The following is a 144,179-nucleotide window of genomic DNA, read 5'->3' as shown; positions in this document are numbered from 1 at the left end:
TTTGACTTCACATATGCAATCTGAAATCTCAAAATAAGATTCATAAAAATTATGGAAATATTAAAATAAATACTTTTGTTTGAGAGTTCCATTAAATCTATTTTAGTGTTATTTACAAAACTTACAAGAAAACCCCCCAACCCATCTTCATCTAATATTGAGAATAATTCTGTAGTGTTCATTTTATCTTTTTTTCCCCTTGGATCAATTTTTATTTACATTCTAGTTAGTTAACATATACCATAGTATTGGTTTTAGGAGTAGAATTTAGTGATTCATCACTTACATAAAACACTCAGTGCTCATTACAAGTTCCCTTTTTATACCCATTAACTATTTAGCCTATTCCCTTCTCCCTTCCCCTCCAACAACCCTCAGTTTGTTCTCTATGGTTTGTTAAGAGTCTCTTATGGTTTGCCTTCCTCTCTTTTTCTTTCCTTCCCCTATGTTCACCTGTTTCGTTTCTTAAATTCTACATGAGTGAAATCACATGGTATTTGTTTTTCTCTGACTGGCTTATTTTGCTTAGCATAATACACTCTGGCTCCATCCACATGATTGTGAAAATATTCTTAAATATTATATATAATTCATATATGTGTGTGTGTGTGTGTGTGTGTGTGTATATATATATATATATATATATATATATATATATATATATATATACCTCTACTTTATCCTAATCAGTCATTGGGCTCTTTTCATAATTTGGCTATTGTTGATAATGCTGTTATTAACATCAGAGTGCATGTGCCCCTCAGAATCAGTATGCTTGTGTCCTGTGGATAAATACCTAATAGTGCAATTCCTGGGACATAGGGTAGTTCTATTTTTAACTTTTTGAAGAAACTCCAAACTGTTTTCCAGAGAGACTGCATCAGTTTGCATTCCCTCCAACAATGCAAGAGCGTTCCCCTTTCTCCACATCCTTACCAATATTTGTTATTTCTCGTGTTAACTTCAGCCATTCTGACTGGTGTGAGGTCATAATTCATTGTGATTTTGGTTTGTATTTCACTGATGATGAGTGAGGTTGAGCATCTTTTCATGTGTCTATTAGCTATTTGTATGTCTTCTTTGGAAAAACTTTCACGTCTTCGGCCCATTTCTTAACTGGATAATTTGTACTTTAAGTATTGGGTTTGATAAATTCTTTATATATTTTGGATACCAACCCTTTATCAGATATGTATTTTGCAAGTGTCTTCTCCCATTCTGTATGTTGCCTTTTTGTTCTGTTTTTTCCTTCGTTGGGCGGAAGTTTTTGTTTGTTTGTTTGTTTATTTATTTTTTTAAATATTCATTTATTTTTGACAGAGAGAGGGAGAGAGACAGACAGAGTGTAGCAGGAGAGGGGCAGAGAGAGAGAGAGAGATACAGCATCCATAGCAGGCTTCTTCAGGGTCTGAGCTGTCAGAACAAAGCCCGATGCAGGCTCGAACTCACAAACCGCGAGACCATGACCTGAGCCAAAGCTGGTCGCTGAACTGACTGAGCCACCCAGCTACCCCTGTGCAGAAGCTTTTTATCTTGATAAAATCCCAATAGTTCATTTTTGCTTTTCTTTTCCTTGCTTCTGGAGACGGGTCTGGTAAGAAGTTGTGATGGCCAATGTCAAAGAGGTTTCTGCCTGTCTTTTCCTCTAGGATTCTGATGGTTTCCTATCTCACATTTAGGTCCTTCAACCATTTTGAATTTATTTTTGTATATGGTGTAAGAAAGTGGTCCAGTTTCATTCTTCTGAATGTGGCTGTCAAGGTTTCCCAACACCATTTATTTAAGAGACTGTCTTTTTACCATTTCCTTGTGGAAGATTAATTGACCATACAGTTGTGGGTCCATTTTTGGGTTTTCTATTCCGTTCCATTGATGTATGTGTCTCTTTTTGTGTCAGGACCACCTACTGTCTTCATCACTACAGGTTTGTAATATAGCATGAGGTCAGAATTGTGATGCCTCCAGCTGTACTGCTCTTTTTCAACATTGCTTAGGTTATTTGGGATCTTTTTTGGTTCCGTGAAAATTTTAGGTTTGTTTGTTCTAGCTCTGTGAAAAATGCTGGTCATATGTTGACAGGGATTGCATTAAATGTGTAGATTGCTTTGGATGGTATAGACATTTTAACAATGTTTGTTCTTCCAACCCATGAGCATGGAATGTTTTTTTTCACTTCTTTGTGTCTTCTTCAATTTTCTTTCATAAGTGTTCTATAGTTTTCAGAGTACAGGTCTTGTACCTCTTTGGCTAGGTTTTTTCCTTAGTATCTTTGCTTCGGTGCAATTGTAAATGGGATCAATTCCTTGATTTCTCTTTTGCTGCTTCATTATTGGTGTATAGAAATGCAACAGATTTCTGTACATTGATTCTGTATCCTGCAACTTTGCTGAATTCATGTCAGTTCTAGCAATTTTTTTTTTTTTTTGGTGGACCCTTTCAGGATTTCTATATAGAGTATCATGCCATCTGCGAATAGTGAAGGTTTGACTTCTCACTGATTTGGATGCCTTTTATTTCTTTTTGTTGTCTAACTGCTGAGGCTAGGACTTCCAGTACTATGTTAAATAACAGTGGTGAGAATGGACATCCCCTTCTTGTTCCTGACCGTAGCAGAAATCTCTCAGTTTTTGCCCATTGAGGATGATATTAACTGTTGGTCTTTCCTATATGTCTTTTATGATATTGAGGTATGTTCTCTCTACGCCCCCCTTCGTGGAGAGTGTTTGTCAAGAATGGATGCTGTACTCTTTTGAATGCTTTCTTGTGCAGTGTTCATTTAAACAAAGGCTCTGCAGATACTGCGTGGAAGAGACAGAAATGAGACACAATCCCAATTCTCCAGGTACTCACCAAAGGGAAAGATGAGAAAGTAGCACAACAAGGAAGCATGTGTCAGGGACTCTAGTTGAAGAACAACAACAAAAATTACTATGGGAGTGTATTGGAAGTATACAAACATGGATTGTTTCACTAATTTTTATGCCTATTTTTTTCTCTAAGACATTTCTTTGGAAACTTGGGCAGCATAATGAATTTTATAAAAAAGGCTGGAAGCTGTCAAAGCCAAATGTAGTCACGGAAGCAAAACTTATTTTCTCATACAATGTAACATCTACCTCTCCGTATTCGTGTCTTTGCCCTTTGGTCTGGGGGCATCATTCTTCAGGGAAATGCGGAGTACATTAAAAAAGAAAAGAGTTGATCCCTTTCACTTTAACATACATGCAGCTTGTTTTTGCGCAAAATATTCCAGAATAACTTTTGAATCAGATAAGCTACCTGTTGTAAGGCCAGTATTTCCTGTTAATTAAAAGCAGATTAAAAGTCCCCTGAGTTTTCCTGTCATGGCATAGTTTCCAGAAAAAAAAAAAATTGCGGCCAGTTTACTCACACATATTTACTAAAAATATGTATTATTCTAGATTTTCTCCTTCCTTCTTTTTGAGGGAGCCATGGACAAGGTTGTGATAACAAAATCCTGAATAATTAACACATTGTTCATTGCGTGTCATTGCCATATTTCGATAGCCACATTTGGGAGAAGGCTGCCGTGTTCTCATCAGAGTCACATAATGCCTGAGTTGTGACTAAGTTCCATCTGGATGAGCAGCCAGCTTATAACAATCTTGGAAAAGCTTGCAGGTTTCTCAAAAAAGCCCCAGGTACTTTTTCTGCAAAACCCAGGGCTTTTCTAAGATTTGTTTTCTCAGGTTGGTTTGTCTCAAAACCAGTTTTTCTGGAGCCTGTTACAAGGCTTACCATGTGCCAAAGAATCAGAATTGTTTGTTTGTGTCAGGTAACTTAGAAAACATGATGTCAACTAATAGATATTTGTTACCATATAGCCATACACATTTTCATTAAATCATGGGAGAGTTTTCAGACTTTTTTACTGTCTGCAAAAAACAGAATTTTTTTTTTCTGGAATTGATTTTCAATAAAGGACTGATTGGGAAAATTTGATAAGTAAATCTCGTTTTATAATTAATATTTGTATACTAGTTACATATGAAGGGAAATATATGATGAGGAAATAATTGACTTTAATTCTCTGTAATAGAAACTAGATTCAATATTGTCAGAAAAGATAAGTAACATAGTTGGTGATAGCGTTAATAATATTTTGGCCATGCTAATCTTCTGTGTATCATTCCAATTTTGATATTTGTGCTGCTGAAGTGAGCACAATAATACCTTGAATATCAGAAAATCCATTAAAATACATAAAATTATACTATTTTCTTAATAATACCGTGGCAAACGCTACCTAAATTTTTGTCAACTTCAAATGGCATTGCCCACTTGAAAGATGGAGTTTTTAATTTTTGAAGTATGCATAGATCACTTATCAAAACTACATTCATACTTCTAAATTTATGAATATAATCAAGTCTATGTTTTTAAGCATCTCTTCTCCAAGATCACGTATGTGCACATATGAACACATGCAATATAATTCCTTTACTTTTTTTGGTCTCTCTTTGTATATGTTAATTTTGTAAATACCTTACAGTTAGCTACAGCACTTTTTGAGCACAAATATAAAATTAGAATATTTGGGTTTGAATAGTGACTCTGTATTTTACTGTTGTTTTGTGAATTTGATGAATTATTTACTGTTCCTGGGCTTCATGAATGTCACCTACAGAATAGGATATAATAAAACTTATTTCACATATATGCATAATCAAATATTATTCATGTTAAAAGACCATTGTATTCTGCAACATATCTTGTGTATTTTTTATGTGCAAAATATTTATTTACTATGTGTATATTTACTTATATATAATGTTTACATATGTATGTGTATATTTATTTATATATAGTGTTACACTGAGATAGACAAAACAAATGTGGAGCAATGTAAAATATAATAAATCTTTATCAAAGAATTGTAATCCATTTCAGAGAGAAGAAATGACCATATCAAGCATTCAAGTAGTGACACAAATGAAAGCAAACAGCACAAGACTGTGCTGCCCAGCAGTGATTAATGCCACAAAATATTGTCAAAGTTGAAAGGCCTGGAGATTCAATGTGGCATGAAACTATACGGGAGTATATAAGGAAGGTGTTGATTTTGAGTTGGATATCTGAAAAAGATGGGTATGGTTGAAGCAGGAGAACTTTGATGGATAGTAATAGTCAATGGATTAGATGAGTTAACAATACAGCATCTCAAATAGCAGTAAGAGCTAGGCTCTTAGAAAGGAATGGGTCTCACTGTGGGCTTACAGACAGGGCACATTTCATAATGCAATGAGACTCATCTGGGATGAGAATGCCAGGTGGATTTACGAAGAGATTCAGTGGAAAAGAAAGAGAATATGAGTCTAGACTCCAGTTTCAATGGCTTTGGAAATCTAGCCCAAATTTCATTACTCAAAATTACCTAATACGTTTTTTTTTTTTTTTTGTCCAAATGTCATTCTATAAATTCACAGCCACATAAAATTTGACAAAATCTGAAAACAGTAGTAATCCTTACAAAAGCAGCCATTCGCCTAGGGAGCAATCAACAAGTGCCTTTGCAATTATATACCTCAATGACTTCTGTCTTATAACATGTTGAAAAATTGGAACCTTATTCCTTTAATTCCACTGAATTCTTCCAAGCTAGGTTTTTCTGTTCCATTGCTAGGAAGCTATGAATTATAATTACTATTAGTCATAGTAGTAGTGGTATTTAAATTAGAGCAGAGATTTTATAGTCATTATTATGGTGGATGAGAGATTTTTCTCAGTTTGAGAGGCAAGGTCCTGTTGTCCTCAGTAATTCACATGACAAAAGAAGTTAAGTGATTGAGTTAGGGAATATTAAATAGAACTCTCATAGGAAGTCCTAACTCTGCCTGCACTTTGGAAGAGTAGAAAGAGGAAGACAGAACAGAGAAAGAAAAAACTTGGGAAAGAACCACTAGTTATGATCACCCAGTCATTCCAGTTAAGTGGGGAATTCAAAATACAGTATACAGACATCTAGATTACAGATTATCTAGTCAAACACATCAGCTTCCTTTTTTTTTCCGTTTTTTTTTTAATATTTTATAAACTCTGCTAAGTATGATGTTATCTTGAGGGTGTTTACACCACAATATTAATGTTTTAACATGAAAACAAAGCCAGTTACGTTCTGTTAAATATCGGGGTGCCTGTGTGGCTCAGTCGGTTAAGGGTCTGACTTTGGTTCAGGTCATGATTTCACAGTTCCTCCCTCCCCACCCTGCATAGGGCTTTCTGCTGAGCCTGGAGCCTGCTTCAGATTCTGTGTCTCCCTCCTTTTCTGCCCTTCCCTGCTCTTCCCTACTTGTGCTCTCTCTCATTCTCTCAAAAATAAGCATTCAATTTAAAAAAAATTGTCAAATATTAACTATAATCGTCAACTATCCATTATCTTCTGGATCCTCAAAGTAGACCATTACTATATATAATCTTATGAAAGGATGGTTAGAATTTTTACATCTTTTTGTGTAATACAGAATATGGGGTATTTGTTAAAAACACCATCATCTTAGTGGTATTTAGTGTAGGCTCAGATTTAATTAGTCTGGATTCTCTGAATACACTTAAGGAAGGCTAAAAGGAAAAGACCCACAATCTCATTGTCAATCAAGATGATTAAGTCTTAGATGAAAACATTTTGATGATATTCCACAAAATGTGATGTCCACACACAATATAATACTGAGTTTAAGGTCCTCTGGAAGATCATACTTTACTTACCTCACTAGAGACATACAGAGGACTGAATATTTATTATATTTCTGTGATATTTCATGGAGAAAATTAGTATTATTCCCTTTCCTGCCATGGTTGGGATTGGAAAAGAAGGAATTATGGTAGAGGAAAGGTATGACTAAATATTTTTATAATACGTCTTTAGTTAGAAAATAGCAGAAAACAGAACATAAGGATAGAATACAATACAATGCAATGCAAGGTTTATTTCATCTCTTCTCAAACTATAATATACAAAGAAATCAACTGAGTATGACGTTAAAATGCAGATTCTGATTTAGTTGGTCTGTGGTGGAAATCCCCAAAACCCAGGTTCCAGATGACCAAACTTTGATTTATATGATTAATGTTTTAAATACATTCTTTCCTAACACACATATACCTTACTGGAAAGAAATTGTGTTCCAAGTTGTAATTCTTCAAATGAAGCATAAACGTCTTGAAAGCTGGCACAGTTTTGTATCTCTATTGTCAATCTAAATAAAGGAGGTAAACTGAGGCAAACTCAAATTACCAGAAATTGAGTTGACTCAGCAAGAGCAGAGGAATTGAAATTCAGGAAACATGTGCTCTGGCAAGATATACGCAAGTCCACTGGCAGTTTGGAATAGGCTGTATTTATGAGTAAGTAGTACAAAGAGGGAGAAGTCTAGAGAGAGTTCAAGCAGTTGGTTCAGTGGCTGGAGGATGGGGAGATGTTCATTAGTCAGGAAATAAGTCTCAGTCTTCCTTAAATCAAGCATTGAATGGAAGTCAGTCTATTAATTCTGTTTTTCTCAGGGCACATCAGATGTGTGAGATTCTCCAGTCATGACCTCCTGACCCATTTTTTTAAAATTAAATTAAATTAAATTAAATTAAATTAAATTAAATTAAATTTAATTTAATTTAATTTTATTTTATATATAATTTATTGTCAAATTTGTTTCTATACAATACCCAGTGCTCATCCCAACAGGTACCCTCCTCAATACCCATCACCCACTATCACCCACTTTCCCCTTTCTCCCACCTCCATCAACCCTCAGTTTGTTCTCAGTATTTAAGAGTTTCTTATGGTTTTCCTCCTTCCCTCTCTACAGCTTTTTTCACCCTTCCTCCCGCCCCCTCCCCCCGGTCTTCTGTTAAGTTTCTCAGGATCCACATATGAGTGAAAACATGTGATATCTGTCTTTCTCTGCCTGGTTTATTTCACTTCGCATAATATCCTCCAGTTCCATCTATGTGGCTGCAAATGGCCAGATTTTATTCTTAGTATTCCATTGTATATATAAGGAGTCCTGTCCCATTTTAGATTGAAATTTTTCACACTATGTATCCCTACCTGAGAAGTATTCAATAAATATTTATCCCTAATAGTGGTGATGATAACTTCTGTACATAAATTGTTTTAACTTCCAAACCCAAAAAGCCTGTAGTAATTACTAAATTTCAGTGTTCAAAAACATTTTGAGACTGATTACCTATATACCTTATTTTGAGTCTGAAAGTTGATATCTGAATACTGGCTTGGTCAGTTTTTGGTTATTTGACCTTGGAAATGTCACCCTACCTCTTTGTATTTTGTTTTTCTCACATAAAATGAAGTTAAAAATTATGCTTGCCAACAGCTGTTTCAAAGATTACATGAAGTAAGGTATTTGTTATGGTAAGAAATGTGCCTGACATATTGACATCTCCATGAATGCCAGGAACTTTGATTCTTCGAATTATTTTGTATGTATTAGGTGCACATACATGTATATTATAGTTATATGAATTTATAAGTATTTAAAAATTTTATAACAAACAGATCTCTATTTTGTTTAAAAGCTGATACTATAAAACTACTAATTTCTGTACCTTTAACAGGATCTGATGATATTTTACCTTTGTATGCTCTTGTTTAAGAACATATAATACTTATGAAAATACAATGACATACAATACTTAAGCTATAATTCAGTACTTGGTATGCTATTCATGAACAGCAGTGCTGAAATTCCATTGTTCATAATATTAGCTGAACATTCCATGAGTTACACCCTTTATTTAGTTGAGCAGCATGGGCCACTATAACCGATAAAATATAGCTTACTCATGATTAACTTTATATACAGTACAGCATTCACATTCTTACAATCATGATTCTTTATGTAATTATATCTATTAAAGTGTATATAAATAATATTACCATTATATTTCTCCAACAAGGAAAAATATCAGCTTAAAATACTTCAGAATGAAGAAAGGAGAGACACAGGAAGAAATTTCCTTCCAAGCTACCTTCATTCTTTATTTTTATAATGTGTACTTGAAGGAACCCTGAAACACATCAGTGCATAGAAAAGCTGGAGAATTCTTTTTTGACAATATAGGACTGAAAAGCTTATGTAATTCAACTTTGGAATTTACCATAGCCTGTTAACCAAAGATGCTCATTCTTCTAAAAAAATATGTTGTCATTCATTTGACAAATATTATCTAGCCCCTGATATATTCTAGGGAATAAATGTGAAGCAAACCATAATAGAAAACAATAAAAACTCTGCTAAATAAAGACACACTCTAAGGTATATGTTTTTCTCAATTTAGACTTGAAAATCTAAGAAGGCTTCTTGGGAAAGGCAAATCTAAACAGGATCCCCATTAAGTGATAAAAGCCTAAAACACTCCAACCCCACACTTACATATTTTCTTTCAATGTCAACTATATAGGAAATGTGAAGGGTTTGTTTATTTAAAAATAAAGACTGATTTTAAATATTTGGTTGATATCCCCACAATTTTTTTCTGTACGTGTGTTGTCAAAACAGTTGATAACAGGATGTGTTTATTCCTTATAATCAAATGAAATAAGAAAGTTAAGCAAAACCACCATATATCAATTAATGACCACATAAAGATAGGCTAAATTGTTTACTTTAGTAAGTTAAAAATTGTGGTGGGTCATATTTATTAAGTATTTTCCATGTATGAGAGTGTGCTTGTGATTGGTTTTGTTATTTGACTTATTCACTGGGGACTTGAATGGATTGTTTCGGATTCTTTTTGTTTTTTTTGCCTGTGTGTGTTTTGTTGTTGTTGTTTGTGTTTTATCTTGACAATTTACTGATAGGTAAATTGCCTGACGTTTTGTTTTGTTTTGTTTTGTTTTGTTTTGTTTTCTAGTAGGTCAGGTGAAATTCTGCAAAATCTTATTCTTTACTAGTGAAAATTTAATCACTAGTTAAAATGATAAGAATATGTGTGGATCTGCACTTATAGTCTTGTGCAGGGACCACAAATAATAGTGATTAGACTGCACCCACTTCCTTCTGGTTTGAAGTTGACTCTTAGGGGAGGTGTATTTCACTGCCTTATGAAAATCGCTGCCATCTGACTCTGCAGGATTCTCTAGGGGAGGTTGACAGAAGGTCAAGTTCGGGATTCAACCTATCTTCTGTTCATACCCTGCCTCCTTGGTACTCGGGGTGAGAGAAGAGTTAACATGCCATCCTCAGAGATGGCCAACCCCTGGTCTAGAAAACAAGACCTATGTTTAGATTGCTTTCTATGCATAGGACCCAGCATGGTCCTATGCTCACTACACAATCTAAATATAATGAGTAAAGCTGAGGGGAAAAAAAAAGCTATAAACAGTCAGGACTTCATTCTCAAAATTGTCAATGTGAGGAGGCTTGTGAGATGTAGGAAATGGGGGCATGTTTTAATTTTTCCCATCATGGCAGAGACCTTGGGTAGAGCTTCCAGTCAATAATGAATTCAACTTCAAGATCCTTAAAACCTGGATAATTGGAATTGGAGAAGGCTGGCTTTTGACAGATATTGGCCAGCTTCTTCTAGTGAGGTTTGGGATGTGAGTCTTATTAGTCTTATTAGTCAGGATTTTCCAGAGAAACAGATCAGTAAGATTAATATAGGTATATAAGGAAATTTAATACGAGGCTGAGAATATCTTGAGATGCCATTTGTAAACTGGAGACCCAGAAAAGTCAGTGGTATAGTTCATTCTGAGTCTGAAGGCCTGAGAACCAGAGAAGTCAGTGGTGTAAATCCCACCCCAGCCCATGAGTCATAAAAGATGAAATGAGGTGTCCCAGCTCAACAGTGAGGCAGGAAAAAAAGGGGATCAATTTCTGCTTCCTTTACCTGTATTTCTAGTCGGGCCCTGAAAGGATTGAATGATGCCCACCCACATTGGATAGGGCAATCTACCTACTGAGGCCACCAATTCAAATGGTATTGTCATCCCAAAACACCCTCACAGAAATATCCAGAAATAATGTTTAATCTGGGAACTGCACAGCCAGTCAAGCTGACACACAAAATTACCCATCTCACTAATCTGCTCTGACAGAATCAAACTTTTTAGTAGATTATAAAGAATGCCACTTGGAGAAAATGTATTTCCTCAATTTCAGACTCAGCAAAAAGACACTTAGTAGATCAAAATGGTATTTCTTCCTGAGAATAATTATGTGTTCTCATATAAGCGACGATATTTTGTAATCTTCCAACTGTAGGCTGGGGTAGAATATTTTCTGATTTGGCACCTGGAGAACTTTCAAATATTTAGGAGCATTCATTGTTCCTCTTAGTGACCTGTTCCTTTCAGGAGGATAACAATCTTAAGAAATACCAAGCTTTTTTTTTTTTTTTCAAATTTTGTTCATCGATTATCTCATTTTTTTAGCGCTTCTAATAAATTTGAGCGATCATTTTATGCTCATTAACACTGGAAACCCAACTTCTCCTAAAGGTTGATTATGTGTGGTATAATCACAATCAACTAGACGGTCAGTTAGATACTTTGTATTAGTTTAGTATAACTTAGTTGCTGAAACCGTAGGCTGTGTATTGAACAGGCTGGGTTCAAATCACAACTCAGCTGCTTAGCCAGCTATCATGTTATTTGGTTTTCTGTTTTTTTCATTATTTTTAATGTTTATTTCATTTTTGAGACAGAGAGAGACAGAGAGAGAGAGAGAGAGAGAGAGAGAGAGAGAGAGAGAGAGACTGCATGAGTGGGAGAGGGGCAGAGAAAGAGGGGCAGAGAAAGAGGGAGGCACAAGCAGGTTCCAGACTCCCAGCTGTCAGCAGAGAGCCCGAAGCGGGGCACCAACTCAGGAGTGGCCAGATCCTGACCTAGGCCAAAGTCGGATGCTTAACGGACTGAGCCACCCAGGCGCCCCTATCATGTTCTTTCTTAAAATTTGTATGGACTGCCAATCTACCTCTTTATTATATTTAAGTACTATTAGCTCTTTGTGTTATTTTATGTGCACAGTGAAGAACTTTCAAAAGTATAATTTCAAAATTAGTCTCATGGAAATATTTACTGAATTTTATTCTTGTAATAAAATGCTATGTAACTTGGGCAAGCAAATTATCCTCAGTGACACGTTTTTCTCTTCTTCTTCTTTTAACTTTTAAATTGAAATGTAGCAAACTGCAGTACTGTGTATTAGTCTACACCCTATAGCTTGGTGAATTGTTCCTTATACCATGTAATCACGTTAATTATTGTTGGATTTTATTCTTGGAAAAATAAACATATTTAAACTTCTGGCTGGTAGGATTTCAATATGTGAAACATACAAGGAGACTTCCACTCCAAATTATATCTAGAGTACTGAACTCGATTAGAAAAGGAATATTCAGATATTATTAAAAATAATGATGGCAAATCTTGTTTGTATGACTGTCATTGTTACACTGATTACATGTTATCCTACATGATCTTGAGGTCAAATATACAATAAACTCTGAACAAATATTTCTTTGTACTTATCTATATTATTCTGCTTGAATATGTGAGCTACAGAGTATTAAATGCTACTATTCTCCAAATAACCATCTATTCGATGGGACCTGGACAATGGTGAAGAACCACATTTCAAGAAATGATGGCCTACGGGCTGACATCAGCCTTTGGTTGAAGAAGGAGAATGGGAAAAACAAAAAGTTTGGTTGCTAAAACTTTGTTTTGTTTTTCATCTGGCTGGAATAAAACATATGGGCTCCCACTTAGTGCTACCTATGAGAAGTGTCTTAACAACTACCATCTATTGGATGCCTGTGGCTTTCTTACTCACTGGGAAACTTTGCTGTTTGAAATTATTTTACTTCACTTACTCCTCTGAAGCTCCTCCTTTCGGTGTGTGGATTCAAGCCTCTGATCATCATCCTTTTCTTTCTTTCTGAAAAACTTTCAATATTTCTTGCCAAGCAGGCCTACTGGCAGCAAATTCCTTCAGTTCTTGTGGGAAAAGTATTTATTTCTCTTGCACTGTTGAAGGATAATTATGCAGAGTACAGAATTCTGATTTTTTCTCTTAACATTTTATTTTTTTATTTTTTTTACATTTTATTTATTTTTGAGAGAAAGTGGGGGTGGGGGGGGAGGGAAAAGCATAGAAAGAGGGAGACACAGAATCCGAAGCAGGCTCCAGATCTGAGCTGTCAGCACAGGGCCCCAGGTGGGGTTGAAAGCCAGGAACCATGAGATCATGACCTGAGCTGAAGTTGGACGCTTGAGTGAGCCACCCAGGCGCCCCTTTCTTAACATTTTAAATATCTTGCTTCTGTGGTTTCTGAGAAGTCCGATGTAATTCTTAACTGTTCATCTATAGATAAAGTGATTTTCTTTCGGCTTCTTTCAGGACTTTTTCTTTAGTTTGTTTTCTGATATTTGAATGTAATACATGTAGGTATAGTGTTTTTTTTTTTCTTTTTTTTTTTTTTTTTGTATTTATCCTTCTTGGTGTCTTCTGAGTTTCCTGGATCTGTAGTTTGGCATCAGAAATTAATTTGAGGAAATTCTTAATCATTATTGCCTCAAATATTGCTTTTGTTTGTCTCTTTCCCCTTCTGGTATCCCATTAGAAATATGTCTTATACCTTTTGTAGTAGTCCTAGAGTTCTTGAATAATCTGTTTTTCTTTTGTAATTATGTTGTTTATTCATTTATTACTTTTTATCACCATGAACCTTTTATCTGAGATCATCATATTTTTTTTAATTTTTTTTAGTGTTTATTTAGTTTTTAGAGACAGAGACAGAGTGTGAGCAGGGAAGGGGCAGAGGGAGGGAGCCACAGAATCCGAAGCAGGCTTCAGGCTCTGAGCTGTCAGCACAGAGCCTGACACAAGGCTCAAACCCATAAACCTTGAGATCATGACCTGAGCTGAATTCGGATACTCAACCAACTGAGCCACCCAGGAGCTCCCATCATCTTTTTTGACTTACATATAATCTTAAAAAAACATATTTTAGTATTTATATTAAAGTCCCTTGGGGAAGCACGTGGGTGGCTCACTCAGTTAAGTGTCTGACTTCAGCTCAAGTCATGATTTCACGTACCAGTTTGTGAGTTCGAGCCGCACATCGGCCTCTGTGGTGACAGCTCAGAGCCTGGAGCCTGCTTTGGATTGTGTGTCTCCCTCTCTTTCTGCCTCTCTCTTTCTCTCAAAAGTAAATAAACATTAAAAAAAAATTTAAAGTCTCTTGGTTGCTGCTTTTTTTTTTTATTATTCTTCGTTTTGCTTTAGTTATTATTTTTCTGGGATTAGAATTTTCAGTCAAAAATATTTTCTTAGCATAATAAGGACAATATTGTATTGTCTTTGTGATTTCAGTGTTGCTGTTACTAAATTGATTTTTCAGTCTGATTACATTTTGTAGTATCTTACTGTTTTTGTTGATTTTCCTACTCTACATTAAGATGTTTTCCTTTTCGAATTAGGCAGTTTTATACTGATGTGTTAGCATTTGAATTTTTGGGGGAATGTTTTGGAATTCTTGGATTTAAGCATCGGTTTCTTTATACAAGTCTAGAAATTCTATAGCCATTATATCATTGAATATTCCATTTTTCCATTCTCTCTATGATCTCCTTCAGCAAACCTAATTATATCCACTTATGATCTTGTCAAGTTTCCTAACTTCCATTTCATGATATACTTACCTTGGTAATTCTCTCTTCAAACCTATATGATGTGAATTTTCACCTATTCACTGAATTTCACATTTTATTTGTTTTGATTTTATAAATTCTATAGTTCTGTACTATTTAGGGGTTTTTATCATCTTTTTCTTGTTTTAGTTTTTAAGCTGAAACTCAAAATTTAAATGTATTAAAATTAATTATCTAATACTGGACATGATACATAAAAAAATTAAAAAATAGAATTCTTTAAGAATTGAATTCTGCTGTTAATTACTGCTACTATTTTACCTCCGAGACACTGAGTTCTTCTGTGCATTATTTTAAAGTGTAAAAGCTAATATTTCTTGAAATTTTATATGTAGGCAATGCTTAAAGCCTAAAGAGATTACTTCTTTCAATCATCTGAAAGCATCATAAACTTAGGTTCACTTAAAATATTTTATTTGATGATTTTTGGACAACATAGATAGTGTTCTCTCAGACTACAAACCCTAATGTGTACCAATTCTCACTGCAAAATATCAACCTTCTTAAAAATTTTATTTGCAAATGTTATTTTGGATATCTAGTCTGCCATATATTTCTTTGAATGATATTTATCAAGCCTTGATATGATTTATAAGTTAAAACATACTTCTAAGAAGCAATGAATGTTTTGTCTTTAATTCATAGTCTCATTTTGTCATTTAGACATAAGAATTAATCGCTTGGGTAGCTCAGTAGGTTAAGCATCCAACTTCAGCTCAGGTCATGATCTCATGGTTCATGATAACAAGCCTTGCATTAGGTTCTGTGCTATCAGCTCAGAGCCTGGAACCTGCTTCGGATTCTTTGTCTCCCTCTCTTTCTGCCCCTCCTCCACTCACACTATGTCTCTCTCCCCCTCAAAAATAAATAAGCATTAAGAAAAAAAAAGAATTGCTGAAATGTTATAGTTCAGAATTTAAAAATTAACAAAACGAATATATTTATATTTTTTCTTCTCAAACTCATTAGTTCATAATCAACAGAATATCTTGTTCTGACAGTGTACAAATGGAAATTTATTCACAAAGTTTGTAAATAATTAATTGAATATTCTTGAAATGAGCAAAAGTTACTACTATCAACAGTGGTCAAGAAGTTTTTATATGCCTAGTGCTCTTGAAATAATTGTATCAATCAGAAAACACAAATTACATATCATTCTGTCAGCATTAACTTCTTATTAGGATAAAGGTTTGAATCACAGAAAATAGAACAGTGTCTATAGTTATAAAACATACAAATATATTAAACCTAGAATCTTATCTATTGACAATTAGAACACTTTCAAATTTTAATCTATTCTACGGTGGACAGTGTTTTTAAATAACAAATAGGAAATATGTGCAATTGAATGTTGGATGTATTTATTTACATTGTTCTGGCAGAAACATGTTTCTCAGATTCACAAACCCAAGTAAGCAGAATGCTCAGGATCCGGTTTTAGGAAGAAAGATATTTATATCGTGACAATACTTAACAATTCTGGGAGAACTTTCAAAGAAAGAATATAGTTTACTGTTAAAGAAACAAAGATTAAAAGTTCTACAAAAATGGTTTTTATTTTAAAAAGTTGGCATTTCAGCCAGGTTTTAAGGTAAAGAGAGCCCACATACTTGGTGGAACCAATGATTTTAATCAAGTTTCTTTTTTGAAGGTCTGTGGAGATTTTGCTTGCATTTGTGTCTACTCCCTAGAAAAAATTTAACATGATTGAGTGATTCTATTTTAGCACATTTTCTGTTTTTTTTTTCAGATGAATTTGCATTTGGATAAAATTTGTACATTTCCAAACTGACACCAGAGTCTTGAAGTTTGCTTCCAATTAGGATCATAAAAGTGAATAAATGTGGCATAAAATATTTTTAAAAGCAATGTTATAGAGACTTATGAAAAGGAAGTTTAAGACAAGGATGCATCTGAACTATTAAATTCTAAGTGAATACTGTAGGATATTCTGAGGGCAGTAAGTACCTAATTGATTTTCCCAAGTCAGCCTTAAAAAGAGCCTTGAGGCTAGTTTGTACTTGTAGTCTTGCTTTATGGACCTAAAAGAATAAGTGTGTAAAGTATCACATATTCCAAAGAATTCAAGTCATAAAATGAGACTCTCAGATAAAGAAGTAAGCATAGTATTTCATGCCTTAAAGACATGATGTTAGAAAGAAAAGTACTCAGTGTAAAAATTATTTTTGAACAACTTATTTTAACATACACAATTTTGAAACTAGAAAAGTGAAAGGCATAATATGTGTTGGAGGTTGACTTCCTGGGGAAGCAGGAACTAAGCAGGTGCTAGGACAGAGATTATTGTCCAGGAAGTTATTTGGAGAATGCCCTCAGGATCAAGACCTATAAGGAAAATGAAGAACTGATATTGGGTGGACAATGAAATTGGGGTGCAGTGTAGTCTCAAAAAAGGCTTTAGCTTGACCCTACCTGGGAGAGCCCATTGCAGTGTTCCCTTGTGGGGCCAAGGAACCATCCTTTATATCCCTGAGTCTACTAGTCATAGAATATGGCCGCCTTCAGAAAGGGGCATGACTTGGGTGAAGCATCTCTTTTCAGCTGCAGACATTCATGAGGAAGGCTGACCATTGAGTTATGTGAGCCAGCAATTGGGGTGAATGTCACTCCCTTTTGAAGGAAGTTTGTGGAGTCGTCACGGCATACTCCACATTACCTGACACTTATTATATACTATGGCCCCTCCCTGTGCTGAATGCCTAATATGTGTATTTCATTTTATCCTCAAGATATATTTGATCTCATCTCCGAGTCTTGGAAAATGAATAAACTTGCCCAAGTTCTCAACAAATCAATAGTTCAGCTAGAATATTAGAGATTCTGTTAAAGGCCAACATTTTACTTTGTAAGAGTGCTTCTTTCAGTAAATTCAGAAGATAATTTTTTCATCAGATTCTAATTTTGATTACTCCCATCTGTAGGAATATAGATACAGGGAGAACTATTCCGCGGCTTGCAAGCTCTTGGAAAACAGGAATTTTTGAAAAGCAGAAAGACATTCATAATATATATACAAGGAGGCAACACATATTAAAATGTGCATTCTGGTAACTATAATATTAGTGAGGTTCATCAGGAAAAAAGAAATGAAAAAACCTCTCTCCTTTCCCCATTTCATTCTTTCTTTTCAAAACACAAGCTTATAATTTCTCATTGCAGCACACTAAGTGGGTCCATCTGCTAGGAATGATGACTGGCATTATAAATATATGCTATACCACTTGAACCTGAACTTTAATATGCCATCTAGGATTTTTACTTTTATTATATATATCACATATAAAATAAATTATTATATAATATGTCATAGAAATTTTTCCCTGCCTATAGTACTTGAAAAAGCATTCCATAGCTACATATATTTTTTTTTGGTTTCTCCCTGTATCTCTTTCTCTTCATGAGTATCAGTTTTTCTACACAATATTCTAGGTCTTTTTATGGGAAACAGTTCTGTAATTGACATTTTATGTTCAGTGTAAGCCAATCTTTAAACAATGATGGCAGTTTGTATGTAGGTGTGTTTTCTTTTATTCCATATATTGATTCAGCAGACACTTGTAAAATCCTGAGTCCAAACCAGGGAATGTTGTGTGATTTAACAGCATGTGTATGAATAGGGGAGTCTGGCAGCTTTGTTTTGAATCCCAGGCCTGACTTTGATCAAGTCTCTTAAGTTCCTTTACTTTCCTTTACTTTAAGCCACGAGTAATTTTATTTTCTTTATGACCTCAAACTTTTACTCCAAAGTGGTAGTAAATACAGGTAAAAGTGAAAAGAATTATAAAATATTTAAGGATATTTAAGTAAAAATATTAATTATTGCAATTATTAATTTGGTTAAAATATTTTGTAATTTATTTCTTATCTAAGCTTTCTCTAAAGACTAAGTTGCATGAGCACAAATTATCTGGAATCACGTTGTTACTATACTCTTTATGTGAACTTATTTTCTCCTCGTCTACTCAGTCTTGGTCACTCACACAGTGCTGGATTATACACCTAACCATTTTACATGTTATTTGCTGCCTAATTTATATGTGCATTTGTGTTTACAGCTTCTGCTTTAGATTTATTAACTCCACCCACTTCTATGTTGGATTCCAGAGAATAATTTTCTTCCCCAGTATTATGAATGATCTCTATAAAATTATATTTATGAAACATTAACTTAAAATTTTGTTCCTGGTTTTCATAATGAGTTCATATGCCATTTAAAAAACTGTCTTCAGCATTAATTAAATTGAAAATGTTGGCAGTGGATATTTTTCAATATTTGGTTGTAACTTTCAAAATTTACATAGAGATCTTTGTGGGACCTTTCTGATTTGGTTATAGAAAAACAATAATTAGCATATGATTATTCAAAATGCTTCATTTTAATAATGGGAGCTATGTCATTTTCAAAACTCTCACTCTTGCTTTTGGTTTAAAAATATTCCACAGTTGTCTTTGTTAAGCGTTTTGCTATAAAATGACTATACTGAAGAAAGACTCCTGACAGAATTATCCATGTGATTTTCCCTGTTTCATTACTCTTTTTTGCATAACTTTTCTTTTGTTACAAAATATATATTCACTTTAGAAAATACACAAAGAAGATCATTAAAAACACCTATAATCTTGCTACTCAGAAGTAACCTGTAGTGAATATTTTAATTTCTGTTCTCCTTCTTTCATGATTCTTAACTCATGTACCTGCATTTAGTTTTTCTCTTATACCCTTTAAATTCTTATTTTTTTTTAATTATCCAATTCAGAAGGAAGGAAAGAAGCAGGGAGAGAGAGAAAGAAAGGAGAGATGGAAAAGTGAGGAAAGAATGGAAAGAAAAAAGGGAAGAAGAAAGGAAGGAAGAAAGAAATGCATTATTTATTTATTTGTTTGTTTGTTTGCTTGTTTATTTATATTTGGAGAAAAGTCAGTTATTTTTATTTTTTAACTTTTTTTATAGTTTCAAGAATTTATTAAAATTCTACTTAGTTAACATATAGTGTAATATTAGTTTCAGGAGTAGAATTTAGAGATTTATCACTTATATATAATATCTAGTGTTCATCACAAGTACCCTCCTTAATACCCATCACCCATTTAACCCATCCTCCTGCCCACCTCCCTCCATCAACACTAAGTTTCTTCTCTATAGTGAGGAGTCTCTTATAGTTTGTCTCTCTCTTTTTCCACCCTATGTTTATGCGTTTTATTTCTTAAATTCCACATATAACTGAAACCATATGATATTTGTCTTTCTTTGAGTAACATTTCATTTAGCATAATATACTCTACCTCCCATCATGTCTTTGCAGCTGGCAAGATTTCATTCTTTTTCATGGCTGAGTAATACACACACACACACACACACACACACACACACACACACATATACATATATATATACACACACATATACATACATATATATACATATATGTGTGTGTGTGTGTGTGTGTATATGTATATGTGTGTGTGTGTGTGTGTGTGTGTGTGTGTGTATCCAGTCCTGCTAGATAGAATATTCTGGCTGCATATTTTTTTTTCATTAAACACATTGAATATATCATGCAACTCCTTTCTTGCCTGTTATGTTTATGTGGAAATATCTGGGGCTAATCTTATTTTTCTTCCCTTGAAAATTACCAACTTTTTTTAATCTTGCTACTTTTAGGATTTTTTTCTTTATCTCTATATTTTGCAAACTTAACTACAGCATATCTTGGTGTTATTTGCTTTTGTTGATTTTATTTGGAGTTCTCTGTATCTCCTGGATTTGTATGTCTATTTATTTCTCCAGATTAGGGAAGTTTTCAACTATAATTTCCTCAAATAAAACTTCTGACCTCTTTTATCTCTTTTCTTCTTCAGGGGCTCCTATGATAAGAATATTATTATGCTTTATGAAGTCACTTAGTTACCTAAGACTACATTTGTGGTCTAATATTTTTCTTTCCCTCTTCTTTTCAGCTTCATTATATTCCATAATTTCTGTGTTGTATATCACTTATTCATTCTTTGGTTCTTGTATCCTTGTGGTCATCACATTCAGTCAGTTTTGAATCTGTCATTGGATTTTTCATTTTGGCCTGACTAGTTTTAAGTCTTTTATCTCTGTGGTAAGGGACTTCCCTGTGTCTTCTATGCTTTTCTCAAGCCCAGTTAGTATCTTTATGATTTTTGCTTTAAATGTTGGATCAGGCATATTAGTTATATCTGTTTTAGTTAGATACGTGGCTATGACCTTCTCCTTTCTTTTGGGATGAATTCCTTCATATTGGCATTTTTGTCTAGGTCTCTGCCTTCTTCTGTGTGTTAGGAAAGCCTGTTGTGTTTTCTGCTCCTGAGAGTAATGGCTTTATAAAGAGTAGATCATATACTGTCGAGGGCCTGGAGCTTTAGGAAGTGTTTCTGGTGTATGCTGTGTGCACTCTGTTGCTGTGTTTTGACTGCTCTTTCCCTCGGGTCAGTGCTCTGCAGAGTTTCCCCTTGCCCGGAGTGGGGAGGGTTTGGACCTTGGCCATAGTGTGGTCAGTTTTAACAAGATATGCTTTGGCTTCCTGATTAAAAGAGATTTGATGCTATTTCCAGATGAGCTGAAGATTTGCAGAACTCTGTGTTTAGTAGACGTGGTGTGCACAGGGGTTTGTGATGGTCTTCTGAGGGAGAAACCCACTGTGCTGGTTCTCAGGTACACTTGCCGGAGAAAAGCATCACCCGCAGAGCACAAGATGGCAAGGCTTGGCGTAAGTGTTTTAGTTCGCCACTGTTGGCACTCTGCTGCTTCCTGAAGTTAGTTTATGCTGAGGAGTGGGTGAGGAAAATGGCACCAGGCAGCTCCCTAGTCCCCAGAGAGGGGAGTTTGTGTTCACCACTGTCCAGGAAGTCCTCCCAAAGAGGGAACATTCTTTACCAAGTGACCCAGGTGTCCCTCAGATCCCTGCTTCCACTCTTTCTGTGTCTGACTGCCTGCCTACCTGGCAGTGCAATGTACCTGTGTTTTATCCCAGACAGGTTACCTGAATTTACAAGTTCAGACTTTAGGGATCTTGCATGGCAGGACTGGTGCTGGTCCTCTAGGGGACGGCCTTGCCATGCTGGAACTGTGTCCAGTTTAGCTGCCCTCAGCAGATGTCTCTGCACCTACACTGAGGGGCAGGGGAGGGAAATGGCACCTGTTGGCTCTTTTGTCCCCAGAGAGGCAATGCCACCTCTGCCAGATGCCCTCCAATGAGGGGAACTGTTTCTCCCAATGTGTCCAAGGAGATCCTCAGATTGTACTGTCTGCTACTGGGGCTGTCCGTCCTCCTTCTTTACAGGTGCACTGCTGGGTCTACCAAACTCCACACCAGCCATGGAGCAGACATCTGAAACTCCATCTTTTTTTTGACATTTTTTAAAGATGCTTTTTTCAGTTTATTTGTTTATTTTTGAGAGAAACAGACAGAGAGAGAGGGAAGAGAGAGCAAGGGAGGGGCAGAGAGAGAGAGGGATACAAGAATCCCAAGTAGGCTCTGCACTGTTGGCACAAAGCTCAATGTGGGGCTTGAATTCACTGAACTGTGAGATCATGACCTGAGTTGAAAACAAGAGCCTGACACTTAACCAACTGAGCCACCCAGGTGCCCCTAAAACTCATCTTTGAGCCCCACTCAAAGTTTTCACAACTCATGAAAATCAGCCCTTCTTGTTTTCCTGGTCATTGGCTTTAGGGAAGCGTTTTACTTGTGTGATCCCCTGTGTCTCCTCTCTCTCTCTCTCTCTCTCTCTCTCTCTCTCACTCCTGCTCTCTCTGTCCCGTCAACCAAGGTTCCTTTCCCTCCACCACACCAGCAATCCATTTTTCCGCCAAATCACATCTCCGCACCCCCTACCTTCTACACGTGGCCTCTTCTCTCCCTCTAGTTGTGTAGTTTGTTGTCACTCTTTTGATCAATTTCTTGGGTATTCAAAATGATTTGATATTTATCTAGCAGTGTTTGAGGGGTGAGGCAATCCTAGGATTCTGCTACTCTTCCACAATCTTAGCTCCTCATGTCATTTACTTTAATCTGCAGTGCATGCTTTTTTGGGGGATATAATTAGCCATCCTTTCAGAAAAGAAAACATTCACCTCTTTACTGTGGATGATTAATTCTAACTGATTTTACAGACTTAGAAAGAATAATATAGTTAATAATGCCAGAAGGAAATTTGTAGATGATTTGCTCCAACCTCCATATTTTACCCAGAAATTTTTAATAAGTTGTCCAAGACCACTAGCATAGCTGACTAATGTTCAACTGAGAAATAAAGCAATGAACTCTACATTCTTAGATTCCCAGGGTAGATGTCTTTCTGCTACTCAGTCTAATAGTCTTTAAATTTACACAGTTTAAAACATCTCTGGCCTCATTTATACCCAGAGTGATCACAATGTTTTAAGTTTTTATTATTACTCTGGTTATCATAATTACTTCCTGTAGTGAAAAGACAAATTCAAATCAGCAAATTTTTACTTTCAACAGAGAAGTGAAAAGAGCTTTGCTGTCATATTTGGAATAATTTTACTTGCTTAGGAGTCATGCTTCTCTGTGCGAAGGCACTAAATTTATCCTGAAGTTATATCTTTTCTAATGAGCGAAGGTATGCTAATTATCTGTGACATATAAATTAGTGATTAGTGATTATTAGCAATAACCCCGAAATATGTTATATATAGTGATGCTGTTGAAGTCATATTGATGACTGTTGGTAAAACAGAATTCATTTGTAACATTTAACTGACTATAAAGCACATACTATATATAAAGTACCTATTCACCTATTTTTTTTTACATAGAGACAAAAGGGATTATATGATTCTTTAACTTTTTTGTATTTATTCTTGAGTTTTATATATATATATATATATATATATATATATATATATAGACAGATATCATATTCATGTCAAGGAAAAAGACATACCTGCTAATATGGAAATTGACATAGTTTTTTTTTTCTAATTTTTTTTGTTTCTCATCAATGTTGGTCTATACTTAAAACTACTTGAGCTCATAAATTCTTCTAAATATATGCTAAAGAAAAATGCTATGTTTTGTTCCTTAGGTAAAATATAATCTTTCCATATATCATATATTAAATACATTTTGCCTTGTTATTCAGTCCTATGTGAATTCTTAGCCTATTCTTGTAGCTAGTTATTTAATAATATTTATTAAACAAGCAAAAAGATAGAAGATACAGATACCTGTAGGAAACATGTCTCTAACTTAAGGAATCATGTCTCTAACTTAAGGAATTCTATCTGGAATCACTTTCCAGATAGAAGACGGACAAATAAACAGGTAATAGCAATGTGAATCTGATAATGTGAAAAAGTATGAGTAAACTACTATAGGCTTACAAAAGAGAGTAGTTATTTCTGCTCAAAGTAATGGAGTGAACTTTACCAAAAAAAAATATTTGAACTTCACCTGAGTTGGTGAGGAAAATTTGTTGACGTTATACTGGAAAGGCACATGAGAGCCTGAAAATTAAAAAAAAAAAAAAAGAAGAATAGAAGAGAAGAGAAAGGAAAAGAAAGAAAGGAAAAGAAAGAAAAGAAAAGAAAAGAAAAGAAAAGAAAAGAAAAGAAAAGAAAGAAAAGAAAAGAAAAGGAAAAAAGGTGTAAAGACTGAAAGTATATGAGATGCCAATGTTTACAGATGAGTCTGGACAGGAAATTTTGACAAGATTTTGAAATAATACCTTGTTTGTAATGTTAATGAATATGAGCTTTTCATTTCGACCAGTACACCCAGAGATGGGATCAAAAATTTTAAAACATAGCATGATAATCTATTTGATTAGAGGAAAGTAGCTACTAACACAATGGAGGAAGGACTGACTTGAGAATAAGATGAAAGCAGACAAAAACAGAGAGTAGGCAGAATAGGCTGTCTTTATTTATTTATTTTTTCCTGAAACAATGCAAGAAAATGAGGATCTGTATCAAGGAAACAGAATTGACCATGATGAGGAAATAATATCTAAATTTTTAAAAATGTAGATACTTTGTCCAGAAACTTGTTTTTTATTAATGCCTTGTTGTTGTTCTATACAGTAATAGACTGAAATTAAACAGCCAGTTTTTTTTAAGAAAAATGTGCTGAAATGGAGTTTGGGATTTAAAAAAAAAGATGAATATGAGGGGCACCTGGGAAGCTCAGTCGGTTGAGCTGCTGACTTCGGCTCAGGTCATGGTCTCACAGTTTGTGAGATCAAGCCCCATGTCGGGCTCTGCAGAGCATGGAGACTGCTTTGGATTTTGTCTCCCTTTCTCTCTGATCCTCCCCTGCTCTCGCTCTGTCTCTTTCTCAATCAAAAATAAATACACATTAAAAAAATTTAAAGTTAATACGATATGCAATCAAAACTCAACTAAGATTTCTAGTATCCAAAAAACATACTTTAAAAATTAGTTACGGGTTTTTGTAGTACACAGAACAATGGCACCTGAAGATGTCCATGCCCTAACCACAGAACCGGTGAGTATGCAGATTGGATTAAAGGGACTGAATTTGAGATGTGAAGATTATCCTGGATTATCTGGATAGGTTAGTCTGCTCATATGAGTCTTTAAAAGTGAAGAATCTTCCCCAGTTGGGCAAAGGGTCACAGCCAAGCAATGTAGACTGCAGAAACTGTGAACCACAAGGGGAAAGATTCTCATCTAGACTATTCAGATAGAAATAAGTCCCTGTCAACAACTTTATTTTAGCTTAGTAAGACCCAAGTTGGACTTCTAACTTATAAAACCATAAAATGATAAATTTGTATTGCTTTAAGTCTTTAAGTTTGTGGTAACTTACTATAGCGGTAGTAGGAAACTAATGTTATTATTTAAATACATTATTAATTATTATTGATTCTTTGGTTTATGTGACTTGAATTACAAGAACATCCTCTCTAAGTTTTGGATTAAAAACAGCCAGCAACAATGAATGGGATGTAAGAATAAAACATATAAATAAACCTAAAAAGAAAATGACATAACTTAGTAGTAGTAATGACAGCTATTATTTACTGAGCACTTACTATATTTCAGACAAGTTCCTGTTCACATTATATGTTATTGCTAAGCTACTGATTCCCATTTTAACAAATATAGGCCCTGGGAGGGGTATACATATATATGTGTGTGTGTGTGTGTGTGTGTGTGTGTGTGTGTGTGTATACACACACACACACACACACACACACACACACACACACATATATATATATAGCCTGGTTTGAAAAATAATATCTTGACTAAGAATAACGTAAATTAGTATACTTCACATAATCTGTCATAAAGTTTATATAAATCAGGATTTGCATAGTATATCTGCTTTCTAGTTCAGTCTCATTCCAAACCTAGCCATGATCTTAATAAACATCTCTCTATAAAAATAGCAAAACCATCCGCAGAAATGAGAAAAAAATAAGACTAACAATGTGACCTTCTTTAATTTGGTCTTAGAAAGTTAATTTGTGTGTGTGTGTGTGTGTGTGTGTGTGTGTGTGTGAAAGAGAGAGACATAGAGACAGAGACAGAGAGAAGGCAGCGTATATTGACTTGCACCACTTACTTATGAATCCTGCATGCTTTCTGGTAGATTTCTGATTCAACATTTTGGACATGTTTGAATTTTTTTATTAGGGTTAGCATTAGTGAGCAAGAGAAATATGAAAATTATATGAATCCTAAATAACAATTAGGGGAAAGATAAATGCAAAGATAAATGAGACTGCATCTCATCCCTTAGCATCCCATGTCACAGGCAATAAAACTGAGGGTTGCAAAAGTGGTTAAATCTGAAGAATAATCGTATTAGTCTGGTTCAAATCAAGTCACAGAACTTAAGTCATCAGTGACTTAAAAGGAAATGTTTTAATGTGAAGAATTACTAAGTTTTGATAAGAGGGTAATTAGAAATAAAGATAACTCTCTAAGAGAATTGCCCAGGGATGAGGGAGTGTACCCTAAAGGTACAACTTGGAAGGAAGGGGCCTTTCAAAAGACCAGTGTTCACACCTCATCAACTAGGGTGTTTTGTAGCCCACCGATGGCGAGGAACAAGAAATAATCCTTTGGAGTGCAGGTGAGCTCCTGCCATGGGTGGGGTATGAAGAGAGACTCTGTGTGTCTTTTCAGGTGATGGTTTGAAGTTTGCTGTGTCTACATTGGAAGGACTTTAGGAGACAGAATTCCAGGGACGTAGCCATGTAGAGAGTCAAGTGGACAGGAGATTCACTATGGAGAGGAGATCGAGAGAGCCATGTGTTCTTGTGGAGAGAACCATAGAAAGGTGGTGATCAGTGTGAGTCAGGTTGGTTTTTTTTTTGTTTGTTTTGTTTTTTTTCTTTTTGTTTTTGTTTTTGAGACTGATGAGAGACCATGGCTGGAGCTGAGCACCACCATATGTCCTCAGATCCATGCTGCTGATTGATCATGCAGCAGGTGGAACCTGCAGGAGAAGCTTACTTCTTTTTGTGTTGTTTTTCCGGTGCCTTCAACCATCAAAATTTAACACTGTGCTCAGTTTCAAAGAGAAATTCTTAAAGAAATTCCAGTCTTTATTACAGAGCTGGTATTAAAGTGTGAAGTTGAAGCTGAGATACAATAACTTGATAATGGATAAAGAGAAGTGAAAAAATTAACCAAAGTATATCTGATACAAAGAATACTCTAAATGATAAATCAAGACTTTCAGCTCCAATTCCAAATGAAACACTCAGATGTTTTAAAATATATAACAAACCTGAATAATGAGAATGCATAGGCCTATTTTACTTTTGATAATAAAATGATACTCAGAGATATCAAAGGCTTTCATGTACCCACAGACATCAAGAGGATGAAAGAATTTGGACCCTTGTCTCCCTGGCTTTAAAAAACTTGGTCTTAAGCAAATGACACCATACCTCTTTAGGCCATCATATTCAGGATTTAGAATGCAATGGTGTCTTTAGATTGATGAATTGCCTTTCTTTGATTATAGAGGGGTTAAGAATCCTTTACTTTAAGATCTCAGGATCACTTTATTAAAAATAAGGAAGGGAGAAGTATATCATAAGCAACATTGTTGTCTCAATTATTCCTCTAAATTTGAACATGTAAGTATAGCAAACATATAATTATATATATATATATAAAATAATTATATTATATTATTGTATATATAATAATTATATATAATAATTATATAATTATATTATATATAATATAAAATTATATATATTCACATATATATTATATGTTTGTACATATATGTTACATATGTGTTTTACATCTATATCTACATCTATACCTACATATATATTATATACATCTATAGAACACACACATACATATTAAGTTTTATTTACATAACTTTAATGCCCCTTATGCGATTGGAATATGTTAACTTCTAGGATTGGAAATAAAGAAACAAAACTTTGTTTTGAGGTGGCCTAAGAAATAAAAACCCACAGAGTTAGGAAATACTTCTTGACAAATACACACTGGTCAATGTTCAGTTTTTACGTATGATCAACAGGCTCTATATTTGAAGTTTTAGAGATTAATCAAGGTATTCAAGTTGCAAAAAAAAGAAATTAGCAGAACAGTCCAATGTATTTTATTTATTTATTTATTTATTTATTTATTTATTTATTTATTTTGAGAGAGAGAGTTCACAAGCAGGGGAGGGGCAGAGAGAGAGAGAGAGAGAGGGAGACTCCCAAGAAAGATTCTCACTGTCAGCATTCAGTCAGATGCGGGGCTCAAACTCACAAACTTCGAGATCATGACCTGAACTGAAATCAAGAGCCAGAAGCTCAACCAACTGAGCACACCCAGGCTTCCTGATAGTCCAATATATTTTAGACAGAAGTGGAGATATTCAGTGTATATTTGAAGAATACAATATTTAAACTTTTGAGTTTAAGAAAGATGCTAATAGTGACATTTTGACACACAAGACTATGTTGAGTGCAGTTGTGTTATGTGTAAGAGACATAGGAAATTCACTTTACTTTTCTGAAACTGAGCTTTTTCCCTTTAATGCTGATCTTGTATTTGCTCTCACATACTTAGTGAGGAATAAATGAGATTGTGTGACTATATCTCAAACTGTGGATATATGTAATATTTGTTATTTTAATTCTTAAACTTGGAGAAGTCAATGATTCAAAAACTTAAAATGATGTTTACAAATGAGTCCTTCGAATTTAGGCCTTACTCATTCTTGAAAAAAAATGTATATCAAGTACCTAATATGCACTTAGTTTTATTTAATGGATATGAAAAACACAGGGAAAGCAAAACAAAACAAAAGTCCTTGCCTTCATGAAGTTCGTACCCTGGAAATTTTCAGTAAGCACAATGTATTTTTTTTTTATTTATTATTTGAAGCACCAATTATCTGCCTAACACTTTGATCATTCCTGATGTAGTTTATTTTTTTTTAATTTTTTAATGTTTATTTTTGGGAGAGAGAGAGAGAGACCAGAGGGGGGGGGGGAATGACAGGGAGGGAGACACAGAATGTGAAGCAAGCTCCAGGCTCTTTCAGCACAGAGCCTGATGTGGGACTTGAACCCAAGAACTGTGGATCATGACCTGAGCTGAAGTTGTCCACTTAATTGACTGAGCCATCCAGTCGCCCCCTTATGTACTTCAGAGGGGAAATTGCATATGATCACATGCTAAAAATTTTAGTTTATAATCTAATTGTGAGATAAAGTGTATATATCTTAGTTAATTACAAGTTAGATGATTTCTGAACATGGGTAAAACATTCTATCTTCACTAGTTTCTGAGTAACCCTGAAAATGGTGTTTAGCATTCCAGAAACTCAGTTTTTAAAGTGTAAATTGTCACTTAAGATGCTTGACTTATGGAATTTTTGTGAAGATAAAATAAGGTAATATATGCAATATTTAGAATACTGCCTCACAAATATTATATGCTAAATGCATATCATCTTTCTAAATGTTTTTCTACCTTTTCATAAAATGTCAGAGGTGAGATTTTTTATATAAATAAATGTGTGATGATTCTTGAATCTTCAACTACAGATCTGACTCATTCACAAGATATTTTTTTAGTATTCAATGATTTTCATGATTTCTAATGGATAAAGATTGTTGCAAAGATTATTCTTCTTTCCAGAATTTATTTCAATCATTTAAAAAAATCATAAATTTTCAAATGCCATGCAGAATAAATTATGTAGCTTTTCATTATCCATCTGATGACACTTAATCATCCTACAAGAATTCTAAAAATATATATTTGTACTTATTACTGCGCTCAAATACCTGAAAAAATGCAACATAAAAATATGTCTCAAATTTTTAAAATTTAGAAAATGAACTACAATATGAAGATTAAACTGAAAATACGTAGCTTTTTGATGTTTTTGTTGGGTTTGTACTCTCTGGTTTGCGATGGGAGAAGTTTTTTGGTCTTCCCAAAATAATATAATTGGTAAATTTGAGCCTTTAATATAATAGAAGATGATGTGTATCAAAACCAATCCATCCTTAACATGGGTAATACAGGGAAATCTATAATAAAACACAAGAGTATGGCAAAAAGATATTAGGCAAACCAAACATGAATTAAAATAATATTCTTTGGAAATTATGATATGTAGATTGAAGGGAGTGCTATAAAAGCAACATTAGACCAGCTCGTTGCAGTCAGAATTTCCAAACTAATTGGGAAAATACAGTGGCCGTAGCTCCCTGTTTCCAGACATAATGTGCTCAGGTTAAGTGTGTAGAAATCAAATAACAGTCTTAGAGATTATTAAGAACAACTACTGAAAAAGAATGATTGAAACTTTAATTACATCTCACCTGTAGACAGTAGATGAATTTTAGTTCCAGTTCTGGTCACAACACCTTTTTCATTGCCAACTGGGTAGAGCTGCCCATATCCTTAGGGCATGGTTTCAGTGCCAGTATTTTGGGGCTTTCTAATTTGCACATCCGTAACACTTAAAGCAAGATAGGGGTAGGTACCAGAGGCAGCAAAGGCACAATTCATATCAGTGATTAACCACATGCTCCATGACACTTGCTTCCGCTACAGGTGTGTGCTTTTCCCTTTCCTAAGGCTTCGTGGTTTGAGAAAACATCTATACTAAGCACGTGACCGAAGCACCCGATGAGAGACTAAGATACTGTGGTCGTGAAACCCTACCACAAAGAAGTGTGTGTGAATATGGCACAATTAAGAAGGGTTAGTCTCGATTATTGCACGGTTCATTACATGACTTCAATTTAGGAAGACTGAAAATATCTTTGAGATGTAATATTTAATATTATGTATCTGATCTTTTATATATGTTGTTTAATATGCTACATAATCTTTCCAATTAAAAATAAAAATCAGAAACTTTAGTAATTTCTATCTTTGTGTGGATTACTTGTAAGATTTCAGAAAACTTTAATAGCTCCTGGGGAATACTTTAAAGATAACATGGACATTAATGTGTAATTGTATACAGTATATATATAAATAATATATATATATATTGAAATATTTTAAAGTAGATGAGTATATAGCTACAAATGACTAATAAGAGTATATATATGTGAGTGTTTATAAATAATACTATTTAATAATACTATTTAATACTATATACTATTATATAATAGTATAATAGTATAATAGTATATAATAATACTATTTAATAATACTTATACTAAAAAGTTTTAAAAGTTTACATTATTTATATTACAGAATCATATATGACATCAACAATAGTTCAAATAGTAGTTGTTCATTTATTCTCTCTAGAAATATCTTTATAGAAACAAAATAATAGACAGGAAAACTCAGCAGAGCTTGAAAATTTCAAGTAGCAGTGATCATTGTGGGGAAATTAAACTATTGAAATCTCTCCTTGAGCGGTGTAAAATATGTATGAGGAGAGATTGGTATGCTTAGTTTAAAAAATTGAATTCATATCCATTTCTGATTGATGTATGATAATTCATAATAATTAATAATATAGTTAGACGTATTCCTCTTTAAAAATTTAGTTAAAATTTGAAAGTCTACAAATGCTACTGAGTGCATTAGCTTTTACTGCCAGACAATATATCATGAGAAAAAAATTCAACCGAATGACTTTTCAGTGCAGACAACAAAAAGCTTTTATAAACACAGTAATGACGGAAATAGTATTTTTCACTCAGTATGTACTGAGGCATAATAAAGTTAGGTCTTCAGCCCAAAATATATTGTTCTTCAGGGAAAAACAATCATTTAAACAGCCATTGATTTGTTACCTGGTGCCTTGACACTTTATGATGAGCCCCTTCAAAGCATGCTGATCTTACTTATCTGATAATAAATAATGCATATAGAAAAAGAAAAACTATTGTCTGGCAGGAAAACATTTGCCTTATCAAGTGCTGAAGGTTTTTTGTGTGTTCAACATATGCTCACAGATCAAAACATCATTGCATTACAAATGTTAAAATATTCATAAATTTGTTTTAATCATGTTTACTTAGAAATAAGCAGTGTTCATGTACATTATTCCCCCTAGCTTCAAATTATAGCATTTGCTATTCTTTTAGCACAAAATATTTTGAAAATTTCATAGCAATTTTGACACTTTAGAATAATTAACATCTCTATATTCAAGATAGCTATTGTAGTTTTTTTCTTAATCCTTGCAATAGAATAATAAAATATGAAATAACATACACAAAATTAAAACAAGGTTTTTATTTTATAGAAATAGAAACTAACTTTCACCTCACTTAATTAACAAAATATCTTTAATATTTATTCATAAACCCAGTGAGAACAAACATATAACATTTTGAAATAATATAATAACTTGTGAATATGAAATATAAGTGGTAAAAAAAATTTAAAAAATATGGGGTAAGTTAAATGCCTAAATAAGATAAGAAAAAAAAACTCTAAAGTTGAAAATTTAATTCCTCAGAAATCATGAGATGTTGACATTATGTTTTTGGTTTTTTTTCTTAAAATGGGTAATAGTTTGCAAAAGAACAGTAAGAACTCTTAAAGGCTCAGGGGCTTGAGTGACTTAGTTCGTTGAGTGTCTGATTCTTGATTTGGCTCAAATCATAATCTCATGTTTCCTGAGATCGAGCCCTGTTTTGGGCTCTGTGCTTACAGTGTGGAGGCTGGTTGGGATTCTCCGTCTCCCTCTACCTCTGCCCCTCTAGGTACAAACAAGGTCTGAGAAACAGAATATTTAACTTATATATTGGAAAAATCCCTAGATTTTTGACTAAAACCAACTCAATCAATTAAAAATATAGGTAAAATGTTTTTCTAGATATACTCTGAATCTACGCCTTCATGACTGCTAGGATAATTTTCTGGCATTTGGGTCATCTGTCAACTCTTTAACTTCCTTGGGCTTGTTATTTTTCCAGTGTCTGGGTATCTTTAAAATAATTCTGAATAAATTCATTGCATTCCACACACTACGGAAATCAGCATTTGAAGCATCCTATTCAGGCTACAATCCAAGAATATTTATATAGTTCTTGATAAACCTAATCAGGTGTCTTAGTCCCAGATAGATAGGCAACATTTTAAATATCAGAATCTGTATTTGTATCTCAGGATTTGCTAAATGGCATAGGAGATGTTAAAGACTATTTTCCATGCATGAAACTGTATTTCTATAGGATTTATTAGAAAAATGATCCAGGTTCCAGTTTACAGACAGGATATAAGAATTTAGCAACAAAGTAGTAGTCTTCTGAGTGGTGTTCTAAGTCCTGAGTTTCATTTGGCTTGGTGCCCCAGAACTGCACCCTTATGAAAATTGCTTGTCACAGTACTTATGAGCAGAGAGCAGGGACTTCCCTAAGCTTACATCAAAAAATGAAACAGTTGTTTTGTGCTTAGTTGCTCATTAATATTTGTCACTTTAATAGGGTTTAGTCAAGGTTTTAGTTTCAATGCAGCATGTCAATTCCTAGTCAGGTAGGCAAAAGGAAAAATATAGCCTTTACCTAGTTCTTATTCTGGGGGCTCTTGACTTACTCAAAAGAGTCTGACAATTACAACCTTTTTTAAAGTAGTTTATTGTAGAGCCCAAAGTAGCACCAATATAGGAATTTTGTCTATAATGAAAAAAAAATAACAATGAAAAAATTATGTGTGCTAATAAGAATACCTTTGTTTCCATATTTGTTATATAGTATCAGATTATTGAATGGAGTGGCTGGGCTAGATAAGGGGGTATGAATTAATGCTCAATAGAAGTTCTGAATTCTTAGGAGGTAAGGTAAAACAGGAGAGTTTAGAGGTTGGAGCTATGAACCCACCACTCTTGATCAACAAAAGCAGCTTCTGATACAGTGTAGTCACATCAAAACAGGAGTTTAACTTATTAAAATTAAATTTTACATAAGTCAATGAACACATACTCAGAGGAAAATGGGAGATACTAGTAGGTGTTTCTCTAAAATTTCTGTGTATTGTTTATTCGGTGGGTATCTTACAGCCTTGATGGTGATTCTAGAATTTGAAGAAATACATTTTTGATATGGCTTCTCTATTCAAACCAACCACTAGTGCAAAACCAAAGACATATCAACTACACAGTGATGTAGGAAAATGAAAGTTTAAGAAGTCCATGAACTAAAAATCTTTCCATTTTGCAGTATGCTTGTTGAGTTGTTAAAGCTGAGGTTGCTCTTGGTGATGTTTTCCAGAGCCATAGTTACCTCTCATGTAAGGGCATGAATGACCTAAACATTGTGCCAGAGTTCCTCAGTGGCCCAGCAGCAGTTATGGAGAAGTCCAGCCCATGCATGACTGGCCTCAGTGATGAGTCCTCTGAGGTATATATCAAGTCTTTGAGCTTTATATCACAGAACTTCTTCAGATCTGGGAGAAAAGTCAACCTACAGACAACCTGAAGTTCCCGTAAAGATTCAGGTAGTCAGATTTTAGTTCTCAGTGTCAGTAAGAAGAGAAGGAGAAAAAATACATATATATGTGTTCGAAGGATGATAGTCAGATACTGAAAGAAACTGGAAGAATTGACTTTTTGTCAAAGATTGACACTGGGTGCAAGATCACAGATTTTGATCCAATTTATGGATAGGTAACAAAATGTTTTTCATATCTATCATTTCCTTGCACATGACAAAGAGGGGCAAAATAGCTCCAAGACAGTGAATAGGGCCAGAATCTGGTAATCCACTAGAGTGTGCTATAGTTTTTCACTGAAACAAAATTTCTCCGTATAGTCACCCCCTTTTAGATCAAAGATAATGCCAAAGAAAGGTTATTCTTGATAATAAAACAAGGCTGATCTCATTAGGATTCAACCTGATTATTTAGATAAGTACAGCAAGAATGGTAATTTAATACATAGGCCTCTATAAATTTGTTTTGCTAGATGTTTCAATAAGGATCTCAGATTCAAGTTTTAAAAGTCTCTTGAAGCTAGGAAGCCAAGCCAAAAACTCATCCTAAGATTTAACCTGTGGTACCAATCAATTTGGGTAAATTACTTTCTTCACAATGACCTCAAAATATTTTAAGGTTCCTGAATTTGCTAAGAAGTTACTTTCCTTTTCATCTATAAGGTTGTGAACACTCCAAGCTAGGACTGAGCCAGTTTTCCCAAGAGGGCTTTATAAGCATTGGCTCCATGAAGTCAACCATAGTTTTTTAGAAGTGTCTAGTCATATCTGAGTCAACTATCCTTCTTAAGTATGACATTGAACTCAAAGCCTTGGTTATATAACCAATGTTTCCAATATGTTCTGTTAACCAGGAGGCCAGATTCTTCTTGAACCCATGTAGATAAGAATATAAGAGATTACAAATTCTGGAGGGGATCAAGCAGGGAGAAAAAACATAAATGTTTCATTTCCATTTACAAAAGCACAGTATATTAAATTGTTATGAGTTATAGGTAGCTTCAGAGAAAAGAGAAAGAGGTTCCTTATTTCAAAAAAATTGGCCATTAAAGTGTCAGCAGTATTCCAAATGAAACCCATTATCATCCTTCATCAGGTCTTTCAGTCCTGTGCAATTAATTCTTGTTTCAACCATGTTGGGTTAGCAGTCTAATGAATCCATCAGGTTCTCAATTAGAATTCTCGGAACCCTGACTTCATTCAGTGGTAGGATCTTACAATTATTTAAGCAGTGACATCAGAAACTGTGCTCACAAATACCTGGCACAGTCTTTACCATGGATCTCTGACAAAGTCCTTTTTTACTGAATTCTGGATTGTGGCTGATTGTAACCACAATCTTGGACATATTAGAGTAAAACAAAATAAAACTATCTGTATATTACTAATGATTTAAAATGACTGATAAAAGTTCAGTACAAAAATAAGCCAATTGACAAGGAAATTTGTTTCTGTGGCATGGTACATTTTGAAAGATAAATGTACTTATGACTGATAATGCTATACTGTTATTTAATATTAGGCAAATCATCATTAGGACTCTGATAATTAAAAATATTATGGATAGGAAGGATTGTGTTAGAGCTCTAGGAACTTTATTCAATTTCTGAAATACTTATATTAATAATGTTTTACCTAAATCTATAGGTAAATATTTAACCAATGGAAGGTGAAGTATTTCTTCTGATATGACAACACTTCCTATGCATCTCATGACATATCAAATAAAGTTATTTTAATACCTCTCTTTTTCACAAACTGAAAGAACAAACCTTTTGTGATTTTCCAAGGATCCTCTAGAAATCTCAAAGACACGAGTGTGTGAAAATCTCTTTTTTCTATTAGGTGCAGAATCTTTGCCTTCAAGGCAATAACTAAAAATGTAAAGAAGTGTCTTTTACAAACTCTTCCTAAGTGGAGACCAGTAGTCAAAAACATTTTTGTCATTGTAATGAAGAGAAAACCAAACTCTACTTTTGTTATGACTACAATATTTTATGCTAAGTCTCATTTAGAAATATTACAAGTAAACCCATCAAACCTTAGCCAATGCTGACCATGGCAAGTAAAATCCTCTTTCTGAAAAATGTCCACAAATTTCCATATCAATTTAAGTATTTTTCTAAAGTTTCTCTTTCTCATTCTGGAATAAAATAGTTATTTTACTTCATGAAAAATTACCCTTTTTTTCTTAACAAAAATATATTGCATACTGTGTATACTTAATTTAGCACAAGTCTCAGGTTTTAAATTACTAAAAAAAATTCTTGAAAACTTTATGCAAGCTAACATACTATAAAATGTAATTACTATTAAAATAAATTTTCTTGGGCATCTGGGTGGCTCAGTCAGTTAAGCCCCCAACTGTGGATTTAAGCTCAGGTCATGATCTCACACTTTGTGGAATTGAGCCCCTCATTGGGCTCCACATTGACAACACAGAGCCTGCTTGGGATTTTCTCTCTCCCTCTCTCTCTCTCTCTGCCCCTCCCCTGCTCTCTCTCTCTCTCTCAGATAGATAGATAGATAGATAAATAAATAAATAAATAAATAAATAAATAAATAAATAAATTCCTTTTTTTCCCCTGTCTTTAAAAAAAAACAAAACATTTATTTTTGAGAGACAGAGTGAGAGTGAGGGAAGGGCAGAGAGGGAGACACAGAATCTGAAGCAGGCATACATACACATACAGACAGACAAAAATAACAACTTATAGCTTCAACTCTAAAGTTTTAACTATGTTTTAGGAATAAACACAAAAATAAAAAGTTTACCGGTTTATATAAAAGATCTGACCCCTATCTTTCCCCCACTTCCACATTTTTATGAGGAATGTTTCTGGAAATGGGACATGTTGATTTTGCTCCCCACCAATAATTGTGGAGGAAACCTCTAAGAGTTAATTCATCATGATGTATAATCTTATGGAGAATGTAGACTAAATTTCAAGTCAAGGACTGAGGAGAAACTAGGGGGCCATCCTGGGGTCTCCAAAGTCCTTTTGAGTGGGTAAAACATTTAGCCTATTTGTTCTAATGGTTGCTGTTGGGATCCTTAAGCCTGTTGAGAGCCACTAATAGAGGAAGGGGAGTTAAACTGAAATGACTATAGGGAATTGAGGGGCTAGAGTGGGAAAAGAACCATCCAGCAAAGGTGGATAAAGGGATGGAGTAGGCAGAGGCATTGAAAAGGGTCAGATATTAAGATTCAAGGGAACTGCAGAAAAGATGGACAATAGTACCATTATCAGAGGTATTAGAATGAATTAGTGGTATAATAGCAAAGCACACAGTCACCAGGAGAAGAGGGAAAATGAGAGTGAGAGTTACCTATGGGATTAACAGCTAGTTAAACCAAAGAGAAAACAAAAAAAAAACAAAAACAAAAAAAAAACAAACTTTTGCTAGGGAATCTCTGGGGTCAAAGGAAAAGAGGGAATAACCTGTATGATCTCCAGATGTGGGGAACCTAGGATACACAGAAGTGTCCACAGAGAAGGAGCAAAAAAAGAATAGTCTCTTTGTCTGAAAAAAAATAAAAGTAATTTCTTGCCATATTTCAAACAAAAAGATGTCTGGAAAACTGGTTTGAGAATTGAACTCACTGAAGGATCCTTGAATTGCCTAGGAGCAAGGGAGTTCAAAGGACCCACAAGGCACCATAACCTATGCAGGGATGGTGGGAATCCATAGGTGTGGTTCAATCTTGATCCAAGTCATAGCACCAGGAACTATTAAAAAAAAAAAACAACTCTGTATATAAAGAAAGACTTTATTGTATTCAAAAGGCCTATTGCAAAATAGGTGACAGGAACTTTTACACTATGGGAGAGAGTCTGTTGCAATAGGGAGAATATTCTGATGAAGAGATCTGCTGGCATTGCAAAGATTAGACAGAAAGATCTTCTGTTTTATAAAAAAGGTCACTGAAGATTATGAAAACAAATTTAGGGAAATGGTATGAGCAAGGATGGCATGATTGAATGGTAAGGTCATTGAAAGCTAATCTGGAAACCTGCCTGTTTTTGAGAGGGTCCATTATGGAAGGGTTGTTACAGTGGGTCAGGCAGAGGATGGGTCAAATTCAGGAGTAGGAGATGGTAGAGGATATTGACTAAAGTCAGGTGATAAGCGTTTAGTTCTGATTAATTAGTGGGAGAAAAGCAGTTCAGCTATTCATTTACGAGATGATAGTTACGAATTTGTAGGTCTATGTCTGGTTTTGTCATAGATAAGCAAAGGGGACATCTGTGACTTTTAGCTGAGTCATATGGAAAAGAGTGTTTTTATTTGTTTGTTTTGTTTTGTTTTGTTTTGTTTTGTTTTTTTAATAGCAAGCCATGTCCAAGAACAAAATGAGGGAGAGTTTCCTTGACTGGCAGGTTTTCCATGATTATAAATCTCAGTAAATTCAACATTACCACCTGTAATCCTGTTGTCACAGATGCCATTGCTTCTGAATCATCTGCATTAGTTTTCTTCTCTCTGTCAAGATGAAAACCTTAAATGTCCATTGGAACAAGAAGGATAAATGGACACTAAGCTATTAAAGAATACCTTGCTTTTACTAAATGTCAGGCACATCTTAAGGAAATTCTCTGTCTCGAAATCTTACTGTCTCAAATCTGATTTGACAAAATTAAATTCAAGCAAGATTATTTTCTCATTTCTATGCCCTGACATGTGCCATATGGATCGTGGATTTAAAGTCATACTGGGGAAGCTGAGGATTGGGAGTGTGTATTTTAAAGATGGAATTAATAGTGTGGACACAGAATAGCGAACATAAACAAGTGATTGGTACACTCAAATTTGCTTTTGAGGTACCACAAACCCTGAAGATGAAGTCAGATCACATTCCAGAATATCAGTTAAAAATCAAGAGAAAAAGTAAGATGAGATGGTAAGGACGAGCAAGGTCCAATTCTGTCACAGAGCATGGACAGAAATAAAATGAATACAATTGAATACAGTAGGGCATCATTAAGTGCATAATTTGAAGAGAACTTATAAGCCCTGTAAGACCAAGAATAAAGTCTAGATGTTTAAACTGGGGAATGGAACCATATGCAAAAATAGGGTTTAAGGATATAGACAACCAGGGGGGTTGAATTTGGATACAAAGAAGTAGACGGGAATCAAGTAAGTGACATGAGGACTGTGGAGTTGAAGATTTGGAACTGATGGCACACTAACACAATGAAGTCAGAGCATGACCATAGCCAAGCCAATTTTTGGGTTTCTCTTTTGCTTTCGATAGTTATTATTCTGGGGGTCCCTGGGTGGTTCAGTTGGTTAAGTGCCTCACTTTTGATCTTGGCTCAGGTCATGATCTCACAGTTTCGTGAGTTGGAGCCATGGAGCCTGCTTGGGATTCTCTCTCTCTAAAATAAATAAATACATACATACATACATACATACATACATACATACATACATAAAATAATAATGATTATTCTTCTGTCAAGAATGAACCATACTTTTTAGTTAACATTGATTATAGAGAAAGACAGCACAATGTAGGGGAACACTAACAGAGTTTTCAAACTTCTATTTTTGCATAGTATTTAAAGCTTTGACTTCTACTTTTTAGACACTTAATTCTTTATATTCTCAAGTAATTGAAAGTTACATGATGATTTAACAAACAATATCAAGCAAGAGTTTTTCATTGTAGTATGTTAACCAAAAAGGTAATTATTTGATTTGATTCTTCTCTTTTTTTTTTAAGTTTATTTATTTATTTTGAGAGCGAGAGAGAGAGACAAACAGAGAGAGACAGCATGGGAGGGGGAGGGGCAGAGAGAGAAGGGGAGGGGCAGAGAGTGAGGGAGAGGAAGAATCTCATGCAGGCTCTGTGCTATCAGCACAGAACCCCATGCAGGGCTCAATCTCATGGACTGTGAGATCATGACCTGAGCCAAGATCAAAAGTGAGGCACTTAGCCAACTGAACCACCCAGGCACCCCTGTTTGATTCTTCTTAATAAGAAAAATGTTACCACATTACATTCCCATGAGAAAAAAATCTGTCACCTGGACAATTTGGAAGTTCCATACTCCGTTGTAATACCCCAAAGTTTACACTTTAAGGACAGTCCATGATCACATTCCCAAATATGTCATGTCCTACCGTTCTCCTTCTCTTTTCCTTCTCTTTTTTCTGTCCCCAGCCCTCCACCCTCACTCTCAAACCCTAGCGAGAAAATGTAGAAGATAAATTTAAAGTAAATTTAGTAAGAATTTTCTGTCTGTCACGTGTTGTTAACTACACTGAATAAAGATACTATATGAAGAAGGACCTGGTCTGCAGTCTGGTATATAGCATCATTTATCTTTTGCTTGATTTTCTCAAAATACCAAATTTTTCACAACCAAAAAGTCCACCTACAAGAAAACTATTTATATTGTCCTTTCATTATTTTTATTTTATTTAGTTTAGTTTAGAATAATACTACTGCACCAGCATTTGTAATGCTTTACAAGCATGTGACTTGATACATTTCTTTTTAAAGAGGATCTGATGACCAGAACAAGGAAGAAAGCAGCAAACAACCTAATGCATTCTGATCTATTCCTGGCCTGGGGAAAAATACCCTGGTTCCTATTCCCACATTTTCTGGCAGCTTAAATAAGTAGTCACAGTACTGCTTGTCTACCACCTACTGGAGAATAGGAGGAATCAAAGGAAGGGACTGGATAATATGATTCCAAATCACACCCAGGAGACTATGGAGCTGCTGTTCTCTTATACACAAGGCTGTGCTCTACTGGGGACATGGGGCCTTAAGAAGAAGGTTATTTAAGGCCCAAAGCATAAATGAAACTGTTGGAAATGGAAAAATCCAATAAGCCAAAAGGCTGAGTTAACCTGCCTGGTGGAGTGTGAAGTGTGGCTGCTCTTGGCAGAAGCAGTGAATTCTGGGCTTTCTGTCAGTATTATCAATTTGACTTCCCTTTGAATATCTCTATCAAAACCTTGCCCCAGATAAATTGTAAATCAATTGACCAAGGTAATTTACTTATCCTGAGTCGGATGTTTGTGTATGGTAATTTTGCCTCCAGAAAAGGAAGCAGCCTGCTTGTGGTTTGCTAACCATTTGGCAGGCGGGAGAAAACTATCAGGTCACCGGCCAATAATGCAGTCGCAACAGTAAATGTGGGGCGGCAATTAGAGAAAGCAGGAAAAAAGGATGAAGAGCATTACCCTCCCAGTGGGAAAGAAACGTGGCGGAATTGCCAGGACTTTCTCTGAGGATTAATAGAATTTGTTCTGATGACAAGTTGGTCACGATAATTATTCCCACCTCTTTGTAGCTTTTCAATTGCCATGACCCTCCTGTGGCAGCTTATGGAGAAAAGTTGGCATAAAAATTAAGGGTACTGATTATTATAACTAGATAAATATAGGGATAACAATTCTATTCAATTAAAGGCCTTGGCAAGGTGGCCTAAAATACATCACAAAGAGAATAAACGTTCAAAACCACCTTATACAAATATCTGAATTTGCATTCAGAAAAATGAAACATGATCATTATAGCCAAATCAGAACTCTCCAGAGGTGAAGTACGAGCCAGTGTCCATGAAAGTAATTACAAGAAGTGATGACAATTCTAAATGGCAAGCAAAATGATTTGAAATTTTGTGTTCTAATATGCAGTTTCGTATTAAGTCTGATATCATTTTAGTTAGAAAAGGCAGTTTCATTAGAAGGCAAGAACTTGGACCATTCTTTTCACTGTCCTATCCCTAACATCTGACATTCTTCCTAGATTCAAAGAGGCTCATAAAACCTCTTTGAATAAATAGATGAATTATGTGATCGTCGAGTAAATGCATGGGTGGATGAATATAAGCAATAAATAATAGAGCTGTTAAAAATTCCCTTAAAAATCTTAGAACACGAATAGGGATACCATGAAATTAACCCTTTAGAAATTACATTACTAGGTGTCATTTTCTTCATGGTTCAGTTTTAATTTTTGAAACAAAAAAACATTAAACATAGGTACAACCCAAAACATATGACTATATAGTTCTTTTATCTTAGTTGCAGAAAATACTACGTGAAAGTGATGAATGATGTTTTTCACATCTGTACATCTGGCAGTTACCCTTCCCTTTTCGTTCTCTTCATTTTATTTTGTCACCTTCTAGTTTAGCATACTTACATGTCCTTTTTTTTTCTTTCATTTCATCCTTTTTTTGTTTTCTCTCCTCTTTCCCATTCATATTCCACCTCTCTCCATTTCGTTCTGAACTGCATCAAAAGATCTCCCTGGGCAAGAAGATATACCATTTTACTCACTCTTCCTCCAAATGACCATGACCTTTAAATATTCATCATGTTGCCTCCCTGGCCTGGCAACTCCTCCTGCCATTCTCCTTTTCTCTTCCTAGTCATTCCTACCCACGCTAGAGGACACAGTAAAACTATTTTCTCTAAACAACACTGCCAGTCTCAAAAGAGAATTGACTATTCCCTTCCTTTGAGGCTTTGCCATATAGTGAAAAGCCTGTATCCCAGCACCTACCATGTATCATTAATATTTATTCCTGTGTCTCCTTTCAGTTTGTGATTTCCTAAAAGTAAGGGTTATAACATGTTCATCTTCTATAATATGTTTAGTCGAGTTCCTGGCACATAGTAGGTGCTCAATATTTGAAAAGATGCATGAAAACGTTAGAGTATTCAGAGGGTTGAGATTTGGTCGACATAGACACTTTATATTAACAGTTACTAACTCGAAATCTAAAAGTCACTCTGTTTTTATAACATTAAACAAAATTAAAATTTGAATGGATTATTTAAGTGCTAAAGAAATACAAGGATAATTTGCTAAAATGCAAATGAGACAAATCCAAAGCTGACATCTCTTCATACATTTTTCTAACTTGTACAACTTATTCATGAATGTATATAATATATGTATATTTAACTAAAATCTGCACATGAAAGACTTTATAGAAACTGAAATAATGCTTTCACATTATTAACTGTGAATATTTGTGTGTAATGTGTCCGATTAACTCGAATCCTGACTAGAATTTATTTCACTACATAGCATTATCCTCTTCCTATTCATTTCAGCCTCTCTTGTATTTTCTGGACCCATTGCATTCAGTGCCAGTGCATCTGATTGGACTGTAAAACATGAAATGTGTAGCTTGAAAACACAGCTGGAGCCAATGCCATTCTTTAGCCAGCTGGCATGAGCCATTGCTGTAGAAAGCAGCTGACTTCTGTTTTGATAGAGTAAGCATTCCAACGTGTGCTGCTTGTAATTCACTCACCATCCAACAAACAAATTAGTCTAGAAAAGAAATATATCAACCATTGAGGGGAATGGGATTGATTGATAAATAGGCTATCACTCCCCTTTGCTCATGGTACATAGCGTATTTCTAACGCTTTTAGCAAAGAAGTTTACACTGCTTACAGTATTTTCATCCCCAAGGCAAGATATCAGTAGGAAAGAAAACACTTGAAATTTTTTAGGAGTCAAGGAAGAAGAGGGTTGAGAAAAACGTAGACAATATACTTCATGTATGCGTCATGAATCTATCTATCTGTATCTAGTTAGCTAGCTAGCTATCTGTCTATCTATGTATCTATCATCTATGTATCTATCATCTCTAATTTCTGTCAATTTATAATTTCTAATTATAGCTATATCTGTTCATTTATCCACACCGCTCTCCTCCGTCTCTCCATGTATCACTCTGTTTATATTATATCTCCATCTATCCAACTATCCGTCTCCCCATCCATTTATACACCCATCATCTATCTATCTATCTATCATCTATCTATCTATCTATCTATCTATGTATCTCTCATCATTCAATCTTTGCGTAAATTTCTCCAGGAACAAAAAAACTCACCATTCTACCTCATAGCCTATTCTCTAATTGTCTACATTTATTTACCTCAGAAAGTTCATTGTATTTTTATGATCTCAATTCATTAGTCATGGCTTTGCTCTCCAGAGCAGTACAAAATGAATCCACTACCCTCTTCCATCTGAAAAAAAATCTCTAGATTTATGAAGAGAGCTAATATTTTTCTCCACCTGTTTTGTTCACTACCCTAAATAAATCTCCTCTTTTCACAGGATGCAGTTTTACACTGTTGTACTATAATACTCCTTTGCTGAGCATGCTCAAAATTCATCACTGTCCCTTTTATTTAAATTCCTGTGCCAGATTTAGAAACAAAGAAATCTTAGAACTGTGGCTTATGTTGGATTCATTTCCAAATATTGAGATTAATTTATGATTAATGGGGTATGAAAATGCCCCTTTTCATATCATATTATTTGTTTATTGCTGCTTAATACATCATTATGATCTCAGCAACTTAAAATAGCACACATTCATTATCTCATTGTTTCCGTGAGTTAGGAATCTCAGCTCAGCTTAGCTGGACCCTCTGCTCTAGATATCATAAGGCTGCAATGTGTGTCCTCATCAAACAGTGTTCTCATCTGGAGCCTCAACTGGGAAGAATCCATTTCCAAGCTTACTTGGGTTGTTGGCAGAATTCACTTCCATGTGTCTACAGAACTTCCTTGGCCTCTTGCTGGCTGATAGGTAGAGACCTCTCTCAGGGCCTGGAGGCTTCCATTAGCAACTTGCTGTGTGAGCTTCCTAAAATGGATGCATATGTCTTCAAAGCCAGCAAGGGAGAAATCTCTAGAGCAAGTCTACTGGCAAAATGAAATCTTCTAGATAACAGAGTCGTGGGAGTCCCATGACCTGTGCCATATTCTGTTGGTTAGAAACAAGTCACAGATCCCACCTACATTTGAAGAAAGAAGATTAAAATAAACATTTGATCACTAGGAGGCAGAGATCATAGGGGGCCCCTCTGAGTCTTATACTAGAGGTGTAATGAATCGAAGTAGCATCAAGTGATATAGCATCTGAGTACATGGCAGTGATTTATTTTTAATGTCTCATAGAACTTAGAAAACAAAAGTGTCATAAAGCTTCTTCATTTTCCTGAGAGTAGAGTCTGAGTGCTGGCAGATGTGGTGCGTTTACCTTAGTTCTTCAAACCTGTCTGTATTCAGCCCTTTTCCATTCAATGTTACAGGGCCTGTTCACTGTGAACAGTGCTTACTTTGCTAACTACTTGAATCTAAGTTCAACCGCGTTACCTGTTATGTAAATTTGATAGGGCTGTCAGAACGACTGCCACAAATTTGGTGGACTAACACAACAGACATTCATTCTGTCAAGTTCTGGATGGCAGAAGTCCAAAATCAAGGTTGTCAGCAGGGTTACAACTGCTCCCAGAGCCTCTCGGAAGAACATTTCCTTGCCTCTTCCGGTTGGTAATGGCTTCAAGCATTCCAGTCTCTGCCTCTATCTTCACAGGGCTTACTCCTCTTCGTCTGTGTCTGTCCCTCTTCTCTCTGAGTACACTTGTCTCTAGATTTAGGGCCCACCAGCCACAACAAGCCGGAGTGATCTCTTTAACAGTTACATCTGCAAAACCTTTTTACCAAATACCTTCACACTCACCCGTTCTGAAATGTGGACATCTGTTTTTAGGGACCACTACTCAAAGTACCACATCTGCTTTGGCCAATGACAGGCTTAGCAGATGTGAGGCGACCTAGAGCTTGGGAAATCGGGCTTCCTCTCTTGCACATCACCGTGAAAAGTATGTACTGCAGCTAGGTATCTGGCCATAGGAGCAGGCAACCATGTTGGTGTTCCAGATATGGTATCCCAGTCAAATCCAGACAATAACTGGACCGCAGCTTATTTGCAGGTACAAGATACAGTCCAACTAACTAAGTAGAAAAACCCAAGAAGGCCCTATCAAGACCGTCTAAACTCCACAAATGTGCAAGAAATAAATACGTACGACTGCATGCCACTGAAGTTCTGTGGTTGCTTGTTGGGCAACGGCTGATTAACCATGTGTGGATGTATGCATGGAGGTAGGTATGCAGTTTCGAATCCCTTTAATTCTTCAGGACTCATTCTGTGCTGTACGTTCCTATCCTCTCTCCTTACTTCAGAAATAAAAGTTTCCACTTCTGACTCTTGTATTTTCTCTGAGCAAACCTTGCTCCCAGAAAAGTGTCTGCCACAATGAATCCATGCTACTATGAAAATTTAAGCCCTTTAAACTTGTCTCAGGGTCATTTAATTTGTCATCAATAAGATAAAAGCTATGAGACCGAAACCATTACTATGCCTATTTCAACCCACAAGGACACTGAGACACAGACGGTTGAAGTAAGTTGCCCAGTCACTCAGTTTGTAAGTGGCGCAGCTTTGTATAACCCAGACACCCCGAGTTCCAAAGTCTCTCTTCCAAACCTATGCTTTCTCGTACCCAGGATGATTGTGTAAGACGCTGCTCTTTTACTTGTGCCAAGCATTAGTGACAGGAGGCAGATGGAGAAAGGCTATTTTGGGAAGGGATTCCTGAAATACAGAATTTAAAAGTAGTTTCATAAGACCTTTAGGAAAGCTGGGGGTCTGTTTCTACTATGGTTCTTATCTCTATTCAGTCCAACCCTATTAACACTAACACAAGAATGTGCCTTTTATTATTAGCCATGTGCCCCGTGATAGCCCACTGAATGTTCGCGGAAGTCAAAATCCTTTTTAAAAATCTATAATCTGTTTCATGTTCTCTAAGCACTCAGTCATATATATTACCTTAGATTTTCCCCTCACAGTGTGGTTGGCATGGTGTAAATATTGCCTAATCTAGCCTTATAGAGTGTGTATGTAGTTGTCACTAGCATTTATTGATTTTTCCATTCGCTTAGGTTCACAGTGCACGTTAACACAAATTTAACACTAATGCACCATCCACATTCTTTGCAATACGTGTAGAATAGAATTGAAATAAAGAGATTCAAATTTGAATGTTCAAATATATATTGTATATGCCAGGGGTGAACAAAGCAATTTTAATGTGTTAGGACAAAATTATTGTGTAATGTAAAGATAAAAGGAGAGACCTTGGACGTGGATCTAATTGTTTTTCACTCCTGGCTCCATTATTCACTTGGTGTTGGACCTTGAGCTTGCAACTTACTTCTTTTAACTACAATCTTCTCTTCTGTATAATATGTGTAATAACTCCTATTAATGGTGATGAATATAAATTATTTTCATCACCTGAAAAAAAGGTTTCTGTTATCACAAAATATCCTTCGTATCTTTTACCTCTTTATCCTCCTAAAACTCTGACATATTTACTGTTGACCTCTTGGTGGCTGTGACACAATGTTTTTTCTACTGCCATCCTTATTATAAAATGGAAATAAAGTTAATAGATACTAATATTAGTGGCATCCCTATGATCCCAACTTTGGAGAAAAAGGCACTATCATTCACTTTGCAAACTGATTCTCAACTCTTACTCTGAGGATTTTTTCTGAACGAAGTTAGTCTTTTAGTCTCACATCTATTGTAACACTGCTAAGATTACATTTTATTTTTGTGTATGTGTGATTACCCTATAAAATGTAAAGGATTTTTAAAAAATATATTTCAAAAATTCCAGGGGTAGGAAATACTTACATAATGAGGATTTTGTCAGGAAACAAAATTATATTCATTTTTTTTTATTTAGCAGTTCTCAAAGTGTTTTCCCTAAGGACCTCCTTCACATATTTTAAAAATAAATACTTTAAGCATTAAAAAAAACCCACAAAACAACAACAACAACAAAAACACCTACCCCACACACTTTACAAGGTTGAGGAATATGAGCAGTTTTTGCTTATGTGGATTAAATTTATCACTATTTATTGTATTAAAATTAAAATTGATTAATTCTTGGGGCGCCTGGGTGGCTCAGTTGGTTAGGCGTCCAACTTCAGCTCAGGTCATGATCTTGCGGTTTGTGAGTTCGGGTCCTATGTTGGTCTTTGTGCTTACAGCTCGGAGCCTGCAGCCTGCTTCGGATTCTGTGTCTTCCTCTCTCTCTGACCCTCCCCACTTGTGCTCCATCTCTCTGTCTCTCAAAAATAAATAAATAAAAAAAATTAAAAAGATACATAAAATTGATTAATTCTTAAAATATCTATTGATTAATTTGAAATAAAAATAAGCTCATTTCATGTTACATATTTTGATTTAAAAAAAAACTTATTCTCAAAAATAAAAATCGAATTGAAAGGAATCCTGCCAGTTTACATTTGTGCAAATAGACTAATGTCTTACTTAACTGAAGACAACTCGATTCTCCTATATGTTTCTGCATTCATTTTATTGCAGTATTTTGTTTTGGGTGACATACTTCTTTAAAAATCCAGACTTGTATGCCTTAAACTTATGAGTCAAAAAACCCAGACTTGCATAAAACAAGTCATTTCCATCATTTCATATTCACCTTATTGTCTGGCAGCATTTTGGCTTGACTGGTCCTTTACTTCAATGGGTAACAAATCTTTGTTTCCATACGATCCTCTTAATTGAGTCACTTTGCACCCCTTGTATAGCAGCAATCTAATTTTCTCTTGGTAACCAAGACTGTTGTGGACTGAATATTTGGGGCCCATATACATGGATGAAGGAACTAGAGCTCTCTCTTAGCCATGTGAGCACACCGCAAAAAGGGGGTTCTCTGTAAGCAAGGAAGACAACAATCCACAAAAGTTCAGTCTTACTGGAACTCTGAGCTCAGAATTCACAGCCTCCAGAACTGTGAGAAATAAGTATTTGTTATTTAAGCCACTCCATCTCTGGTATTTTGTTATACAGCAGCCCAAGCTGACTAAGACAAAAATCAATCACTCTAGACAGAAAAGTAACTCCCATGTTTACATTTTTGATCCATGAGAAGCCCAGTGTATCCAGTGGAAAGTTTCAGCAATCAGTTTAATAAAATTAAAGGTATGTTAGCTGGTGGAAGCTTTTCTCCTTTGGAAAGTGGAAGCTTCCAAACTCACTAAGTCATGGTTGAAGCAGCCAAAACAAACAAACAAACAAAAACAAAAACAAAAATATAAACATAAATAGGTAAGTATTTATAATTGGGGCCATTCCTACCTTCATTTCCTAATACCCGTTGCCCTCAACTCTGACTATGGAACAAGTGTCATGTGTTGGCTGCTAGTTTAAGATAATACCATATTCTATTGGTTAACACTCCAACCTCTCAAAATGTCTCCCATCTGGTTTCATAACCGAACTTTCAAGAGGCCATTTCACTGTTCTATCAGGTTGGCTGCTACTGGGTATAGGGTACATAGTAAGACCAGTTGCCTGGGTATGGACCCATTTCTAATAATATCATGGTGAAATGAGTTCCCTTATTAGAGGCAGTGTTGTATAGGGTTAATGTGGTAATGAATGAAACAATTAATAAGTAAATAAATGATGACGCTAGCAGAACTGTTTGAGTCGTGGAAAGAAAAAAACGTACTTAGATTAGTTATGCTCAAGAGGATAAACACCTGCCTCTTCAGTGAATAAAGCGGTATCTTGTAATCATTTCTTACCAAGCTGGTTAACAGTTCTATCTGGGAGTCGTGCAAAATCAAGAACTCAGTATCGTTTTCTGCTGTTTACAAGTTTGGTACTCAGCAAGGGTGGCTAGTCAGGTCAATTTGAGTTAGGTTGAAACACATTGTGATGGGGGCGCCTGGGTGGCTCAGTCGGTTAAGCATCCCAGTTCGGCTCAGGTCAGGATCTCCCGGCCCGTGGGTTTGAGCCCCGCATCTGGCCCTGTGCTGACAGCTCAGAGCCTGGAGCCTGTTTCAGATTCTGTGTCTCCTTCTCTCTGACTCTCCCCCATTCATGCTCTGTCTCTCTCTGTCTCAAAAATAAATAAACATTAAAAAAAATTAAAAAAAAAAGAAACACATTGTGATGAAATCTTATTCTCTAACCCTATTGTTATGGCTTCTTTGTACGTGGGTTCACTGAGCAAACACCAGAGTAGACGAGTAAAAATGATTAGCGTACAGAGAATTGTTCCTCTTGTCTAACTGATTATTTAGATTGGAAGACCTCTTCTGTTGCCTATTCCAAGAAGTTCATCTACATACTTATTTTTCAGACCTCATTGTTGCCAATCTGTTAAGTTTATTCTATTTATTCTACTTGTTCTAAATAAGTCACTGAATGGCTACACAACTCTGTCAACCATTACCCAGGAGGTAGTACTAATCCATTCCTCAAGCATCTAACTTACAAAGTGAAAAACAAGATGTCTTGTGTTTACGTTTTATCTTCTGAGAAAATGTGCTTCACTACTGTCATTCAGTATACCATGTAGAAGCATCTGTAATGCCATGCTTTATCCTTTTTCTGTTTAAAGAAAGCTATTGGGATTCCTGGGTGGTTCGGTCAGTTGAGCGTCCAACTCTTGATTTCGATTCAGGTCATGATCCCAGGATTGTGGGATCATTCCCTACATCAGGCTCTTCACTGAGAGTAGAGACTGCTTAAGATTCTCCTACCCTACCCACTCCCCTGCTCTCTCTCTCTCTCTCTCTCTCTCTCTCTCTCTCTCTCTGTCTCTCAAATTAGAAAGAAAGAAGAAAGAAAGAAAGAAAGAAAGAAAGGAAGGAAGGAAGGAAGGAAGGAAGGAAGGAAGGAAGAGAGAGAAAGAAAACTGTTAAGTATTGATTTAAAAGGAGACCGCAAAATATCAGAACTAATTACTATAGTAGTCTGAGGTGCCTACTTATGAATCTTCATCACGATTTTTTTAGCTGCTTGAGCCTGGTGTCAAATACCCTGTTTCATTTTACTAATAAAATCCTGTGGCATAAGCACAATTTAATGATTTGATGTATCATATACCACCTAGTGTGTGATGGGCAGTGCAAATATTAATGTACTTGGTGTCCTAGATTAAGCATTGAATTTCTACCACAGGAGTTATAGGTCCTGATATGCTTCTAGATAAAGATAGCTATTGGCAGAAAAGGACATGGCTTTGCTCCAACAGTCTACAAGTAGGTACTGTGATTTTCCCAGTGGGGCTTCAGGGAACATCCTTATCTGCCATAGATTCTTCAAGTAGCATTCTGTCTGCTAGAAGTGCAAGGGCAAAACAGCTTGAATCATAGACTGGACCTGATGCAGAGCCTTTCCTTCCTCATCTTTATTCGAAACTAGCATCCTCATGGCTTACCTGATAAGTAGGTCAGAGAGTGAATCTAAACATGTTGTATGTTACATAGAAAATCCAAAGATACCCATCAAGCCTCTTTATTTGTGATGCCTGGAGCAAAGGGGAACACTCTGTTTTCCTTTGGAAAGAACAACCTGTGAGACCACTGGGCTCCTAGAAAAGTTAATAACGCTTTCATCTAAAGTTGTATGGATTAATTTCCCATTCTTCAGAATTCGTGTGTGTCTCATTAAGATATCTAGGGTACTTGCTTCTCCTGTATAAGGTAACAAAGGTCCCTGCAGATTACATTATGACAAAGAGCAGATTTGACATAGCTTTGAATAAAGTATAAAACCATCCCTGCTTGCTGAAGGAGAGCTGTTTTCAATGTTTCTTACAAAATGGACTGGAAAACAGAAGCAAACAAGCAAAGAACATTTCCCAGATAAGTTGCTTCATGTGAGGTATCAGGAAATGTGCTAATTTTTTCCATAAAGATATAACACCTTGACCTTCAGTGATGGGTGGTACTATCTTACCAAGTTTATGATAATACACAGTTACTTTCTAAGATCTATTGACCATTCCTCAGCCAAAAGGAAAAGATTACCAACCAACCCTGACCTTTCACATTTTTAAAATGTGAAATAGCAATACAACTCCATTTTCCTATTAAAAGTGGTATTGATTTTATTTTCACTTACTGTTTTGATGGTGATAGGGTATAAAGTGAAGTATTTTCTGATGACTTCTATTTGGTCTTTTCCATGTTAACAAGGGTTATAGGGATCTTGCTAGTGATTCAGTGTGTGTCTTTTAACTACACACTCAGGAAGCCAGGCTCTAACCACAGGAGGGGCAACCGGACCATCTACCATATGACCTCTGTCAGTTCCACTCTAAATGATGGGTCACAGCCTCTATTCAAATTGAGTATTTAATAATCTTAGGGATCTTTGTATTTCCAGTTTTCCAGTAGCTAATCAGTTTATAAATGGCCCCAAATTCTTCTGGATAGAGTTTGGAGGAAATGTTAATGTGTATATCTGTGGATATCTGTCCTAAAAGGGAATCCTCTCCCTTCCTCAATATTTATGTTCCATGTCTATGAACTGGTTTATATCTTAATATTGCATGAGAAGATTTGAACCCTTTCTATGAAGCCTGAAGTTGGGTTTCTGCCCACCAGACATAGCTTCCTACTTGTAAATATAAAATAGCACATTAATTTGTTGTCCATTTCTTTCATTGCTAGGGATCTTATGATCAATTAGGTTCCATTGTGGAGCCTAGTTGGTTGAAATAATCTGATTAAAACTAGGTCAATGAGGCTTATTGGGTAATTACAACCACCTGATTTCTGTTCATGACGCCCTGCCAAATGACCTCTACCATTCAGAGATGCAATTATTACTATTTCAATCAGAGCAAGCCCATGATATCGTTGACCATTTTCATCTCCATCTTACAGAGAACATTCACAGATCTTTTCATGAATGCTGGCTTTCCAGACAAAAACAGATTTCTTAATTCGGGGGACACTCAGATTTGTTCCGATGTGCCCATCTCACTAAGCCTTCAGATTCTTTCCTGTATAGCATTCCAAGAAGTCTATAATCTTAGCTTTTTTGGCTGAATGATATTGTTTACCCCAGACTTCAACATGCTAAGGAGTCAAACTCTTAAGTACACTCACAAGTGCTTCAGCCAAAATATTAAGAGTTAACACTGGATTAAAACCATTGTTTTGATAAATTGGTCCTGTTAGATTTAATACACTTAGAGGTGGTAAAATCTTGCTGTTTTATTTGGTACATAGACTATCTCCTTATGTAGACACCGAATTTCTTAGTCGAGCGTTTTGGGTCCAGAGGCACCGATAGATATTGGGGGAGTATCTTTAAAACAATAAGCACCCCTTGCAAGCAACTGCCCCGGGTCAAATCATTAATAGATTTTATAATGGATTTTTATAAAAGGAAATGATTTTTTTATAAAAGAGAATGGAAGAAGAACTTTTTCTTTTAGAAACAGATTTCAAAAATATTTTGGGGAAAGATTCCCAATTTTGTTTGTATCTACAAAAATGCCCCCAAATCAAGTCTTCAAATCCCATTATTCCCAACCAGCATTCTAGCCCAAGCCTAAGAGACTTGGATATCTCTTACTGGCCTTGAAACTCTTAACCTAACACAGTTCAATTTAGAGACAAATCTTCGGCATGCTTTTCTTGCAGTTGTGACATATGAGATTGTTTTAAGACTATCACGGAAGCTTTCTGCTTTCCCACCTTTATCTGCAATTGAGAATTAAAGGCCCTTAAATTACTGGATTATTACTATTATTATTATGATGATGATGGAAATGTCTCCAGCACAGAGACAGACCTTCTACACTATAGTTTTGCAATCAGTAAAATTTTCGTGTTGATCATACTTGATTGAATCAGCATTTGATCACAAGAGTATTTGCTCTCCATTTGTATTCCACTCCAGTGTACCTACCTGGAGTCAGTTTCAAAGGCTTGCAGCCTGTGTAGTTCCATAGAGCTTTGTACTTACTAGGGCTCAACACCTGTTTTAATGCTCTGTTATTTTTTTTAAATTTTTAAACCTTTATTATTGAGAGACAGAACATGAACAGGGGAGGGGCAGAGAGAGAGAGGCAGACACAGAATCCGAAGTAAGCTCCAGGCTCTGAGCTGTCAGCACAGAGCCCGATGCGGGGCTCGAACCCACGAACCGTGAGATCATGACCTGAGCTGAAGTCGGATGCTTAACTGACTGAGCCACCCAGGCGCCCCAGTGCTCTGTTATTATTATCTTGAAATTGTTAATGAATTTTAAACAAGGGGGTTGGTATTTTCATTAAGGGCTGCAAATTATGTAGCCAGGTAGCCACAAACAATGGTAATTATTATCACTGTTTCACTTTCCCCAGCAAGGATATCATCCATGGGTTCAACTAATATATGATCAATCTGTATCCAGAATTCCATCTGCTCTTGTCCATTCACATGGTTCTATAGAAAGGATTTCAGTGAAGAGATCTTAAATGTGGGAGCAGACTTTAGGAAAGTGACAAGGGGGGCTGAGTTTTCTTAAAACTGGCGATAGTGGAAGGAATGTTCCGTCAATGAAGGATAATCATAGAAGCACACAGCCACTGTTAGAACCACAGCTGAAAGAAGCCTGGATTGGAGGAGGAAAAACCTGACCTCTCTCTCATTAATGAAACCCAACTAGAAGCCTGCCCTTAAAGGAATCCAGGTGATGCCATTAATAGTTGTCAAACAATCAAGGGCAGAGCTTTGAGAATGGATTGTGGGGGGGAAGGGCAACAGAAAAAACACACAAAATAAAACTTTAAATTAATCCTCTCTGAAATCCCTGTCTTCTCTAAATATTTGGAACCTTATAGCATAGAAGAGCTACTTAGCATGGAAGCACTATAAGTATAATGAAGAGAAATAAAACATGAGTAATTACTATTTTTTTAACGTTTATTTATTATTGAGAGAGAGACACAGAGCATGAACAGGGGAAGGGCTGAGAGATGGAGAGACACAGAATCCAAAGCAGGCTCCAGGCTCTGAGCTGTCAGCGCAGAGCCCGACGCGGGGCTCGAACTCAGGAACCGCGAGATCATGACCTGAGCAGAAGTCAGATGCTCAACTGACTGAGCCACCCAGGCACCCCAAATATGAGTAATTACTATTAAAATAGTAGTTCTAATCCAGGATTTGGTATTTAATATGTTGGTCCAAGCACTGGAGAGTTTATTTGAGGGTTTGATTCTTTAGCATATTGAAGCCTGGAATAAACATTAACCTACAATGAGTGACACTAAGATTCCGTTAGTAAAAGGAACACTATAAAATCTATGTATGACACAGTTTAATTTATTGGACGTCTATGTGTTTTTTTGGTGTGCATCAAAGGATCATTGGCTTATATATGTAATTTTACCTCATGTCAAAAATATGATTATCCTTTTGTTGCATTAGTGATTAAAGTATTTGCTTAATTCTGTGTGTGTGTGTGTTTGTGTGTGTGTGTGTGTATTTAATATTGTCAGGTTGGCTGACATACAGTGTATATAGTGTCTCTTGGTTTGGGGAGTAATTATAGTATCTCTAAGAGATTATCCAGGAGCATATCAGTAACTTAATTGGTGAACAAGTTTAGAATTTAGGTTCCCTGAAGACCTTCACTGTTAATTTTCTGCTAAAAGTTTTAGCACTAAAACAAACTAGTATAACAAATTTGTTTGGTTTGTAATAAAAAGGAACTGCAACTGTCCATTCAAACTGTGACACAAATATTATAGGGACAAGTGATTGAGATATTCTTTCTGTCTTTGGGTTTCCAGAATTACTCTGCTGTTATTTCTGGGAAATGTGTTCATAAAAAGAAGTAAAAAGAAGGGTGACTAAGTTTTTGTTTATGTTTATTATTTTATTTTCCAATGTGGTTAGTACCATGAAAGGATTATATTCACAGAACTGATTTTTCAGTGGTGTAATCAAATGTAGACAATTTAAGTCTAAAAAAAAAAAAAAAAGAAAAGAAAAAAAGACGGCTGTTCAAGTCTTAGGCAGAGAGAGAAGGGAGGGAAACAAAGTGTCCAGTTTTCTGAAGAGTCAAACATGTATCTAAAATCATAATACTGCTAAAATTTATACCTTAACAAAATAACCCAACCCCAAATGCAACCCCAACCCCAACCTCAAACACAGACTACAATTTTCTCCACTGTGAAGAGGCGCTTATTGTTAATAAATTGAGTAATAGAATTTATACTGGGGAATATTACAACGAAATATAGGCAGTTCCCTACTATTTAGATTCATTAAAACTGGAAGCATATACAATGAAAAAAAAAAGAATTGGAAATTAATTAGTGTGAAATAAAACCAACCTCATTTTGAAATCACTTTAAAAATGAATTCTATGAGAGGAATCCAGGCAACACGTGCCTTTATAGATCTTTATTATGGTCTGATTTAAAAAGACTCCCCTAGGATTTACTGAGTTCTTTTCTCCCTAGTGCTCAAGTAGGTAGCAAATAAGGAACTTATGAACGATCATTAAATCTGTCAGGCAATGAGAGCATCGCACAGCCTAAGAAATACTTCCAGTAGAAGCATGGTACCTAATGCCGGCCTGTCTATTCCGTCCACTCACAGAAGAAATACGGCAGCAAGCATTGAAGACAAAAATAAAAAGTACCACCCTCAATTCTTTTAGAAATGAAAAGAAAGTTATAAATGAGTGACTATTGTAGAAACATGGAGGGCAGAAGTAAACAAGAACTGACACACCAGAAATAAAAGAGATCACGGTTCCAAGAATAAGATTTGCTGAGGCTTTTGGGTGGCTCAGTCGGTTAAGTGTTGAACTTTGGCTCAGGTCATGATCTCCTGGTTTGGTTAGTACCAGCCCTGGGGAGTTCCAGCCCTGAACGGGGCTCTGTGCTGACAGCTGGGAGCCTGGCACCTGCTTTAGATTCTATGTCTCCCTCTTTCTCACTGCCCCTCCCCACGCACCCCCCCCCAAGAATTAAAAAACAAAACAAAACAAAAAGAGACTAAGTTTTGTCTTGTGCCATAGTGCTCTGTATTTGACATTGTTGGAACAGTAATAGCGGTCCTTGTTGTTGTAAGCTAGTCTGTCCGTTATTTCTTCAATAATTCATTTAATAACTAACAGCATAGGATCTGCTCTTTGCTAAGCATAATCATAGGTATAGGATAGAACAATGAAAAATTAATCAGGGTCTCTGCCCGCAGAGAACTTAGATTAGGTAAAAGGAAGGCTATAGTTTTATTTAGTATATATAATAAATTAAATGATATAATAAATGATTATAAATTATATTAGCTGTAGTAAGGAAGAGTTTAAATTCAGTGATAACCTGAAGAAGATGATTTAGTATTTTTCCTGCCATAAAAATCAAGGCAGTGGCCCTGGTTTCTTTCTTTTTTAAAATTGATTCAGTCCCCTCTTGAGCTGATTTATACCACTTTGCTTTTATTGTTGATTTTGGCAGTTTGTTACTTATTTCAACTACTCTTTTTGTGTAGTGAAATTCTTTTGAATCCCGTATAGACGAGGCTTGCACTTAATTTCAATGCATAGACTGTGTTTTTAAATGAGTTTCTCCTTCAAGCAGCATATCTTTTTTCCTCTTCTTCAGATTTTTTGTATTTTTGCAAGATTTCACATATTGACCTCCTTTTTTTCTAAGACTTTGCAGCCTTTCAAAGAGTGAAGCTTAAGCACGCAATTAAGAGCAATGAAGCACAAAATTGCTCATGCAAGGAATATCATCATTTCCTTGTGCATTTGAAAATAAGAGATTTGTGCTGTCCAATCATGAGCTAACCAGTAAGGATGAGGGCACGTAATCAAGTGCAACCTATCATTACATTTTAACAAATTCAGCAGAGAGTTTGCTATTCTCAATTATAAACTAATAACAGCCACTCGCTGATATGCCTTCCTCCTTCCTATACATGCTTGTATTCGTTCTGTAGGAAGTTTTTGACTCTTTTCCCATCCGTATTCTTTGTGTCGCAAGACTTTTTCAAGGGAGATTAATAACGTTAGAGAGCAGATTTTCAGTTTTTCCAAGATCCAGTTAAAGACCAAGGGCTATGGAAGAAAGAAGTAGGCAAGTAGCCAGAAAAGCCTTTTCAATTCCTAGTCTTCTGCAATCTGTTTAAGGTCTGCCAGATTCAATACTGAATTGGGAGTAGAGCCCAGTCTAGACTTTGGTCCACTAGACCACGATATTTTCCACATTAAATAGCAGCATTCTCAATTGTTCTTCATTTAAATTGACAACTGAATATATTCTTACTCTCTATACCCAACACCTTTTGTGTATGCGTATATATATATATATATATATATATACACACACACACACACACACGCACACACGCACAAAAAGTGTTGCATATATATGTATATACATATGCATATATATGTATATATATTTGTTATTAGAAGCTTAATGTCACAATTATGGAGCATTAGGGCCTACCTTTTGGCTCCTGTACTTTTAAAAGCTGCTCTCTGGCTCACACCCAGCTCTATTCCTGACTCCTCCATGGTTTCTTTCCATGGTTTTTACATTTTTCTTTTTCAGTCTTATAGCAACTGTGGAATTATTTCCACTTTGTTTTCCTCAGCCATGCAGAGATAATTATTGCACTATCTTCCGATTATTACAGAAGAAATGCTACAAAGTATAAGGAACACTAGATTTACCATCATAAAACATCTTTTTTTCTTTTTTGCCTATGTTACTAAATTTCTGTCACTTTAGATACATACTTTATCATCCTCCCCCATTTCTTTAAATATGATTATGAGAATGATTATAATTGGGTAATTATAATTTGGGTAGATTCCCCATCTACCCAAAAGAATTGATAGAATTAAATCCATTTGAATAAATATCAAATGGCAGGCATAAAGGCTTGTGTACATTGTAAATCACTAAATGGTTACCACTTTATGGAGGTGATGCATATTAATAGTCAGTTTGAATTGATTGGTATAATACTGATAATATTCCTTTTCCCTCCCTTCACATTGTTTCCACACCATCATTGATCCTTCTCCCACCCTTCCAGCCCAACGAATTCTACAAGTATTATTTAAAATTCAATTTCTGCCACAAAGCTTTCCTAGGAACTCCAATCAACCTTGACCTTTTCAAATGCCAACTGCCAATAAAATTTATTACATATATATTAGTTCATTTTCTAAAACTATTTAGCATTTAAAATACATTTTGCTGAATACTTCAGAATACAGTTATGAAAATATATGTGTTTTTACTGAAAAAGAGTGACGTCAAAGGACAGCACTACCTAAGGCCTTGTGATAGATGTTTCTTTCCCAGATAGTAAAGAAGGACCTTGGACAGTCCTAGGCAATGTCACTTATTCCAGTTAAATTACGAACAGTTTCTATGTCACTCATAGAAGGGTCCTGATTTGGATGGCAAAATATATGCTTATTTTATCAATGTATCAATTGTGCACACTGGTGACAATATCAATGGACAACATCCGCCATTAGTCACTTCAGGTTTGCTGGGAACTGGAGTTAGACCCCACAGGTATAATACAAAGACTAGTCGGTCAAGGAGTAACAACATGTGGGTTGGTAAAAGTAGCCCAATGCATATACTGTCAGGCTGTAAGAGCAGGTACAAGGAAGGACGAAGATGTATTATTTTTTCTGCCTTCAAATATTCTTACAAAAAGAAATATGAAATAGTCCCTTGCTAGGGTAAAAGAAAGGGTGGGTAAATCGTTGGAGTAATTTTCGCAAGCATACTTGGTACGACTATATCTAAATCTCTTTCATTGCACACAATCTTTTGGCATCTTCTAGTCTCACCTCATGGCTAGGAGAGTTTCAGGAAATAAAGTTATACAATCCATTGCAGGTGCATTTTAGGCAGTACCCAAAAGTTTAGTTATATCTATATCTAATCTATACCTATGTCTATGTCTATGTCTATGTCTATGTCTATTTCTATATCTATACCTATACCTATACCATCTATATCTATTTCTATCGCCTACATCTAATCTATATCTATTAGTTATTTGTTATATCTACTTAATCTATCTATGTTATTAGACGCTTCATGTCACAGTTATGGAATATTAGGGCTACTAATATTACCACTTTGCAGTAGCTGTAAAGTCTCTTGTAATTATGTTTATGACCTTTGTGAGTTAGCAATTTTTATTGTCTATCTTGAGAAATTCAATATCTTTGGATGTTTACTCTTATTTTTTTTTAATTTTAATTTTTGTAAATGTTTATTTATTTGTGAGAGAGAGACAGACAAACAGAGTGTGAGCAGGGGAGGGGCAGAGAGAGAGAGGGAGACACAGAATCCGAAGCAGGCTCCAGGCTCTGAGCTGTCAGCACAGAGCCCGATGCGGGGCTAGAACTCACGGACCATGAGATCATGACCTGAGCCGAAGTCAGACGCTTAACCGACTGAGCCACCCAGGTGCCCCTACTCTTATTATTATTATTTTAATAATGACTTTTAAGTGAGTGATTATACATATGGAGTGGTTATTTAGTATTTCTCTTGGTTCTTCTGGGTTCCAAAACTTCAATACTGTAGAGTCTCTGATTTTGAAAAAAGAATCCCTAGGTTATAACATTGCACTCTACCCCTAATATGTGTGCTTTATTCACGTCCGATTACTGAATCTCTGCCACAGATAGTGGTCAGGGAACAAGAAACTTAAACAGGATCTGCAAATGGTTTCATGGTGTAAGCAGATGGTATTTACTTTGAGAAGCCTTACTTGATCTCTGTGGGCTTTGCTTAGGTGTCTTTATCAGTTAAGATGTTTTCCTCAGTAAGAAAGAGAAAATACTGTTACAATTAGTTTGAAAAGAAAAGTTGATAAAAGAAATCCCGTGTAAGGCAGAGCCAGCTCATCGTGAGCCAGGATCTCTGTGGCTCACCTCCCTCTGCATTTTGACTTTCAAATTCAGGCTGATGCCCTAATGTTTGCAAATGCTGCTGTGGTTCCTTATCACACTCTAGCATAACCCGCTTGGCAGAAAGGAGAGAGACCTTTTCCCTTCCCCCCGTATTTTTTTTTAATCAGGAAAAAGTTTTATCCAGGTTCCCAAAAACAAATTTTATATTTATCTCTGTAGCCACAGTTATGTCACCTGATTATACCTGAGCCAGTCACTTGCAAAAGGGTAAAGGGTGTTTATTATGGGCTTTGCTTCATCGACATTCCTTCCAGGAACTGGGGAGGGGACCACTTTCTCCCAGCACATGGTCCCTCAATTCCTGAACAGAAGCCAGACTCTAATAGCAAGGAATAAGGAGTCTGTGGCTACTGGGCAGGATATCAATAAAACCTTCCAAACCTTTCGGTGTCTTTCTGTTGCATTCACCATAGTGTATACTTATCGCCGGCTTACTTGTCTATTTCCCTTATGTGACTGCACTTTTCACAAAGTAGGGATATATCTGCTGAATTTCATACATAGTAAGTGATCTTGTTAAAAGCAAATTAATATTGGATGTTACCTCATAGTATAAATGACCACTATGTCATTCAGATACATAAAGCTTGAACGTCTGCTGCTTTGTGGGCTGCAGGAAATCTGCAAGTTCTTTCATAAATAGGACTCATAAATCACATAAGGATAAGGCAAAGCCTAATCTTTCTCTCACTTTTGTTTTTCTTAACTTATTAAATTTCATCATAGCATTTCTGCATTGCATGTGTCACCGCCAGTAATATATGTAGAAAGCTTAAAAAAAAGGGAAATATATGCAGGTGTAGATAATGAGGAAGAGTGTTCTATTTTGTCATTCTATTGTTTCTAAACTGGGAATAGACTGTGTCTCATTTGTTTTACATGGTTAGTAGAAGAAATGGTATCTACTTAGAGCTTACAAAAGAAAGGCTGGTGTAGGAACAAAGTACTAATTAATTTTCATTCACGTGATGTTATAAAAAATCTCTGAAAGACACCTTAAGTATTTTTTTTCTGTTTTGAAACAAATGAAGTCATCTTGGATGCTAATTTCCAAATTAACTTTTAAAAATAAATTTTAGCCTTTATAAAAGGAATGCACTAAAATTAGGTGAAAATCAGTGGAATATATATAGGTCCACACACATCTAGAAAATTAAAGATGCAATACTCTAGAGAAAATTATGTTTTAGTGTCCTTTGAAAAAGAAAATGGAACTTTTATTTATACAACTATATAAAAATAGCATATAATGAAAAAAATAAAATGCATTTAATCATTCAAAGAAATTGATTTAGATATTCTATTTAGACATATAGATATGGATACTGCCTTTAGGGAGGCATATCCTTCACTCTAGAAAAGGGTGTCTCAACAGTGGCACTATTGACTGACATTTTGGGCTCTATAATAATTTTTTGTAGAGAGTTCTCTTATCCACTATACAATGTTTAAAAAAAATTAATGTTTATTTTATTTTTGACAGAGAGAGACAGAGCATGAGCAGGGGAGGGGCAGAGAGAGAGGGAGACCCAGAATCCGAAGCAGGCTCCCGGCTCTGAGCTGTCAGCACAGAGCCTGACGCGGGGCTCAAACTCACGGACCACGAGATCATGACCTGAGTGGAAATCAGAGCCACCCAGGTGCCCCCATTATACAATGTTTAGCTACATCCCTGGCCTCTACTCCTTAGATACTGGTAGTATCCTTCCAGTTGTGACAACCAAAAAGGTATTCAAACATTGCCAAATATCCAAAGAGGGAAAATTTACCCCCACTTGAGAAAAGCTACTTTAGAACAGCGCAATGATAAAACTTTACATATTAAAAATATAACAGAGTAAAAAGAAAGGTTTGATAAGGTTGGCGATTTTGAATTAGGTGGTTGGTACCATGTTCTATGGGAGTTGAAGAAAGAGTTGATTTGTTTTGAAAGATACCATCTTGGTCCCTGTTCTGTAAGATCATTTATCAGGTATTTTTTCCTCCCACTACAGAAGTGGGAAAATAAACAAACAACTGGAATATTATAATAGAAAAAGAATGCACCAAGCAGCTGAGGAACTCAGGTGAGAAGTTAAATAAATTTTCAGAAAAGTTTCAGGAAATTTTTTCCATAAAATACGATGTTTGAAATGGATTTCAAAAGAGAGAAAGATTCCAGAAGATGAGATAAACTTTAAAACATATGGTGCATACTTGTGAACTCCAAGTAAATCACAAGACTAGAGCAAGGAAACATCAAGAAGGAGTGGTTACAGTGGAGGCCAGAGTGGAAAGCAGAGTTGAACTATGAGAGGTTCATGTACCAAAATAATTAGTTTGACATAGTTTCAGAGTGTCACAAAGCAATAGATAGCTCACCCACCATTTCCTCTCCTCCTTTTTATCTACCTGAATTTATATATTACTGATAATGAACATTGTTCGCCTCACCCCAAACCCTGGAGAATGATTGGAGTGCGGGAAGGTAGGATGTATACAAGGGTCACGTTGATTTTATTTCATTTCTTTGAGATTTATTAAGACATGCTTTATGTCGTAAGATAAGATCAACATGGGAGGTGTGATAAAATCTCTCTAGTAACAGATTTGTCAATTTCTTCTCTGTTTGTTGTTTATTTATTTATTTTTACATATTTTGAAGCTACACTATTAGGTACATACATGTTTAAAATGGTAACTTCCTGGTAAATTGAACTTTTTAATCCCTAGGTAGTGATATCATTAATTTCTGATAATGTTTTTCTTTTTAATTATGATATCAGGGGTGCCTGGGTGGCTCAGTCGGTTAAGCGTCTGACTTCGGCTCAGGTCATGATCTTGCGGTCTGTGAGTTCGAGCCCTGCATCCGGCTCTGTGCTGACAGCCCAGAGACTGGAGCCTGTTTCAGATTCTGTGTCTCCCTCTCTCTCTGCCCCTCCCCCCCATTCATGTCCTGTCTCTCTCTCTGTCAAAAATAAGTAAACATAAAAAAAATTAATTGTGACGTCAGATAATAATATGAACCATTATTATGTTTTCAGCAGTTCCTCCACAAATCTTATTTATTTATTTATTTATTTATTTATTTATTTATTTATTTTAAACATCTTTTGACTTTCCACTTCCTTTTTCAGATATATTTCATGGAACTAGGATGTCTTTAAACCGGAATTGTGAACATTTTCTTTTAACCAGAGCATTTACATTTACATCCATTTACATTTATTTCTACTACCTTATTTCTTGCTTTCTATTTGTCCACTTTTAATTCCTTTCTTGGCATCTTTTAGGCTGAGCTGACACTTTAACATTCTTTTTTGTCATCTCATTCCCCCCGCCCCATACTTGTTTAGAAGTTATATATACAGGGCTTGGGAGGCAAGTGGCAGTGGAATAGCTAAATGTAGCCTTTTTCAAAATTTTCCAGTACTTGCATTAGGCATGACCTGGTTAGCATAGGTCAGTTTGCTATGGAGAGCATTCCTCCTCTGCCAGGATTGGAAGTGTCTCTAAAATATTTCAGCCAGTCCACTGTTGCACTGTGACAACCCACTTTGTTATTCAGCAAAGCCTCTTGTGTTAACAGGAGCTAAAGGTAACTGCAGCTCTTCTCGTACCTACCTCAGTAACAACGACTTTCTGATAAGAAGGATAACCCACCACATTTGTGTGAATTCCTGATGAATGCAAATGACTGTACCTAGAATTTATTTTAAATGTAAATCATTAGTAAGTAGGTAATGTCATGCTGCCTATGCTGCAATATTTTAAATTGACTTACAGATATCTTAGTAATACTCTTTGCCATTTATTTATTTATTTATTTATTTATTTATTTATTTATTCAGAGAGGGAGAGGGAGAGAGACAGAGACAGAGACAGAGACAGAGACAGAGAGAGCATCCCAAGCAACTCCATACTGTCAGCTTGGAGTCCAATGTGGTGTTTGATCACATGAACTCTGAGATCATGACCTGAGCAGAAATCAAGAGTCAGACACTTAACCACTTCATCAACTGAATCACCCAGGCACACCTACTCTTTGCCTTTTAACTAAAATGCCCATAAACAGTGTAGTCTTACATGAATACATGAAAATGTAGCTAGACCTAAGTGAGTTCCTGGATCCTTTGCTTTCACAGACCTGCTACTAAAGGGTTTGATGACATCAGTAGACACTGTCTAGTAACAGTGTTCTCAAAGAGGGTGGTCCCACTCTCTCGGGAGGCATTTGGAAATACAGAATGGGACTTCTTCAGTTCAGATGAATGCCATAATGATCGAAAAAGTGCAGTTGCAGGGCTAAACTCCACAATGTCTAAGGAACAACGTCTAAAGAATTCAAAGAAGAATCATCCCACCCCAAACACCAGTTGCATTCCTCTTGGAGAAAACTGCCGGGCTAAGCAATATCAAATATCTTATACTTCTATTATATTAAGGGATTGAGTACATTGTAATTAGTGTTTCTGTCTCCATTCATCTGGATAATTCGAGGGCAGAATGTCATTCTAATTTTCATTTGTTGAGAATTCTTACAGTATTGGCAAACAGGGGGCTTTTAATAAATGTTTGTATTCAATAAAAATATTTACATGTATACCATGCCTATCTTGACTGTTATTACTCTTGCTACTTTATGAAGCACACTTAAATTCTAAAGCTATTTAGTATCTTTACCTCCCTCCCTAATAACAAAACATTTTGGAATGCTTGACTTCTATTAAGACTTACCCTGCATATATTCTTTCACTGTTCAGTATATTAATTCTAGTTTATTTATACCAAATCACTCTAAATTAAGCATTTTATAATTTTGTATTTCCAATGGCTTAGATTTGTCCAATTATTATTATTTTTATCCATTTACGTTTTTTGTAATTCAGTCTACTCTGGGGAGTCATTTTCCTTTTTCTTGAAATACCTCCTTTAGAACTGTTGTTAGTCACCATTAGTTGAGGTTAACTTTTTTTGGCTAATGTTTGTCTGAAAATGTGTTTATTTCACTTTCACTTTAAAATTTTTTTAATGTTTATTTACTTACTTTTGAGAAAGAGAGAGAGTGCATGTGCACATGAGCAGGGTGGGGCAGAGAGAGAGAGAGAGAGAGAGAGAGAGAGAGAAAGAGAATCTCAAGCAGACTCTGTGCTGAAAGCCCAGAGCCTGACACAGTGCTCTATCTCTCAAACTGACATCATGACCTGAGCAGAAATCAAGAGATGGACCCTTAACCGACTGAGCCACCCAGATGCCCCCATATTTCACCTTCATTTTAAAGGATAATTTTGCTTGGTGTAAAGTTAGTTTGCCAGAAATTACTTTTGACTCTTAAAGATTTTATTCCACTGTTTTCTGACTTCCATTGTTTATATAGAGAAGTTACTTTGAAATCTATTTGTGGTAGTTAATTTATATTTTGTTGGCTGAATTTCAAACCATCTTATATTCTTTTGAGTTCCTAAGTTTTACCATATGGAATATTATGTGAAAAAAATATGTTTTTCCTTTTGTCTCACTTGGAATTTACTGGACCTGAGCATTGGTGCATTCAACAGCCTTGGAGAATTTTCAACCATTACCTCTTTTTTTTTTCTTTTTTAGAGAGGGAGAGAAAGCACAAGTGCAGGAGAGGAGCAAAGGGAGAGAGAGAGAGAGAGAGACAGAAAGAGAATGAAAATCCTAAGCAGGGTCCATGGAGCCTAACGTGAGACTCAATTCCATGACCCTGGGATCATGACCTGAGCCAAAATCAAGAGTCAGATGCTCAACTGACTGAGCCACCCAGGTGCCCCACAGCCATTACCTCTTAATAGAATGCCTTTTTATTTTCTCTTTCTGGAGCTCTGGTGCATGTTATAACTCTTCACTCTGACTTCCACATTCTGGATAGGCCTGACCTAACTAGATGAACCCTCTTAAAAGAAGACCTCAAGTACTAGGATGGAGGAAATTAGAGGGAGTAGAAGCAGCAAAGATCTTTCCCTCTTGGCCTTGAAGGAGCAAACTGCCATGTTGTGGAGAGGGCCACATGACAGGGAGCAGCACGAGGTCTGTAGGAGCTGGGGGATCTCAGTCCTATAATCACAAGAAACTGAGCTCTGCAAGTGACCTAGGGAACTTGCAACAAGACCCTGGGCCTTAGATAAGATCACAGCCTGAGCCATATCGTGATTACCTGAGGACCCAGTTAAGCCATGCCCAGACTGCTGACACGCAGAAACTGTGCAATAATTCATTCGTGTTTTTGTGCTATGTTTGTGGTAATGCTATGCAACAACAGAAGAGACATGAACATATTAATTTATGAAGAAACCAATAAGACACTACAACTGATTCAAAGGAGAATTCAAATCACACATGTGTTAGGCAATCAGGAATGGTAAAATGAATTTGCAAATTAGATGCAAAACTGGTCAACGTCCACAGGGCAAGGATCAACTACATTCACTGGATAAAACTCATTTGTGTGGCACCATTGACATTGCTGTCAGTTGTTTTTTTTTGTTTGTTTTGTGTGTGTGTGTGTGTGTGTGTGTGTATGTGTTTCCCCGAAAGCTTAGAGTTGTAGAATTCAAAGACAATAACAGAAACATAGAACCAGATAACCCAGAAGAATGCACTAGGCTGGATACTCAGTCTTTTTTATTTATTTAAGGTTTTTGTTCATTTGCTTTTTGTCCTAGTATTTCCAAACCAAGCAAAATGATTATACGGTATTTAATCTACTTCAAATATTGTTAACAGCATACAGAAAGATCATGTATTTAGAAGCGTTATTACTCACATGGATCTTATTAAAAACATCCCAAACAAATGAGTAGTCGCTGCTTGAAGCTCTACTAGGAATACCTAAAAACAAAAACAAAAATGAACAAACAAAAAACAGTTGGAACAAACATTCATACAGAGGTACCAGTCATACCTCTGTCCAAGCAAGCCCTGTGTTTTGCTCAGCCGCAATGTTCTATCATATAGGAAAAGTATCCCCCAAAATATATTCAGTTGATTATCTGTTGCCAAGGACTTCTGTTTTAAAAGCTTGACAATGCCTTTCAGTGAAAAGGAAATAGAATAGTATGTTGTGCGTGGAAACAGAAATTCTGCATGTACAAATTCAGCATAGAGACTATTTGCCAATAAACGTCAAAAGCTAATAACTGACCCAGTAATTTGTGTAAAAATAGATGATCCTTTTCAGACATTCCTCAGAATATCATTTAGAAGGCATGTCACAGTGTTTCAATTGAAAAGAATTTTAAGTTTTCACAATTGGTTGCTTTCTCAAGAAATCTATTTGTTTTCTTGAGGATCCTTTGTTCAAAGAGTTGATTTCTCTGCTACAGCATAGCTGTTCAGTATTTTGTTTTGTTTTGTTCTTAACGATGAAATTCACTCATAAAAAGGTCCATTGCTTTCAGGAAGTGTGTGGGAAGATTTTTATTTTTGCATGCTCTGCAGCTGGCAAGAAATCACTGGAATGGGATATATGCCATCACATGCTTTATCTTATGTTTTCCTTCAATTTGAGCCCAAAGGAAGTTTAGAACTAGCAGTAGGCTATTTTCTGTTTAGTTCAAGAAGTACACAGGGCTCTTTCCAGAATTTGGATGTAGGAAGTTTTTTTAAAGATATAGGTAAAAGCTGTGCATCTAGACTTTGATAAATCCAGGAGGCTAATTGAGAGTTATTTGTATCCTATATCAGGAACAGAGGAAGAAACTTAATGTGAAACTCCTTACTCTTTGGCTCTGGTATTCCAGACTCAAATAATACTCACTTTAGTGGTCGAGGATTCTCCTGGACTTCTGAAGATTTCTGAGGTTCAGTGATGGCGCTATATGGGATAAAGTGAGGGCCCTTGATGACATGTAGAATATGCCTCCTTTTTAATCTGAGAAATTCTATTTATAGAAGGTTTATATACTGTCTTTCTACAAAGATTTCATTTGGAAAGTAGGGTCTGCTCCAAAAATCTTGAAAATGATTGAATTAGACTGTATTCGTTTTGTATTGTTAGGCAACAGATTACCAGAAACTAGCAGCTTAAACCAACATATGTTTGTTATCTCACAGTTATATAGGTCAAAAGCTTACATGGGCTCAACCAGGTTCTCGCCCTAAGGGCATCACAAGGTTGAGATCAAGGTTTCAATCAGGCTAGGTTCTTAACTAGATATACTGGAAGAATTTGTTTCCATGCTCATTTAGGCTGCTGGTCAAATTCAGCAGCCTTGTCTTAAAAAAAGAACAGAGGTTTTGTTTGTTTGTTTGTTTGTTTGTTTGTTTATTGCTGTCTCTTAGCCTCTACTGGCTGCTAACATTCCTTGTCGCATGGCGCCTTTCAAATCCCATGAGGAGCATTGGGCCCTGTGCTGACAGTGTGGAACCTGCTTGGGATTCTCTCTCTCTCTCTCTCTCTCTCTCTCTCTCTCTCTCTCTCTCTCCCCCTCAAAAAATAAATAAATAAATGAATAAATAAATAAATAAATAAATAAGAAAAGAAATAGTACTTACTATGATGAATAAAATCCAGTTGTTGTGAGAGTACATTAAAGGAGATGGGAAAGTACAACAGTAGGGTAAACAGTCCATGAGAGTTTGATGTATAAATTATCCACTTAAAAAAATCTAGCTGGCTAATTAAAATGGAACCAGAAAAAGGAGACTATATATGAAGTGGGAAAAAGTGCTTAGACTATCTTCCCAAATGAGTTTGAAAAATACCAGGAAGAAGGTCAAAGTATGCTACCAATTGGGAATTAATCCAATATGCTTATGTCTTATACCAACAAATCATACATCTCTGTCAATATCTATGTTTCCGAATTAGCTGTTTTGACACACAGAATTTTTAATGAAACTTAAGAAATATTAACTGATAATTCATCAATGTAAATATCCTGAGTGCCTTAATGTTTATCTTCCGTAGTGGAGAAGCTAGTCTTGGCAAATAAGGGGGGAAAATGGAAAGGACTTATCTTGTTAAGTGTGAAGAAATCCAAAACTTAAAAATGAAAAAAATAATATTAGTGTGCGTCAATGTAGGTTCATCAATGGGAACACATGTACCACTCTGTGCATGTTAAATTAAAATAAAAATCTCTTTAATGAATTTTGAAGATGACTATTTTGAAAAGACTTTATCTCTTATTTCCTGGTATTCCATAGTAGACTTTTGTTTGTATTGGTTCAAACAAAAATAATTGGTAGAATACAAAATCTCAACAGTACAAAAATGAATTATGATTAGAACAGTATAAAAATGGATATTGTTTGTATTGGTACAAACAATAAAGTAATACTGTAACCTTATATACATTCTCTCTTTTATACTACTCTTTACAAGAAGTGTACTTATTTAGATTTATTCAGCATCATTTACAGGCCAAACACTGTGCCCTACTTTAAGCTAATGCATTTCATGCAATCCTTACATAATTTTATGTTATTGTCACACACTGGAGTCAGTAGGTATTAGTATAGACATTGCACAAATGAAAAAAAAAATAGAAGTTCAGGGATATAATTTGTCCAAAGTCGCATATACAGTTAGTGGTAGTTCCAGTATTCACTGCAGGTATGCATTTAGAAACCACCTAACAAAACTATTTTATGTGTGGTGCTAATTCACCGACATCTGGTAAATAGTTCACTCAAGGCTACTGAGAAATGGTAAAGCAACCATTAGAACACTAATCTGATGGACTCCAGAATTTTTTTCCACTAGTTATCTTAATACTTTTAAAAATAAATAAAATAAATTAAATTAAATTTTAAAATAAATACAATTGAAAAATTTCCAGTAGCCAGATGTCTTAACTGAGCTAAATAGTTGCTTTAAGGGCAGATATAGAGGGTCTATAGGTACATCCACATATATGTTCCTCACATAAGTAGACCTATGGTACAAACTACACTATAGCCATATAATTTTGATGTGCTCATATAAGGTCATCTTCTGAACCTCTCCCAATCCCTTGACAAGCCCATGCATATACAAGAAACAAGTTTACACACAGTGTATACAAAGATACTTTAATTCTATTATGCAGATGTATATACAGTCCTGTATGTCACCATAGAAATACCAAAATAATATAAGAATGCAGAAATAAGAAACACAGAGAAATACAAATATGCCCACTTATAAAGATGCCTTTATACAGTAAAAGCATTGGTAGCAATAATAAATATAAATTGATGTACAAAACAAAGCCCATCAATGCTCTACAATAAAAATACCTATATAGAGTTGTTTTTAAGTTCGTAATCTCTTTTTTATATTTTAAATAAACCTAAGTCTTTTGGACTCTACTGATTTCAAATATCAGAGGTGTAAAGATAAAAAGATTTACTGTTACTCGTATGTATTTGTTTACACTTTGTATAAAACCAAATGGCCAAAATGATCTGATAGATAACACCAAGACGATAGAAAACCTTTAGAAATCAGAAGTTGCAAGTTGGACCTTTGATATTTTCTGAATTGACCCGATTCTTTCCTCTTATGCCTATGAGTTTATGTATAATTTCTGAGTTATCAGGCAGTGACAGCCAAGGTTGAAAAATGACATGATACTCACTTATTAGAGATTCATTTGGATACTGTCATGTTGAACTTTTGCCTCTTTGTGAATCCATAAAGCTCAACTTTAGATTAGTCTTGCAAAAAATAGCCTAGTTCAGATTATATAAAGAATACCTTCTTCCATCATCAGGCTATGAACTTTGTCATTCATTTATTCAATCATTTCTTCATTTGGAATTCAAAAAAAAATGTTTATAGAACATGCCCATATGAAAGTAATGATTAGGATCATATATACAGACATATATGAAATACTGACCCTGGTCTTGCACTCATTCCAGAAGGAAAACTCAGATAACAAAAAATCGACCATGGGCAATGAAAAATAAATATAAGCGCAAGATTATCAGGGATGAGAGAGATATTTAATATACTTAGATTGTGGGAAGTACATAGGTTTTCTTAGATGAAGAGCACTGCAACAGGACTTGAAATGTGTCATTTGATCCTAGACTCCAAGCCTGAATGGGAATTTTGAGTCTCGGGAGATAAAATAATTTGCACGTGGAAATAATGTGAATGGTTATTGCCAGAGGAAAGATAGGAGAGATTGCAAAATGATCACAATTTTTCTTTTGTTAAGAAATGGAGTCTCACAGGGGCGCCTGGGTGGCTTGGTCGGTTAAGCGTCCGACTTCGGCTCAGGTCATGATCTCACTGTCCGTGGGTTCAAGCCCCGCGTCGGGCTCTGTGCTGACAGCTCAGAGCCCGGAGCCTGTTTCACATTCTGTGTCTCCCTCTCTCTATGAGCCTCCCCTGTTCACGCTCTGTCTCTCTCTGTCTCAAAAATAAATAAACGTTAAAAAAATTTTTTTTAAAAATTAAAAAAAAGAAATGGAGTCTCACAAATCATATGACTTCACTCATATGAAGACTTTAAGAGACAAAACAGATGAACATAAGGGAAGGGAAACAAAAATAATATAAAAACAGGGAGGGGGATGAAACAGAAGAGACTCATAAATATGGAGAACAAACTGAGGGTTTCTGGAGGGGTTGTGGGAGGGGGGATGGGCTAAATGGGTGAGGGGCATTAAGGAATCTACTCCTGTAATCATTGTTTAAGTATATGCTAACTAATTTGGATGTAAATTAAAAAAAAATAAAAAAATAAATTAAAAAAAAGGAAAGAAATGGAGTCTCCTCCACCCCATGAATCTGTACTGGTCATGTGACTGGCCTCAGCCATAAGGAAACTGGCAAGTAGGAAGCCTGGGTCAACTTGGAAAGCATTTGTACCTGATGCTTTTGGAACATTTTGTCACGTAAATGAGACCATATTAGATTGTTGTATGAGAGAGGGCATGTGGCCCAGTGGCCCCTGTTACTCAGCCATCATTCAGTAAACCTCCGGAAACAGATCTATTTAGCTGACCAAAAGCTGACCACAGATGAATAAATGAGGCCAGCTTAGGCCAGGAGAGAATTAAGTAGCTGAAACCAATTCATGAATGTTTTTTACAGTTTATTTATTTATTTTGGGGTGGGGGGCAGAGAGAGAGGGACAGAGATGGAGAGAGAGAGAATCTCAAGCAGGGTCCATACTATCAGTGCAGAGCCTGACATGGTGCTTAATCACAGGGACTATGAAATCATGACCTGAGCTGATATCGAGTGAGACACTTAACCAGCTGTGCCACTCAGGCGCCACTAGCTGAAACCAATCCAAATTAACTCTCGGGATCAAGAGCGCAATACACGATTGTGAATTTCAAGGAACTAGACTTTTAAGTGGTTTGCATCAGCCTCTAACGGGCGATGATAAAGTACAGTATATTATAGCCAAGTTGCAGACTACATGTTTAACGACAATCTCTTATAGAGAGGAATCCTGAAAGGTTGGATTTTAAGTAAATCATTCTTCTTTGAAAAGTGAAGTAATGATCGTGTCTCAGTATATCCTTTCATTTGCAGTGCTCCATTGTACAATGAACTGGACCTTGTCTTCCTCTTATGTTGTGACTGGCAATTTGTTTTTAAATAGTACTCTGCTTGTTTTTACCTCTTTATAAGGGAAATTCATAGTGCTCCTAACTTTTGAGAGCATTCACCTTGCTGAGACTAAGAGTACATATCTTCACAACCAGTGAACAATGGACAATGTCTTTAGACCAAAATTCTATGTAGATACTTTAAAGAGCAGAATTGTCTCATATATATATATATATATATATATATATATATATATACACACACACACACACACACACACACACACACGTATATATATTATATACACATATATATGTATATGTATATGTATATATATAAAAGAATATCTATATGTATATCATACACATCTATATCTATGTATTTTTGCCATCCTGGGTAGGGTTCAGTCTGTTTATCAATAGCACAAGCCCCAGCATTAATCTGAGCTTTAAGCCTCAGCACACCATGGTAATTTCTACACGTCTTGATTACTGTATTTCACACTAACCGACGCTAGCCTATTCTGTGGAATGGCTTCTTTTTTATTTTTTTTTCCTTCATTGTGCAATTCAAGGTGTTGACTTCGATCAACAAAATCAAATCTTTGTGTGGTTCTATGTCTCAGTTGCCTTGGAGATGGTCTCTTTGCATATGCTGTTAGACAATTAAGTGGGGTGGCTAGCATCTGCTACCAGTCCCCAGGTTTGATTCATCTTGATTTAATTTTAGTTTGGGGTTTGATGTACTCACAGTAAGCACAGCTTAATAAATTTAATAAATTCTTTAAAGCACACAGTCAAAAAGTGATCAGATGGGCTATGTCAACTCTTTATAATACATAGGTAGTTTGCAGACAGTCAAAAGTGAAAGAACATGTCAGGAAAATATTTACTGGCAGGAAAGAGTGACTCAAAATATCATTTAAAAATCTCACTTTTTATTTGACTAAGTTCTCTTTACAATGTAGGCATCTATGCATGTATCTTTGCTATTCTAGGTAAAGGTGTGTGTGTATATATCTTCTATATGTATATATATATACACATATATCTGGAATAAATTTCTAATTTCATGGAGTTTCTGGAGTACTAACTTAGTAAAGTAGTAAAGTTCTTAAGAAACTGTGTGACTTGATCATTCTCACTCTTTTCTAGACATTAGAATGCTCAGGATGCTTTTTAAAAGCCTGATCCTTGGACCACACCCTCGGAGATTCTACGGTCTAAGATGGGGACAGTTACAGGCATTTTAAAAAGTCCTCATTTGATTCTAATATTCAGTCAGGCTGAAAACCACTAGGCTATAAAAATAAATGGCCTCTATTATCTCCTTTTGAACATAGTATAATAGAAGCAGTACTCTCTCTCTGTCAAGTCAGAGAAAAGGAGAATGGGAGTTGGGGAGAAAAGACTTTCATACCTCTCCTGATTATTAATAGTCCCCATTGAAGTTACAGAAGCAATCCCTTGACAACTGCTGAAACTCCTAGAACTGGCAAAGTCAGCAAGAGGATATTCCATGAGATGATTTTTCTTTGCTATAGTAAAGAAGTTTAGTCTACATTAAATAAGTACTGCATACTTACTATGATTCATGCTTTTTCCTTTATATACATTATGTCTCTTGATCTTCAAAGCAATGTAAATGATATCATTGCTTTTATTGAGGTGAAAAGCAAGGCTAAAATAAGTTAGGTAATGAGTGATCTTTTTGTTTATAATTTATTGTATATGGATATATACATATAAGTGTGTGTGCTCACACATCCGCATGTGCCTGCTAATTTTAATCTGTAAAGTAGGGCTGTTTAGTTTTTCTAAGAGAGAATACTTATCCAAGGGGTGGTCAGATATCAATTGAAAGCTTCTAATTTGAATATCATACTTTAGATATGGCTCAAAAATTCTACAAATGCTTCAGCTCTCTTGATCTCAAGACAGCCCTAGAGCGTCCGTTAACTTACGTGAATGATATTGGACATACTTCACGTTTTTTTAAAAAAAATTAGTAATACAAGATTATTATCCAGGCCATATTAAAATTTTTCCACTTATCCTAAAAATGTTTTTTACAACACTTTTTTTTTCTCCCAATCCATGTTCTACTTTGGGATCATGCACTGCAATTTATTGTTATCTCTCTCTCTCTCTCTCTCTCTCTATATATATATATATGTGGGGTTTTTTTGAGTATAGATGCTACACAATGTCAAATTAGTTTCAGGTGTACAACATAATGATTCCACAAGTTTTACATTATGTTGTGCTCACCCCAAGTATACCTACCATCTGTCACTATACAATGACATTACAATGCCATTGGCTATATTCCTTATGCTGTGCCTTTTATTCCTATGACTTAATTATTCCATAACTGGAAACTATCATCTCTCACTCCCCTTCACTCATTTTGCCCATCTCCCTACTTCCCTTTCCTCTGGCAACTATCAGTTTGTTCACTGTATTCATTGGTCTGTGTCTGTTTTTTGTTTGATTATTCATTTGCTTGGATTCCACATATGAGTGAAATCGTATGGTATTTGTCTTTTTCAGTCTGACTTATTTCACTTAGCATAATACCTTTTAGATCCATCCATGTTGTTGCAAATGACAGGAACTCATCCTTTTTATGGCAGTGTAATATTCCTGTGTGTGTGTGTGTGTGTGTGTGTGTGTGTGTGTGTATGTGTGTGTGTGTTCTACATCTTCCTTATCTATTCTTCTACTGATGAGCACTTAGGTTACTTCTCTATCTTGGCTATTGTAAATAATGCTGCAAGAATTATAAGGATGCATATAATTTTTTTCTTTTTTCAAATTTTTTAATGTTTATTTATTTTTGAGAGAGAGAGAGAGAGAGAGAGAGAGAGACAGCATGGTCGGGGCAGGGCAGAGAGAGTGAGGGAGACACAGAATCTGAAGCAGGCTCCAGACTCTGAGCTGTCTGTCAGCACAGACCCCGATGCAGGGCTCAGACTCACAAATCACGAGATCATGACCTGAGCCAAAGTCAGATGCTCAACCGACTGAGCCACCCAGGCACCCCAAGGAGCATATATATTTTCTAGTTAGGGTTTTGGTGGGTTTTTTTTTTGGGGGGGGGTTATAAATACCCAGTAGTGGAATTATTGGATGAAATGATATTTCTAGTTTTTTAATGTTTATTTATTTATTTATTGAGACAGAGCGCAAGAGAGGGAACACATGAGCATGAGTGGGGCAGAGAGGGAAACAGAATTCCAAGCAGTCTCCATGCTGTCAGTGCAAAGTCTGATGCAGGACTTGAAATCGTGAACTATGAGATCATGACCTGGGCCGAAATCAAGAGTCAGATGCTTCACCGACTGAGACACCCAGGAACCCCAATATTTCTATTTTTAATTTTTTGAGGAACCTCCGTACTGTTTTCCATAGTAGCTGTACCAACTGACATTCCCACCAACAATGTATAAGTTCCTTTCTTTCTTGAATGAGCAGTATAAGAGGATCTAGATAGCCCAGGAGTCAATATACTTCAGAGTATGATATACTTGATTCTGACAAGAATTTATGTCCACAGACATAATTTTTCCCCTTTGGTACAGCTTTAGATATAATTGGCTGCAACAAATTGTATATATTGAAAGCATACAATGTAAAGTGTACAATGATGATAATGAACTTGTACATCACTGGCATAAATGTACCTCATTAGCATCACTGATGCCACTTTGTAATCACTTCCTCCAGCCCCTCTCAGTATTTTCCCACTTCCTTCACACATCCTCATCCCCAGATAATCACTCATCTTCTTCTGTCACTGTAGATCATTTTGAATATTCTAGAATTTCATAAAAATAGAATCATATAGCATTTCTTTGTATGTCTTCTTTCACTGTATAGTTATTTTGAAGTTAATCTGTGTTCATTGCGTATATCAATAGTTCATTCTGTTTATTGTTAAATAATATTCTACAGTATGAATATAACAAAATTTAGTTATTCCTTTATCTGTTGATAGATGCTGTGTCTTTGTTTATCCCCCCCCCATTTTAAGACTATTGCAAATATGCTAAGAGCATTATGCGAAACACTTTTTATGGACATATGCTTTTATTTCTCTTGGATAAAACCTGCTAGACATTCTAGATATTAAGGCAGGAGTGTGTTTAACTTTTTAAGAAATTGCCAAAGGTTTACAAATGTACCATTTTATATTCCTGCTAGCAGCATATGAGGTTTTCAGTTATTCCAAATGCTTTCTAACACTTGATATGTTCAATTTTTAAAATTTTAGTCAAGATATTAAATGTGTAGTAGAAATTCAATGTGGCTTTAATTTGCATTCCTCAATAACTAATAATATAGCATACATTTTCTTGTCATTGTTTGCTGACTATATAGATTTTTTAAGCTTTTAATTTTTTATTTTTTTTAAATATTGAGATACAGTTGACATAACATTGTATTCGTTTTAGGTGTACAACATTGTGATTATATATATTATTGTATTATGTTTATATATTATATATGTAATCACGATGGGTAATATTTATATAAAAATATTTATATAATTTATAATATTTATATATAATACATATTTATATTTTATATGAATGTATATTATATATGTAATATATTATATATTATATAAATGCATATATAAATATTTTATAAATAAAATTATATATGAATATAAATATAAAATAAATATAAAATATTTATATATGCATTTATATATCTAAATATAACTGATTTTCTGTTTTCTTGCAATATTAATTACTGAAAAGAGTGTGTAAGTCTTCAGTTATAATTGGAGATTTATTTGTCTACTTTCAGTTTTATCAACTTTTACTTAATGTTCAGTAACGTTTATTGTAAGTTCAGTTAACATTTATCACAACACACAGTTACAGGGTGTTTTTTTTGTTGTTGTTGTTGTTGTTTGTGATGAGAACTTTAAAAGATTTACTCTTATGGACTTTCAAATCTGTAATGCAGTATTGCTAACTAGAGTCATCATGTTGTATATTATATCCGCAGGACCTACTTACCTTAGAACCGGATGTTTGTACTTTTGACTACCTTCACCTATTTTGTCACCCTCAGTTGTGGTGAGATTATCATTCAAATCTTTGGCTATTTTAAATTGGGTCGTTGGTCTTACTATCACTTGTGAGTTTGCTACAATAGTCTAGATTAAAAAAAAAATCTGCCAGATGTGTGTTTTGAAATTACTTTTTTCCCAATCTGTAGCTGAGATTTTCTTTTACTTAATAGTGTTTTCCTTTTAAAAGAAAAAGTTTTAACTTTTAGGAAATCCAATGAATCATTATTATTATTAATTTTTTATTGTTTTAGAGTTTGTGCTTTTGGTATCTACTTAGGAAGTCTTTGCCAAACTTAAGGTCACGAAGATTTTACACTAAAAAATCTTTTTAGAATTTAGAAATACACTTTAGCTTTTATATTTAGATCTATTAATCATTTAAATTAATATTTTATACTGTGTGAAGGAAGGGCTAAAATTCATTTTGTCTGTGTGACTATTCAAAGATTCTGGCACCACTTTTTGAAAGATTATATATTTCCTATTGAATTACTCGATACCTCTGTCAAAAATCAATTTATCATATGAGTGTGGGTCTATTTCTGGGCTCTCTTTTCTATTCCATTGATATTTTTGATTATCTTTACACCAACAGCACACTTCTTTCATTGCTGTAGTTATATAAGTCTTGAAGTTAAAGGGTACAAGTCTTCCAACTATCTTTTCCCTTTTTGACCTTTTTTGATGGTTCCAGCTCCTTTGTATTTCCATAAAAATTTCAGAACCAATTTAGCTGTTATTTTCCACAAAGACTGCTGGGATTTTGATTGAGACTGCATTGCATCTATAAATCAGTTTACAGAAAATCGACATACTGTGATCTGATAACATACTTTCTATTAGTTGAATACTTTTAGATGTTATGGAGACCTATTGTATGGGCCAAAATATAGTCTACCTCAGAAAATGTTTTATGTTCATGTGAAGAGAATGTATATTCTGCTGCTATTGAGTGGAGAGTCCTATAAATATCATAATTGGGTCTTTGCTGATAGCACTGTTTTGGGATGCCATATCCTAACTGATTTTCTGTTTATGTGTGATACTAATTACTGAGAAGAGTGTGTAAGTCTTCAATAATAATTAGAGATTTGTTTATGTCTACTTTCAGTTTTACAATTTTTACTTAATGCATTTTGAAGCTCTGTTGTTAGCCACCTAAGCATCTAGGATCGCTAAGTCCTCTTGATGAGGTTTCTTGACTTTCTATCCCTTTATCACTATGAAGCAACTTTCTTTATTCCTAGTATTATTCTTTGCTTTGAAATCTACCTTGACTTTTACATAAGTAGTTGAGCTTTCTTTTGATTTGTGTTAGTCTGATGCACTTTTACTTTTAACTTATTTCTGCTTTTATATTTAAAGTGGTTTTCTTTTTGGCAATGCATAGTTGGGAGCTGGCATTTTATTCATATCATAATCTTGGCCTTATTGTGGTGTTTAAATAATGTATTGATAGGCTTGGATTTAGATATGCCATTTTGCTATTTTTCTTATTGGTATCATCTGTTCTTTCAGTTTTTTCCTTCTGTTTCACCTTCTACTCTGAGCATCGTTGCTATCTGAACTTGATCATGTTATAGGATGAATCGTGCCACTAAAATATCTTTGCAATTTTTTGGAAATACTTTCATGCAAGGTGCTATTAGAACAAAAAAAAAGCAGAGTTCAGGGAAGTTATAAAATGCATAATATACTTTTTGTGACTCTGTGTGCCATCTTATGAATAAATATGTGATATGATTAAGTCTGAATCTTGCTCTTATAATAAACTGTATGAGATATTAAATTACAAATCTTTAATGTTAGCATTAATATTACTATTAATATACTGACCTACTTCCCTAGGTCACATAGGTACTAAATGATACTGCAACTACTCCATCGAAAATAAAGTTCAATAAATACAACTCCATTTTTTTTTTTTATCTCTTCCCCCATTTGTCAGCCATTCCATTTCTGGGACCATGGTCTTTAATGCTTGATGTAATTTAGAAAGTATTAGGCTAAGGGTGCCTAGGTGGCTCAGTCGGTTAAGCATCTAACTTTGGCTCAGGTCATATCTTGCGGTTCACAAGTCTGAGCCCTGCATCAGGCTATGTGCAGATAGCTCAGAACATGGAGCCTGCTTCAGACTCTGTGTCTCCCCCTCTCTCTGCCCCTTCCCCACTGCTACTCTGTCTGTCTCTCTCAAAAATAAATACAATATTTAAAAAACTTTTTTAAAAAAGAAAGTATTAGGCTAAGTTCCCTGTACCATAATATGAAAAACCTGAAATCTGATCATTTTAAGTGGGTTGTTTTAATTGTCATCATAAATACTGCAGTTGAGGTTAGGCCTTCTGGTCGGCCAGCCAAGAGCTGAATGTTTGGAAGTTTAACTGCTTACCAGCTATTAAGTAGGCCTGCCACACTTTCATAGATGCTGGCGGAAGTCTGGAGACTCCTGGGTCAGAGAAAAAAAAAGGATTACTTAGAGCACTAGCAGTAGCCAGAGTATCAGCAGTTTTGCAGAGTTCCAATTTCCACAGTGACATGAAGAGGGCCAGATGACACGTATTCTTTCAATGTACTGTGTTATAGGAGAGAAGCCTCAATCTTAGGGGAGCCAAATATTTTATAATGGGCAGTAAGCCTGATTTTCCCACAAGGAGACATCTCTATTATACTGGACATTAAACAAACCTGTTATTTTCTCAAAAGGAAATACTCTATCTTCTAGGGTTGTTTGCTATATATACATCCTTAGAAAGATTCTCTTGTATAAATGGAGTCATCGTTTCTGCTCAAAAAGGTGCAAAAATACAACAGACCTCTAGAGAATGGGCTCCAAATTCTCTATAGGTCTTCTCACTATAATTCTAAGGTCTTTGCCTTCTACTACTGTCTAGCTTTTTTCTAGCTGTATTATGCTTCCCATTTATAACTTTTTATTATGTATTTTCTTTTCATAATGTCATAATTGAAACAAGATAGGCATTCACCATGCCTACTTTATGAATGAGATCAATGAGGCAAGTTGATAAAAGTAACTTTCCCAAGTCTGAGAAATATCCGGCAGTGAAAATATATCCAGGTTTTTCTGGCTACTAATTTGCTCTTCATATTCTTGGCTGCCTCTTTACAGAGACCTGGCAACTATCTGATTTGTGGGTTCTTGGTTGTAGTGATCTGAAATGGAACAGCTAAAGACAGGAAGAAAGAAAAAGACTTCTTAAGAGACTCACTACTGAGTAAAAATTAGACATCTGTAGGTTAGGAAACAGGATGCAAGTATATCTATTTATGGAAGGATAATCCAAACAAGAAGACTTTTTAACGAAAGAACTGGATAGAGCCCAAAATGAAGAGGCAGTCACACAAACAGAGCCAGATTCTAGAAATAGTGATTACTGCTGCAAACACAGGTTGCTTTTGATTTGTGGGCAATGTTGAAAACACTGAATAGTGAATGAAAGAGTTTTATTTCAGACACACACACACACACACACACACACACAACCACACACACCAATCGTTGCCACTGTACTATCACTACACAAGAAATAAAATCGTAAGTCTATTAAAAACAATAAATTTGAAGGGGCGCCTGGGTGGCGCAGTCGGTTAAGCGTCCGACTTCAGCCAGGTCACGATCTCGCGGTCCGTGAGTTCGAGCCCCGCGTCAGGCTCTGGGCTGATGGCTCAGAGCCTGGAGCCTGTTTCCGATTCTGTGTCTCCCCCTCTCTCTGCCCCTCCCCCGTTCATGCTCTGTCTCTCTCTGTCCCAAAAATAAATAAACGTTAAAAAAAATTAAAAACAATAAATTTGAACTATGAGAAAAGTGAGATTGGAATTCATAAATAAACATTCTGACTGATACATTTTGCACAGACTAGTTTGTTTGTATACAAGGAGTGAAAGACCTGTCCCCTCACTGTCTCTGTCACATACGCAAATATACTTTCTTTGAAAGTCTATCAGTCCTGAGGAAAGTTATGGTTTCTAGTGAAGGGAGAAGATTAGAGTGTCCCAGTGCACTAGCCAGTAGCAGGTCACTTTGTGGGATGTAGCTACCTAATTGAGGAGAAATGCAGGCTAGCAGATTTATTTCACCCAGACATAGAGGTGTTGCCCAGAATGGGATGCTTAAGGAAAACATGGATTTGGCCATAGTCCTAGGAAGAAAAAGCAATTACTAATCTACCAACTCCATTGCCCAGATGCATTTTTTTAGTAGTAAGAAAGGGAACTTCACAATATTAAAGGAATCTGGAGAATGTAGGTCAAGTCAGAATACTGCTGTAACAACACTTGTAAGGAAAGCAGCAGCAATGGATTTTAAAAATTCAAAGGGGTCTTTATATATCCACTAATAAAGGAGACCCAATGCTAGCAGCAGGTTCAGAGAGACTTATTGTTTGTGGTGATTAAACCCAGCAGGCTTACTTGTTTTGTAAACAGTATCTTGCCATCCTGTGTGTAATTTGCATAGACCAAGCAATATCACACACACATAAAATATGTATACATATATGTATAGATCACACATTAAAAGCACATATATGCATCTACCTGTATGTATAAATGTCAATGCCTTAAACACAACAAAACATCATTTAAAATATTTAGATTGCCTTGTATACAATTAGACCAATCTTTTTGGTATTTCATTTTCTTTTTTTTTTCTTTTTTGACCAATATCATGGGTGTTATATTTCCTCCTATCTACGAACATGTATTTTATTATAAATGCAGAATCTGATATCTGTTTTCACTAGTTAAACCCTTTAGAAGACAATAAGAAAAAAGTAAATCCTTCCCATTTGTGCTGATTAACATTCTGCATGCTATTGTTTTGTTTTGTTTTGTTCCCAGCTTTCCTGAGATATAACTGACATATAATATTGTATAAGTTTAAAGTGTACAACATACTGATCTATGTGTCAATTGCAAAACAACTATCATAATCAGTTTGGTTAACAGATTTGTCAACCCACATAGGCACTTTTTTGTGTGTATGGTATGCACTTTTAAGATATACCCTCTTAACAACTTTCAAATATAGTAATTATCATCACCATGCTGTACATAAGTTCTGGGGATATCTTCTTTCTTTTCCTCTCTTCTATAGATTCTAAGCTCCGATTGGTCCTATCAACATAATGTCATGGAGAATACAAACTAAAACCTCACAACTGAAGTCAGGTTAGGGAGGTCTCTGGTAGTTTCAGAATTCTGGAGAAACCTGTGGTAAATCGGGTTACCTAAATAAGGATGTAATAACAAGCCAGAATTCCTCTGTGGTCCCTCCTGGTAACTGGCTCTCAACCAATATCCTAGAGGGCACAGTCCATATATTCATGTTTCTAAGCATTACAGTGTGAAAATCTAATTCAAAGGGAGATACTTTGCTCACTTTCTGAATGAAAACATTACTGACAGCCCCACCGTGTTGAAGAACGTATCAGAGACACTGACTCAAAACCTGAATCCTTCGAGCTACATACTGTTTTTTTGACATTGTTTTTAAATCTACATTTGTAAATGTCAAATTTGAATTTTTAAGTCAATTTACCCAAACGGGAGAGTTAAAAGAAAACCTGAGTAGTTTATTAACAATCTCTACTCCTCTATGGGTAGAAACAAACAAGCAAAAACACATCACCGTTTTGCCAAAGAAATCTCTCTGCATACGCGCCCCACTCTCCTTTTGAGAAAAATATCAGATTGCTGTAATTCTGGGACACAGAATTCTGCCTAAAATTGAACAGAAAGAGATAAGACTGGAAAGACCGGTCTTAAGAAGAAAAAGATCTAGCAAGATCTAGACTTCTCAACAAAAGCTGTGAGATACCTGAGGGAGAAGAGAAAGAGGCACTTGAGTAAGAATCACATAGTTGGAGTAGAGTCCTGGCTTTGGAGAACCCAGTGTGGCTGGCTGGGGGGAGGATGTCCTTAGAAAAAAGTACTCTGTTTTTTGGAAGGAGCTTGGATTAGACCTTTTAAAATATTTGATGAGAAATAAGTGAAAGATTGGAATTTTTTTCCTACGTCTTCTCCTTCCTCTTGTTTCGTACTCTCAGTTCCTTAAGTTCTGCTTCCTAAATTAAGATTCTGTAAAGAGAAAATGTAGGCCTGGATTTGTCACTAGTGCAGCAAAAAAGCAGTAGCAATAAAAAGAACATAGAACAGGGGCGCCTGCGTGGCTCAATTGGTTGGGTATCCGACTTCAGCTCGGGTCATGATCTCTTAGTTTGTGAGTTTGAGCCCCGCATCGGGCTCTATGCTGACAGCTCAGAGCCTAGAGCCTGCTTTGGTTTCTGTGTCTCCTGCTCTCTCTCTCTTCCTTCTTCAGCTCATGCTCTGTCTCTCTCTGTCTCAAAAATAAATAAACATTAATTTTTTTTTTAATTTAAAAAAAGAACATAGAACAACAAATAAAAGCATTAATAATGTATTGTGAGAGACCAATACTTGAGTGACTCTCAAAACGTTAGAGATGAAACTACACAGCAAGTTTAAACAGGGCTATACAATCACAAGCAATATGGAAGGAGCACAACAAAAATACAAAAATACAAATAGACGCCTTGCTGCCATGAAGACCTTCTGGCAGTGATAATAAGTCTCAGCTGCCATGTTATGGGAGCCACATAGCCTCCTGGGAAGAGCTTGACTGATTCTCGAGGGAGAAAGCTCTTGAAGACCATCAAAATGTGGGGCAAATTAGGACATTTGTGGCCTTTAGAGAGAGTGGTTAACACTTAGCTTCTCAACTGAGATCTTAAGGAACATTGGTCTGCAAAACAAACAAAATCAGCTTGGGGACACTGACAAAGGGATCATCAAGGGAGAGATGAGCTAAGAAGGTCTAGTTTCTGGCAGTTTGAAGGAGCTGCTTTAGGAATAGGGGCCAAACTGTGGCTTCACCTTTTGATTTTAGGGCAGGAAACAGGTTTTGTTGTTTACACAGCTATATACCAAATGACCACAATCTCAGCAAATTGAAGCAATCTTTATTATTTCACCGTTTTTATTGGGCAGAAGCCTGGACAGACTCTCTGCTCTGGGTCTCACAAAGCTGCAGTCAGGTTTTCAGTTGGGCCGTATTTCTTTTTAGAGGTCCAAGTACTCTTTTAAGCTCACTTAGCTGTTGGAAAATTTTAGCTTCTTTAATTATAGGCCTAGAGCCTGGGTTGACTTGCTAACTATTGGCCCGGGGCCACCTTCAGCATCTGGAAGCTGCTTGCAGTTCTTTGTGCTATAACCCCTTTGATGGCCCCTCTCAAACTTTGGAAATGTCTGACTTCAGAAAGGACCCAGTCCTTTTTCAAAAGGGCTTACCTGATTAAGTCTGGCCCATCCAGATCATCTCTCTTTTAAATGACTTAAAGTCAACAGACTAGTAAATAACTAAATCACAGGAATGATATTTCATCATAGGCACAGATTCTGCATATACCCAAAGGAAAGGAAGTATACAAGGGGCCACTAATCTTGGGGGCTATCTTAAAAATCTGCTTACTACAGTGGAAATAATGACTGAAAATGGAACTTTGGAAAGGGTTAGAGACACTTTATATAGTTTCCTCTAACTGGATAGAAGAGATGGGAAGTATAGTGCAACATGTTACAATATCATTTGAAAGGGCTCAAATAAAACGAGAAGATAATTGATATTTTTGATGCATGTGAAGTTATAGCCTGGTAACATTAATCAGCCTTATCTTAAAAATATACCTTAATTATGTGCTAGTAAGAATGATTCTGATTTCTGCCCTGATGTAGGACATAGTACTAACAAAAGTGAGTGAAGTATCCCGAACATAGCCATTTTCTCATTTAGATTTCATGGTTATTTGTTTATGCATGTTACCTTCCTATTAACAACTTTTTTGAAGGTAGACTTCATGACATTTATTTTTTGTATACCTCTAGAGCTGAGCATAATAGTAGAACTCTATAACTATCTAATGAATGAATAATTATAATTCTTTGTTAGTACTTTTATAGACCAATTATATGTATCTGACTTATTGACATGTCAATTGTCATAAGATTGGTTTTTGCAACATTATATTCTGCAATACTATAAAAATGTTAGCATGTAAACCATAGGATGTGGTTCAGGAAATTTTTTTTTAAGTTTATTTATTTGTTTTGGGAGAGAGGGAGAGTGAGCAGGGGAGGTGCAGAGAGAGGGAGAGTGGATCCCAAGCAGGATCCCTGCTGTCAGCACAGAGCCTGACACATGGCTTGAACTCAGGACCCATGAGATGACAACCTGAGCCAAAGCCAAGCGTCAGATACTTAACTGAGCCACCCAGGTGCCCCATAGAGAGAGAGAACCTTGAGCAGGCTCCATGCTCAGCGTTGAGCCTACCATGGTGCTCGATCCTATTACCCTGGGATTATGACCTGAGCACGATCTAACGTTGGATGCTTAACCAACTGAGCCACCCAGATGCCCCTAGTTCAGGATATTGTACCTACATGTTGTAAAGTTTCTCGTTTTGCAGAGAATTTCCTGAGATCATAGGCAGCATGGATATGGATACAGGGTCTCCAACATGAGTAAACTCTGGAAAGTTCTGTTTTGTTTTGTTTTAATTATCAGCTTCATTTTGTTACAATATGGCTAGCGGGCTGCTTTTCTCCACTTTTATTATTTAACATTTTGCATCGAACAGTTTTCTTGTTGTATATTTTTCTAACAGTATTGACACCGCCAAATTCTTTGGGAAGATTTTAGCCACAACGTATTCTCAATATTTTAAAATTTCATCATGGGTTTCTAGTTCTCTCTTATCTTTTTGTAATCATCACAACAGTCTTGGTTAAGGTAGCAGAAGTCTATAGAAAATAGCTGGCTAGTATTCATGAGATATGTACTATAGCTGAGGGAAGAGATCAAGTATGAATAATGTTTTTAAAATCACGTTTCTGTGAATTTAGATAATGATAACCTAATCTCTCTGCTCTTAAAGTGACTTACGGTATATGAAAAAGCCCAAATTTCACCTCAGTGAGATTACATATGATCTTCATTCTCTCTATTAAGATTATAGTACATCTATCTGCTTATTAAAAGCATATATTTGTCTTCTACACCCCCTTACTCTAGAGTAATGAGGGTATGGAAGGACTTAGATTCTGTGGGCCTAAATTTACATAATAAAATTTCCTCGGCCTCTAGAGACTTTGAAACAAGTTCAAAACAGCCTACTCCAGGCAGCAAATGTTTCAAAGCTCTAATTCAATGCTGAACTTGCTCGGACAGGCTGTTTGCAATTTATATAGCCCTTTAATTTCTCAGTTTGAGGTTAGAAAGAACAACGTAGTTGATAAAACTCATTTTCCTCATGTGTGTATTTCACCAAAACAGAGCCTTTGTCCTTATTTCTGCAAAAATTTACTAACTCCACATAGAAAACTTTGTAACATCCATTTAAAAAAAAATTTTTTTTAGTGTTTATTTTTGAGACAGAGAGAGACAGAGCATGACCGGGGGTGGGGAGGGGGGGAAGAGAGTGAGGGAGATACAGAATCCAAAGCAAGCTCCAGGCTCTGAGCTGAAGCACAGAGCCCAACATGGGGCTTGAACTTGTCAACTGAGAGATCGTGATCTGAGCCAAAGTCAGACATTCAAGGGACTGAGCCACCCAGGCTCCCCACATCCATTTTTTTTTTTCTTTTAATGACAAAATTCATATGTAATCCCAGGAAATAATCAACACTTTTTTTTAATTTTTTTTTAACGTTTATTGATTTTTGAGACAGAGAGAGACAGAGCATGAACGGGGGAGGGGCAGAGAGAGGGAGACACAGAATCTGAAACAGGCTACAGGCTCCGAGCTGTCAGCACAGGGCCCGACGCGGGGCTCGAACTCACGGACCGCGAGATCATGACCTGAGCGAAGTCGGACGCTTAACCGACTGAGCCACCCAGGCGCCCCGGAAATAATCAACACTTTGTAGTTCCTTCCTTCTCTCTGATTTTCTTTAAACTTTCTTTAAACTTGTCTGAATATTGCTTTTACATTACCCATAGAGAACACAATTACTTCAACTTGGTTGAATCTACCAAGGAGCGAAGCAGCCAGGGTTTGTTCTGCACTCAGGTTTCTGTACAGAATGAAGAATAGTGATTGAGTGAATAAATCTGAGTTGCAGTCTTGATTGTTTGACATGGTAGGAGAAATATGCCTTATTTTGCTGATACCACTACATTGCCCATAGAAGCAATACCAAAATACTAGCATGACCAAAAAGTTTTCGCCTGATGTGAGCTAATCCATTCTCCTGCCTCATACTCTACCTCTTTTTTCCGGGTTTCTATATGCAAGCCATATCTGTTTGCTTTTATTTCTCGAGACTGCCATGTTCTTTTCCATTTTAGAAACTTTTGATCTCTATGCTAAGAATGTTCTCTGTTCCCAAAGCCAGCTGCCTAGCTCCACTCATGTTTCAGATCTAAAATTAAATAAGTGGTTTCCATAGGCCACCATAGCCTAGGTCATTACCTTTGAAAATATATACTCAAAACTGTTTATGTAGTTATTTGTCTAAAGCCTGAGTATGCAATTTCTTTGAATGAAATTTAATTTTTTTTTTACATTTATTTATTTTTGATAGAGAGAGACAGAGCACAAATGGGGGATGGGGCAGAGAGAGAAGGAGATACAGAATCTGAAGCAGGCTCCAGGCTCCGAGCTGTCAACACAGAGCCCGCCGCGGGGCTCGAACTCACAAACCGGGAGATCGTGACCTGAGCTGCAGTCAGACGCTTAACCGACTGAGCCACCCAGGTGTCCCTCTTTGAATGAACTTTTGATATTTTATGTTCAACACCTTTTAGAATGCTTTGTACTACAGAGAAAATCAGAGAATGCTGAATTGGATAATAATAAATGGTAATAGGTCACTGTATGCTTTATATACATGAAATATAAAAATGACTGTATATACACACATACATGAATGTGTGAATATATACATCGAAAACCTACTAGGTGAGCATTGAGAGGTAGTGTTCTATGGGTCCATTATTTTTGTGCTTATCTTAAAGGGATGCACTGTCCTTCGTTCTGAATTAACTTTCAAGGATATTTGAGGAGTGTAGCTTTGAAAGATATAGTGCCTTCCTCCAGAGCATGAGATGGGTATGCTTACTGTCCAGGATAATAAAAATAGCATCTCCTTCCAGGGCAAAAGAAGCAAATGCTTATAAAAGATTCAAATTACCTAAAAGCACGGTCCTCTTTCATAATACAAGACACTGGACAAGTGTCATCAAGCCATCTTTGCATAGTTCTGTGGGAATTAGGGCTCAGAGAACCAGCACAAAAGTGTTAATAATCCAGCTATTGCTATGAGTAATGAAGCAGACTTTGACTTTAACACAGGACACTCGTGTTTTCTACCAGGATCCACGAAAAAAATGACCAAACAAAACCAGGTAGCTTGCTTGTAGGGCAAAATCTCTATGTATTTTTTTTTTTTTTTTTTTTTTTTTTGGTGCTGGTCGGGGGTGAGGTGTTGACAGCAAGCATCATTACTGTTATGCCTATTTAACCGAAAGTGATTGAAGTACAGTGAGGTAAAGTTCTATTATTTCAACTTCATGTGCCCAATCAAAGTGGCTAGAACTTTTGGATCTTTGTTTTGGTAAACCCCATTACAGAGACATGTTGTATATACTACACTAAACCAACGATTTGTTTGGATATTAATTTATAACAATATTCTAATACCTATAGTGTTAGTTAACACAATTATTACCTGATTGGATTAAAGCATATAAAATACATTATATCTAAATATCTTTTTTTTTTGGCTTTCATTGGAGATTTAGGTTCAAATACTTACCTGAGGAATTCATATTTTTTTTTATTTTGAGTGCATGTCTTATATTAACATATTCATAATTAAAACAGTGGGTTTAATCATTAAATAATTTACTCATCTCTGAGATAGTTTACATATGAAACCCCATTATGATTTGGATATTAAGTAAATTATATTTTTCTCATGTAATAGGGTATATTGCCATCAAAATTATTTTTATAAGCCTGTAGCTTACATGATTGGAGGGAAAATTATCTGAACATAAAATATAGATATATGTGGTTATCTTAAACTGCATAAAAATGAACAGATAAAGGACTGCAGTGAAATTATCACTGGCAAAGTTCATGTTTTCTTCTCAGTAGAACTTTATCAAAGTTCTCTTGTTAAATTTTTTTAGTATTTTTTTCTAAAATAATTGTGCCACTTTTAAATGGGGAAAACAAAATAAAGTAGAAATATGAGATGTGGTATAGATATAGCTAGCTAGTTAACTTATTCCTGCAGATAAACAAATTGAATCATGTTCCAAAGTACATTTTGAAGATGAAATTAGAATTAGCTACCTAAAAAAAACCCAAACAGATTAATTTCCAAATTTCTCCCTTCTCATTTCCACATGTATATATAAACAAGCGTTAGAAATAATTCACATGTCATCACAATATTTCCCTTATAATAAAAAAAGTTCAGAGAATTGTTTTGGTGCTTTCTTTTTTAGTAGGTTATAATGTATCATCTTTTTCAGAGTCCCCAATAAAATGCTTTCTTATGCTTCTTTCAAGTTGGCATTCACATGACACAGGTGAGAGAGGTTACTGGCCAAAACGATTACACATTTTTATCAATTTAAAAATAGAGTTAATAAATGCCTAGTGATGGAATTCTGGGTATTTTATGGGAACAATATTGAATAAAATTATCTTCCCTGAATCCATATGTGTGTATAAATTTTGTAGGTACAAGACCACATTGTCAGAGATATTGATCTAGTTATTTAGTTCCTTAGTGGTTATTAAGAAGTTTGTTGTTGTTTAGGCTTATTGTTGTCATAGATGAATCCAAAAACTAAAGGTAGGAAAAAACAGAAAACAAAACCTCACAAACATATTGTCATAACGATGTGCCATGGAGGCAGTAATTTCATCCAAATATACTTCATATCATTTTTAGAAGTCTGCTGGATCTGTTCTGATTATGAGTCTGGAGTAGGCATTTTATGTCCCACAGAGAATGCAATTTTAGCATTTTGTGTCTTAAATGAATTAGTCAAAGGGCTACAAGAATCAGGCAGAGGGGCTACAAATATAACTACCTAGATACATAATATATAAAAATATCTTGGCTCAACAGGAAACCTCAATATTATATTTCCACAGAAGGCACGTAGACCAGCAGGTGACTTTTAGTGTTGACAATATACTATGAAAGTTATAGTTCAGGTGGTCAGAATATAAAATCTTAGTATCTTGGTGCAAAACTGAGACAAGGAGAGGAAAAGACAGCTCTCTATTTATACACTCTAACTGGGATTTCATGACTGCATTCTTGAAGTTCCCATTATGTACAGTAGAGGAATTTGGTTTTGGTGCCCTTAAATACAATGCAAATTTTGGCACACAATAGGCATTAAATTAGTACATTTGAATTAATCCTTAAATGAATAAATGAACAGTGTAGGTGTATGTGACTCAATTGTATTTTGAAATACCCAATTAAATACAGGAGAAGTTATAAGTTTATTACTTGATTGTTGTATCAGTGTAACATCAATAAGCACTAAAGGATTAACACACTAGGGCAAGCAAAATTTGATGAGTAAAACTGAATTTGAGGAATCCAAAGGGTAACTCATGGTAACTGGATGCCAAAATAGGGAGAAATATTACAAATTTAACAATAGATGATTGATCACATTAAAACAAAATTCTGTAGGGCCAGTCATTTGAGTCCAGTCATAAAAAATTGAGCATGTATACAAAGCAGCATTAGTGTATTTTAATTTCTTGATGTTGCTTAGTTCCCTCCTTAGTTATATTTCTACTTTTTAAAAATTAGCCTAAAATAAAAAAAAAAAAAATACATCTTTTGGGGCATCTGGGTGGCTCAGTTAAGCATTCGAATTTGACTCAGGTCATGATCTCACAGTCTGTGAGTTTGAGCCCTGCATCAGGGCTGACAGGGCTAACAGCTCAGAGCCTGGAGCCTGCTTCAGATTCTGTGCCTCCCTCTCTCTCTCTCTGCCCCTTCCCAGGTCGTGCTCTGTCTCTCTCTCTCTCAAAAATAAAGAAACATTTAAGAAACAACAAATGTAAAAAAAAACAAAAAACAACTTTGCCCTATGGGGGTGGGGGGAGGATGGGGAGAAGGCTGAATAGATGCTGGAGTCACAGTAATGTCAGACAGGTGAGACAAATCCAAATGAGTCTCCAGAGTTTAGAAAATGGCACAGGGTGGGGCGCCTGGCTGGGTCAGTCGGTTGAGCATCCAATTCTTGATTTCAGCTCAGATCATGATCCCAGGGTCGTGGGATGTAGCCCTGTGTCAGGCACCACACTGAGCGTGGAGCCTGCTTAAGATTCTCTCTTTCTCTCTCCCTTCTCTCTTTCATCCCCTGCAACTTTCTCCCACTCTCTCTCTCTAAAAATATAAAATAAAATAAAATAAAATAAAATAAAATAAAATAAAATAAAATAACACAAAGAAAATAGCACAGGAAGGCTATATCCCATACAGAAATTCTAGAAAGAAAAACTATTTATTTATTTATTTATTTATTTATTTATTTATTTATTTTTAAATATGAAATTTATTGTCAAATTGGTTTCCATACAACACCCAGTCCTCATCCTGACAGGTGCCCTCCTCAATACCCATCACCCACTTTCCCCTCCCTCCCACCCCCATCAGCCCTCAGTTTGTTCTCAGTTTTTAAGAGTCTCTTATAGTTTGGCTCCCTCTTATCTTTTTTTTTCCCCTTCCCCTCCCCCATGGTCTTCTGTTAAGTTTCTCAGGATCCACATAAGAGTGAAAACATATGGTATCTGTCTTTCTCTGTATGACTTATTTCACTTAGCATCACACTCTCCAGTTCCCTCCACGTTGCTACAAAAGGCCATATTTCATTCTTTCTCATTGCCACGTAGCACTCCATTGTGTATATAAACCACAATTTCTTTATCCATTCGTCAGTTGATGGACATTTAGGCTCTTTCCATAATTTGGCTATTGTTGAGAGTGCTGCTATGAACATTGGGGTACAAGTGCCCCTATGCATCAGTACTCTTGTATCACTTGGATAAATTCCTAACAGTGCTATTGCTGGGCCATAGGGTAGGTCTATTTTTACTTTTTTGAGAAAAAACTTTTAAAATTTTATATATACCCATATATATATTCATGGGTGTAGGTTGAAATATAAATAGAAAAAAGTGCATAACTTTCCAAGTGTTTCTAGTGTTTTTAATAACATCAGTATCGGCAAAATTACAAATAGTCACTGCATGCCATTTTTGAACGGTAAATTATTTGGGTAAAAACCCAAATAATTTAGCTTGACCATTCATGTACATACATGCAGACACAAAGGTTGATAGAATCATAGCTACATAAGTAGATGATTTTAACTATGTAATCCTATCACCTAATGACTAACAGTATGTTTTTCTGGGATATTTCCCCCATTAGAACAAGTTATCTGAGAAGCTTATTTAAGTTGCTAAAACTTCACAATTACATCCTAACACATTTTTCAGGATTAATTAGTCATTGTATTACACAGTAAGTATACTTTAGTAGCTTGCCACAGAAGCACTTTATCCCAATTAAGAAATGTTTAAAATAGAAGTGTGTTTTTTAACGTATATTTTAATCTGTTTTGGTCACTACACTGAAATTCTAAAACTCTTCTGATGGTACCCTTGTAGGGATTCTGCCACAGGAGGGGAATCAGTGTGAGAAGAGAGATGTCATGTCATAGAAGATAGTCTCTAGGAAGTCACCCACTGGGGGAAAATAAAAATAGAGGATGAGTAAAATGTCAGATGAACCTCCACATTAGAACTGTGTTTGGCTTACTACATGTAGTGCTTGGATTTCTTCATTTTGATATTTACAGTGTTTGAATTTCTGTAAATTGTCTATGTGGTAATTTCAGGTAGCATTTAAATAATGCGATTCCACATCCCAAAGTTTCTGCATACCGTTTCCCTTAATATCTAAATTAAATAAAGTCCCAGTCTGTGACATCAGGATCCTTCCCACAGAAGAATTCTGAGAACCCCTAGGGAGTGCTTTTTTGTCTTAGTGGTTACTTGTCACATCTTCCTCTGAATTTTTGTCTCAAATGGTTCTTCATTATTTCTAGTCATTTCCTTTATATCCAGCCATGCTTTTGTGGTTATTTTGTCCATCCTTTACCTGTGAAAATGGACACAACCTTTTCCTTTATTCCCTAAGACATTGGTAACTCAAAACTACTTGAGGAAATATATACATATACTATGTAGGGAATTTACAACATCGAAAAGAAAGTTACAAAATTGGAGGCCAGACATCACTGCTTCTTAAAGTTAAGTGTCCATTCCTGTCCCTAGAACTTTCACTCTGATACCTGCTCCCTCCCATCCCTCTCCTTACCTACTGCCAGCAGCTTCTTCTGAGATCTGAGAGTCAGGGCTTTGCCACATCCTAAAATGTTCAGCATATTTCCTCTTTTCTGCTCAACCTAAAAAACAATCATTTATTACAAACTCTCACTCAGAAATATCCATTCCTTCTTCATGAAGCAACCTTTATTTAAGCAAAAGCCTCATAATAATATCTCAACTTGAGGTATTTTACTAATATTGAGTAAGTTATTCAAGAACCATTAATAGATAGGGATACCTGGGTGGCTCAGCTGGTTAAGCGTCCAATTCTGGCTCAGGTCATGATCTCAAGGTCCATGGATTTGAGCCCTGCCTCGGTCTCTATGCTGACAGCTCAGGGCCTGGATCCTGCTTTGGATTCTGTGTCTCCCTCTCTCTCTGCCCCTCCTCTGTTCACGCTTTGTCTCTCTCTCTCTCGAAAATAAACATTAAAAATAATTTTAAGAACCCTGAGTGGATGTTCTTTTTAAAGGTGTGAACTAACAGAATCTTCTAGATATTTTACAGATACAAAAAACATTCATCATCCATTGCTTTGCTTTCCTCATTACAAGAAATCAGTAGTGACTTTGAATAGGAATTCTCTTACTAAAATAAAATTTAGGATTTTGCTTTTAAATGCAGCAAGATAAGTGACCTAACTCCTCTAATAATCACAATTCACAACCAACGTCTGGTTGAAGTCACTATGGGTGGCTGCAGTTCCCCTAAACTAATGTTTGTTGATAGTCTGCAATTTTCTAAGAATTGAAATAAGAATAAGTAATATTCAACCCCTGACCCTGAGAAATTTAATTTGCAGTGAGATTTAATGAACTATATACAGGTGATGGAAAACCTCAGCTATCACACCCATACAGGGCTACTCCAAATGTAAGGATGAGGCCATATTTTAGGACACTGCATGGCCCTTCAGAAACTTTTCCCTTTCCTTGCTTTTAAGAAGCACTGGGGAGGGGGGAGCACCTGGATGGCTCAGTCGGTTAAGCATCTGACTTCAGCCAGGTCATGATCTCACAGTTTGTGGGTTCGAGTCCCACATCGGGATCTGTGCTGACAGCTCAGAGCCTGGAGCCTGCTTCGGATTCTGTATCTCCCTCTGCCCCTGCCCCACTCACACTCTGTCTCTTTGTCTCAAAAATAAATAAACATTAAAAAATTAAGATTATTTATTTTTGAGAGAGAAAACACGAGTGGGGGAGGGGCAGAGAGAGATGGAGGGAAAGAATCCCAGGCAGTCTCTGCACTGTCAGCATAGAGCCCAACGTGGGGCTTGAACCCACAAACCGAGAGATCATGACCTAAGAGGAGTCAGAGGGTCAACTGACTGAGCCACCCAGGAGTCCCTCTAAGTTCTTTTAAGATCCAAAGAAACTGAAATTTTAAGTCAAAGAAAATATTTTAATATATAATATTGTCTTTATACCAATATCATAGTAAAATATAATTTTAAATATTTGTTAATGGAGGAATCAGATCATAAAGGTAAAAGTGCCTAGATAGTATAGCAAAAATGGTAAAGAGGCATCACTGAAGTTTTTAACACATCAGACTTATTTCCCATCTTTTAATTTCTCTTTCCTATGCATAAATAAATATATTCTTTTAAAACAATTTTTTTTAAGTTTACTTATTTATTTTGAGAAGGGCAGAGAGTGGGCAGGGGAGGGGCAGAGAGAGAAGGAAAAAGAGAATCCCAAGCAGGCTCTGCACTGTCAGCACAGATGTGCTGATCTCACGAACTGTGAGACCATGACCTGAGCCAAAACCAAGAGTTGGGTGCTTAACTGACTGAGCCACCCAGGCGTCCCTAAAGACATCTTTCGAGCATTTTACATATCATTATATGTAGTTAAGCAATATCCTAAAATTGTAGATGTTAAAATTTAGGTAAGGTCTCTATTTATTAGGATGTTAAGAGGTATTGTCAATTAGTCCTCCTAGAATGATTTTCCAATTTGAAAGAACCTACATGTTAAGTTAATTGGACCACTCCAAAGAACTACACAGCATTGGTTTTATGTGTTTTAAGAGAATTCAGAGCACACTGTGTCCAGAATCACATGAGTGAGACTTCAGAAATCAGTGGCCAGTGTCCCCATTACCTGGGTCTTCTATTCTTTTAATTTTGTTCACTTAAATATTCACGACATCTTCACCTTTCTGAGGGAAAGGATTATAAATCACTACTTCCATTCTACAGCATTTGGTGCCTTTTGAGCACATACTAGGCACCTATCAGGTGCATTTTTGACTTGATGAGATATGCATTTAGAATTGCTCAAATTGAAGGGGCGCCTTGGTGGTTCATTCGGTTGAACTTCTGACTTCAGCTCAGGTCACGATCTCACGGTTCATGATTTGAGCCCCGTGTTGGACTCTGTTCTGACACCTTGGAGCCTGGAGCCTGCTTCAGATTCTGTGTCTCCCTCTCTCTCTGTGCCTCACCTGCTCACTCTCTGTCTCTCTTTCTCAAAATAAAAAAATAATAATAAAACAATAAAAAAACAAAAAAAATTAAAAAAATAAAAAGAAAAGCATTGGGAATCTTTCTACAAACTTTAACTTTTTGTCTATTATTTGCACTTTTTTCAACATTTCTTTCCTCATCATTTATTCTATGCATATATGTATATATGTGTATATATATATATGTATTTAAGATAATGATCTCAATATTTAGACTACTAAATATTGGAAGAGACTATCAAAATATAAGTGGTCAAGTTGTCCCTGAAACCTAATAACTTTTAATCTGCAAGGGTATGGTCCGATGTTTAAATATTTCCTAGAATGATTATAAAGTACACCAAACTTTATGAATCAGCTATTTAAGGACACACTCTAACATTTTTTTAAAAAGGATTTTGTCACCCGACTCACAGGTTCCTTTTTTACCACTTCCATTTCATCATCCTCAGCCACTCTGACAACCCTTATTGACAACAGGCTGTATCTTGATTTCTCAACCATCTCCGCGGTGCGATTTTCCTCATTTTATAGCATTCCTCAGTTGGTCTATTTTGTACCTTTGCATCATTCAGAACAGCTCTGCTATAGAAATCCCTGCTTAGTAACACCTGTCTTTTTCCTTCAAGTCGATGTGCTGTCCCTCAGATCCATCGCAGCAGGCACCTGGTGCCTCCGTGTTCGTCACGTGACCTTCTATTCTCCGGGAAAGTTACAAAATTAGCCAATATATAAAATTAGAAGTTCTTAGGAAAATATTAGCTGCCTCATCACTACTTTACAGCAGTGTTTTTAATCTCTCTCTCACCTGAAAAACTTTTCCCACTACAGGAAAACCAAGCTTTTCCTTGGACTTTAAATGTTGTTGTTGTTGTTGTTGTTTTCTTATATAATCTATCTTTATGTATCCCACCGTAGTGGTTCCTTACTCAACAAAGACTAATTTTTTTACGCGTCTTCTCGACTCAAAAAAACATAGTCTCTTCAACCCATACTTTTACTACCACTCAAGTTATTAGTCTAAAGCTTCCGCCTTATACCAATCCTTCACTTCATGGCCACATTTTTCAAAGGTGAAACCTTTATTTATTGACTCTACAGGTTCACCGTGGACTTATTCTGAACCTCTTGCGGTAAGGTTTCTTTCTTCTTCCACTTCACTAAAGCTGTTTTCTCAATTTCCATTGATCAATGAACGTCAAAGGCTTTCTTCATCCTTAACTTGCCAGATTTCTCTTCATTTCACTCTAGTAATTACAATTCGTATCACCTTTCCCTTCAAACTTTCTCTTTAAAACGTCAGTTCAACTGACAATAAATATTGCCATTTTACTATTCCTTTATTTCTCTTTTGCAAATTCTTTTTTTTCTTATTCCTACCCTCTTAACATGTATGATCTTGAGCCTCTCCTTGGTTTTCTCTCTCTTCCTCTCTCTCTCGTTTGTTAATTGGATATCACTATTCCATGATCCTCAGCTGCCAGCTTTACATGTATAAATCTTACCTCTTTTTATTTCAGTCTAAATACCACGTTCTTGCTGTTGCCATTCTTAATCACCCACTTTGGCAATGCTTTCCTTTTCTACACTCAGAGAGCATATGATTTCTGTCTCTCATCTGCGCTTATAGCACATACATTTATATTTTAATTTACTTATTAATAAATTAAGAACTTTCCCCTGTCACAGTTCACAAGTCCCCAGTGAATGAATGAATGAAAGTGGTATTGAAAGTGAACTTCAGTAGAAACAAAACTGCATGTACTTCAAAAAAGAGGCAAATGAACTAAGTTATGGAAAATAAGTTCAGTATTTTTCAAATGATTGTCATCAAAGGTCTTTGAGTCCCGAACAGTATAGCATGAGGCTATTCCTCTCATATTGACATTGAACTTTGGAATATGAGTCTAGCTAGTCTTACCAGATTAATATATTTTGCATGATATTTGCCTATACGACAATCCTAAGATCCCAACATGCCCCTCTTTTGTGTTAGAACAATTGCTCGTTGTATAGGAATAGCCCGTGCTTAAAAACCCAAAAGCCCAATTTTAATGGGATATCACTAAGGCTGCTGTTATTTGGAAGGCCTGGGAAAACTGAAAAACAAAAACAAAAACATTTGTAGCTTTCCCACATACTGCATTTCTCGAGATAGAAGAATAGAATGTCTTACTTTGTTTTCATAAGTGAAAAGATCCTTCTGATAAGCAGTCTCTTCCTTGCTTCTGTCCACAGCACATTTACATGCCAGGGCCTTGGCATGCCTGGCTTCATAGGACTTCAAAGTCTTGCTCAATATCTTATTTTAATCCAAGCATTACCTTCTACTAAGACTGCTATAAACAGGTAAATGCTCTTAAGAGCTGATGCACATTTCTGTTACTGCTGTTACATATTCTCCAAAAATTTAACGTATTTCCAATTGATTTAAATACTCTGAGATAACTATTACTTACTCATTTGTTTCTTGTCATACTTATAAACCATATTTTTTTTGTTAAAAGGAAGCTAAAATATTTTCACTATCATCTCGGGGGGTTAGGAAATTTATTTGCTTTGCAACATCAAACAGACGCAATTTTGCTATCTATGATCACCTTGTAGTAAGCTGTGTTGCTATGGCATGGATGATTTGGAGCAAGGGCTAAAAGCAAGTTACCAACTCATTTCTCCTAAGGCCATCAAAATACTCATCAAGAGGAAATGCGGAGACTTGATTAGACTAGTGTTATTGTATTCCCATAGCACCACTTCTTTGAGCCTCGTTTTCTTCATCTGCAAAAAATGAAGCTAAAAATACCTACCCATGAGGATTTTTTTGAAGATTAAATCATGTAGAATATGCAAAAGCACCCAGTCTATAACAGGGACTTAAAAATGTTTTCCTCTTCTCCCGTTCTTAATAGTTGTCCATGTATACGTGACTAAAGCCCAATTTAGAAAAAAAAAATTACTTTTAAAAGATGCATACTAACATTTTTTGGAAGAATTTTGTGCCAATTTGCTTACAAACATAGGCAAATAAAAAATAGTTGAAAAATTGAGATGAAATTCTTAAACATCCAGATAAGCAGAAAATTACCATGTGATTGTTACTTCTGAAGTATAAAGGGGGTGTTTTGTTCAGGGTAAATTATACCCAAGACTGAGATGTGTCTTTGCCAGGTTCACTGTGGGAATTATAATTTATAATGTTTTACAAGCCAACAGCATCAGGATAAAGTCTCTTAATAAGCCAATAAATAGGGGCACCTGGGTAGCTCAGTCAATTAAGCATCAGACTCTTGATTTCTGCTCAGGTCATGATCTCACAGTCATGTGCTCTCTCTCTCTCTCTCTCTCTCTCTCCCCCTCTCTCTCTCTCCTCAAAATAAATAAATAGATATTAAAAAAAAGAAAAGCTGAGTATCAGCTGCTGGTGTTTAGGTCCCTCACTGCTAGGGTGTGTCGCTAGTGAACAATGGCATGGGTGATGGCAGGCAAGGTGGCTCACTCTACAAGTTCTTGTTCCGGAGGCCATGATACAGATTGCACCCCTCTCTACAACGTGTAGCCTCACTGAGGCAGGAACAGATATCCCTTCTCTTCCTGAGACTGCTGCACGGTTTAACACCACAGTCACCAAAAGTAAACTGGCCACAGCAAGTGCAAGTGTCTCAAGCGCTTCCGAGAGCTATTTAAATCAGCAAAATGTAGCCTCACTCTGACTGAATACTGTCAGCAAGTCCTCAGAAATTCTTAATGTTTAACCTTTAAATGCCCACTACATCATAGTAACTACATGTTCCTACTGATAAGCACCCGGTGCCATCATCCTGACACGGCCTCTAAAATTCACCCTTAGACCAAAACAACTTGCCTAATGTCATAAACCATTAGATTTGAAATCATTACAAAGCAATATACAACAGGAAGCACACACACACACACACACACACACACACACACCTGCACCATGGAATTCTTTCCCTTGGACAGAATCAGAATATTTTTTACTTGGATATCTAATAGTTCAAACAAAAGTGGTCCACTCCCATTACTAATCACAAGCCCAGTAACTCGTATATCCATGATTTCTTCTCAGGAGACCCACATTAATCTAGACAGCAAAACTTTTGCTTTCAATATGAATTTCAACACAAGAGAGAAGATTTAGGAGGAACTCTTTGCTTTTCCTATTAATTCACATTACAAAGAACTTGCTGAAATGAGAAATCAGGAATTTAATTTAATACAGCTAAGCCACCTAGAAATCACAAGAAAAATTGTGTGCCTGTCTCTGTTCAAACATGTAAAATAAAAATTTGAGGACATTCTGGTTTATGATATAAACTCTTTTACAACTTATCTAAAGAAATTGATTTTCATTTTTATCCAAGCTAAATAGTAAATCATTTTTGAGCCAGACTACATCCTATTTCCAGGCAGCAAATAAAAACATTCATATTTTTTCCTTGTTTTTGCTATGTTGAAGTGATATTTGAAAATTTCTTTGGGATACTTCGTATTCATCTTTTTCTTCTTTAGTTTCTTCTTGCTTTATTGTGTGTGTGTGTTTGGTTCTTAAATTTACAGCTAATTAAATATGTATAATTCAGAGGCAGTTAGGTTTTCTTGAAGCCATAAGACCTGACAAATGATAGATTATAACTTGGTTGGCCCAGGGTAGTTTTTAAGCATAATTATATAAGCAGGGCCTATATTCATGAATAAGTCCAGCTGTCTATGACAGGGAAATGTTAGAAATGAATTCTTAATTCTTGTCAATGTTAGATAGTCATTATTTTCTTTGTTTAAAAATAATCAGCATCTTTGCAAAATATATCCTTTACTTTTTGCTTCGTAAACTAAGTTTTTCCTAGGGGTAAGTAGTTAATATTAGCGAAGATGGGTTTTTTTCAGTTAATCAGATCTGTGTTTAAATCCCAGCCCTGTTTCATATTATCAGTTGTGTACAATTAGCTTACTTGGTTTACTTTTCTTTCAAATGGGAATAATACATCTCAAACAATTGTTATAAAGGTTACATGAAAGACAACATATGAAAATTGCTTAGCACAGTGACTGACGTATGGTAAGAACTTAGTAATTCATGACTGTCAGTGTCATCCTGATTGTCCAGTTAATGGGGGAAAAAATAGAGAGTAGATTTTTAGTGCCCATCTATATATAATGGCTTAACACATTGTAGTTGTCATTTAAAGTACAATAAAATGACAACAAGGTTAGCTGATGTCTTTATCCTAGAATCTGCTCCTGATACTCATTTTCACCCTCTAGATGGGGGAAAAGATTCTCTATCAATGAGGCAGAACGTGAAACCACTGATAGATTCCTAGCCATGGAATAGATTCCTAGGCAATGGAATGAAGCGTTGATGGACCACAGGATGATGGAAATACATGACTATTCATGTATTCACTCATAATTTATTCCCCAGATGTGTATTTATTAAACAAATATGGATGTCAGATACTGCTGGGTTTAGGAAATAGAGCAATGACCAAGAGAAAAAAGGCCCTGTTCAAGTGGCTAAAACATTATATTGTAGATTGTATTATTGTTTGTACTTTTTCATTCTTTTCTTCCTTTTAAGAGGATTATACATTCCCAGTTGTTGTCATGAGACTTGTCCCTCACCCTCATGAGAGGAATAAAAAAATATATAATACACGTATACTCTAATCTCATTGATTTTGGTCTTGCTCATGACTTGTTCTGGACAATGGAATGTGAGGAGACATGGTATGCAGCATGTCCAAGCCCAAGTTTTAAATGTCACAAGTCTCTCCTTCTGTTACAGGAATACATATATTTGCACAAGAAGAATGATTTTAATTTAAGGCCTGGAATGTAATAACTTGTGAAACAAACCTATACCCTAAACGTAGACTGGCACAGAGACTAAATGTGGAACGTAACTGTAGCCTCCAGCAGCATACATGTAATACGATGTGGAAAAATAACGTTTATTACAAGCAATTATTATTTGAGATTGTTTGTTACCACAGAAAAGTGGACAAGTACAGATAATAAATACACAAATAACCCTTCTGAAAGTGCTAACCTCTACACAGATAATTAAGATAGTACAATCGCATAAAGATGTCTAATTGATACTTCAGATTTGGTGGTCAGGAAATGCCTCTATGAAAGATGACATTTATGCTGAGATGTGCCTGATAAGTCATCAGTTAAAGACAGAAAGAAGAAAGGAGACTTTTTTTTTCTTTTTAATGGGAAATCCATTGCAAATGTCCTTGAGCCAAGAGTGTAATCCAAATGAGTTTGATGAATTCAAGGACACTAAGTCCAGTGTGGCCTTCTGAGCATAGTGGGTAAGGAAGAATGACAAGACATGAGCACATGGAAATAGGCAGACACCAGTTCATGTAGGGTTTTACAAATCAGGTTCAACAGTTTGCATTTTATGAGAAGTCACTGGAAAGGTTAGAGCAGAAGAGGCAGGTGACCTGATTTCCATTTTTAATAGATCACTCTGACAGCTATTTTGACAACTGGTTTTAAGAGAGCTAGAGTAGAAACTGGGATGGACATATTTGAAACTTAAATTAATCCAGAGAAGATGTGGTGAGTCGGTTGGAATTGGTGAATAATTTAAATTTCTCCCCTGAATATTCAAATAGGTATATCCTCTAGATTTCTGCGTGCATTAATTTTTTTTTTTTCTCTGAGCTAAGGTGATCCCAGAGAACCTTTTTAGGAGTGGTATGGCTTGCTTTATTTAAAATTGTCTGACTAGTTTGGGTCAAATTTTGTCTACGTTAAACAAGATTAGATATTCCATTTACGGGCAAAGTCATTTTATTTTATATTATGATACTGAAGCAGCATTTCCATAGGTTCTGCTGCCACCAGAATGTTTTATTATCTGGGCCGTATTAGACCATGCTCTTATCTCACCATGAAGCATGGTGATCTACTTTCACCATTCCCTTTAGGATAAAATAGAAAATAATGTTTTTTGGCTGTCTTATTTTCTTTTTCATATTGAAAAATAAACATTGACAGATTTTAAAATCAGGTTGAAAACAATTGAACTGGCAAGCTTGGTTTTTCTCCTGCATATTCTTGCTTTCGATAGCTCGTTTTTCAAGTGAAATGAAATGCTTCCGGTGTTTCTCATGTACCAAAAGACTTAATGGCAAAAATGGAAGAAGAAAGCATGAGGCACATGACATCCAGGCACCTGAACCAATTGCACATTTCTATGTTGCGGTGGAATGAATTGTGTCCCTTCAAAATTCATATATTAAAGAAATACCCCCTCAATTTGTCTATATTTGGAATCATAAAATATCTATGAGGAAGGGTTTAAATGAGGTCATAAGGTGGGACCCTAATCCAATAGGGCTGGTGCCCTTGTAAAAAGAAGAGACGCCAGAGCTCACTCTCTTTGCCACGTGGAGACGTAGCAAGAAAGCTGCTGTCTATACACTAGGAAGAGCACTCTCATCAGAAACCAAATTTACCAGCACCTTGATCTTGATTTTCCAGCCTGCAGAACTGTGAGAAGTAAATGCTTGAGTTTAAGCCACTCAGCCTATGGTATTTTGTTACGGCAGCCTAAGCTGGTTGATACATATGCATTCTCAATAATTAATAGTTTTAACCAACTTTCCATTTTTAATTTTTTTAATGTTTATTTATTTTTGAGAGAGAAAGAGCAAGCCCAGCGGGGGGAGGGGAAGGGAGAGGAGAATAGAGGATCCAAAGTTGGCTCTGTGCTGACAGCAGCAAGCCAGATATAAGGCTCCAACCCGTAAACTGCAAGATCATGACATGAGCTGAAGTCGAACGCTCAACCAACTGAGCCACTTAGGTACCCCCCAATTTCCCATTTTCATGAGAAACAAAATAATCATCATAGCTATTTCTTTGTAGGCTCAGAAAAAATTTGACAACCAAAAGCTCTGATGACAACTTAATTTACCTACTTTCTTATTGTTTAATAAAATTTATTTACACCTGTACGGTGTTCAGAATAATTTTAGAGATGAGATTGAGTTTTAGTATTAAAAAACATTTTGAGGGGCACCTGGGTGGCTCAGTTGGTTAAATGTCCGACGTCAGCTCAGGTCACGATCTCAGAGTTTGTGGGTTCGTGCCCTGCATCCGGCTCTGTGCTGACAGTTCGGAGCCTGGAGCCTGCTTCGGATTCTGTGTCTCCCACTCTCTGCCCCTCCCCTGCTTACAGTCTCTCTCTCTCTCTCTCTCTCTCTCTCTCTCAAAAATTAAAAAAAAAAATTAAAATTTTTTTTGAAATTTTCTATTACATAATAATTTAGAATTTCATATATCTCCCTTATTTCTAGCTTTCAAAATTGCTGGCTCCATAATATATTTTCTTTACCTTTGCATCCTTACAGTTCTTTATGTTTTTACCCTCTTCTTGTCATATTTATGCCCCCATGTTACATTGGTTTTTGATGGAGAAAATCCTCTGCTTCCTTCTTTGTGCTCTTCATGTGGCAGATTCTTCAATCAGCTATCCCACAAATTTTGTAATGTTAACTCAGCTTTTAATGAATGCTAATTGATTTTTCCATAAGGCTTTTAAATTAAATGCAGGCAGCTTAAGTTATGGAACTCTTAAGGTTGTACTTCTTAAAAAAAAAAAACAAAATATGGGTCACTTAAGCATTATTCCTGAGCATAATGTTTTTCTCAATGTCTCTATTATAGTCTTTTACTCAGTAGTATTTTTCCTGGATTATTTTCATGTTTCTAAACAGCTTTCCTACTCTTTTTTTTTTCAAGCTTACTGTTATTTATTTTGAGACAGAGAGACAGAGCACAAGTGGGGGACGGGCAAAGAGAGAGAGAGACAGAATCCCGAGCAGGGTCTGCAATGTCAGCAGAGAGCCTTACAAGGGGCTCAAACTCATGAACCGTGAGATCATGACCCGAGCTGAAGTCAAGAGTAGGTCACTTAACCGACTGAGCCACCCAGGCACCCCTGTTTTCTTACTCTTTAAACTCGAAATGTCCTAATAGTTACAAACATCAGGCGTTTTTCATATATTTCCTTTCTTTGTTGTCATAAATCCAACAAACTCTGTACAGTCCTTTCAACAAAAACAAGAATGCTTCCAACTTTTATTTATTTTCATCATTAATATAAATACATTTTCTCTTGATACCATTTTTTACTCCCAAACCAAAACCATAACACGAAATTAACATAATAGCTTCAAAAACTATTAGAGATTGAACATTTGAGGTAACCTATTCAGCATATTCAGGCTATGGCTTCGTTTGTACACAGAACGTATTGATTGACTTATTAATACAGTATTTGTCTCTAAATACTACAAAAAAAACCCATCCACTCTATTTCCAGGGAATTGCTTACACCAGAATCAAATGAACTGAGTAGAATGTCTCAAAATATCTGATGTTTGAAAGGCTATTTCTGGGGCACCTGGATGTCTCAGTTGGTTAAGCATCCGACTCTTGGTTTTGATTTAGCTCACGCTCTCATGGTTCCATTTGTGATATTGAGCCCCGTGTTGGGCTCTGTGCTGACAGCATGGAGCCTACTTGGGATTCTGTCTCTCTCTCTCTGTCTCTCACTTTGCCCCTCTCCAGCTTGTGGGCACCCTTGCCCAGGCTCTCTCCCTCAAGATATATAAATAAACTTAAAAAAAAAATGAAAAGCTATTTCTTTCATGACTCCTTGCTGCTTCACGTCCATCTGCTAAAAGCATCATGGACTCATAAGATTGCATGAATTAAATAAGTTAATACATATAATGAACACAGTGTCTGAAATATAGTAACTGTATATGGATAGCAACAATCATTGTCTCTACCACATAGGTCTTAACAATGGTTGTCTCTACCATAACGTTGAGTAGAGTGCCATGTTGAGTACCACAAGGTTGAAGTAGAGTGACATGGCAGGATATCAATAAATTCTGTTGAATTGACTCCTTTCTTTTTAGTACAGAAGACAGTTTCATCTTTGGTTTTACTTTATCAGTTAGAAATATGAGAAATACATGAGGAATTGCTTTCCAGTTTTACTTCTTTCTACCTCGTTTAAAGACCACCTGGCAAATTCATTGAGTTTACCATTTGAAAAATTCATATGAAAGCAATTCTATTAGATACCTTCTCATCCAAGACATCACTTAATTTAATAGATGGAATTCAAAACCTGAAATTGAACCAAAAATATTCCTGAGCACACTATTCAGCAGATACTCTCAAAGGACCAGAAATGTGGGCAGAGGAAGTTGTTAGGCAAAAGATTTGAACCTGAAAATCCTAATAAGTCATATCAAGGAGTCTTGCCTTAAACCTCTTACATTTCCATATCACTTTGGCTGCCCTGCTTCATTTAGGTATGAATAGATTCATAAAAACAGTAAATATTGGAGATTTAAGAGACTTAAAATTGTGCAATTCAATTTCACTTTCTAGACAAATAAACTGATATTAAGAGATTTGACTTTTTTGTTTTTTTTTTCTTTTTTCCTTAGCTAATGTTCAGGCAGAGCAAGGACTAGAATACAGAACTCTTGATTCCTGGGTTAGTGCTCTTTGCTTAAGAGCATATTGGCCCATTGACACTATCACATCAGGAGTTTTTGGGGGGAACTTGATATCATGATATAGAACTGAATTTAACTGATATAAGACTTAAAGTAAAACATGTAATAAGATACCTAGACGTGTTATAAGTTTTAAAGTTATTTCTATGGTGCAGAAGATTCTCATTCTCTTCCCTCCTGAATTTCTTATTTCCTACCCAGTAAGAGTCTGGTGCATAAATGTTGGCCAGAAATATTTGTTGAATAAATAAATGAGAATCAGTTGGCTTTGGTGCATCATATTTATGGAGGGGTTCTGAGAAAACACAGAAAGCAAAATACACTAATAAAGATCTTTGTCATTTGTGTGATTTCCTTTCTCAGTAGTGATCTCACCACAATCCGTAAGAAGAATACAATCCTGGGCGGGGGTGTGTGGGGGGGGTGGGATACATGATTCATGGATGTGTTATACGTGTGTGTGCATTTTTCGAGCAGGCCAACAAGCATGCATGTTTCCGTCTGGACTCTGCATTTGCTATGCCCTATGTCTCCTCTTTTCCCCACATGTCCCCTGACTTATTGGGAAAAATGAAGCAGCTGCACCAGAGAAGTCTTTGGTCCCTTCTAGCTGTTGCATTCCCTGTGATTCTCATATGCTATACTTCTAATTAAACTCCTTGATGCTAATTAAAAATGAGAGTAGAACAAATGCCACTAGCTGAATCCAGACTCTCTCCCGTCAAACTTAGCGAGCTTTTCAGGGCTGGGCTTTTTGGATGTTTCTTCTAATTAGGATTCCACTGGCACTCACACCGTGTCATTTGTATTTTATCATCAGTTTCAAAAAAATAATTCCAGATGATATATCAGAAAATACCTGTCTTCTCTAAAGTCCTCAAAATCAGAAGACTTTTTTTTTTTTTTTTTTGGCAGGGCTGCGGTGTCCTAACCGGTGTTTTGGCATACGGTGTGATGCAGTGTATAATTTGGCATGCTCTGTCTGTCAGCCTGTGGTAACCCTTCAGCATTTTATTTCTGCAGGAACCAAGGACAATGGCAAGGGCAGCATGTGGTGACCAACAGGAAAATAATCATGTTAACTCCTGACTCTGCAAAAACTCAACCCGTGGCATTGTTATTAGCATTTTCTAAGGAACCAACATCTATTAAACGGACGTGTGTTTCACTATGTTAGATTGCTTCTGGTTGGTTGGTTCTTTCTTCCATTAAATTTACCAAAGAATGTACTGTGGCGGTGTGAAATTGGAGGTCGGTCAACCGATCAGCATCACCTCTCTGCTTCATGCACTAATAATTTCAACTCATATATTTGCTAGTTTTGCTATTCTCCCCTGCAATTAGAAGGCCATTTTTTCTTAATATTTTATATCAACTGTCTATGACATTTATTTCTTTCATTTGAAAGGAAATATAATATGAAAAAAGCCAGTTTGCCAAGCTTGTATTTTGTGACAAGGATGATGCATGTAGTGGGAAAAGGAATGTAGAAATGTGAATATCCTGAATAAAGAAACATTAAGCTATCATTTCTTATCTTGAAAAAAAAACATTTTTAAGATGACTCAACCTTTGCTTTAGGAGAACACGATGTAACATTATTATTCCCTCCAGTCTTTTTAAGAAGGGAACATATACACTCCCCTTTCTCTTAGAGGAAGAAGAGCTGTATAATCGAAGATCAACAAGTAATTTTAAGGCCTTTAAATAAAAGGCAAAAATGTAATACCTAATGAATTTGTGTGTTACCTCTATTTACTGGTGAGATGATTATTTTTCTCTTCCTCCGTAGTAATATATATAGCAACATCTTAGAAACGCTGCGACCTGGAAGTGTTTTTCTGCATGCAGGTCTTCCAGTGAGAAAATTGAAGACCAAATAAATCACTTAAAATGATTTCTATTCCTTGAGCGATCTTTGTCCAATCTATGGAGGGACAGATGAAGTTGGTTAAAACTGGAGTAAGAAGACCAACTAATTTTTTTTAAAGTTTATTTATTTATTTAGAGAGAGAGAGAGAGAGGACCAGCGGGGGAGAGGCAGAGAGAGAGGGAGACACAGAATCTGAAACAGGCTCCAGGTTCCAAGCTGTGAGCACAGAGCAGGAGGCGGGGCTCGAACCCACGGACCACAAGATCCTGCCCTGAGCTGAAGTCAGATGCTCAACGACCGAGCCACCCAGGCGCCCCAAAGACCAACTATTTTGAATCCCACTGGCAAAGGAAGGATTTCTTAATCGGAAGCTTTAGCAAGTGGTAACAAAGCCCTACATAGTCCCCAACGTGTGCTTCTGGAAGATCTCAATCTTCAGAACTCATTAAATATTTATATACTTACTATAATTTATGTAGGAATATAATACATTTTCCCAGCAGAAGTCTCCCAATAACTTGAAAATATTTACAAGCAGTTTATCTACAAATAAAGGTCAAGTACTATGAAAGATAATGTCTGCAGAAATCGAAGTCAAATGATCAAACTGCATAAAGTACAAGAAGAATTTGAAGAGGTAAAATTAATTTTGAATTCCTGTTCTTATCCCACTTTCACGTTACGGCTCCGTGCCTCATTCATCAATATGCAGATGTTTGAGGTGTAGGCAGACTCCCTCTAAAGGGAATAATATCGTTTTCACCCCTGCCTTGTAGAAACTAGTTTGAGCACAGTCACACGAATAGTAGCTTTGACAAGAGATCTGGGGTGTGAAAACTTGTAATGGCTCCCAAAATTTAAGAGGGGAGGGCCAGGTCACTTCTAACCTTTATGGATTCCAGTATGGACTTTTATGTCTATGTCGCAATGGACACTTGCTATAGAAGACAGTCTATGTAACAGATATTCTTAAGTCTGATTTAGTGTTTATTCACCATATCTAGTTGCTCCATTAGCAGGAAATTTAGCCTGAGAGCCACACAGTCACCAAAAATTCTATTTCATTTGTTCACCCTCTTAGAGCAAGTGATCCCTTATTTTGCTTTTTCCTTGTATCTAATCAGTAGGGGACTTTGGGAAGTATGTGTCACAGCAACAGAAGCTCAGGCTTATCTCGTCATCATTTATGGAAAATTGAGTTGGCTTTTCCATTCAGTCTCTCAAGTTACCTAAGCATAACCAAGCCTATGTTGCCACTCAAGTCATGACATTTTTAGAGACTACTGAAAAGCCGAGGGTCCTTGAGAGATTATTTGGGATGACTGCTGAGCCTGGCAGTCCTGAGAAATGGCAGACTCCAGGGATGGCAGTGAAAGGCAGTGTAGATGTTCCAGTATCCTGACAAGACTCTTGCTCTACCTGGCTCTTATGTGGCTCTTTTCACCCAGGACAGCTTCATCTTCCTGTGATCTTCCTGACGTTCCTTCGGTGAATTCCATTTTTGCTTAAGATAGAGAATATTTCTTTGATTTCCAACCAGGAATCCTGATGACTAGAGGTGATGTCAAACAACCTTGAAGAGTCAATAGAGGAGAACCTATGAAAGCTTATTTATGAAATTCCCAAAAGTAGGCTGGTTGCAGCCCAAAATAGGACGATGAGAAGAAATATTCTATAGTTCAGCAGAGAGTAAGCAAAGTGTCAAAAAATAAGATTCATACATGCTTAGGAAAGGGCTGTTTGTGATGGCTATGAATCCCGAAAAAGAGAAAACTTTATTCAGTGCCTCCTATGTGCAATGAGAGTTCTCCATGGATAGAACGATGCCTATAATTTGAGTCATCAGATTTGAGTCATGTCTCTGTGTAACTTTAGGAACAAATTCTAAGTGATACAGTGGAGATGGTTCTAAAACAGACTCTCACTTTTGCAGGGATTAGTAAGGATACAAAAATCTGAACTGTAAGGCTACTGCATGCGTAAGACTTGTTTTTGTTTTGCTGCTTAAGCAGTGTTCATTTTATTATACAAAAAGGAAGAAGGCAGGATGTCCAATCTCAAGAAGCTTGAGTAACTGAAGCCAACCACATAGACAGCTAAGATACTAGTGAGAAAATGTGAAATGATAGAGCCCAAAATATCTTAAAGTATAACGAGAACTCATAGGCTGAGGAGACTCACAGTCAGAAGATCTGGACTAGGTTTTCGAGAATGCCAGAGCATAAACCTTTTGAACTTGGAAGTGAAGATTGTATGTGCTCTGCCTGTGGTTTTTACATTTCTTTTAGTCTGTATGCACGATCATATTGCTTAAGGACAGTCAAGTAAGTCAGACACATTGGATTTCCACAGTTTTAATGGTTTATTTGCCCTCTCTTCCCTTTGGAATTTTTGAAATGAAATGAAATCTTGGATGATTGAAGTGATAACAGAATTCAAGTCTCACTGTAAATTATATGGTTCATTTAACAGGAAATAATTCCAAATAATGAATGAACAAATACTCTTGTTTCATAGTAAGCAAACACAAGTTTTGCCTTGTCCATTGGAAAATAAATGTCTAAACATGAAGTGAAAAAACCAAATAAGGCATCAGTAGAAGGAAATTAGTTGTGTTGTTTCTATAATAAGGGTCTTAAAGTCAATCGCTTATTAAAATTCTCAGAAAGCTTGATTTTTTTTTTTAACTTACCAAAATTCTTTTAAGATTTATTTGGTCTATTTATGAGTGCTTTGAGGACTTAGCTCTGTAGCGACATCTTATGGAGCTGGTTAGCTTGCACAACCATTTAATAACGTCTGGCAGAAGTGATCATTGTTCGAACAGATTAGATCCAAATAGAATCCCTGCTTGTGCTTTGAATATGGAAGTAATTAAACTGATGCCGCCAGCACTTGTTTTTCTTCTCTGTTGTTGCTTATCGAAAATTTCTTTATCATGGCAACTGTATGATTTTTAAAACACTCTCTGGTATGTGTTGAGATCTGCAATTCTCACCACATATTTCCAAGCTATGATAGAAAGGGAGAAAGAAGCTGTTGAATAGCGAAATGAGACAGCAGTAAAAGATCACAGTACAGCTGGTGTTTGTTGGCAAGAGTTTCCACTTAAAAATTTGCAGCAGTGCAAATGCCTTTACTATTATTGGCGCTTTGCACTGATTGTGACCACCAATAGGAAAAAAAAAGAAAAAAAAAAGAAAAAAAAAGGAAGTTGAAGTATTTGAAACCTAGAGAAACAAACTGTGAAATTCCCTTTAGCATATAAATTTAGTCATTTCTTCTTCCAAGTGTGTTCTTTTGACAGGACAACACACTGTATTAAACCCTCGAAGAGGAAGAGTGGTTCTTATTTCATATTTTTGTGATTGGATTTACATCTCAAAAGAGACCTAGATTTCAAATCCAGTTTATAGCATCTCTTCAGAATGTGCTAGAGGTGAAATAATTCATGATTTCGATATCATCCCTGAATCATTTGTTAAATTTTCAGTATGTTTCACATTTACATTCAGATGTGCTAATTGAAAGAAACTTCACTTGGCAGCAGAAGCTTTGTAGGTAGTAAGAATTCACTCGGTGTTTAATATATGTGAAACAAATAAAGTTCATCGTAGGAGTACAAACTCGTAAGTAATTTCCAAGTGGATTCAGAAAGTGACGCCATGATGAAGAGGAAAAATTATGAATTATCTGATACTGACAATTCTATTAAATCTTGTTTGGTCACTGAATGTAGTACTGGCTGTATTAAATACAGCACTGTACCTGACTAAGAAAAGGAAATTTCGTTATGTATCTAAGAGCACATTGCAACTCTTGTATACCATTACAATCACTGGTGAGTAAAGAGCATGGTCAACTTTTGTCTGGTAGCTGGGACTCTATTCACTTATGAATATTGCCAGTGTGCCTGGTTAATTATGACTGTACCTTAAGAACCCCGAGCATTTTCATGGGCATCATAAACACTCTTTGAAAATAATGTATTTTTCAAAGACCATGTATCCAGTGACAAGATAAATCGGAGGTTCTACATTCCAGAGATCCTCTGGAGAATAAGAATTGCATGTTTTTATTTGCCAGGCCCATCAATTAGAGAAAAAGCTGAGTCTGTAACTTAAAATTGCATACTGCATCATGAGACACAGATAATACATTCTTTTCGAGATTGGTTTGTGCCTCAAACATATCTATGTCCAATAAGGTTTATTGACTTTAATTATTCAGTTAAATTGGTAGAATTGCCAGAAACAGAAAAATTTTAAAAGTTGAATTGGTTGGAGATGGGGTGGGGGAAATATGATGACTTTGAATTATTATGTGATCTTGAGGTAGCAATCACTCATCCAAATGGACAATGTAGAAACCAGTTAGCAATGTGAAACTGAATTTAGGATATATATGGGACAACAGTTACATAGAATTGAGAATACTCTAAAGAGGAGTATGAGTTTCAGTGTACCGTAGGATATATCATAGAAAGAGATGACTATAACACCAGTAGTCCAAATGGTAGACTATGACAGACATGGAATATTTGTGTCAAGATGCCGTATATATCTCCTTCATATAAGCACATTACCATTTCATTAGTTTGAAGAACTTGAATTAGGAGAGCTGATTCAACCCTGATATGAAGGAGTAACTACTGGTAGGAAGTAATAAATACTTCGGGGCAAAGTGACATCTTTGTATACAGAAAAGGAAGCAACTCAACACCAACATGAGCATATGATACCAAATGGGCCCATGTGACCAAGATGATATCAATATAAGCATGTAGACCTCCAAGGTCTGAAAACATTTAACTTGGAAACTTTAAGATGTAAAATTTCTTCTCTTAAAGTCTGCAATCATGGATAACTAGCAGAATTGGACTACCCACCATTATAAAAATCATAAAGAAAAATAAATTTGCTTCAAATGGCAGATAGGAAAGATGCAAAGGAAATATATCATCACTAGAACAAAGAAGGTTTTACCACTGGCTTTTTTTTTTTTTTTTTTAGGATGTAGGTAGGAGACAACATTTGGCTTTATCCATTTTTTGAGAGATAATATAACACTGAATCAAGTGGAGGAAAATGACAGCTTTTTCTATGCCAAAATATTAAAAAAAAAAAAAAAACCAAATAGGAAGGCAACTGGAAGAAACACATAAACTGATGGATTCCAACATTCTGTTTCTAATTGGCTAATTTCATATTAGCAGTTTTACATCTTTTCTTCTGATGTGAATCATCATGGGGGAAGAAAACAAGGCAAATGATTTCCTGGCTGAGAAAAACATCTTTGCTTCATTACATAATTTTAATTTGCTCTGGTTTCTATTCTGAACACTGAGAACTCAATAGAGAAAATGTTGCTTTTTAACACATAACTATGTGCATTTACATAACTATGTACATTTAAAATGTTAAAGAGCTGACTTCCATCCTATCCCACTTGTCAGATCCTGCTCCCCCAAGCCTTTCAAAGTTGAAATCTGTGATGTCTGTCAAACGCAGAGTCAGTCCTATCGATTATTGAGATAGTCTTTTCCAGAGAACATAATGTATCTGCAAGCACAGTCTTAACTTCAACTGGGCCTGGAGAGAGTCTCACAGCCAAAGTCATAGAATTTATCTAATTAGGGAGGAGTAAGCCACAAGTACTTGTGAAGTGGCTGGTACTAATATTAACACAAGCTCTAATAAGAGCTAACCATTTAATAAGTGTTTACAATATATGGAAATTCACAGAATATTTTCCTTACAGGATTGGGAGAACAAAAATTGAAGTACTAATCCAGTTATGGAGAAAATCCCCTGTAACAGCTCAAAATTTAAATTGGTCTCAGAAGGCCTAGACATGGAGAGTGAGGGAAAGCTAGAAACAGATCAGTCCTCACAGGGAGTAACCCTCCAATTCAAATACTTAATCCTTTACTTGATTAACGTGATTATTGCCCTTAGGCTACCAGTCTGGCAAAAGCAAATTTAATTAAACTTCTAAGGAAGATAACATCATACAGAACCTCAAATTATCTCAACAATTTTATATTCACAGTGACCATAACCCAGTAGAAAAACTAACCAAGCATAAGAGAAGACAAAAGGCATAACCACAAAGAAAAACCATGGGTAACGAAAAAGTATCCCTTCAAATGACTTCAAAATATTAAAAGGCAAGAATGAAAACTTTGACACAGAAATAAGATCAATAAAAAGAACAGGGAGCAAATGAAAATTCTACAGTAAAAAATAATATATAAAACTTTTATTTTTTTAAGTGTATTTATTTATTTGAGAGAGAGAGACAGAGAGAGAATCAGAGGAGCAGAGAGAGAGGGAGAAAGGATACCCCAGGCAGGCTCTGGGTGTGTCAGCTCAATGCTCTATCCCATGAACCCTGAGATCATGGCCTGAGCCAAAACCAACAGTCCAATGCTTAACTGACTGAGCCATTCAGGCACCTCTAAAGATGTCTATTTTTTATGGGGCACTGGCAGAACCTGTGTGGTGTTCTCTCTCCCTCTCTTTCTGTCTCCCCCACTCATGGTCTCTCTCTCTCTCTCTCTCAACATACATAAATAAACATCTTAAAAATATATAAAGAAAGCTAGTTTTTACAAACCAATTTATGGGTGCAGTGCAATCCTAATAAAATTTCCAGCCATTTATTTTAAATGGAAATCAACACTGATGCAACTTTTTCTAAAAATGCAAAATATAATAATATTAGGGCAAACTAAAGGAGTAAAGTATGATGACTTAATCTAGATCACAATACTTCGTAAGTATTCCCTCTTAAGCAGATTTCTCAACCATGTAATGATTGACAGTTTGAGCAGAGTAGTTTTTGCTTGGGGAGGCTATCTTGTGACTGGAGGATGTTTTTCCACATCCTTATCTTCTACCCACTACAATCTGGTAGTAACCACCCTCTCGAGTTGTCACATACATAAGTGTTACCAGACATTGCCAAGTGTCCCCTGGGAGGTGGCTTCACCCTTGGTTAAGAACCACTACCCTAGAAAATTCATGTATTTATGCAGCAGAAACCATGTACAAGAATGTTATAAATATATTCAGTGTTTATATTTACCAAGAAACGCAAACTAAAAAAACCCATAAATATTCGTAGGGATAAAAATTCTAGTACATTATAACTAGATTCCATCAAACACTGACACTAAGCTAATTACAATTTTACACAAGTATAAAAATAAGTTGTAAAAGCAATATTTAGCAGACAAAAAGAGTACCTGCTCCATGATTCAAACACAGACAAGTTTAATTTATAAAAGTCTCAGAAGTCAGTAGGGTGGTTATCTTTGTAGAAGGAGGAAAGAGAGGTAAGAGATAATAAAGAGACACTACTAGGTTCTTCAAGCTGCTAGTAGTTCTCTATTTTTGACAGAGATTTTTATTACCTAGATTTGTTTTGTGTTAATACATCAAGCTCTGCAATTATTATATGAAGTTCTCTGTATGTATATATTAATTCAATAAAACTTTTAAAAGTTCTAAGTTCATCAACAATAAATAAAATAAAGAAAAATAAACATAGACCAAGTGGGACAAATGGAAAATTCAAAGAAAAATTATAGGGAGATGTAAATATAATATAGTAGTAATTCCATTAAATGTAACTGTACTAAATTCATCAGTTAGAACCAAGTTTGTTACACTTTATTAAGTAGTAAAACATGTTTATACAAGACACACCCTTAAAATAGCTAAGGAAAAAATATAAGTGAAAGGAAAAGAATGGAAAAATAAGTCAAAAAGTAATTTAAAAAATCTAGGATATGTTAAATCTTAAGGCAGAAAGCATTATTAGAGTGATATATACTACAAAATTATAGCATTCCGTTCATGAGAAAGATATAACTATCCTGATAAAATTAGATTACATTTAAAGCAAATATTGAGAAAACTACAAGGAGAAATAAAAGAATCCACAACAATTCTCTGAGTGTTTGACGAAAGGTAAAGCAGTAAAGTAAAAACAATATAAACAACACAAGTGACAATGCTAAAGTACTGATTATATGTTAAGGGAGCATTACACCCAAGGACTGCAGAGTATATATTCATTCCAAGCATGCATAGTACCTTTATGAAAATAATCCTCACGATATTATTCAACACAAAGTTGGGAATGATAATGGATGACCAGATAGGGTAACTGTTTTTAAAATTGCTTTTCAGAAGCTATAGATGAAATGAATATTTGTATGTAAATTTCTAGTTCATAGGACTTGGTAGATAGTCAATAATTGTTGAATTATTTTTCTTTCTTTTAATGCTGCACTTATAAATGCCTACATTCGTGTTTTCTTCTGTGCTGGCAATGAGATATGAATCTTGATGTGGAATCAGTAAAATTTTTAATCTACTCAATGTGAACTTCTCGTGATTATTTTATAAGCTTTATGGATTGAAGTAGGCATTCTCTTCTGGACCTCAAAATCAGATTTTATATATCTTTTCTTTTAATTGGCACTTCCTTTTTGTTCTGTGGTCATAATTTTTTTCATGATTTAAATTAGGTTTGGTGAATCTATATATATATTTTTAAAAGTTTTTAATGTTTGTTTATTTTTGAGAGAGACAGAGACACATAGTGTGAGCAGGGGAGGGTCAGACACACACACACACACACACACACACACACACACAGAATCTGAAACAGGCTCCAGGCTCTGAGCTGTTAGCATAAAAGCAATGTGGCTGGAACTCACCAACTGTGAGATCATGACCGGAGCCAAAGCTGGACTCTCAACCTACTGAGCCACCCAGACGCCCCGGTGAATCTATATATCTTCTTTCTATTTGTCATCACAACTTATTTCTATTTCCTTCATCCATGCTATAGTGAAAATAATACTGGTCACAGATTCAGAATACACAAGTTTACATCCTGGTTCTACCAACAGCTAACTCCGTTTGCTCATCGCTAAAACATACTGCTGTTAAAAGGATCAGAAGAAATCACTTTTGTTAAATTGTGCCTTGCCAACTATAAAGCCGTATAGCAGCAAGGTTACTAACTTTTAGTATCAGGGCATGTCTCTTCCTATAGGAGTATGGCTGCTAAAAGCAAACTCCACTCTTGTCATAATTGACTGCGACTGGATTGGTTAATGGGGAAATAAAAGAATTACACTGTATCCAATCACTCAGTAGATTAACCCTCCTATGTTTGTACCATTATTACTGTTTTCAGATATTGATATTAAAATTTTGAGAGGCTTAATGGATTGCCAAATCTCTGAAGATACCCTTTTATTACCATTTCATTATGTCTATGACATGAATGTAAGAATTCAGTATTTTATGTTGTAACAAAAATTGCAGTAGTAACTGGACTGATGTATCTTTTGAATTTAAATCTACTAATGTCTATTCATAAGTGATGTAGATATAGATATTTATTATATGTCAAAATGAAAAAGGAAAAACTAAGCTATGTAGTTGTTGGACACTTGGATTGTTTCCATAATTTGGCTATTATACGATGATGTTACTATAAACATCAAGGTGCAAGAATAAATATTTTTCAGTTGGTATTTTTGTATTCTCTGGGGAAATATCTAAGAGTACAATTGCTGTATCATACGGTAGTTCTATTTTTAAGGTTTTTTTTAGTGTTTACTTATTTTTGAGAGAGAGAAATTGCAAGCAGAGAGAGAGAGAGAGAATATTCCAAGCAAGCTCCACACTGTTAGTGCAAAGCCCAAGGTGAGGCCTGAACCCACACACTGGGAGATCATGACCTGAGCCGAAATCAAGAGCCGGACGCTTAACTGACTGATCCACCAGGTACCCCTCTATTTTTCACTTTTTGAAGAACCTTCATGCTGTTTTTTCAGAGTGGCTGCACCAGTTTGCATACCCACCAACAGTGCAAGAGGGTTCTCCCTTCTCCATATCCTTACCAACACCTGTTATTTTTTGCATTGTTGATTTGGGCCATTTTGACATATGTGAGGTGATATCTCATTGTAGTTTTTATTTATAAAAATAGAATATTACTCAGCCATGAATGAAAAGAGATCTTGCCATTTGCAACAACATGGGTGGAGCTACGTGGAGAGAGTAATATGCTAAGTGGAATAAGTCAGTCAGGAAAAAAAATACCACATAATTTTACTTATATGTGGAATTTAAGAAACAAAACAGATGAACACAGGGGAAGGGGAAAAAGAGAGAGAGAGAGAGAAAGAGAGAGAGAGAGAGGCAAACTAAGAAATAGAATCTTTTTAAATGTCTTTTTAATGTTTATTTATTTATTTTGAGAGAGAGAGTGAGAGCAGGGGAGGGGCAGAGAGAGAGGCAGACACAGAATCCGAAGCAGCCTCCAGGCTCCAAGCTGTCAGCACAGAGCCCGATGTGGGGTTTCAACTCATGAACAGTGAGATCACGACCTGGGCCAAAGTCTTAAGTCTTAAGCTGAAGCTTAATCGACGGAGCCACCCAGGCGCCCCCAGAAATAGACTCTCAACTATAGAACAAACTGATGGTTATAAGAGGGGAGAAGGTGGGGGTGGGGGAAGGGTGAAATAGGTGATGGGGATCAAGGAGGGCACTTGTGATGAGCACTGGGTATTGTATAGAAGTGTTGAATCACTATATTGTACACCTGAAAATATATTACACTGTATGTTAGCTAATTGGAATTTAAATAAAAACTTTAAAAAAAGATATTTATTTGCATCATTGAAGACTGTGCTGTTGGCCAGTGATAGCTATATTCTTTCAGTGCTTACTCCTTGGTCAAACAGACAAATTATGATGACTCTCCTTGTATGTAGAATGCATCTGTAATTTAAAAGAACACAGGCCAGTAGGATGAAGTAGAATTCTCAGTTATAAAATTCCACAATGAATTTCTCTACAAAAACTATCCAATTCTTTTTAATAATGCACATTAAATATTTTTTACATAACCCAGTCTTTCAAAAATGTGTGTTCAAACCTTAAAGAGCATTAAAGAAATAAGCTAAAAAGTCCTACCTTGAAGTCAGATAAATTATATCTTAAACAGATGACCTATTAGCTAGGTTACCAATTTGTTTCAAATGCTCAGATGACTCATTTTGACCGGTGCTGGAGTACTTGGCTAAAAGTTAGCAAAACTTAGTTATATTCTTATTCCTATTCCCAGATTGCTCCTCTCTGCTATTTTCCTATCAATTTATAGATGGAGAGAGAGAAAAGTGACTCCGTTTTTTTCAATCCAATGCATTATATATTCTGGGAAACAGGCACAGAAGCTTCTGTGACCCCAGGGATAGCTTAAATAACGACAATAACTATTGAAGGCGGAAAGTTGGGAAATTTCATCGCTACACTACCTTCCCAATGTGGTATGAATCATGCAAAATTCCACTCAAAGTTAGAAAATTTCACAAAGATTTTAGAAGCCAAATTGACTCTCTCAGTTATATCCCCTTTCCATTGTGACTGCACTGAGTAAACTGAAGATGAAGGGAACATCATTTGGAAGGACATGAAAAATCACCTTTTTATGTTTTTTTTTTTTTGTCCTTAATTTTGGTGCCTCTCCCTCTTTTTTTTTACATTGAAATTTTATATATTTTAGCATCTGGATTTACAGACATCGTGGCACATGGACTCCTCTCTCATGCCTAGCTTCTCCGGGGAATATTGAGGATCAACTCAAGTGACAAGTCAAACAGGGAAATGAGAAAAGGCAATGCTAAAGGAGGAGCAAATCTTGTATATTACCCAATGAGAAGGAGCTGAATTGTTTCGTTTTGGAATATCTATCGTTGAATTCTAGATGCTCATCTGATAAACCAAGAATACACTCTATGTTATTCCAAGGCCATACAAATTATCCTTATGGAAACGATAACTTGCAAACACAGTGCCATTTTAGGCCCTTACACGTGGTAATGATAGAAAAAGCCCCAGGATAAATTGGGAGAAACACGTCTCATTATCAACGTAACCTTACACAGACTATATGACCTGGGAAAGTCATTTAATCTTTATGGGCTATAACTATATCATAAAACGAAGTCAGGGAAGGATTGGACAAATTCTGGGATCTAACGCTCAAAACAATTACCAATCTTTACTCCTCACAAGTTGACACGCCATTTTATAGTTATTCTTTCCCACCCCTTACTAGAGAATTGTCTAACCTTTATCAGGGCATTTTCTAGTTTTTTTCATTTCTCCCTCATACCTTGCAGTGTGAATTAGTCCACTTGACTGCAACTATATTTTTCATAGCATTCCGGGAAACTTTCCCTAGTATCCTCAAATGATCTTTAATCTGGGCTTCAAAGGTGATTTTTAAATTCAATAATTGCTTTTATTACACCCTATTCTTTTCTTTACATGTTCACTATCATATTGCAAGTAGCTTTGACTACAGCTTTGATTACTTTCTCACTCCCACACTTCCCACAAAAGGTGCTGGCACATGAAAGTGGATTAATAATTATTTGTTCAAGTGGCATCGCTTTTGGACTCTGTGGGTCTTACTCTTTGGACAATTGAGCTTGAGTGGTACATGCAGAGCCCTAATAATAACAAAAATGCTCTTTCGTTTATATAATAAATAGGTTCTTTACACAACAAATCTGTTTCATTCCAATTTGCTAACATTCTGATTGTTTGGAACAAATGTAAAGTGGCCATTATATTAGAGATCACCAACTCTGTGATATTCTGGGACTATATAGTTCAGCTTTTACTGAAGAGTATTTTAATTAATATACAAAGGATCAAAGAAATACCTGGCTGCATGCATATCGGCAAATAAAAAGGAAACAATTGGCTCAACATAAAAAGGGTAGCATAGATTTGTAAAGTACATGCATGGTCAGAAAGGTGTATCAATTAGCAGAAATGAGTGTATTTCCTTAATTCTAAAAATGATAGCTGTTTGGCTAACATAAACTCTCCCAACTTTCACTCATAGTTTCCATATGTACATTTGAAAAGAGGAAAGAATGAGAATTAGGAGAGTTAGGATTAAGAATATTTAAATTCTATTTACCTTAAGTAATGTGATGAGATTTAATTGGAAAACATGTTATATGCACATGTGAAAATCTGTGGTAACATGAGTAGTCAAAAAAGAACCAGGAAAGACTGACTCGCTCTTGTTTTTAGCATTTACCTTGGATATTATTGTCTACACTAGAAGTTAGCTAGGTTTTCTGTTTGGGTCTTCTGAGAAGCAGATGCCAAGAAGAAAGTACTTGGCAAACTACTTCTTGGGGGAAAATGCCGGTGAAGGCAAAAGGGGAAAAGGAGCAGGTTTAGACAGGGAGTTTTCCAAGTCAGGTCTGCTCCCTGTGAAAGGATCATGGGAAATAAGGGAGATTGTGGAGGAGAAGCCTTGGTCTGCAGGGCAGCTCTGAGGAAGTCTCATCCAGGCTGATGGGACTGCAGAGCCAAGATAGCTCATGAGATGGGTCCCACTTTTGGCAGGATTGCTCACACCGTAGTACACCCATGGCTCTCAGTCATCTGCCGGAAGCAGACTGGGCATGATTTTGACATGTGGGCTATGGCAGATCTAACGGTGCACGAGCTGGAGACCTTTTGAAGGGAGTAGAAGATTCTCACAAAGGGCATCCTCAGTGATGTACCTCCATGAGTGCCAGACCAGAACATCATAAATCGGATATGTTGCAGACTTGTTTCGATCTGTTCAGAATCATCTATTTGCGTACACTTCAGTTTTTCTCTCTACATGAATTCGAAAAAGAAAATAAATCTCCCAAGATGCAATGCAAACAGGTACTAGATGGAAATGGCTGTTGGTACATTGCGGTCTGACCATGACTTCAACAGAGAATTTGCTATATGGGCAGGAATAAAGCAGAAAATTCCTGCATGATCTTCCTGTCATGGGATCTAATATGGAAAGGCCAGTGTCTGTCAGTGATCCTTAGCAAAGTCAGAGACTATTTTCATTCTTAGAAGGAGGCAGTCATAACTCAGAGTCAAGAAGAGGCCAGTAGAAGAAAGACCTCAGTTACGCACAGCATTTAGAATAAAATCTAAACTTTTCACCTTAAACTGTACTTGCTTTCACTTTCACCTCTTTTTCTGAGCTCGTGTTTCATTTTCCACCTAGCTAAGCTGTTGACAATCACTCTGTTTTGTTTTGTTTTAAAATTTTCATAAGAAATGGAAGCTCTTTTCTAGACTGGAGACTTTGCTGTAAGTGTCTCCTCTTGTGAAAATACTTTCTAAGACTTTCATAGTTATGTATGTGCATGCTCTTTTTATATAGGACTTTGAAATCCATTAGGGCAGTAATAATATCATTTTTTACATTTATTATATAGTCATTGTGTAGTAACACATATTTGTTGAGGGATTATGTAGTAGGCTGATGAATGCTGTGTATATCTCAACGTTTTTGATATGCATCACAAATTTCACAACCCTACCCTCCAGAAAGGTCATAAAATTTGATATTGCTAGCATCAGCTTATGAGAACACATATTTTCCTCTTCTTTTTAACAATGGATTTTACGGCTTTAAAAAATAGTTGTTCAAATAAGTGAAAATAATATTCATTGTTTTAATTTATATTTTGTTCAATTCTAGGTAGGTTGTATATTATCTCACATGTGCTAACATTTGTATTTCTTCTATGGTAAATTATCTGCTCATCTTTTTTCTCCCCCTGCCTTTGTTTTTGTATACATCCAAAAATATACACCAGATAATTTAGATAAAATATATGGTATGTCTATAAAATAAAATTATATGAAACTATAAGAAAGAATGAGTAGATCATTCAGTGACATGGAAAATTATCCTTGACATGTTGAAATAGGACTTAGCTATTATTCAAGAAGAAAAAGATAAACCCATCAACCTACACTCCCCTAAAAACAGGTTCTTCTGAAATCCTTAAAATATCTAAATGCCTGTGACATATGACTAAATTTCATTAGTATCTAGTGGACGATGCTAAGCTTTCCTTAAATAATTAAAATGAAATGATTTTCTGTGTCTTTGTGGAAAACAAAATTTAAAAAAGCAAAATAGTTCTATATAAAATGATACAAATAAGCAATCACTAGGTTTCTTAAAGCAGTAACATGGAAAGTGCTTCGATTTTTCTGGGCCTTGGTTTCTTTTTTTTGTAGGTTCCTTCTGTGATTCTTCTGGTCTCCTGCTCTAATTACTTGTGAAACTTGTTCCTGGAATTTTCATTCTCTCACCTTTTCAAAGTAAGTAACTCTTTCTCATGCTTAGTCACCAAATTTGTTGAATCTTTGATAAACTGGGATAAAACACACAGTTTAAACACACACTCTCTCTTTGTCAGAATAAATAAATAAACATTTAAAAAAAGAATCTAACTTCTTTAGATATATAAAAGTCTGTAGATAAACAAAGGTGATATTTGGAGATTTGTCAGCTTGGCTTCTGCTTATCTCTCATTTGGTTAAGAATTTAGAAGGAATGTTTTGTATAGAAGTCGTTTATGTGACTTGTCATGCATTTCTGCCCAGAGTTGCACATACAAAACCATAGGGAGCTTAGTTGGCTTGTACTGCATATCTAGCCTTGGGATCAGAACTGGCCTCTCTGTTCCTGATGCCAACAGGAATTAACTTGCCTCACCTCCTTGAGCCAGACCTGGCTGGCCCTCTACAATGGATGGGGAAGGAAAGAGGAATATGCAGAGGCCCAGGTTCCCAAGATTGTGTGATTCCATAAGAGAAACAGAAAAACCAACTGGCTTGGGACTGCACTTAGGCAAACTTCATGACTAACACAAGGGTAGTATATATATTTTCCTGGTGAGAATAACTAGTTCAAAGTGTCACCTGAGGGGAGGACAGTCTGCCTAGGAGCCTCAATGGGGACTCCAGCCGGGCTATTCACTGCTGGGTTTCCCCAGCCAGAAGGTTGGATGTAACTGCCCGATTTGATGTATTAAGCCTTCTTGGCTCTTCTCTATCTCTCTCCCTCTGTGTGTTTACTAAAATTGTTTAATTCCTTATATTCCCTTTCCCTTATAATGAATAAAGTTTTCCTCCACAAACTGAAAGTGTGGCTATAGTGAATTGTTATTATTCAAAACAAGGAAGGGCATGCTGTTAATTGAATCAAGTTTTGTCCTAACATCTGTTACATTAGTTGTGAATTGTTACAAATAATTGAAGGGATAATATATAGATGGAAGGATTGAAGCTTCTTTCTGTTGTTGCCAGGACAGGTAACTTAGGAATTATTGGTCCCATAGTGAGTACAGTCTTTAAGCATCTTTGATCTGTGTATTCTGCAGGTTTCTGTGTCATACAATATGATTATTATTTTTAAGTTCCGAGGCTCCGGCATGTGGCACTACAACTAAAATTGCATGGAGTCTGATCTTGCCAACTTGCTACTAATTACAAAACCATTACTTATGGGCTGCTGTCTGTTTGACCATGGACCTGAAGCAAATGCATGGGCCACAAAAAATAGACACGTTTCAATAAAACGTAGGGGCTCAGCAAAAGTGGGACTCTGGATGTCGGCTGTTGCAATTTGACCCCAGAAAGGAAGATGCTGGCCAGGCTGGTAGAGTCCACCTTGGAGACAGACACACATTTCTGAAGGGATTCAGGAAAGGTACCATCCTGATGATGATGGGGCAGGGTGCTGCAGTTTGAATTTGCACTTTGTAGGCTTATCTTCCCCGGTTTGTGGCAATGATTCTGCTACATCGAAAACCTTGTTTCTTCACGTACAGCCTTTTAGACATGAGAAATGAACAAATATGTGCCCCCGTTTCTGTGTTCTTTGCCTGGCTCTCAACCTGTACTTTGAACTACTAAATGCTATGCATGTCTACCAAGCTTCTAGCTTCAAATCATCCATGATAGGTCCAAGCAAGCAGTGCTACATCAGCTATGCAAATTCTGTTTCTTTTACGTCAGGACATTTTGAAGTACCTTAAGCGTCAAGAGAAAGAATTCTAGGGAGATTAGTCCTCCAACTCAAGAGGCATCGTCATAGTATATGGTCACACAACATACACGCATGAAATTTGATTACTTTTGGCTTCACTATGGCTTGGTATTTTTGTGGTATACGTTAGTTCCATGGTGCAAGAGCAGTATATTTAATGAATCAGCAATTTTAAGTGTTGAGTTCTTATTATAAAGGTTGTATGCCCTGTCCTGAGTAAACACACAGAAACAACTCAATAAATTGTATTTAAGGTGCCAAGACTAAAAAGGCAATTTCAAAGGCTTGTAGCGACTTGAGGTTGTTTGTATCTAGGAAACAGGTTTGAAAAAGTTATCTATGCCCATGTTTGGGAAAAAAGAGGTCCAGTAGTGTGACGTTGAAGGATGTCAGTCTCAAAATGGCATAAGGTCACAAAGGAAGTGAACAGTAGCTGTAGGAAGTATAGAACAACCTTCCTGACCAGAATGATGAAATTTGAATTTTTGAAATAAGTTACTGTTTTGTTGGGAATATCAGAAATATCTTAATGCAAAAACCTAGTAAAAGACCAAACAGTCTGCACTAAATTGAGTATTTTACACGTGCTGTGTGTTCCTTAAACGCTCAGTCATGCAACAATGAAGAAGACAAAGGCCCTATCCTTTAGGATTCTATATTCTCATGTATAAATTCCATAAGTAGAATGGGATTCTGACAAGTTATAAATGAAATGTTTATTGGAACTATAATTGACCAAAGAAAAGGAAAAAAAACAATAGAAATGAATGGTAAAGGACAGATTAGAATTTGGGATCAATGGCAGTCTCCTTGTAAACATTTATTAGAGCATACTAACGGGCCATCGCTGGTTGGAAACTGATCATCAGGCTGATATTTCTTAAGATGAACTTTCCCTTAAGCTTGTAATATTCTCAAAACACATTTGCATAAAAAATAAATATAAATAATGGCAGACTACCACTAAGAAATATTGTAATCTTCTTTGAAAATGCTGGCTTTCAGAAAAATATGGAATTGGAATTATCATTATCTCTATAGCCCAGGTTATAGGAGACTTAAATTTTGGGGAGTTTAATTTCTAATTGAAGGAATACCTGTGGTATGAGAAGCCCTGTGTAAGTCTCTAAGAACACAACATTGATGAGACACTTTGGCTGTTCTCAAAGAGCTCAAAGCATTATGGGAGGGTAAAAAGTACACCCAAAGTTTCTAACAGTATGTTATATGTTATGATAGAGGTCTAGAGAGGATGCTGTCATGGAGAGTCTTGATTGCATGCGTAGTATTTTCTAATTTATTACAAATAAAAGCAGAAGTAGTAGTATGGATATTTGATAACAGGTAAGGTATAGACACTGACAAATCAGACAATTCCTGAGGACACCCTGGGGCAAGCCTGATGCATGTCAACACCGACTGTAAGTCATGGGCTACCATAATAATTTTGTCCGAAAGAGTAAGGTTTTAAGATCAATAGTGGGGAACACGGTAACTATTCTATATAGTGTAACTAAAGGAATTGCTGAGCACAAAGAAGATGAGAGGCAAATATCCATCAGCTGTGAATATTAGGTATAAATTGACGATACTGACTCCAGCAAGTAGCAGTGTCTTCAAAATTGTGCGGACGTGAGGATCCCATTGCGTTTAAACTCCCGTAATTCAATATGCTAGTGAAAAAGCATAACTCATTGCCAAAATATACTGGCTCACCACTTTCATGACATAATATTATTACTTAAAAGAATCCTCAAACTTGAATTATAAATTCCCAGTGCATAACTTTTTCAATAAATGTGATTTTGTTATGTCTATAGTCTAAAGTAAATATTACTGAGGATTTTCAAGGGAATAAATATGAAATAATTTCAACCGTAAGCCAATCACCTGAAACACAAGCATTTTATTTTTATTTTATTTTAGGTTTATTTATTTTTGAGAGAAAGCAAGCAAGGGGAGGGCGTGCAGAGAGAGAGGGAGACACAGAATCCGAAGCAGGTTCTAGGTTCTGAGCTGTCAGCACAGAGCCTAACGTGGGGCTTGAACCCATGAACCATGAAATCATGACCAGAACCAAAGTCAGATGCTCAACTGACCGAGCCACCCAGGTGCCCTGAAACACAAGCATTTTAAATCTCTACTCATTAATACTTCATCAAGTTTCTCTTGCATCATGTCTTTTTTGAAAACTTTGCTGGTTTGTTTGCTTGTTGACTTTGCTTCATAATGTAGGCAGTGGGTTTTAATGAATGGAGGTTGGATTCATAATCTGACTCACCATGACCAATTTAGTAACTTTAAGTAGTTGCTTGACCAATATATGCTTTAAGTTTCTCCATCTACAAAATAGGGATACTGGCAGCAAACATTAGAAATGTTTTGCTATTAAAAACGATAAGTAAGACTCAGTGTGTGAAGGTGCATAGTAAGTGTCGAATAGTAGCTAAAAGTTATCCCTAAGACTGTTTTAAAAGAGCTTTTTGCAAGGATTTAAAAAATGGCGCTTACCAAAATTATTTGCATTTGTTAACATTTAGTATTTCTTAGGTTTCATTTCTGCGACATAAACAATTGTTATAAGGAAGAAAAAATCCCTCAGGGCTTACCTCTTGAAGGCTTGTTGTGAACGCACCCACACAGAATAATTCTCCTCACTTAGAAGAGCTTGTGAAGATTAATGAGTTGTTTCTGTGGGTTCAAGTTTTCCACATGCACAGAGTCCACTACGGTGATGTAATTAATTTCACAACACCAGGGTTTTGTCATCCAACATTCCCGTGCCATGCAGCTATGATAAGTATTCTTTAATTAAACCTCAAAATTTGCCAGTGATGTTACTTAGTGCAGCTGGAGTACAAATACACCTCTGTGGACCCAAAGGTTTTAATATGCAGCTGGGAAGCTTGATAATAGAACGTTTACATGAAAGCCTTCTGAGTTGGTGTCCAAAGGTTTTAAAACTTTTCATAAATCCTTATATCGAAGGAAACAAAAATAAGAAGGGGTTTAATGAACTTGCATTTCTGGTTATAACAGGGGACGACAAGGTACGCTCCCAGGTAAGGAGGGATGAACAACCTACTTTTGTGATTCTCTTGCCCCCTTACCCCCACCCCCCAATTGGCTTTAAAATCAGCAAGTTCCTAGAGCATCATGTTGCTGTGAATACAGCTAAGAATCATCTTTCTCTTAAGACTTGTTTGCAAAGGAACAGTCCAAATAAGGTTGGTTTAATAGGATGTTGCTTGTTCTAGCTCTATTAATTTAGGAAGTATATAGTCTGTGTCTGGCTTGGACTGTTGCACTGGGTGTTTCAGTCATGATTCAGTAACAAAATGAATATGCATATTCATTCGAAAGTTCAACAATGAGTGTGATTTGTCTTGTTCTTTGATTCAGAATTTAGTTCAAAACTCAACAAGTTGATAAAAATTAGGGTAAAGTAATGCAGTCTAGTTCAATGGACAAGGGCACAGGTTCCCATCTCCATCAATTATTAGTTATGTAATCTTAGATAAACTACTAAAAATCCCTTCTTTTTAGTTTATCTTTGAAATGAAAATAATAATCATATTTATTTCATAGAGTTGTTATGAAGATTAAAATACATAATAAAAAGTGCTTAGTCAGGTGGGTACAGAGCAGACATTCTATTAATGGTAATGATAAGCATTTAAATGATAAGTAATGCTGAGAGTGGTAAGTGATGGGGTTTTGGAGTCATGGGGGTCCAGAGCTGAAGGCCAAGAAAGAATTGTTGAGACATTTTTGGTGCAAAAAAAAAAAAAAAAAAAAAAAAGGTGATTTTATTAAAGCACTGGGACAGGATCCTTGGGCAGAAAGGGTTATCCTGGGGTTGTAAAGAGTGACTGGTTATATACTATGGACTTGGGAGAGACAAAGTCAAGAAGTTTCTTAAAGGGCTTTCCATATGCTAAAGACTCACAGATTACTGGAAACCTACTTGTTGTCAACCTAAGGTTGTTTTTCCTCTAGCAAAGCATTATCATTAAGATATTAGGGAGTTCTTGGAGATTAGGCTATTGATAAGATTGCCCTTTTCTTGCAAAATTCCTAAAATGTTTGTAAACTGATGGAGACTCTGTCAGTTTACCCATTTGTTTTCTGTCCTTTCCTTTGTTCTTGGGCAGCCAAGATATCACACATATCCCACTTGTGCGGTGGTAGGGGGGCCGATGGGTTGGGGGATTGTTAGCTTGCGCTGCCCTCAGCTTGTCTTATGTTCCCTTGTCAGTAAGTAGGGATAGCACTAAGCTGAACTGCAAACAACTCTGTATGAATCCAATATATTGAGAAAATGGTAAAATCTGCTAACAAGTTGTATTTCCATCCTGGATACCCTAGAGAAAGACAAAATGAAGGGCAGCTTCTTTTGTCCTCATGCACCTTAGTTCCTTTGCCTCAGGACACTGTTGTTCCTAACAGTGAATTCTAGGCTCTTTGAAGGGAATTATGCTGGGAAGGAGAAGCACTAGATCTGCAGATGCTTGTTTGTAAAGAGGGATGGGTGCAAGGTGCTTACTGGCAGAAATTTTGGAGGATAAATTTCAGTTGTTCCTGAAGGCCAGGAAGAAAGATTAGATTTCTACAGGCCCCTGAAAGAGTGGAAATCCATGATGCCACCTCTGGAGGCTGAGAACTTGCTGTAGTGTCTCCCATTCAAGACAAAAATACTTATATCCAAACTGGACATGTGTCCAATAGAATTGCTGTCTGCAATGAAATGTGAACATAAAGCATCACAGCGATGACTAGTGGGAGACAAAGACCTGTTTTGCCTTTTAAAAATATCTGGATTTTATAATAGCATAACCTTACAGAGACCCTAAAATAACTGAGAGTGAGCCTTGGAAAATCAAAGCAAGCAAAAGAAATGAAGCCAACTCTGGTCCCAAAAGAAATGGGGCTCAGATTCTATTTCCTTCTTTTCCTGCAACAATCAGGATCCTAGAAGGGAAGAAAAAAGACAGGCAATGACAACAGAAATGGTGACTGCCTTCTGCTCTCTGAGTTCCTTGTTCCTGAGGACATGATTAGTTGGGTGACCTCAAGGATGAGAAAAACGTATATGAAATTTTGGGACAGAGGATGATCTAGCAAGAATGTGTATTTATTTAGTTGACATTAAGCCAAAGATCTTTGTTCTTCAAATTGTTTAATGCCAACTAAACACTTCTCCGGAGTTAAAAATTGTTTCCTCCTAGGCTAAACATTCTGGGTTTTAAGAAAGTATTTCTGAATAAGGAAACTTTCCAAGTGAAACTCTCTTATAAAAAGGAAGTGAAATTATTTTTTATGTATACTGCCCTTAGATATCCTTCTGAGACTGTCATTCCCACAGCTCTGTCAGCTTTCATGTGAAAATTAATTGTCTTGGAGAAAATCTGGCTCAAAATAAAGACCTGGATAATTAGGCACAGGCCTACTCCATGGTTAGGAGAGAACATAGCGATATAGACATTGGAATGGAGGTCATTTTTTTCCCTATGCCCCATTGTCCATCAATAAAAGAGCATGACACAGTAATCTGTTGACATATTAAATCATGCTGTGGTCTGCATGGCTGTAGAAGCCTGGAAAACAAAAGAGACAAATTTTATAACATTTACTCAGCTTCTGTTCTCCTGTAGCTCAACATACCAATGCTAGGCTGTAATTTTTTAAAACTTCAGTTTATTGACGAAAATAATAAGATCTGAGAATATCTGTGGAAACTCAAAGTACCCAAAGATACAAAATAGAAAAGCTAGACTCAATCAGTGTGCACATTTAAGGTCTCCGTTGTTAGATTTTTCTGCAACTCAAACTTAATTAAAGCATGAATTTGAGTTGTGGAAAAGGTAGGTAAAATGAAGAAAGGAGAGACAAAAGAATGAGGGTGGGAAGTAAGGCTAAGAGACGCAGAAGATAGAATAAAACAGTATAACATGCGTAGAACTGGGGTCCTAGACCAAAGCTTGAAAGTGGTAGACATAAAAATTATATGTTGAATGAATGAATGAAGTGGAAAAGATATGCAGTAGATTGCCATTCAACAAATATTTGTTAAATATTATTTTATTAATGAGTGCTTCAAAGACATATATAGTTCTTTGATTATTAAAAACATATTTTAAAACAAAACAAAACAAAATAAAATATTATCATACTCAATGTTTCAGAATAATCATGGGTACTATAGGAAGTTAACTGAGGGTCAGAGATAGGTTCCTAAAAAGCTCTGCATGCAGTTTTGCTGTAAAACAGTTTATCTGGTCATTATAGTCTTTCATGTAGTCTCTATTTTTATGCCAATATCTTGCCTATTAACAGCATCTTTCTGGAATCTAAAAAGAAGATATTGACAAATCCATGCGCTAGGTATAAGAAATATTATCTCAATAAGAAAGCGTATCTCAACTTTATTCAGGAGAGCTTTTAAAGTAAATCACATTGTTATTTAAATGAATTCAATAAAAACTATTGAATTCATTATAGAAATGTTTATTCCTCCCCATAAAGACAACTCCTAAAGAGTTAGCATTGTTTGAAACTGAATGCCTGAACAATATTCATTTCTGATAGTTTAAATCCATAATTTATTTTCCCATGAAGCATACGATTTTCCCCCCACTTCTGGATCAATAGGGCAATATGTCAGCTCCAAACAGTACTTAATTTGCAGTTAGGGCAAGTACCGTGTTGCAATAAAACCCCCCATTACACAATCCCTGCCTTTTTTCATTCCCATTTCTTCTCCAAAGGATTACAAGAAGAAAACTACGCTCAGCTGATTTCCTCAAATCCATCCCTCGGACAGAAAGACAAGTTGGTCTGAATGATTTTTTCTCTTTCTGCCTCACTCTCTTGTGACCTGACTCTAGCTGCCTGAAAATAGATCAGAGAGTGTATTAAATTAACTTGTGGTATTTTATTTCTGGCTGCTTCAGGAAATAAATTATCAAACCTGAAGTTACCTTACTTTTTTTCCTCTTCTTTTCTTAATATCCTTAAGGAAAATCTTCCTGCAATAGTATTTCAGATGGAAGAGCTTTAAACTCTACCATTGACTTTAAACTTTATTTTGAGATGAGCATCTATCTCCACTTGAATGTATTTGGCCCGTTTGTCCAGTTAACATATCCAATTAAACACCATGTATTGAAGACTCAACATATACCAGGCACTTATTGCAACTTTTTAAGATACACTTGCTTATAAGCAAGTCTTTTAATTTCCATTGCAATGCCCTGTAAAAGATTTCAGGTATTCTTAAAATATTTTACCAGTGGAAGAGATGGAGAATCAGGATATCATAGCTTCTAGGTTGTGGGACAAAGAATTGAAAAATGAAATATGGCATTAAAAAAGAGCTTAGCTTTCAGAGATATTCACTCATTTTTACTGAGGAGAAAAATAATGAAATAAATATCTTTAATAAATAAAAATAAAATTATCAAAAACCTTAAAGTGTAACCAGTTTCTCCTTGATCAATCTTAGATATAAAATCCTTCATGTTGTTAATTACTGCCTCCATCGGGTTCTGTTTTTGATACATATTTTTCTTGTTTATTACATTTCCTTATTCTTCCAACCAACATTTAAGAAGGCTTCTTCTGTGCCTGATACTGTTCTAGACTTTGAGGATGCAATGGTAGAAAAAAGAAAGTGAATATTTATCCTCCTCTGGAGTATACTTTGTTAGAGGCGACAGACAATAACAAAATACATTCATTGTGTAGAAGAGACAGATTAATCAGGAACTAATGAGCACAAACATCAAGACCCTTCAAATGGACCCACTCCAAGTCATGAGAAAGGCACTAGCAATATTTCATATGGTCATATCACTTTGTAAAGTTTGCAAATTAAGCCATTTTCATGAAAACGGATTATGACTGTTACCTCTTCCTGCTGCAACTTTCCTGTAACATGATTCCTTGTCTTGGCTAGAGTTAGGCTGCAGGCATACTTTGCTTCCAAGTAAGGGAAAGTGGACCGAAGGATCCATTGGGGTTGTGGCACTTTACAAATACAAACTTCTACTCATTAAACAACTTATTGTAGAGAGTCAAATATAAGTAAATACAAGTATTTAAAGATACAATGCAAATACACATACAAGAAAAATAAAATGCAGGAATATTAAACACTATATATATATATCTATATATATAAACATAGAGATATATAGATTGGTAGGTAAGTAGGTAGATAGGGATATAAATACATAGAACAGATAAGAAGGCAATTCAATAGAAAGTTCACTAAGAGACTTGATCAAGCATTTTTATAAGAGAATCTAACCAAATGAACAATAAATTATGAAACCATGATCAGTTTCTCTAGTAAAATGTTAATTAAAATGAAAATTAAGTACCCTCACATACATAACAGAATTGCTAATTATTTTTTAAATTTCAAGTGTTGGAAAGGACATGATGACACATTAAGGTATTTCATATGCAGTTCTTTAGAGTGAAAATTGTTATAATTACTTTAGAAAACATTAAAACTCAATATATGCATGATCTATGACTCATGGATTCATTCACATGAATATGTCCAGCAGAAATCTATGCATTTTTGCACAAAAAGACAAGTATAAGAAAGTTTATAGCAATTATACTTAGAACAAAAAATTGGAAGTAACCCAAATAACTAGCATTATTAAAATAGGTCAATAATTAAAATAGAATTAAAAAATTCAAAAGAATATATAGCACATGCACCAACATGAATACATTTAGTTAACAATATTTAGCAAAATAAGTATACAAAAAAGAAGGCTTCATTTATATGAAGATTAAATACAGGCAAAAGACCAAACACTTCTTGTTAAAAATCAGAATAGTGCTTGTTATTGGAAAGAAATGATGAAGTTGTGATGCTTTCAATACCGAATATTTTGAATACATTTTGTGCCAATCTGATGAGTCATTTTTTGATATCATTTTTTGGCTTTTCCAAAAATATTATCAACTGAGAACACTTTTTCATATGGTTACTGACCATTTGACATTCTAATGACAATTGAATAGTAATATCATTTGCCCAGGTTTTATTTATTTTTATTTTTGTAAGTTTATTTTTGAGAGAGAGAGAGAGAGAAAACCATTGAGGGAGGGGAAGAGAAAGAGGGGGACACAGGGATCTGAAGCAAGATATGCGTTAACAACAGAGATCCCAGTGTAGGGCTTGAACTCCCTAACCATGAGAAAAAGACCTGGGCCGAAGTCAGATGTTTAACTGACAGAACCAACCAGGAAACCCCATTTGCCCAGTTTTAAAAATGGTGTTTGTATGCTTCTGTTGTTGTTGTTATTATCAGAATTTTTGTAGAATCATTTTTTTTTAATTTTTAAATGTTTATTTACTTTTGAGAGAAAGAGAGAAATAGACAGAGTGGAAGCCAGGGAGCTGCAGAGAAAGAGGGAGACACAGAATCTGAAGCAGGTTCTAGGCTCCTAGCTGTCAGCACAGAGCCCGACCCAGGGCTAAATCTCATAAATTATGAAATCGTGACCTGAGCCAGGTCGGACACTTAACCAACTGAGCCACCCAGGTGCCCCTGCAATTCTTGTGTAATTATTAACCTTCCCTTCTGCAACTATTTACAAACTCTTTTTTTCCCAATTACTTTTGTTATAGTTATTTAAATATTTCTGAATTCTTATTTATATTTATTTTATTTTATTACCTAAAAGCTTTAAAATATGGTTTAATTCATCAAATCATAAATGGTTCCAATATTTCTATGAGTAGAACACTCTCCCAATTACAGGATAAGTTTCTAAATTTTGTTTAGTTTGAATTTTTTTTAACATTTAAATCCCTAATCCATCTGAATCTTTTATATATATATATATATATATATATATATATATATATATATATATACACACACACATATATATATATCATTAACATGCAATTGACTACACACATATATGTGCTTTGGTTAGAAACATGTTAAGCATCACGTATGGTGTACTAGAATGAGATTTATTATCTCTGATCCTTTTGACCTCGATTTTAATCTCATTTTATTCACTACTTTGTTGTTACACTTTAAGTCACTTTATATCTCTGGTCTGCTACTTCAGTTGTGAAATGAGTTAATTTGACAGGATTGCATCTAAGAAATGTAAGAACTTACTAGATAGGAATTAAACTCTTTTGAAGGTTTTGACTCAGTTTTTGTAGTTTGCTCATGCCTTGTGTGGCCCTGGCCCTGAGCACTGCCAAGAACTTTGAAATCTATAATCTTCTGCTATTAGAATTTATTCTCACATCTACAACTAGAAGGAAAGTTAATGTGCACCTTATATGAGGCATATATATTATTAATTTCTTAGATCTTATATTCTTTTGTCTAAGTGGCATATCTGACTTCATATCCACAACCACTGGTGATTTGACTAAGGATGCCACTAAATCTAAATGCATTCCATCTGAGGGATGCCTAGCTACTTAAAACTTGTAGCTTGGATGTCAAAGATTAATTTGAGAAATCAATTTCATTCCTCTGGTAATTAAACAAGTCAAAAATATTTTTCATGGATTAAATCTCTTGGGAGTCATATGCAAGCTGTCACAGAAAAGAAAAGAAAATGATGTTGAGGAAGAGGGTGATGGAAAAGGTAAAAGGAGAGGAGGTGAAGAGACCAGAGTGCCTATGAGATAAGAGGAGATCTTTCTTTCTCATAGCTTTCAGGTATATATATATATATATGTATATATATATATATATTTTTTTTAATTTTTTAATGTTTATTTATTGATTTTGAGAGAGACAGAGTGTGAGTGGGGGAGGGCAGAGAGAGAGGGAGGGAGAGAGAGGATCCCAAGCAGGTTCTGCACTGTCAGTGCAGAGCCCAACATGGGGCTCTATCTCATGACCAGGAGATCACGACCTGAGCTGAAATCAAGAGTTGGACACTTAATCAACTGAGTCAACCAGGTAATGTAGCTTTCAGATTTAAATGAAGCATGTCTGCTTAATTGACTTTCTTCAGACACTATGAAAATATTTTGTGCCTTTATTTTCTATATAAGTTCTATATATATTTAGTATACATACTATAAAGTTCCTTATATGAGTGCTATAGATGTAATTGTGTCCTTCCCAAATTCTATGTTGAAGCCCTATTTCTCAGTGTGATGGTATTTGGAGATGAGGTCTCTCAGAGGTAATTAACTTTAGATGAGATCATGAAGGTGGAGCCCTCATGATGGGAAGAAACACAGGGGCCCCTGGGTGGCTCAGTTGATTAGGCATCTGACTTTAGCTTAGGTCATGATCTCATGATCTCATAGGTTTGAACCCCTCGGACTCTGTGCTGAGAGCTCAGAACCTGCTTCAGATTCTGTGTCTCGCTCTCTCTCTCTGCTCCTCCTCTGCTCATGCTCTGTCTCTCTCTCAAGAAGCATGAAGAAGAAGAAGAAGAAGAAGAAGAAGAAGAAGAAGAAGAAGGTCTTTCTGTCTCTTCCTCCTTCCCTCTTTTATGTGAGCACAAAGTACTCAGAAAGATGGCTTTCTGTAAGTCACTGAAGAGAGTCATCACCTGGAATTGAATCTGTCAATACCTTGATCTTGGACTTCCCAGCTTCCAGAATTGAGAGAAACAAATTTCTGTCATTTAAGCTACTCACTCTATGGGAGTTTTATTTGTTTGCTTGTGTGTGTGTGTGTGTGTGTGTGTGTGTGTGTGTGTTTATGGAAGCCTAAGCTGACTAAAACAGATTTCACCCCATTTTTGGAACCAAATTTATATTAGTCTAGGTTCTCCAGAAAAATAGAACCAATAGGTTATATAGAGCAAACTATAGATATAAGGTATCATATAGATAGATATAGATATATAGATGATATAGATATAGATATAGATATAGATATAGATATAGATATAGATATAGATATAGGTATACGGACATCTTATTAACTTCTACACCTGTCTATATCTGTCTGTCTAAACAGAGAGAGAGAGAGAGAGAGAGAGAGAGAGAGAGAGATCTACTATTAGGAATTGGTTCATGCAATTATGGAGGCTAGGAAGTCCCAATATCAGCAGTTGAAAAACTGGAGACCCAAATGAATTAATGATATATTTCCAGTCTGAGTCCAAATATCTGAGAAACAGAAGAACCAATGGTGTTAAGTTTTAGTCTGAATTTGAGTTTGAAGGCAGGAAAAGACTGATGTCAGAACACAAATACAATCAGGCAGAGGTTGAATTCTCCCTTATTTAGCCTTTTTGTTTTATTCTGTCCTTCTGGGGATGGGATGAGGTCTACCCAGGTAGGGGAGTACAGTGTATTGATTCACATGTTAATCTCATCCAGAAACACCCTCACAGACACACCCTGAGTTTAAACAAAATATCTTGGCCTCCCACCCCATAGCCCAGTCAAGCTGACACTTAAAATTAACCATCATAATGAGCTAACTGGGTAGACGTTTACTCACCTTTCAAAACAAAACAACCCTGAATAAATGTTTCCCCCAATTCTCACTCTATAAAACATTTTGCTTACAGAAATTATTCCAATTCTTTGGTTCTCGGTTATGCAACCAAAGACATATTTGAAAAGCCATCTAGGAAGTGGGTTCTCACCAGACCCAAAATCTGTGGAAGCCATTGTCTTGAACTTTCCAGCCTGCTGAACTATGCAAAATAAATGTTTCTTGTTTAGAAGGTACCCAGTTTATGGTATTCTATTTTAGCAATCCAAACAGACTAAAACAAGGACCAAATGAGTTTCCCTGTTTACATGCTAAACAATACAGGACCGAGAAAAAAACAACTGAGCTAAATCCCCAGATAATACTGCTTGTAGAAGTTAAAATAGTGAAATAACTAAAATAGCCTTCTTCTCAGTACTAATAGCTAGGTCATGATGGTTCAGTTCAAGACCCTTGACTCACTGAAATGACTAATCCAAAACTATTATGTCATAAACTGTCTTGTTGCTCAACTAATTCCCCAATTTGTAAGACTACCCTGGCTCAAAAATGCAACAAACATCCTTCCCTAATTTCTCTGTTATGAAACATGACTAAAAATGTCAAGATAGTTCTCCCTTCCTTCACTAAGTCTTATAAACTCAGCTTTGCCTTTTCGACAAGTTTGATGGGGTTTGGGGGTGATGGGGATTCAGAGCCAACAGCCAAGAAAGAATTCTTGAAAACATCTTTGGTGCAAAAAGATGATTTTATTCAAGCATGGGGACAGGAACCATGGGTAGAAACTGCACAGCTGCACTGTGGGGTTGTGACGGATAACTGATTATATAACCTCAGGTTGGGAGAGGGCTAGGGACAGTATAAGTCTCTAAGGAATTTTGGAAGCAAGATTTCCAGGACTTGAGGAGCTAGCTGTTGTAGGAAAATTTCATTTATTACCGTTTAGTAAAACTTCAGTCACGAGACCCTTCAGATGTATATCAAGGGGCCATAAGCTTGGAGTATGATGGCCAGCATATATCTTGGGTGAACTGGAAGTTTCCAAAGGAATTTTTGTATGTTAAAGTAGACATATAGGTTCCTGGGGGTCAGGATAATGTTAAGCCAAGACTCCCTAGAAAAGTGTCATCATCAAAGCAGGTGAGCTCCTAGAGGGAGGTCACTCTGGCTGTTTCAAGGACTTTTGTCAATGGGCTGTGGGCAGTAAGGGGATTTAAGTTTTCATTTGCCTTAGTTTTTCACACCACCATGCCAAGCACTTAAACCCCCTTACATCTTGACAAGGGTGATATTAGGGCTCCAGGAAATGGAGTCTATAGCTTTCTGGAGATTAGGCTATAGATAAGATTGCCTTTTCCTTGCAGTTTACTAAACTATCTGTTATCTGAAGGAGACTCCTGTCCTCCATGACTGTGATCTCTATCAGTCAACTATTTTCTTTCTTTCCTTTCCCCTGTCTTTGGGCAGCCAGGAGTGTCTGAGGAGTATCACACATATCCCACCTGGGGTGAGGGTGGGGTGGGGTGGGTGCTATTAGCCTGCTATTGCCCTCAGCTTGCCTTATGCTCCCTCATCAGGATTTTTTATTATTTTTTGAGATGGTTCGTGTTTGCCAGTAGTCTCCAATAAGTATAGAATAGTATCGGGGGAAAAGACTTGAATTAAAATAGGAAGAAGAATCAGAATTCTGTTCATTTTAAAAGCATTTTCATATAAGCAAAAGAAAAACTGTATTTCAAAAGATGAGCTAGACAATGGAATAAGGTCTGAATATTATTATACAGTCTACAATGCAGGAGGAACTATTTTGTTTGGTGAGGGAAGAGTACTACAGGTGTAGCTCATTTTATCTCCTTATACATTTTTCTCAATTTCTTCAAAATTAACCTCAAAAGTATTCTGGTGATGGGTTACACACTAATGTTTATAATAAAGATGTTTTTTTTAAATTTCCATCATTTTTTTTTTCTTTTGATATTTTGGTGAAACATTGAGAGACCCTATCCAAATATTTCTGAATGTCACTTAAAATTATAAATACAGTCAGGGTCCGATATTTTTTGGCCAGAGAGAGGTTCTCTTTGCAAGACTAAAAATGCAAAACTCCTGTTTAACTATCTACTTTCTTCCTACCTGCCAATAGTACAATTTTATATGAACATTGCCACGTATTTGGCATATATTTATGTTAAGACAACTTTTTTTTTTCCTTCCTTCATTTACTTTTGTTAACGTTTATTTATTTTTGAGCGAGAGAGACAGAGTGTGAGTGTGAGAGGGGCAGAGAAAGAGGGAGACACAATATCCAAAGCAGGTTCCAGGCTCTGAGCTCTCAGCACAGAGCCTGACACGGGTCGTGAACTCACGAGCTGTGAGATCATGACTTGAGCCGAAGTCAGAGGCTTAACCAACTGAGCCACCCAGGGGCCCCAACTTTTTTTCTTCTTCTAGGAGATTTGTATTTCTAATCTCACCATCGAACTTAGGACCATAGGAAAAATCATGGTAATACATACATACTTTTTTAATGCAGAAAAATATACTGGCTTATCTAAAGCATGAGATTCTAGAAAATCATTCAAGTGATCTTTTCGACCCGTATCACACCATTTGTGACTTAGTACAAATGAGAAAAAGGTGGTTCCCCTTAATAAATTAAGAAGACAAAATTGAACAGATACACTAAAATTAGAGAAAAGAAAAAAAGCAGATGTGTGTTTACAAGAAAGACTTGGGTTAGAAGAAGAACAACATAAACAATAAAAAAACAAAACGAAATCAAAAACAAACAAACAAACAAACAAACAAACCCAGAAATTTGCAGGGATGGATATAACTCAAAAATATTGGTTTAGATTTTTTAAAGATACTGTTCTAGCTTATTAATATGCATTGAGATATGCTGCATGTACATATTTACTGTGGGGTCGGTAGGTTTTTTTTTTGCCTTTTTTTTGGTTCTTTTTGTCATGGTGGTTTCATAATTTATCTCTTCTTTCATTTAGCTTGTTTTAGGCAAATTTTAAAAGATTGTCTCTTCAAACACCTCCTTTTCCTAATTACAATTAAGAGAACTGGAGGATTTCAAACTTGAACTTTTTTTTTTTTCCTACTAAGATTCAAGAAATTGGGTCTGTATCAAATAGTCATTTCAAATATGTGGATCAAAATGCAAACACTCAATGCAGGGATCACTGCCCGCAAAAAGAGATTCTTATTAGGTGTTCTTAGGAGCAAAGGAGCTGACAAGAAACCGTCTCATTCACAAATGATAAAAACATATCTTATGGCATCTAAGATTTACTGAATAATTTCCAGTCCCATTTGAATTTTAAAATCTCCAAAAAAAAACTCTAGTTCCAAAATGTTTAGCCGCTAAACATCCTGAGTAGTATAAATATTATATTAATTTAAAATACTGCAAATTATTTATTACACTTCTATTTTACAGGTAAGAAAAGTAAAGATATAAATAGCAAGGATTTTGTTCATGTTCATGTGCCAAGTAGGTAACAAAATTCAAACCTACGTCTGTTTGATTTCATAGCTATAAACTTTTCACTGGGACAGGGTGCAATAAAACTTAACACTATTAGAACATTTTTTGGTTTTGACTTTTGAAACATCTATATTAAGAACCTGATTTTAGTTGCTGGCAAGATTTTGATATTAAGATGCAAATAAAGTCAAGATGATTTTTGGTGTTTTATTTCCTTTACCCAAAAACCTGGATGATATTTTTCTATTTTAAGAGAGATTGCAAATAGAATGTGTTTCCATACTCTCTCTTGTAGTTCCTTCTAATTATCACTTGAAATTATACCTTTGAAGGCATAGAATCTATTAGTGTTCCTCTCCCTGAATGTTCTTACCAATAGCCCATTCTATATTCACCACCGCACAGCCATATGGAGCTGTTCAGCCTTTTATTGAGACTCTTGATTGAGAAGCCTCATGGGACTGTGACCCGCCAAGGAAAGAGAAAAGGATTAGTAATAATAATACTAAGATTGGGCTAGAAAGGCTGATTCAGCGGATATAGGAGCCATAATTTCACATCCTACAATGCCAGAAGCAGGGAACTAATTACATGGCCGACATTATGAACTCCAGGTACATTTTTCATTTCACCTCAAGTTGAAGTCATCTTCTAAAGAATTTGCTATATAAAACAATGTGTTTTCTGCCAAGAAGCACTAAAATATATATGACAAAAATGTCACACCAAACTCTCCCTGTGATAAACATTCCTAAGGCTCTGAAATTACTGCTCCCTCTCACGTTAATAAGGGGACTGATGCTTAATCAGTGCATTACAATATCCTTGTTCATTGTCATGCTTTACAGTATGCCATGTGTTGTCTTTTGTGCTTCTCAGTGAGACTTATTTTCTGAACTTTGGAATGTGGAAAAATGTCAAGTTCGTGTTGTATCATGTCAGTTAT

At 35.9% G+C, this 144,179-nt stretch overlaps 1 long non-coding RNA gene across 2 annotated transcripts; it reads right to left on the bottom strand.

Annotated features, from left to right (window-relative positions):
• Nucleotides 1-48,400: 48,400 nt before the first annotated feature.
• LOC106983361 (uncharacterized) lies at nucleotides 48,401-130,008 on the bottom strand. Of its 2 annotated transcripts, XR_001431505.3 has the most exons (4): nucleotides 129,874-130,008; nucleotides 95,370-95,457; nucleotides 81,292-81,348; nucleotides 48,401-48,645 (listed from the first exon to the last, which is right to left on the bottom strand). It is a non-coding gene; the product is annotated as an uncharacterized LOC106983361 (long non-coding RNA). The 2 variants fall into 2 exon arrangements; XR_008296365.1 differs by lacking the exon at nucleotides 81,292-81,348.
• Nucleotides 130,009-144,179: the final 14,171 nt, after the last annotated feature.

Source organism: Acinonyx jubatus, chromosome B1 (genome assembly GCF_027475565.1).
Source record: "Acinonyx jubatus isolate Ajub_Pintada_27869175 chromosome B1, VMU_Ajub_asm_v1.0, whole genome shotgun sequence".
NCBI classification, from domain to species: domain Eukaryota; kingdom Metazoa; phylum Chordata; class Mammalia; order Carnivora; family Felidae; genus Acinonyx; species Acinonyx jubatus.
Note: the sequence above shows the minus strand (reverse complement) of the source record. Positions and strands in the feature narration are given on the sequence as shown.